At 39.7% G+C, this 144,179-nt stretch overlaps 5 protein-coding genes and 1 pseudogene across 11 annotated transcripts; 4 read left to right on the top strand and 2 right to left on the bottom strand.

Annotated features, from left to right (window-relative positions):
* The first annotated feature begins 45,470 nt into the window (after positions 1-45,470).
* skor1b (SKI family transcriptional corepressor 1b) lies at positions 45,471-52,422 on the top strand. 2 transcript variants are annotated; one of them, XM_088339310.1, is made up of 8 exons: positions 45,471-45,515; positions 45,582-47,254; positions 47,323-47,410; positions 47,491-47,595; positions 47,683-47,739; positions 48,098-48,172; positions 50,419-50,493; positions 51,825-52,422. In XM_088339310.1, the coding sequence occupies exons 2-8, from the start codon at positions 45,590-45,592 to the stop codon at positions 51,917-51,919; spliced, it is 2,160 nt and encodes a 719-aa protein (XP_088195436.1). In that variant the 5' UTR covers positions 45,471-45,515; positions 45,582-45,589; the 3' UTR covers positions 51,920-52,422. The 2 variants fall into 2 exon arrangements, with proteins under 2 accessions (XP_088195436.1, XP_088195435.1); XM_088339309.1 differs by having other exon boundaries at positions 51,822-52,422.
* A 3,349-nt stretch (positions 52,423-55,771) lies between these two features.
* LOC148362646 (general transcription factor II-I repeat domain-containing protein 2A-like) lies at positions 55,772-94,119 on the top strand. Of its 3 annotated transcripts, none has more exons than XM_088340136.1 (2): positions 55,772-57,265; positions 93,783-94,119. In XM_088340136.1, the coding sequence occupies exons 1-2, from the start codon at positions 56,062-56,064 to the stop codon at positions 94,001-94,003; spliced, it is 1,425 nt and encodes a 474-aa protein (XP_088196262.1). In that variant the 5' UTR covers positions 55,772-56,061; the 3' UTR covers positions 94,004-94,119. The 3 variants fall into 3 exon arrangements, with proteins under 3 accessions (XP_088196262.1, XP_088196261.1, XP_088196260.1); XM_088340135.1 differs by lacking the exon at positions 93,783-94,119 and having other exon boundaries at positions 55,772-56,296; positions 56,459-58,518; XM_088340134.1 differs by lacking the exon at positions 93,783-94,119 and adding an exon at positions 57,335-58,518.
* Positions 58,809-78,174, top strand: pias1b (protein inhibitor of activated STAT, 1b). 3 transcript variants are annotated; one of them, XM_088340133.1, is made up of 15 exons: positions 58,854-58,883; positions 59,136-59,316; positions 61,280-61,700; positions 63,777-63,861; positions 63,941-63,988; positions 66,234-66,324; positions 66,432-66,566; positions 66,657-66,762; positions 69,559-69,632; positions 69,724-69,884; positions 73,093-73,226; positions 74,344-74,521; positions 74,599-74,738; positions 76,408-76,445; positions 76,516-78,174. In XM_088340133.1, the coding sequence occupies exons 3-15, from the start codon at positions 61,283-61,285 to the stop codon at positions 76,849-76,851; spliced, it is 1,944 nt and encodes a 647-aa protein (XP_088196259.1). In that variant the 5' UTR covers positions 58,854-58,883; positions 59,136-59,316; positions 61,280-61,282; the 3' UTR covers positions 76,852-78,174. The 3 variants fall into 3 exon arrangements, with proteins under 3 accessions (XP_088196256.1, XP_088196259.1, XP_088196257.1); XM_088340130.1 differs by lacking the exon at positions 59,136-59,316 and having other exon boundaries at positions 58,809-58,883; XM_088340131.1 differs by lacking the exon at positions 58,854-58,883 and having other exon boundaries at positions 58,892-59,316.
* Positions 78,473-85,351, top strand: morf4l1 (mortality factor 4 like 1). 2 transcript variants are annotated; one of them, XM_088339308.1, is made up of 12 exons: positions 78,473-78,554; positions 79,314-79,360; positions 79,434-79,501; positions 79,576-79,662; positions 81,942-82,019; positions 82,103-82,128; positions 82,280-82,371; positions 82,469-82,570; positions 83,797-83,885; positions 83,973-84,145; positions 84,871-84,955; positions 85,026-85,351. In XM_088339308.1, the coding sequence occupies exons 1-12, from the start codon at positions 78,548-78,550 to the stop codon at positions 85,108-85,110; spliced, it is 939 nt and encodes a 312-aa protein (XP_088195434.1). In that variant the 5' UTR covers positions 78,473-78,547; the 3' UTR covers positions 85,111-85,351. The 2 variants fall into 2 exon arrangements, with proteins under 2 accessions (XP_088195434.1, XP_088195432.1); XM_088339306.1 differs by lacking the exon at positions 78,473-78,554 and adding an exon at positions 78,708-78,871.
* Positions 94,120-95,245: 1,126 nt separating the features above from the next.
* On the bottom strand, positions 95,246-114,076 carry LOC148362645 (uncharacterized). Its single transcript, XM_088340453.1, has 4 exons — positions 113,890-114,076; positions 102,261-102,333; positions 100,488-100,854; positions 95,246-95,277 (listed from the first exon to the last, which is right to left on the bottom strand). Exons 1-4 carry the CDS (start codon positions 113,931-113,933, stop codon positions 95,246-95,248), a joined length of 516 nt encoding a protein of 171 aa, XP_088196579.1. The 5' UTR covers positions 113,934-114,076.
* A 25,118-nt stretch (positions 114,077-139,194) lies between these two features.
* On the bottom strand, positions 139,195-140,023 carry LOC148362644 (histone chaperone asf1b-B pseudogene; annotated as a pseudogene).
* Positions 140,024-144,179: the final 4,156 nt, after the last annotated feature.

The raw sequence follows: 144,179 nt of genomic DNA, 5'->3' as shown, positions 1-144,179 counted from the left end.
AATAGAGACAAAAAGAGGCAATTTTCGGAACTAATTTGTTAATACAGCCATTAGTGACCTGGTAACACCCAATACAAACAAATTAGTTTCATATTTTTCTGTTCCAAATAAAAAAATTAAATAGTCCTGATTTTTAGAGATTGTATGTTGGTGTAGTTAAATGCAGTGGTTGGAATTTAATATTTGATTAATGTCTAAGAATCTTGTAAATTTACAGAAAGCTACATTTTAATGTTTTCCCATAATCATATTTGTATCAAGAGAGTTTGGAAAATATTGCCTGTCTGATTTTGGTGTGCTTTTTAGATGTGGAAGAGAAAAATCGAATAGGCTTCGGCCAAAATGAATTGTTGAAAGTCTTGTAATTTTTTTTTCAGTTGTTCTTGAAAGGTTTTACCCTTTGATTGTTAAATATTCAACTACTGAGTCATTTTGAAGGAACAGTATAGTAATTTTTATTAATAAATGTTTTTGTAGAATGGCTTCTTACTAGTGTCTATTTTACAATCAGTTAACTGAAATTAGTAGAATGATAAATTGCCATGAACTGGATACAATATTAAGTGATAATTTTCATTTTAGTAGAAATATCTGGCATTTTTTTTTGCGGAGGGATGGGAAATTTATGTAAAATTTTACAACCGGTATTGGTATTGTAAACTATTTAAGAGTCAAGTACCTGTAATGGTATTGGTCTAAATGTGGTATCAAACAGAATACGTTTTTTTGAAAAGGTTTCTAGTTTTCCCCTGTGTATGGATGTAAAAATATCAAATAGTTGTAAGTCTAGATTAAAATGATGATGCAGGTTGGGTTTTACATAAATAAAAGAATCGGGAAGTCCTCGACTGATTCATACCAACAACTTATTTAGATCTAGATGAAACTGGGAGACATTCTTGTAAAAAGAGTATAACCCTGATATATTCATAACAGATTCAATAAGTGCTTTAAAAAAATGGGATTTGTGGATTATGATCATTCTATATCTAAAAAATAATAAGTAACGCATAAGTAGAGGTAGCAAGGCAGACATTGTCAGATGATCTATTATAAATAAAGAAAACCCCACATCAGAGTTTCCAGAGTAGAATGCCGGGACAGGACGTTCCCGCCGGAGAACCTGCACCCTCTGGTTGCCCTTGCGGGGAGATTAAATGTTAGTCGCTTGGACTCCGGTAAAGGTAAACCGAACTTGGCTCATATCGGTTCACCTTTGTCTGGAAACCTAACCTCTGTGACTGAATGAACCTGTGTCATAATTAAATCATCACCGTTTCACTTTTACCGTACTTGCAACTCAACCCGCGGTGGGAGGGCGGTCGGAGGGGCCGCTACTCTGACGATAGCGAGTCCGGGAGCTGGGAATATCGCTCATAGCAACAAGAGCCCACCATCACCTGATAAGATCTCATGTTTACCCCATCTTCTTAGTCACTCTTTCGCCACCTGCTTTTACGTATTTAAACTACAGTCACAGAGCGCTCGTCCGGGTTTTAATAATACTATTCAACGTGAACGGCACTGAGACCCTGACCTTCGGGAGCCGGTCCTCGATTTATGAACCCTGGGGGGTTTCGATAGCAGCGTCGAGTTGTACAGCTCGTTGCAATGCAAGCGTAATGTCGGCGAGACCATCAGAGCTTATCCTGTTCAACAGCAGATATCGAGGAAGGTAGTTACAAAGGGCAGACTTTAATTTGACCTCTACCTGCCCTCTCTTGTGTGAGGTGGCTCGGTGAAGTGAGCTCGGCGGTTTGGGCAGTTGGTGATGAATGACTGTATTTGTTGGGCAGATTGTTACAGTTCCACACTAATTGAGGGGTCACACAAGGAGCAAATGCAGTAATTGAGGCACTTGACTGTGGTGCAGCTTGATTCGGTTGACCCCCCAACCTGCTTGCTCCAGCAGGACAATATCCTCTTCATTTAGCCATTGGAAGGGGCAAATAGTTGATATTTTTCTGGTGGTGTTTCACTGAGAAAATAGTAATGATGTAATTGTTTCTCCTAAACGGACATTGTTAATTAGTCAGTGCCTCCTATGGATAAAGAACACGTTATGTATTTAAATGAGATTTAAATTAGCATTTATTTTACATAACACGCCCCACTTAGAGGGATCCGAGATAATCTTGTTTCTACGGGTACCCAAAAACCTTAAACAGACTGGGCAGAAAATGTAAATGAAAAGGAAAATGGTGCATTTTGGTCATTATGAGTCTCTGTAGTTTTGTATACTTCCTTGTGCTTTTAAAGTCAAGTCAAGTCAAGTCAAGTCATTTTTATTTGTATAGCCCTTAATCACAATTAGTCTCTAAGGGCTTCACAAGTTATTACATATAAGATTGGGTTACTCGTATGCTATAGAGTAGAAGTGAGTTTTAAGCCTAGATTTAAACATTTCCACCGAGGTTGCAGATCGGATCTCAGGGGGAAGAGCATTCCACAACACCGGTGCCCGGATGGAGAACGCTCTCGAACCAGCGGAACACTTCTTGGCTCTTGGGATCACCAGGAGACCGGCGCTCTCGGAACGAAGGCTTCGGGCCGGGACATAGGGGGAGATCAGATCTGAAAGATATGAGGGGGAGAGTCCATGTATGATTTTGTATAGTAGTAGGAGAACCTTAAAATCGCATCTTAGGCTAACAGGGAGCCAATGCAGGTTAGCCAAAATTGGGGTGATGTGATCGTACTTTTTTGTCCTTGTTAAAAGCCTCGCTGCAGCATTTTGTACCAGCTGAAGACTCTTGAGTCTGGTCATCGGAAGACCGGAAAGTAGTGCATTACAGTAGTCGAGACGGGAGGTAACAAACGCATGAATTATGATTTCCGCATCCGACTGAGAAAGTATAGGACTAATTTTAGCAATGTTACGGAGATGGAAGAAAGCGGTTCTAGTAAGCACTTGTCTTCCATTGAACTACACATACAGTTACATCTAGTAGTCAAATAATACAAACTGTCCCTTGAAAAGGAAATAAAGAACGTTAACGTTTTCCAAAGCAAAATAGCGATATTCCAAAATAGTACATTGTTGGACAGATACAACAAAAATATATGAGGGTACTAGTTTTGTACAGGCGGCACTGGGGCTGCGTGGTTAGCACACAGGCCCACGGTTCGGAGGTTCAGGGTTCAAGTCCAGCAGCCTCCCTGTGTGGAGTTTGCATGTCCTCCCCGATGCCCGCGGGCACGCCAGTTTCCTCCCACATTCCAAAAACATGCATTTCAGGTGAATTGGCTGATCCAAATTGTTCCTAGGTACGAATGAGCGAGCAAATTGTCCGTCTCTGTGTGCCCTGCGACTGGCTGGCAACCAGTTCAGGGTGTCCCCTGCCCACTGCCCAAAGGCAGCACCCCCGCGACCCTATTGAGGATAAGCGGTGCAGATAATGGATGAATGGATGGATAATTATATTCAGTAAGCCCCAAACTGGCTTTCATTCAATTGAATTTACCCCAAATTGGATATTTACATATATAATAGAAAGTTCATCTTTAGATTTTGTCAAAATGGTTAGGCAAAAGCAAGAACATGTTTGCCAAAGCTTATTGAAAACACATCATACCCTTGACGTCTCAAAAATCCCAGTTCTGTTTTTTTTTTCCGTTTTTTTTAACACTTTTGAAGAATTCAAAAGAGGAAAATAAGGAAAAAAAAGTTTGCCCGCCATTGTATAATGAAATCGATTTTAGCTTTGGTATTAATAATCAAGATTTCTATGCTAATCGCACCATCTATCGCATTTATAATCTCATCTCAAGTATTCTTTCAACAAAAGTGATCACCCCTATAGGAGAGATTACCAACTTGATTACTTTTAATCAAACAAACACGGTGAGAGGAATTACTTGGTCGAAAACAAGGTTTTAAATATCAGTGTTGTCCCTGACCCTTAAGGCCTGATTCTGATACTTGCTAAATAATTTAACGGTTGCAGTAAGTCACTTTCCTCTTCTCTCTTTTTGATTACTAATTGATACTAAGTGATAAAAAATAATGTGCCTCAAGTCTAATTCTCTTAAAGGAGGTTATGTATATACATATACATACATGTACATACATACATTATATATATAATGTATGTATATATATATATATATATATATATATATATATATAATGTATGTATATGTATGTATATATGTATATATCTCATCTCTTATCTCATCTCATTTGCTGCACCTCTTGTCCTCAGTAGGGTCGCGGTCGTGCTGGAGCCCATCCCAGCAATCATCGGGCAGTGGGCAGGGGACACCCTGAACTGGTTGCCAGCCAATCGCAGGGCACACAAGGACAGACAACTAAGATATTTACAAGAAAGAGTTTTAATCATATACGGTGCATAAACCCTGCGAATGTTCCAACAGTGGGTCGCTGGACTTTTGATAAACAGATATGTGTCTGTACGATGTCACCAGCCACTGAAATACGTCATGCTGCATATCATTGGAAAGCTTAGACTCTTGGGATTCAACTTTAAAATACTCTCATCAGAGAAACATCACGATCAGTCTGAAACAAGATATCCGAAAACTATAAAGCCAAAGTAACTCACAAATACGTCCCCTGGTTGTCTTTGACTTCTTTGAATGTCTGCGAAAATCGTTTCGTTACATCAAGGACATTCTCGAGAATCCAACCTTGTAAAATGTTTACTCCAAAACACACAATAATGCCGACAGATAAATGGGAATCGCCTTAAACATTTCTGCTTCATTGGACACTGCTTCTTGTAATCCATTCGTTTCGCCACATCATTTCCGTTTACAAATAAACAGACTCGTAAAATCATTCCAGAAATGGTAGTTAGCCCCCCTTTTGGTTGAACTCTTTTCTACGATGAGGGTCTGTTAATGCTAGTTTTATTCATGCACAAAGTGCGAAGTTACATTAACCTTGCGTTTACCTCGGCACATATATTCCACGTGTCTCACTCTTTACCGCTCCGTGATAGGCTGGAGTATGGTGTCAGTCAAACAGTGGCCGGTGTTGCTTCTGTAAACAACCTTATGAAGCATAGTGACCCCTAGAATTTAGTGCCTCATTACATTGAAAATAAATTAATTGATTAAATCAGACTATAAGGAAAGTCAGAAGAGTGCAACGAAATTTTGATCACCAGCAGGTGCTTCGTGGGATTATCACCGGGTACCAGAAGCAACTCAGGCGGCGCCCGGAAGGGCTAGAGTGGTGCTGCTGGCTACTGCTAACAGAAAGGCTAACTAATCTCCGAGCTACCGCTGTGGACCGTGTATTGTGCCAATGCCAGGTCCGTTAGCCATGAAATGGTTGATTTAGTGGGAAAGCACTATATTCGGGACAGTCTTATTTTAATCCATCTCCATTTAAGGACGCCCGATGCTAACGTGCAGCTAGCCGGATGCTCTCCTAAGTAGTTTCTTACACTGAAAGGAAAAACACTCCAATTTTGTCTATACACTCACAAACATTCATGGATTTTGAACTTGCAAGGAGAACAGAAAGAGCACATACATCAGATAAGAAATTCTCGCTTATCTCACCAAAGTTCACTAAGTAAGTTTTTATAAGGCACTATCTAGATTTTAACAGCAGAATTTATATATTTTGCCCCTGTAACCCGCACTGGACTCAGCCTTAACATAACACCAACCATTACCTCTAATGGCTTTTGGATGTGGCCAGTTGCAAATATCTCAGTGAGTGTGGTCAAAACGTGTGCGAAAGCTTACAAGGACAAATGCGTTCTGCATTTAATGAGCGTGGGCCAAAGGGAACGCGGGTAGTTAAAACTGAGAGTTGGCAAGACTATTTTGTCCCTTGTTACGTGACTCTTCGGTTGCACCTTTAATCTGCGACGTGCTACTAAACTACTCTGATGGTCTCGCAGGCTGCAACCCCTTTGAGAACGGGATTGATGGAACACATTAAACTCTGAGCTTCATCCCGCTTAAATGCTTTCACACTCTAAATCTTTTTTCTTCCGTGGCGTGAACACGGAAAGACAAGGCTCCTGGAAATGTATCAGCGAGACGGACGTTTGACCTGCGCATTTGGGTTGGGCGCAAACAGATGAGATCCCCTTTTTGTCTGTTGAAAGATTTCGGTCTAATCTCCCTTACTGCCATTGTTTTAATGCACTGAAATGTTGTAATTACCATTTTGACAAACAAGACGGCAGCCTCATTGATATGCGATAAGGCGGGCGCTTGGCAGCGAGACAATCGGCAAGGCCGCTTGGGGTTCGCCAGGCGCTAGGACGATCCTGCCTCCGCCTGCCGGTGGCGAGCGGCAACAAAAGCGAGCCGTCATTCACCGCACTCTAAACGTTTTTAATTAATTTTCTGCACTCTGTCCGGGTCCTTGTGCAGCTTTGTTGACCCGCAAGATTTACTCACGAATTCAGCTCAGTACTTGGTCCCGACTGTCAGGGGGTCACAGGGTACGTTCCCCGGACGGGAACTACCTTTGCCTGCGTACAAAGCTGAGGACAGATGAATAAGAATGCGCTGGTGTATTGAGGGATTTTGTTCTCTGGAAGACGTAAGAGGTTTCTATTCTGGAACGTATCCCTCTCTATTGTAAAAAATAGAACAATTGTTTTAAGAGGATATCATTCCATAATCTGGGAATTGCTTTTTTCATGATAGATTATTGGCATATACCTGTTTTGAGGTGTCCTTAAAAAAGTTTAAAATCAAATATTTTCTCCATCAAATATTTGTTAACAATGCCCAACTGGGTTCAAATACTTGGGACTATGCTTTATTTTCCGTTGCCTCTATCTGCTTTTACCTCACTTTTAGCAGAGCTGTTTGGGGCAAAACACACTAGGCAAGAGGGATGGAGGCTCAGGGGAGTGCTGGAGAATGATGCCATGCTTTTTCTGTTTATATTTGTTAGTGTAGTATTAAAAGGGTGAAAGTAGGAAAAAGCCTGCTTCAAATAGAATCCAAACGCCAACACAAACCCAAAAGAAAGATGAAAGAAGAAGAGTTTACTTGGGTGTGTCTAAGAAATGCACCTACTTGCATGAGCAATTATTATAGATTACTTTCTCTTCATTATGGTACAGTGGAACCTCGGTTCTCGACCATAATCCGTTCCAGAACCCTGTTCGAAAACCGATTTGGTCGATCACCGAAAATCGTTTTTGCCATTAAAAGTAATGTAAAATCATTTTAATCCGTTCCAAATTCTTGAAGGCTCACCATGAACGTAAACATGAAGCTAACCCAGGCTAATTGTACGTTCGCGTTAGCGTAATCTTCCATATAAAAGATTACGCTAACATGAATGTGTAAAAATAAAAAAAATCAGGTCGTTTACACGTCATTTACCACCGGGGTCTCCACTACAAGTGGTGAGCGGTTAAAGGATAAAGATTTATGAATAGGATTTCTTACATTTGTGGTGGTCTGCAGAAGCATGCTCTATTCCCTCGAAAGAAGGGAAACTCGCACACCTTCTTCATATTTTGCGAAAATTTCTTTCTTAAATGCAATAGTTGTACGCACTACCTTTCTTTTTTCACCTGTAGCAACTTTGCTGCTTGCACCGACCTTCTTCCGAGGCATAATTAGGGGTTAAAACACTCCGTTCACGATATTAAAAACAAAAGCAAAAAGAAGTGCGCGGTCACGTGACAACAGTTCTTCACGAGGGGTGGGGGCAATCTACACCCGTACGCTGCTCAGCATCGCACCCTAGTGTACCGGCCTTCGAACTCCGATTTTTGGAACGAAAAGCGAAGCAAGAATTTCTCGAAATTTTGGGTCGAGAACCGATTTGTTCGAACTGAGAGGCGTTCGAAAACCGAGGTTCCACTGTATTTTGAAATAACAAACATATAATACGTGAGAAATAAAATAAAAATGATTACTGGAAGTCAAATAATCATCCTTTCAATTAAAATAGTCTTGTCCTGTGAGCAGATCATTTTATTAGTTATACATTGTTTTACTTTTACGATTTACTTTTAAAATTATAAAGTATGACCTTATATTCACAATAGCCTAAATGATCCTTCATATCAAATCATTTCAATATTTTTAAGTATTACCTTTCTTATTTGCAAATCTCAAAAGTACCCTGAAAATAATACAATAAGAAGAATGAGTTGCCGACAGGATATTACATTTTTAATCTAATATGTATTTTTGTATTAATACAACAATTTAATACTTTAAAGATTGTATTACATAATCAAAGTATTTTCAATATTACTTGTTTTATTCATATTTTTAATTCTTTTTGTTTCCATGGCACACAAAATATGCAGTATTGAATGCTCATTTTCTTAAATGTCATGCAAAATGTGTTTTACATTTAATTACACTTGTAATTTTACAAATTAAGCATATATATTTATGATACAATACAAGTATTTAAATAAACTATATACAATTTCTATATTAAATTTATCAGGATCTGATCAAACATTTACGGGGTTAGTATTTTGTTCACCTGCTACCCTTTTTTTAATAAAAATATTTGTATTCATGATTGGTGGAATACTGTATTTTAACTCTAGCGCAAACTACATTATTATGGGCTTCATGTCAAAACTGAGAAGCCTTCAAGGTAAGCAGCATAACAAATGATTATTTTTCTAAATATTTACACCAAATATCAATCACAACAATACTTGGTGTATATTTTGCTCTTTCAAAACCAATTTGTGACTTGCCTAAAGTAACACAACGGCTAAGCGAGAAGAGTTAAGTGGCGCTCTCACTCGCAGCACTTGCATACAAATCTAAGAGACCTGTGGATTATCCGGATCAGGCCTGATCAATTTGCTGCCGGTGCAAAGCCCGTCCAATTCGGATTAATCCACTGGAGCGCTCCTACCCGCATGCTTTGTAAATCTACCACTCCTTATGTTTCGCCTTCGCACCCCGCAAGGCTTAGATGGGCTTTGGCTGATGAAAGGATGGTTACTTGTTGTATTTCAGTGGGCAAGCGTTCAAGGGGGCCTCCGAATTGAATTTTCCCTAAATCGTATTGTCCTTTGTCTCCCTGGGGGGTTAAATCTAGCCATCAAAGTCTTCAGGCAGGTTGCATTTTTTGTCTCATCTTCCCAGCATGTGAGATTCAACCTGTGGCCCACTTAAGGGGGTTTTGTGAATCTCATTGATCAGAATTGAGGGGGTGTTTTGATTCGTCTCCATCAATTTGATTACTTTATTTTCTGCAAGATAATTCACTTTTTTATTTATTCTTATATATGTTTTCACAGACCATGTTTTCTTGCACCTTAACTCTGAAAAGGCCCAAATGATAGTTATTGGTCCATCTAAATGTCGTGACTTGTTCTCAAAAACTGCTCTGAACATTGACAAATGTAAAATCACCCAGAGGGACTCATTTAAAAATGTAGGTGTCTCATTTGACCCTAATCTGTCCTTCCAGTTACATGTTAAGAATATTACGAGAACATCTTTTTTTCCCATCTTTTCATCCTATGATGTCAGTCCGATGCGGGGATTATAATTCACGCGTTTGTTACCTCCCGTCTCGATTACTGTAATGCACTACTCTCCGGTCTCTCGAAGTCCAAAATCAAGAGCCTGCAGCTGGTACAAAATGCTGCAGCGAGGCTTTTAACTAAGACAAGAAAGTTTGATCAGATGACTCAAATTTTAGCTAACCTGCATTGGCTTCCTGTTAGCTTAAAATGAGACTTTAAGGTTCTGTGGGTAGTATACAAAATCATGCATGGACTTGCTCCCACATATCTTTCAGATTTAATTTCCCCGGTCCGGAAACTTTGCTTTAAAAATGCTGGTCTAATAGTGATCCCAGGGGCCAAGAAGAGATCTGCTGGTTCAAGAGCGTTCTCCCTTTGGGCCCCAATGTTGTGGAATGCTCTTCCCCCTGAGATTTGAACTGCAACCTCAGTGGACCTGTTTAAATCTAGGCTTAAAACACACTTTTATTCTTTAGCTAATGAATGCCCTGTATTTCCTGTTGATGATATCTGTGTATTAATTGTTATTACAACATCCATTGCAGCCTGGTCATTCTGGAAGGAGGATTACCTCATGTGCGGTCTCTTCTCTAGGTTTCTTCATTTTCTTCATGTAAAGGTTTTTGAGTTTTTAATTGCCCTCATGTAGGTTTTAGATCTGGGGATGGTGTAATAATAGTCTGTGGTTTGCAATGATCTGTGGCCTGTGCAGCCCTTTGAGACTCCTTGTTATAAAGGGCGTCACAAAGAACATGACTTGACTTGACATGACTGTGTTCACGTGTATCTTGCTGCGTAGTGCTTCAAACACACCGAAAACTACCCTGGTTTTCTTCTTTTCCAAAAACTCGAGTCATCATTTTCTTCTCCACCCTAATTAGGAACTCATACAATTATTCAATGATCATGACATTTCCAAGCAAAATCTATCAGTTCCAGATCCGTATCAATCGGTACTACAATGTATTTACTTGGATCGGATCAATAGCAAAATTATAATCTTCCTAAAATTCTCTCATCTCTTCTGTAAAATAGTCTAGAAAACATGTGTTTGTAACTTATTTTCCGTACTGTACGGTGCACCAGATTATAAGGTGCATCTCCCTTAAATAGTTTTATGTGGCATATAATTCATTTAAAAGGCGCACTGGACTATAAGGCGCATGGAAATTAAAACTACGGTAAAAGCGAGGGTTGCATCAACAATAAATGAATACATTCAGATAAAAAAAAAATCATCAAACATAAATCATTGTAATCTGGTTTCACCACTAAAATTAATTTTGGCAACAAACGATCAACATGTTAACCACGGTAGGGCACTCGATGACCACTCTATATGTTTGCCAAAGGCAGAACAGTTACAGTATCAATTAATTGTAACTCTGCATTTCCAATTTAATCCGCCATATTTTCCTGTAGATAAGACATACTGGATTATAGAATAGAAGAATAGAAAAGAATATACCTATAAGGCGCACTTTCAAATTTCTGGCCAATCTGCGTTTTTAATGTCCGGAAAAAAACAGTAGTTGTTATTTTGGGCTCTGCTTTTTCGTTAACCTTAAATTCCTTTAAAAGAACAGCCCATTAAAATATGCCCTCATGGTTTTTACATCTATTTTATAGTTGACATTTTTGTTTGTTTTTCATTTGTTCAAACCGCTACATTTTTGCTCACAATTAACGGAGGTTCCCGAGAGGCCGAGAGCTTACGGGTTTGTGAAAATACTGCTTGGGTCCTCGGGCTGTCGTAGAATTGTGGCTTCCTCCCCGTCACTCACATTTTGTCGCTATTCCCCAATGTAGCACGCTAGCATGTCTATGTGTGCGTACGCGTGTTTGAGCCCACTGCCCCAAGCATGTCTCGTTTGAGAGCGCTGTCACTCCCTGCTTCCTGTCTCCTATTAACACCCGCCATTATCATGCTAATCTGCATTGTATGATTACATAAAGTAATTTATGCGCGCTTCTATCTAACTATCTTTACTGAAAGACTTGCTTTTATTCTTAAAGGTTTTGAAGCAAAAAACAAATCGTAATACAGAGGCATCACCTCATATGAGCATAACTCCTTCAAGGATCGTGCTGGTCTATTTAATAGCAAATTTTCCCAATATGGATGAATTAAATACTGATTGATCTTTTCCCAACCTCCCAAAAGTATCAAAGTTAACCCCTAGATAGCAAGGAATTACACGTTCGATAAGTAATCAAGTACAAAAATACAGTAATAAAGAAATTATATTCACACAATAAAATGAAGTCTTACCCTACAGCATAGGTGTCAAACTTACGGACCGCAAGCCACATCCAACCTGACGTACAATTATATCCGCCCCATGAAATCATTTTATATATGAAATGAAATGAAATGATCTGCATTTATGTAGCGCTTTTCAAGTCAAGACTTCCCAAAGCGCTTTACAGTGTGCTTCACATTTCCCAACCTGCTTATTGGGGTTATTAGGGGTTTAGTGTCTTACCCAAGGACACTTCAACATGTAGCACGGAGGAGCCGGGATTCGAACTGCGATCTCTTGATCCCAAGACTAGCGCTCTACCTCCTGAGCCACTACATCTACGATAATGGCCCGGCCAGAGTTGGGTAGTAACAGAGTGCATAACGCAGGTTACGGAAATGCGTGAAGTCGTTAATAAGAGCTGTTGGTTGCACGTCAAGTAAGTGGTCTCCAGCAGTCTCTAGTGGCAGCCTCTGGGAATGCTCGTAATTTGGATTATCTGTCAGAAGCTCCAAATAGATGTCGTGTATAGAAAATTCTCAATAGAGGCGCTCATATAGTGATGTTGATTTTAGGGTTATTAAACTTCTTCTTTTTGCCACAAGTAGAATGGTTCGGCGTTGCCGGGCATTCTCTTTAAGCGAGGTTATTGGGGTTGTTAGTAAGCTGAGCAGAAAGTACCGCTTCCTGAAAAAGCACCAGAATTCCCATCATTAATCGCTCGTCCGAAAAATACCTGGTGTAACTAACTCGCGAGCCGAACAACTCTTCCTGCCTGACATTCGTATCCCTCCGCCGCCCGGTAACTCCATCCAGATGTACCGCTTCCCACTCCACTGTGAAAGAAGTGGCACCCTGTTTGAATGGCTTTGAAGAAAACAAAAAGACTCGCCAGCTCTCACCACCATTGAGCGGCGCCCTTACGTGCACCGGCCTGGTCCAATTCCCAATGGCCAATTGTAACGCCCACATTTCAACAAACCATGGCCCCCAAGGAGAATGCTTGACACACAGATACACGCACACAAATCGGGATCCCAAGAGTCAAGAAGAGATACGCAGGTTCGAGAGCATTCTCCATTCGGACCCCAGTGCTCTGGAATGCTGTTCCCCTTGAGATTCGATCTGCAACCTCAGTGGAACTGTTTAAATCTAGGCTTAAAACACACTTCTAATCAATAGCATATGAATCACCTATATTTTATGTTGACAATATCTGTGTATTATTTGTTATTGCAACATCCATTTTGACCTGGTAATCCTGGAAGGGGGATTACCTCATGTGCGGTCCCTTCTCAAGGTTTCTTCATTTTCCTCATGTTGAGGTTTTTTGAGATTTTCCTTGCCCTCATGTAGGCTTTAGATCACGGGGTGGTGTAATAATAGTCTGTTGTTTGCAATAATCTGTGTAGGCCTTTGAGACTCTTTGTGATTAAGGGCTATACAAATAAACACTTGACTTGGATTCGGATTCCAGTAGTTCAGGGTGTCCCCTGCCCACTGCCCGAAGATGGCTGGGATGGGGTCCAGCCCCCCCCTTCTGAGGATAAGCGGTGCAGATAACGGATGAATAAATTCAGATTGGATTAAAGATGCCGCATCTACACTTTTTTAAAAACACTTTAGTAAATCTTGGTGCCCTAAAAAAGGGAAAGACTCCCGCTAATACGAGGACCTCCGCCTCCTGAGAAAGTAATCGCCCCCAAAAAATCTCCAAGCGGGTTTGCTGTCATGGCGCCGGTGAGGAGAGTTTGATTTGGGTCGCCTTCCTCGTGGCTCCATCCATCTGAAATTGCGACGGATGTTTTGTTTTGAAAGCAGAGGCCGGGAGATGAGCTCTCGTCCTCATTTATTCACAGCTAGTGGAGTAATTAGGAATGCAGAGGGCTGTTAAATTAAAAGTGAATTGCACTTATTAACATTTTAACTACCAACCCCACCCTCTTTAGACACTAAACAAGGACAGTTTGGGCTCTAATACGCCCGAAGGATCCCGCTGAGGCAACTCTTTATGTATCCCTAAAACAAAGACGTTCTTTAAAGTAAGATCTCCTTTTGTTTAAACAAGCGAGCATTTAACATTCAACGTAATGTGCCGGGGCGTCCTCCATGCTGTCAGGAGACGCGCCAGCGGAGCTTCTCAAACTCTTTGCTTAATGGAACACTATTTGTGGTCAGATTGGAAAGCTAATGGCGCTCCCTTTGAGGCTAACTCTGCAAATTAAATAGCATGGATTCACATCTGTCAGACAAAACCAGGAGGCTCTTTGTAATCAATGACCCGAACCGAGAGAGGCTCCGTGGGGCGGCCGCCGGGGACGCCGGCAACTCACCTGCGCCGGTGTGGGCGCGAGCAGGGTTAATGTACATTTATAGAACAGGTCGAACTACTTAAGCAAGGCGCAGATTTATAACGCAGGAGTGCAATGTGACTAAACTGTAAAGGGAATTCTTGTTTTTTTTTCCCTTCCTGCACAAACATTGCCGTTGGTGTTGTTGTGGTAAAACGTTGAACCCCATTAATTTTATCGCTCCCCCTCTCTGGTTTCTCTCCCGTCTTTAAATTTCGTTCCGAGGAGAGACTAGCGAGACCTCCCGCTGCTGCGGAGAATTTCCTCTCGTTGTTAATTTTCCCCGCTCCATATGGCGCCGCAGACGCTTCACCTGCAGGCCGGTAGCCGGCGAACGTCCTCCGGCTTGGGGTGTCATTTAGGTGCGCCGATGTCAAAAGTGGTAGAAATGTCGATACACGTTACTCTTCCCGCGGATGGTTTTGGAAACATGGCAGGACGTGGGCATGGGAGCGAGGGAGATAAATGTTGCGGCGTGAAAGATAGGGTGACTTTGGGAAAATAGCACTGGAAAGTATCCAAAGAGTTCATGCACCATGCGTGTTTGTGTGTGCAGCTTGCCTATGGCACAGAAGCGGAAGAGGGGGCTTTCATTGTGGCTTGTCATTGATTAGAGAAGGGTGTTTAATTCCATTTTACCCCATGTTGTGATTCATTTGCATAGTGTCAAGATGTAATGGCAGTCTTTGCCGCGTTTGGATTTGGAAGTCCTCAAATTTCTGTTGGATGTATATTCAGCCGCTAGCTAAGAGCTTTCTGATTCGTTGTGTTACTTTGTATTTGTGTACACTGTATTGTTGTTTACGGGAATTGGTGTGGAATCTTTTACTGCGTGGTGTTTAACTTAATTGAAAAGAGCGACATTGTTTCCTTGCCTCGTCATCCATCCTTTATTATAGTTTGCATATACAGTGCTAATTCAGAAGTGAACATTTTCCTTCTCTGGTCTAGTATTTATATATATTTTGTAAAAAATATTTTCACAATTTCATATTTAGATTTTTTAATAGATGGCTTAGGAAAGGTTAAGCATATTAAATAAACATAGTTTGTTGATGTTTAGCATTGTATTTCTCTTCTTGGTAGGACTTAGTCCAATTAAAGGAAAAATTTAATGTTTTCCTAACATTATTTTCTTGGAACAGGAGGTAGCGCGCTCGTCTTGGGATCAAGGGATCCCAGTTCGAATCCCGGCTTGTCCGTGTTACATGTCGAAGTGTCCTTTGGGAAGACACTGAACCCCTAATACCCCCAATAAGCAGGTTAGTCTTACATGGCTGCAATACAAGGCCGCTATTGGGAAATGTGAAGCACACTGTAAAGCGCCTTGGGAAGTCATTGTCTTGAAAAGCGCTATATAAATGCAGATCATTTCATTTCATTTCATAGAAGCAAAATCCACTAGTCTGTTTCCATCTCAAGGGGGGCACAATTTTGCTACTTGTTCAACCCACCAAACTTGTTTCCCAACACCCTAGCTACCTATTTATTTATTCCTGTCTTTACGAGTGTCCTGGATACCTAACTCCTAGACATCTAACCAACTGTTCGATCTATAAACAAATCTATGTATCTATCAACCCTCCAAACCTATATCCTACCATCCTATCTACCTAAATAGGGACCTAATTTCTTCCCATCTTTCCTGCTGTCTTGTTTACCTACCTTCCAAAAAAATTCCCTGGCATCCAACCTACAGTCCTATGTACCAACCAACCAACCTACCTAGCTACCAACCCACCAAACGTATTTCTTATCTACATACCATACATCTATTTTCCTGGTTACCTACTCACCTACTTACCTAGTAACAAAAAATATTTTCTTCCATCTTACCAAGATAGCTACTTATGACTTTTCTCCTGTCTCCCCCACTGTGCTACCTACCTACTTACTAGATATCCTACCTGCTATTCAACCTACTGTCCCAACTACCAACCAACCTAGCAACCCACTACAAGGTATTTCCCCAGACCTAGCTAATCTACCAACCCACTCAAAACACATCTTTCTCTTGCGCCTTAACCCAGAAAAAACTGAAATGTTGATTATTGGTCCAGCTCACTGTCATGAGTTGTTTTCAAACACTGCCCTGAACCTAGACAAATGTAATATCACCCATAGTGACTCGGTCAAAAATCTAGGTGTTATATTTGATCCTAATCTGTCGTTTCAGTCACATGTGAAAAATATTACTAGAATAGCTTTCTACCACCTCCGTAATATTGCGAAGATTCGCTCGATGCTGTCCCAATCAGATGCAGAGGTTTTAATTCATGCGTTTATTACTTCTCGGCTTGATTACTGTAATGTATTGCTTTCTGGTCTCCCGATGTCTAGCATCAAAAGTTTGCAGCTGGTACAGAATGCGGCAGCTTGACTTTTGACTAAAACCAAAAAGTTTGAGGATATTACTACTGTATTGGCCAACTTGCACCGGCTCCCAGTCCACTTAAGATGTGACTTTAAGGTTCTCTTATTAACATACAAATGTTTGCATGGACTTGCACCCTCTTATCTCTCTGATTTGATTTCCCCCTATGTTCCTGCACGGAGTCTGCGCTCGGAAAATGCCGGTTTATTTGTGACTCCGAGTGCCAAGAAGTCTGCAGGCTTGAGAGCGTTCTCCATCCGGGCCCCGGTGCTATGGGATGCCCTGCCTCCGGAAATAAGATCTGTAGCCTTAATGGAAGTTTTTAAATCGAGGCTTAAGACACACTTTTATTCCAAAGCTTATGATTGATGCCCACCTCATATTCTGTACTGTCCTGTCTTTTTCCGACTGCCTGCCTAGTGGTGATACGAAGGAGAAGGACGATTTGAGATGAGTCAGCGGACCAGCGTTTGACCTGAAGCATGTCAACTCCTGCATGGACCAGCTGGCAGAGATGGGAAGCTACATCGTGGCCGTCATAGACTTTCTGGACTAGTTTGTAGGCTGGGGGCGTCGTTGCTGTTATGCACTTTCTGGACAAATGTTCAACATGTTACCTATTGTTTATTATGTTTGTGTATTGTAATGCTAAATGTAATTCACCCTGGTCATCCTGAGAGGGGGATTACCACTTGTAAGGTCCCGTCTCAAGGTTTCTCTTTTTCTTCACGCTGAGGTTTTGAGTTGTTCCTTGCCCGCATGTTGGTTTAAGATCAGGTAATTGTGTCATTGTAATCCTATGCAGTCCTCTGAGACATTTTTGTGATTAAGGGCTATACAAATAAATGTGACATGACTTGACTTATGTCCTCCCTATTATTATATGTATTATCATACAGCACCTTCCTACCTACCCACTTACCGTCTTTCTTAAAGTATTTCATTGCATCTTTTCTACTAACTGAGCCTTCGATACCTCTTAACATGGAAGATAAATTAGATATATAATAATTTTTGCTTGTTTACCATAGTACACACAAATCTGTTGAATCGCCAAGTTTCAAAACTGAATGAGTGACCATTATATTGATCACATACCATTAATTCTTCCCGCTCTTACAGACTGCAAGCGCTCTTTGTCCTTTGTCATCCAACCGTGAATCTGAAAACATTCAAACTCACAGAGGTCTTGTATTCCATTACGTGCAAAATGAGACATGAGGTTAAGAAAAGCTACTTTCGGGCGTAGACGGCCTTTTCAAGAAAAGTTGGGAAATTGTGCTGATAAAATTTGTAAACCTCTCGGGGAGGCCGCGTTCAGGGTCGTAGCTAAATCTGTGTGCCTCGGGCGTAAGGCCAAGCTATAATTCCGGCGCAGAAGAGCGCAGAGCTAACCTCGGTGCCGCTCAGGGGCAGGACACACTGATTTTGGTCTGTTGGATGACAATGAAGGCAAACAGAGAGTGGGGCCGTATCTCTGGCTCTTGTCCTTCATTCTTCTTGCCGTTGTGAAGAATACCGTCGTTTTTAGAACTGACTTTTTAAGCTGTTCACTGAACTTCACGTTCAGGACATTGTTAAACGATAATCATGAGTATAAAAAAAATACATGTAATTATAATTGAGTTATTTTTAACTTGTGATGTGTATTAAAAAAAAAGTTAGCGTTACAGATTATGTTATTTTACAGGAACGATTGCAACAAAATCACACCACATTGTTTTAATGTTTAACCTGTGCCTAAGGCGTTGTTTCCCATCAATAGGAAGAGTTTTTGTATTTGTATATTTTAATAGTGTAGTGTTGGAGTTGTTACTTTGTAACTTGAGCAGGGTTATCATTTACCTCGTATGTTATTTCTGGTGTCAATAAAACAAAATATTTTGAACGTTAAAAAGGTCAACAAACTGTTGGATTAACATTGTTCATCATTGAAAAGTATTACATTTGAACTAATGTTTTACGGAGTTCATATAAGTGTGAAAAAATAACTATCGAAAGTATGTTTTAATTATATTTAGTGTGGAGAAAAACATTCTCCAGATATGAGAAGAATTCCTATTTTTAAAAAGGACCCTTTAATTTATTGATAAAACCTACAACATAGACTAATTTGTTGGTAACATTTTTAAAGGATATGCAAAATGACTTAAAAATGTAGAACAAAACATTAAGTCAAATTCCGATTTTTATGATAGAAAATCTCGATTTAAGAAGGTCTCCCTAAAAATGCGACAATTTAGCACTTTCCTGGCAAATCTAACTTTTTTTAAATTGTATGTTTTGGTGTGGACATGGTTTAATTTAATTAGGGCATGACTGCAAAGACACCAGCTTTAACAGCTATCAACTGTGTCCACAGTGCTAGAAGTTAGTAGTTAAGGTCTGTGAGACAAGCATTAGCTGCTAAATTATTTAGCATTACCCACTAAAGGGATGCTAGATGCTAAACCAAAGCTAGCCAACCAACTAATTGCCAAAGCAGCTAGCGGCTGGGTCAGCAAAAATATGAGCCAAATCAGGGCCAACAACTGCCAGAACACATAAAATCAGCCATAAAGAGAATCCAATAATCTTTAAATTTTTGGAGTTCACAATCTTGTTTAAGTCCCACACGATTTCAACTTATCGCTCAACCCTCAAACGAATAAGTGTCAGCAAAGACTTTTAGTCATTAATGTAGTCTAGAAATCTTCCCCTGTCTACTTATATCACTGTGCAAGCTAACAATCTCATTTTATTTTCTTCAGCGATGCACAAAGGCAGAACACCAATTGTACCCACGCACCAATCCGTTTAATAGACATGTGTCTAAATACCAAGTCGATAAAAGTGATGACTATCAAAAATGCATAGCTACCCACTATGAAAGTTTGTATTCATATCCATTCATACATCAATTTTCCATTATATCAAAGTGTTATATCAACATGCAATCACGTTAATAGATCTTACCTATTGTGAGTCACGGCACATTCGACTGATAAATATGTAAATTAAAATGTTTTATTGTTGATAGCCGACATTAATCTCATTTGGACGCCTTAAACCAAATGAAATGGAAAAAGTGCGCCACATAGGTATTTTGCAAAATGTGCTGATTTCATTTTTGAATTAAAAGGAAAATGAGCAGGGGACATGGCTTTTTTTTATTACGAATGCTAATGAAAAATGTTATTGACTCGAACAAATGGAAAATACACCTGGAAATGTATATTAAACGGTTCCAATTTCTTTCTCTCTGTAGTTTGCAATTATAGTTGTTTCAGCAATAGCGGGGGGAATTAATTTTGCGTGCAGACTGATAATGTTAGCCGTGCACGAAGAATAGCTTATTATGGTGCCGTGGAGTCTCGGGATATTTGCAAAGAGGGTGGCGCAAAGTGTTATTTAATTGAAAGAATGGATCCATATAATCTGTCGTACCTTTTCAGAAGGCCTTGTGAAATGACCAAGTTTTTTACTGTGTACCTTTTGGAGTGCGATTTTAGAATATAATTTAGAGCATCCAGGCAGATTGTCATCATCCGATTCTATTGTGTGTGTTTTGTTACAAAAACAAATTAAAAAAATAAGTAAATAAAAATGAAAAATAAAAATAGAAACAACGTACAGCTCCCACCGACACTAAACGTGTCAACATGCACATCGTTAGCTTGGAAATAGCTGTAATATCAGTACAGTTTTGTCCATCCATCCATCCATCCATCCATTATCTTCCGCTTATCCGAGGTCGGGTCGCAGGGGCAGCAGCCTTAAAAGGGAAGCCCAGACGTGCCTATGCCCAGCCACCTCTTCCAGCTCATCCGACGGGATCCCGAGGCGCTCCCAAGCCCGCCAAGAGACAAAGTCTCTCCAGCGTGTCGTGGGTCACCCTCGGGGCCTCCTGCCGGTGGGAATTGCCCAGAACACCTCCCGAGGAAGGCGTCCAGGAGGCATCCTTATCAGATGCCCGAGCCACCTCAACTGGCTCCTCTCGATGCGGAGGAGCAGTGGCTCTACACAGAGTCCCTCCCGGATGACTGAGCTTCTCACCTTATCTCTAAGAGAAAACCCAGACACCCTACGGAGGAAACTCATTTCGGCCACTTTTATCCGGGATCGTGTTCTTTCGGTCATAATCCATAGTTCATGACCATAGTCGAGGGTAGGAACATAGATCGACCGGTAGATCGAGAGCTTTGCCTTTCGGTTCAGCTCCCTCTTCACCACTATGGATTGGTACAGCGCCCGAATGACAGCAGATGCTGCACCGACCCATCTGTGGATCTCCCGTTCCATCCTACCCTCACTCGTAAACAAGACCCATGGGTGACCCTACCGGGGGCTTAAAGACCCCGACAACATAGCTCCTAGGATCATTGGGACACACAAACTCCTCCACCACAATAAGGTAGCAGATCAAGGAGGAGAGTACAGTTTTGTATCAACTGAAAAATAAATAAAACGAAAGTAACACCGCTAAATTTACTAATACCAATAATAGGGGGCGGCGGTAGCTCAGGAGGTAGAGCGCTCATCTTGGGATCAAGGGATCCCAGTTCGAATCCCGGCTCGTCCGTGTTACATGTTGAAGTGTCTTTGGGTAAGACACTGAACCCCTAAAACCCCCAATAAGCAGATTAGCGCCTTACATGGCTGCAAGGCCGCTATTGGGAAATGTGGAGCGCATTGTAAAGCGCTTTGGGAAATCATTGACTTGAAAAGTGAAAATCATTTTCATTTCATTTCAATAATATATTTGAATATTTTTGTAAACAAAAAGAAATACTTTCCAAGGATAGATGGTTTGAAAGTTTATTTCTGAGCAAACTTGTTCCTTGTGTGTGAATGGGTAAGTGTGAAGCACATTGTAAATCGCTTTGGGAAGTCTTCATTGACTTGAAAAGCGCTATACAAATGCAGATCATTTACCGTTTACCATTCAGAAAAGCAAGGGTACATCAAAGCTGCACTATCAAAAGGCTATGCACTTGCTTGCGCTGAAATTTAAAAGTGCCCTTTATAGCTGGAAGTCTCATTCGAATACTTTTAAACATACACATCACAATGTACTCTATGGAGCAAAAAAGACTTATTTTTAACCTTTAAATTATCGTGATTTTGTTTTTCCCTTCTTATACAATAATACCTGTAGTGTTTTTCCAATATTTATAAAGATACTCTAGATGTAGCTCTATTGTATAGTATAGGATTACAAACTACAGCACTGAGACTCAAAGTGACCCAATCCCAGCATTGTTGCCGTGCCTTTTACAAGATTTTTGGGGATACCTGTAGCAGCAAGATGTCAGACAACAAGATCATTTGTGGATTTTTGCTTGTTTTTTGTTTAGGAATTAGGTTTTTCTATCACAAGGAAGCGCTGAACAATACACAATGTATCAAGCATAAATCTGCTCAACCATGCAAAGAAAACAGACAAAGGCATTTGATTTTCTTCAAAAGAAAGTCTTCAAGACTATTAATGCATAATTTTGTCATTTCTGAGCGTAATCTTCAATGTTAAATCCTAGCAAGTGATAAATCATGTCTTTCGTGTGTTATGGTTTTTTTATGTACTACTAAAACGAAGGGTTTACTTGCACATCCATTCCAGTAGGTGTCTCCAGAAGCGAGAAATACTGGTTTACAGTCAAGAATTGACCTCATTGTTTGGAGGGATGGGTGATTTAAGAGATTTTGCTTTACTTTAAAGCACCAACAATCCTCGCGTTTGTTGCAAAGGTTGAAATCGTTTGTTGACCTTTTTGTTGTTTTTGCGCTATTTGAAACTTTGCAAAAAAACTCATTTGTTTCCTTCTCCGCATGAGCAGAAACAAATTGTAGTTTTCCCTCACTAGTCTACAATCCAGTTGTTTATTGCAGTTGGATATTGGTAAATGTTTTCTCTCGTCTACATCTCCCTCACGCATCGTTGCTCTCACGCCATCAGTACCTAAGTTTGTTTTTTTTTACATACATTTGTGGAGGAATCCAAGCAAATGAGCGCAAACTGGCACACTTCCCAGTATGGAAATTCATGCGCTAATTCACACCATGATTTCACTTCAGCTCACAAGTAAATGAGATTTTAATTGGAAACGAAAGATGGAGAAACGGAGACTCGCTAGAGATGTGTGGCGTGAGAGTGATGCTTTTCGCAAGTTTGAGAAAACAAGGATGCATTTTTTGTTCTGCCTACATTTTGTTGGGAAAGGTGGGGGGGGGGTGTAGCAGTGGCAGGCAAACTTACTGAGTCGTGGGCCGCATTGGGTTAAAAAATTGGCAGAAAGGCAGGAAAGAAAAAAAATATTTTTTGTCTTAAAACTGCCCTTTGGGGTTACCACCCATCCATTATCTGCACCGCTTATCCTCAGTAGGGTCGCTAGGGGGCTGGAGTCCATCCCAGTTATGTTCGGACAGTGGGCAGGGGACACACTGAACTGGTTGCCAGGGCACACAGAGAAAGACAACCCACTCTTTCATTCACACCCATGGACAATTTGGACCAGGCAATTGACCTGACATGCATGTTTTTGGAAAGTGAGTGGAAACTAGAGTGCCCGGAAAAAAGCACAAGCACGGGGAGAACATGCAAACTTCACACAGTACTCCAATGTACATTAATCCTTGATCCCACTCTCAGAACTCTTTCGCACGTGCGCTAACCACTGCTCTGCCCCCTCTGGAAATACAATAGAGAAAAAGATAATATCGGCGCATCTTTATTTTGGGGAATTTTTAAAGTATATTTTGCACATTAAAAAAAAAAGGTAAAAAAATAGCGAAAAGTATTTTTACAATAGAAGCGATGATATGCTTTTGTGGAGAAACAAACTTATGTATATCTATAAACAAGTGATGTTATATTTCTTTGTGTTTTATCTATAAAAAAAAAACCATTTACCGTATTTTCCGCACTATAGGGCGCACCGGGTTATAGGGCGCACCCCCAAAAAATAGTTTTTGGTCCTTTATCTTCCATACATAAGGCACACCGGATTATAAGGCGCAACAATGGGAACGTCGACAAAACAGTCATAGTTCAGTCAAACTTATTACCCCCTTAACATTCCGAAAGCTTGCAAAGAAGCAAATACCTGTCGTAGACACGTGTGGATGCGGTGTCCGTACGATGTCACTCAAATGCATCGTTCCAAATATCATTCGGAAGGTTAAAGTCTTGGGATTCAAGAAATGCCAACCATTCCTTAGTTTCTATTTTCTTTTTCGCTTGCAACTTTACTGTGCATATGACAATAAACACTTGGAATTGAGTTTAGTTTAAAAAAAGACCCATCACAGAAACATCGATATCACTCTGAAACAAGATACTGGGAAAATATATAGCCGGAGTAGCTCACAGAAGTCGTTCAATAATAATGTGCAACCATGGTCCTATTATATCCGTGAGTGTAGTAAATCCACGAGAGTAAAATATTTACAAATACAGAAGGGTAAAACATGTTTCCTCTACAGTATGCCATAGACAACCAGACTTGCTTTTCACATTCATCTTTTTCGGCCAATTGCAGGCTTTGTTTTGCCCCTTTAGCCTATGCGAGCCTGTAAATGATAAAAAGGATCCGCCCCCTTTACCTCCGAATAACTTTAGCCAATAATGATCGATTCAAATGATGATTGACAAATTGGTTAGCCAATGAAACGCCGGTATATAAATCCCAGCATACACTGCGGACTACTTCGCGTTCGGGGGAAAATCTAGTCGGCGGCGTCTTGCATTAGTTGCAACTTTGCGACTTAATATTGATCCATATATAAGGCGCACTGTATTATAAGGCGCATGGTCAGGTTTTGAAAAAAATTAAGACTTTTAGGTGCGCCTTATAGTGCGGAAAATACGGTAATCAATTTGGTTTTGAAACTCTCAGAATCAAAGCGACGTCATAAATAATGTCCCATTTAAAAGCACTCAATTTAATAATATGCATGAAAAAAACATCATGAATGTCTATTTTTATTTAGGAGCATTTTTTTCCCAAAATTATTTGCAAATTACATTCAGGGAAACATAAAAATGACCAAAAAAAGGAGATTAGTCTTTTTAGAAAGGCAGCAAATACATATATATATATATATATATATATATATATATATATATATATATATATATATATATATATATATATATATATATATATATATATATATATATATTTAGAGAGAAACAAACATGCAGACATTTAGGACTACATATTGCATTTCTTTGTCCTTTGTCTTTAAATAAACCATTTCATCAAATTGGTTTGAAATGTTCATAACTAAAGAGACAGTGTGTATTATTTAGGGCCTCCTAGTGGTAAAAAACATATTAAAGAGACAATATTAAAATATTAAAACAAGCAAAAATACATGAACTACCATACAAATGGGCATTTAAAAAAAAATACTTTTAGGCCGAGAAATGTATATTAATATTATATGACATCTCACCTAGAGGGAAATGACAGGATTGTCTGCCGTTTTACTGCTACGGGTACCCCAAAATAGCAAAACCTTTGCGCCAAGCTGGGCAAAAAAAAACCCACACCTCTTGATGTCAAGTCACATTTTTTTATACAGCCCTTAATTACAAAATGTCTCAAAAGACTGCACATGTTACAATTACATTATCCGTGATCCTAAACAAACGTGCGGGCAAGGAAAAACTCAAAACCTCTGCACAAGGAAAATAAGAAACCTTTAGAAGGGGCCTAAATAGTGGTAATCCCCCTTCTAGGACAACCAGGGTGTAATAGATTTAGCATTGGGTAACAGTCAACAAAACATAGTGAACATCAATAAAAGAAAACAATTGGTAACATGTTGAAATTTGTGCAGAAAGTGATGAATGCAGACACAAAATACAAAAATCTCATATGTATATCGCTCATACATTTGTACATGTGCATGGTTCACATGTACTGGTACTGGAGACATTGAAAGCAGGGGTCATCAGTAATTGATTTTTGGAAAAAAAATAAATATTTAAGTGCGAAAAAATTAATGTTAATTTTTTCGCGGCAAGGCCAATTAATGGGTATTTATTGGATTTCTAGCCATTAATTGGTAATTTAATGGTATACTAGCCGGTGACGACAGGAAATTTTCTATCGATCCAGGATTGGATGACTCCTGCTTCTTTGCATCACTTTCTTTCTTCAAGTGCTGACTTTTAATGTGGCTTTCCAAATTGCTCCAACCGGTGTTGCGCCGTTGGATGCGCTCGGCGCCACATGAGCAGCGCCATTTGCCGTTGACGACATCAATCTGCGTGAAGTACTCTCTAACCATTTTTTCCTTCGGTCCCATAACCGTGCGAAGATTACAATCAATACAGCGTAGTAGTAGTGGTGTACAACGTGTGCGTATGTGCATCCACGACGTACGTGCTTGAGGTAAAATGTGAGCCAATCAACAAGCCCGATTTTGTCCCGACCAATAAAAAGCTGCTTTGCAACCACACTACGTACGTACAGCTACCGTGTTTCCCCGAATATAAGGCCGGCCTTACTTCAAAATCATCGTCAAAAATTGAGGTTTTGAAATAAAAATATGTGCAAAAGTAATAAATTTTCGCTAAAAATTTCTTAGAAAAGCATTGCCGTTGTTAAATAACGTTGATATCTACGGTTTTCATAGGTAATATGAGCCCGAATATTTTCGCAATTAATGGGTCGCAATAATTGCTAATTATTTAAATTTTGCAATAAATGGATTTATGAGTTTAAGCAACCATTCCATTAATTTTTCGCAATTAATGGCATTAATTTTTCACCAATCATTTATTGCTGACCCCTGATTGAAAGTATTGCCTTTGAAAGTCCTTAAAAAGGATGTACAAACCCGTTTTATTATTACTGTATATTTTTTATATTTTAGTTTAGCGGGCTGCACGATAAAGCCTGAAGTGCCACATACGGGCCACGGGCAGTAGTTTGCCCACCCCAATATAGGTCCTGCACGACGTTTCCTGTGAAATTAACAATGCGCTTTATCTCCTTGTCTGTGTGCAAGGAAGCGGGCTATTAACATTTGTTTATATTTTCATTATGTTGACGGAATTAAAACCTGCCCACAGATTGCCCTGGTGATTCAGTCTGGCTGATCGTAAAATGTCCGAGTGGGTCATTTTGATTATGACGCGCTAATTACGCGACACCTCTCTTCTTTTCTCCCCTGACCTGCCAACTTAATGGTTAGTTTTTACGAGAAGGGAAAATAGCAGAAAAAAAAAAACGCCTGTTCCTCTGTGCTCCTGTCGGCTATGTGGCGCTCATGCTCCGCTGCTTTCCTTTAAACTTCCCAAATTGTGCTTCCCAATAAATAGATGCCCAAGCTTCTAACTGCCACTTTTAGATTAGATTCCATTAGATGTAATAGAAAACTCTCCCCTGTAATATTTTCATAAGCGTTGCAGGCATTTGATTAATCTGACCACATTTTATGGCATTAATGATCCCCCCACCCCCTCTTTTCCGCTCTACTGTGAAGACATTGGCTCGTTCCCTCTCCACTTACGCTCATTCATCCTCCGCCGTTATTGCAATGCATTGTTGATGAGGTGAGTCGGCGTCTTATGTGCTTTCGCTCCTAAAGTCATTCCTAATGGAGTGGAAACCTTATATTTTGTTTCCTAATGAAGCACAGGAGTGGCAGAAAGCTCCGCTTGGCCTGCCCTGTGACTGCCCGCAGGTTAGAGCCGGGGGCCTCAGCCAAGCGCCTCTCAAAGAGTCCGCAGGGGGTAGGAGGTTGCTGGATGGTAGACGAGGCCAGCAGTTTATATCTTAAGACATGAATATATATTTATCTCATCTCATTAGCTGCACCGCTTATCCTCAGTAGGGTCGCGGGGATGCTGGAGCCCATCCCAGCAATCATCGGGCAGTGGGCAGGGGACACCCTGAACTGGTTGCCAGCCAATCGCAGGGCCCACAGGGACAGACGAATCGCTCGCTCATTCACACCTGGGGACAATTTGGACCGGCCAATCCACCTGAAATGCATGTCTTTGGAATGTGGGAGGAAACCGGAGTGCCCGGAGGAAACCCACGCAAGCACGGGAAGAAAATACAAACTCCGCACAGGAAGTCCGGTAGCTGGATTTGAACCCACAGTTCCCAAGACCTTAGAACTGTGCCACACACGCGCTAACCACTGCGCCGTCGTGCTGCCTATATATTTATATATAAAGTATATTGTAATTTTGAAATAGTCTTTTTTCCAATATTTTTCATACATGAGACTATAAGGCACATGAAATTGAGGCTCTTTATACACTTACAGCACATGTGTCAAACAGGCGGCCCGCGGGCCAGATCAGGCCCACCAATGGTTTAAATCCGGCCCGCAAGACAACAGTGAGAGAAGCGCAAGAGGAAAATGAGCTGTAGTTTTAAATATTTCTACCAGATGTCTCCAACACTTGCAAAAGAATTGTGGTAGTATTTCTCCATTTCTCTCTGACTCTCTCTTTTTTATTTATTTCTCCCTCTTTTTCTTTCTCCTGTTCACTCTCTCTTTTTTCTCTTTCCTCTATTTCTTTCCCACTCTCTAACTCTTTCTTTTTCTCGGTTTTGCTCTCTTTCTATTTTCTCTCTCTAATTTACACTTTAATTCTCTTTCTTTCTATTTTTCTTTCTTTCTCACCCTCTTTCTTTCCCTTTTTTGACCCCCCCTCTCTCTCTCACCTCACTTTGTCTCTTTTTCTCCTGCTGACTCTTTTTCTTTCTGTCATTTCCCTTTTCTTATTCTTTTTATCTTTCTCTTTTATCACTTTCTTTTTCACTCTATATTCATTTCCCCCTTCTTCTCCATTCATATCTCTATTCTGCTCTCTCTTTTTCTCTCACTGTTACTCTGTCTCCCTTGTTCTCCCTATCTGTTTATCGCTCTCTCTTTCCCTCCCTCTCTTTCTCTGTCTTTTTCTCCCACTCTCTTTCTCTTAAACTTACGAGTCCGGCCCCGTGAGATTTTTTAACTGCGTCAATTTCCTCTTGCTTTAACATCTTTTTGTACGCAAAAGAGCTTGCATAGTATTTTATTGAAAAACTTCCTGTTTTCTGTCTTTCGCAACGTTATTGATGCACAAGTGAAGCAGTAGATTGTTTTACCTATCAGAATGCACTATGCAAATCAGTGGTTCTGGCAACGTGAGTAACCAGACTACAGGGCGCATGGAATTAAAACTACATCAAGAACTACGGTTGCATTAAAAATAAACAAATACATTTACATTAATGTAATTTATTTCATTGATAATAAACTAACATTATTACATTAGGGGGCGGCACGGCGGCTGGGTGGTTTGTGCTCAGCCCCACTAGCGGAGGTCCAGGTTTCGGTTCCAGCTACTGCGGCCTCCCCGTCCGGAGTTTGCATGTTCTCACCGTGCCTGCGTGTGTTTCCTCTGTGCACTCTGGTTTCCTCCAGCATTCTAAAACCATGCAGGTCAGGTTGATTGGCCAGTCCAAATTGTCCGTAGGTGAGAATGAGCGAGTGAGTTATCTGTCACACACTTGGTTTTCTATGTTTTGTTTTAGGTTTCACAAGGAAAGCATATAGTCGTTATCATTTTGGAGATTCAGCTAGAGAAGGGGTTGGGAACTCATGGCTCGTGAGCCATATATTTCACTTTTCATGAACGCATATAGCTTGTAGTTAAAATAGGTATACGCAGCTATTTATTGTACTGGTACATGCAGAGAAGATTGTCTCACGTGCAAACCGAGGCATTATATGGGTTTATTCCAGTATATATAGAACACAGTTTTAACTACAGTTTACAGTCAAGATGTCACACCAACAGACCCCGTTTTGGCTGTAAGGCACTAAATAATGCTCTATATGGAAGCTCACTAAGCAATCTATGTTCATTGTTGAGACACTTTGTAATGAAAAGCCACACCAAAACTTTAAACCCCCAGGAGCTCTATCAAAGCACCTTGAGCAGTTTGATTGGGTGAGCGGTGGGAATGGGCGGAGCTATACACAGGACGGGACACGCACACTTCTCATCGCCCAGCGCCGTTTGCACTGAACGCTAATACGTTAGTATCCTTGTTTGCAGTATTTAAAAAAAAAAAATACAAAAAAAACTTTGCTCGCACCTTATTTTGAAACCATTATTTAGGACAAAGTAAGCCTCAATTTTAAGTTGTATTTTTATATTGATATGGGACACAGGCTCTGTATCCTAAATCATCAGACATCACACAGTGAAATAAAATGTGCTGAAGAATTTGCTTTTGTCTGGAGAGCAGGTTTGGCAGTTTTGTTGAATTTTTTCTTATGATATATGGTTTGGGCTCTCTTTTCCCAAAAATCAAAATATTTCTCCTTTGATATGGCTCTTTGGGTCAAAAAGGTTCTTAACCCCTGAGCTAAAGGTACCCCATTTTCTGGACTGTAAGGCACACTTTAGAATTTCTGGTAAATCTTTATTTTTTTAGGAGCACTTTATAGTCCATACATTTTGTTAAATGATCTTCGTGAAATAGAGGCAAAGTATCTGGAAAATAAGTGTAGATCTGGGAATTTCCTGAGGTGAAGTAGAGCGCTTTTGCATTTTCAGTTTTGTAATTCGATTTTTAACATAAAAACGCAAACCTAGAATATTTTCTGGACTGTAAGACGCACCAAATTATAAGGAGTGCACTTAAATTCCTGGCAAATATATATTTTTTTGGGACGCGCCTTATAGTCCCGAATATATGGTATTTTTTTAGAAAGTCAAAAGAAAAACATGACTAATAATGCAAATGCGGAGAAATGAAATCAATCTTGTATTTGTAATATTCAGTGTTTTCTGTTTTATTTTGGCTACGGAACAATGTAGTCCAACAAGCCTAAAGTATCCAAAGCAGTTTGCTGAACGTAACCCTTTAAAAAGTTGGACCATGACTGTTTATTTACTGAATCTAATTTGTCGACCAATTTTTGATAGCTACCTTCCGGATATCCATGGGAATATGACTGCAATGGTAATAAAGGAAAACGTGTTTTCAATATTGCTAAACGTCCAACCACCATGACCAACATTATTCTGTTTTCAGAATTATTTTTTACCAAACTGTATCAGTAAATGTACCGCCGCATCAAATAAAAAAGCCAGCATCTGTGCTTGTTTTGATTTGTATTATTACAATTCTTTTCCCTGCCCATTCACCACGCAATCGTTTTTGTTTTTACAGCACATTAAACTGCGCAATAACTTTGGCAGTAGAAACGTTCTGGAATGCCTTCCGTGTCTGCAGGCTCTATTTCAGCAAACCCAGAAGTGAGCGTCACGCCACGCAAAAAGTAAGTCGAGCTATTCTCAGCCGAGGATTCTCCTGCAAGGTCACTTTTAAAACAAAATGTCTCCTTCTTCGATGTAGGTCACGGCGCATTCTGCCTCATTTCATAGAAAACTTCCTTCTTTCCCCTCCTGCCTCGCCGCTTATAATTAAACACACACAATTATCGCCGATTTAATGGGATTTGAGAAGCGCGCTTTTATTTAAGAGGTAATGAATAATATTTTAATTGTAACCGCGAAATCCGAATGCGCCACTATAATCACGTGTAATTACTACGCCGCAGTTTTCGAGAGCGACATCCTGATGCGATCAACAGAGCTGACTGTCGCTTTTATTCATTTCTTTTTCTCTTTGCTTCAATCTGCGGCGTAGCGGTGACTAATTGTGAAATAACGCAGCCGGGTAGACACTCTTGAAACATATGTCCTGTGTCCTATTGTTTATTGATGTCTGTAATTAATGATATAATGCATGGCGCTGAAGTAGTTTGACCTCTGAACCAGTCATTACTCAGAGTGTAGCCACATCAATCAAACTGTGCTTTTCTCACATCTATTCCTGTACACCCCCGCAGGGAATGACGGCGCACCAACTGTATCCTCATTTGTATTCGGCTGACCAAGGCCTCCGTGTGAATGATTTAGCGCTCGGCATCACACACAGAAAGCGTGAGGGGCACTAATATGAGATTTACAAGCAAGTGCTGAAGTTCATAACAAGGCCTGGAGCTTCAAACAAAGCCACTTTGTGCTTCCGCCAAGCGGAACGATGTTGTTGTATTATTACGGCAATTGCTTTGTTGTTGTTGGTCCGTACACCCTCTGTTCAAAAAAGAAAACAATTTTAAACTTTTTTTATAGGAACGACAGTATTTTTCTACTTCTAAATAATTCGAATGGGGGGGGGTGCCAATGGCAACCTTTTTAAAGTTATAGAGAATACGGGTGGTTAATTATTCTAAAAAACTTTTTTTTGACCAATTGAATAAAAGAGCTGAGTTTGTTTTTTTCAAAACTCGTCGCGTTTATTTGGAGCGCCACATCCGTTTTTAGATCACTATGTCAGGAAAACAGATGAAAAACCTTGTTTAGTTATTCTGAAGGGTGGCTACACACACTATAGGTGAATTTTTTTAATTGTTTTGATAGTTCAATCTACTTTAATCGAGGCAAACACACTTTTGGATTTATGGACTTTTCTTTGACTATTAATCTACTGAAGTAGCTTGAATAGAACACAAATCAATAATAAGAAAATAAAACAAAGACAACTAGAAGTTGAGAACTTAAACTGGCACCATTTAGATAGACAACAACTTTATTATTTCGTTATTGTTTTTATAGAGTTACTTATCTTACACACCAATACCCAGCAACAACGAGATGTTTTGCAGAGTTCTGTTTCAATGACGATGACGGCCCATTCTTTATGTCCCAGATAGTAATGAATAAATGCAATTCAAAAGAACAGTCTTATTTTGGAATTGTAATTTTTATAATTTACAATTAACATTTGTTTTTTTTTTAAGAGAGAACGGAATTTTATATACTAACAAGCATAATGGCCCGCCTATGCCAGGCCTGGTGTTGCTGGGCATTCTACTTGCGGTTGGTGGTAGTATGGTTGAAAAAGCGCTAGGAAGCCACTAGGGAGTGCCAAAGAGCAGTATGACCGTATACAACTCCAGAGCCGCTTGTACACGAATCTGTACATGTGTATCCATGCAAACGTGCCACGTTTATAGATATTGTTGGTACTTATTAGGGGTGCCTTTACACAAAACCTAGCTAAAGACACACCCAGAGGCCTAAAATATTATTGTGATTATTTTCATGAAAATCGGTTCAGCTGTTTCGGAGCCTATAAGCGACATACAAACACATTCACTAACACAGACACACACACACACACACACAAACACACACGCAAATCTGGATTCATATAATTGTCTACCTGGTATCAGAATGTGGTATCAAATTCGATAAATACTCCAAATCTGGTATCGGTCTTAAAACATTTCATACTGAACCTTTATTTACAGTACACAGCTTTTTTTGAGCAGAAGCTTGACTGATCGGTGGCTTAGAACTTGAAACTGGCAAAATATGTATGTTGTCTGATGAGCATATGAAAATAAAACAATATTTTGTTTTCATATGTAAAGAAAGGTGCTTTGAGCGTACCCAACTATAATGTAGTCATTTTTGGAACTGAAAACAAGAATATTCCTCCAGGCAAAAAAAATATAGCATATTTTTTCTCTACCTTGAAAACCATATTGTCTTCTTCTCTGACGAAATCTTATATTGTTTCTTCTCGCCCAAAAACTCGCTTTGTCATTTTCAATAATTTGGGAACATTGTTACATTAGAAATACAAGGGTCTTTAACACAGTGCTTCCTAGCACCGGTTAGCCCCCTAAGATTACCTGAGAAGTCTGCGAACTGATTCTGAAAGTAGCTCCCAGTGATGGGTCATAGTGATTTTCTAGGAAATTTGATTTCCAACTGGCAATATTCTCACGATCAGTGTCTTTAAATACAATGTTGTAGTGGTTGACTGATTTTATCTTAATCCTACTTTTAGTAATTATAATCTGTTAATAAAATAATAATAACATACTAATAACAGACTAATAACATAATTTGCTATTTTAAAGATGCATGTTAAACTCGTACCCCTTCAGGCTTATAAGTAACAAAAAAATGTTACCCTGCATCAAAAACCTTGGGGACCACTGATCAAGTGCAACTTGTGATTTATTCTGCCTAATTTAGCTTTATGTTTGTCTGAGTGGGATGACGCTTCGCACCGAAAAACTACATCGTCCAGAAGATGAAGATGCTATGTCAGAATCAGATCAAGCAGCTTATCCTGTTACTGGTTATCATTGAAACCAGTACTATCTGTTTAATGTGGAGGAGCAAACCCCTACCCAGATAACGGTCTGGAGAGGGTTGAGCGCCGCCAGGCTGTACTTGCCCTAGACACACCACAGGAAGTGGTGCCCTGACGACCCTGGCAGTGAACGTGATTTAGATGCATATTTTTAACTAAACAATGATATCCAGCTTACACATTACACAGGTAATTTGCCGTTATAAGTATGGAACTCGTCCGTAAATCGAGGCCTGCTTGTAATAAGAACTCCTGTAATAAAAGTCACCTTTTTTTTTTACCTCACTTAGTTTCAACATCCAACAGTTGTCATAGCAAAGTCATTAAATTGAGCCCAATCACATGGTTGCTCATTCGGTCGGACATAGTTGACTCAAGTTTTTCAGATTTTTTTTGTACTCCTCTCAGGCTGAAAAAAACACTAGCCTGACACAAAGTCAGGCAACGTCTTGAGAGTTTAATATGTATGTTTCTCTTTTTTGGGTGGCTGATCACTTTCGTAAATTGACGTAAGTGGGAAAAATCCATCCATTATCTGCACCGCTTATCCTCAGTAGGGTAGCAGGGCTGCTGGTGTCCATCCCCAGCTATCTTCGAGCAGTGGGAAGGTAAAACACACTGAACTGGTTGCCAGTCAGTCGCAGGGCACACGGAGACTCACTCGCTCATTCACACCTAGGGACAATTTGGACTGGCCATTTAACATGACATGCATGTTTTTGGAATGTGAAAGGAAACTGGAGTGTCCGAAAGAAACGCTGAGCTGATGTGCCGCCCACAAGTTGAAAATATACATATGTATCCATTTTTTTGTATAAATTTGGCAAAAGTAGTACTTTTTCATACCTGTCAACCTGTACCTTTTTGCCGCACAAAGTACGTTTATGATGCATTTTAAGACGTGTACGACGTACAAGAAAATCTGTACGGAAAAACGCAAATTTGTCAATTATGAGTACCATCCGGTATACACCGACTAATGACTATGAGTTTGCCGCGGTAGCCTCTATCTCGGTATCGTTTTTTTTTTTCGTTACAAACGAAGCGAGCTGTTTGATTCTACTGTGCGCATCCATCTGCCACCTCGGATTTCATGAGGTAGTTATGTAGTGAAAGGAAGTCCGTCTCTTTTTAGAGAACCGGCTTTTTCGGCTCAACTCATTAAAGAGAGCCGGCTCTCAGACGGCTCACTTGCTTTGATGCATTATATTACGAACCATTATTGTTGTATAAAGAAGTTAAGAAAAATTGGAAGTATAGAAGGAGAAAATGAAAAAAGACAGGTTTGTGGTTATCCCTTTAATTAGTATATTGCCAAGGATAATTGAATGCAGAAAATGAATTCATAATTTTAATAAGAAAATGTATTCTTTTACTTAATTATATTTGCATGTATTTTTTCCTTCTATGGCGAACGTCCAAGCTACTTAATTTTTGAACTTTTTTTAAAATAAACCTCATTCATGTCGAGCAACTCAGTATCAGTATACGTTGATTAACAATATATATGATATAACGAAACACATATACAATATAACATGCTAAACTACATAAATAAACACGTTTGAAAAAAAATATGGTGTAAGATTGTTTTGTATTATATTATATTATGAAGCATCTGTTCTTGTTCTTGTGTTTGCTATTTATTGAGGTACATAGAACAGCATGTATTGAACTGCTGCAGTGGTGCTAAAAGTGCTAATAAGGCTAAGCCATATTTTTGTCCCCTCCCTCTATCCTAAAGAGCTGTCATTTTTGGGGCTGAATGTGAGCCTAGGGTCCACGCATTCTAAGCTCACGCCTCGAAAGCATCCATGCGTTACGCTCATTCATTCCATTGTTAATCTAAATTGCTTAATAGATCACACTGATGTAAAAGAGCATCTTGGGTATTTTTTTAACACTGCAGGGAACGGAATCGTACGTTAGCCCACACGGGAAACTGCCAAGCTATTAATGGAGGCACCGTAACGGGATGGCTCCACTTTCTCAGTTGTTTTAATTTCACGGCGGCCCCCAGATGTTTCGTCTTGCTCGGGTGGATCGGCGACGGAATCGTCTTGTAGGGGCCGTGTTGTGTTAATGGGTCAGGAGAATCTATCAAGGACAGCCGGTTGGGCAGTTTGCACATCGGGGGGATAATTACGGGGTGATTGGTGTCCTCGCGCTCGTTGCTTTCGCTAGCTTTGTCTCCGCTGTGTTAGCTTTACACCTCACATTAACGCGCTAAAAGTGTCTTATGCCGGACTTCTCCTGCCACGCCTGTTTGGACCCCGGGGCCTTGTTTGGTCGACATTAAAATTGCACCTTTTTGTTGCAGATTGATTTTATTCTAATGAAGGGCAAACTTAATTTCTTCAATAATTAACACCTGTCTCACAGGTCCTCAATGTCCTTTCTGGGTCATGATGACACAATCTCACAACAGAATTCAGCACGTTGATGGTTAAATCCAAATTTACCCCTGAATTTAAATAGACAAATTGATAAATATATTTTAATTCTTTTATTGGACACCGGCGAAGGATATTGCAAAGGATGCCAATTCGTTATTATTCCTCACTGTTGTTTCTTACTTTGACTATTATGCACTATTTACACCATTATCATTATAGGACAATCGTGTTTCTGTTCTTTGATTCCAGGACCCTAAGGCGAATCTCCTTTTGTTTAAGCCAGGAAATTTAATAAAAGGAAAAGATTCTGGGGAGCGCTTTTAGAACAGATTTGGAATTTGGCATTCAGGGTTTTTTTTTGTACAGTCATTTCCTGTTTTCTTTGCAAGTTCAAAATTTATTTTCTGTACTATAAACTTATTATTTTTCTTATAATAATAAAAAAACACGCATACAAGCACTTAAGATGATCAAAATTATTTGCCATGTCAGATTGTTTAGCGCATTTTGAGTATGGTTATTATTTTTCTTGCTTTTTTTTCCCAACCGCTCTCAATGTAATAATATTGAGGATTTGCCTTATTATAATTATGTTTATTTTCGACCATTGTACTTTTCACAAGAGAAAAAAAATAAATATAAGTATTTACATTTGATATATTTCTTTCTATTTTTATACATTTACAGTAAAGTGAGAAAAACGTCTTTAAAATTACTTTATTGAGAAATTATTTTTTACTTAAGCAAGAAATATGGCATGTATTTAGGTTCTTTCAATGGATTGTTACTATCAAAGTAAGACAAAAATACTTATTAATTGTGTTTTCCCCCAAAATGAATGTGTTAAATAAACCCAGAGGCAGATAATGTAGGTCAATTTTTAATTAATTTTGTATTAAAATAAGGACATTTTTAGTAAAATATCTAATTATCTACCACATGCTTTATGAGATCATGTACCTCATTTCAAGTATTTTATTTAAATGACAAAAATATTTTCAATTTAGTTTATATTTCTAACAATACTTTACTAGTGTCATTTTCTTAGAAATAAATGATTAAATGACGAAAAAATGTGATAAAACAGACAAATAATGAAAATAAAATTTTAAAAAAAATTAAAAAGGGTAAATCATCTTAAATTATTAGCTGTTTTTTGCAGCGTTCTACATCATGCCTGCTCAACCAGTGCCCAGATGGGTACAAAGAGTCACAACTTTTAAAACTATGCCTATACTTTAACTTGATTACTTTCAGTTACTTTTGGATTACTCCAATACCAAATATGCTAATAAAAGACAAAAGATACTAAATATGAATAAAATTACTAAATTTTGTGCAGGCTTGGGGAGTAACGGAACACCTGGAATGGCAAAAACGATGTTCATCTCATTATTAGCTGCACCGCTTATCCTCAGTAGGGTCGCGGGGGTGCTGGAGCCCATCCCAGCAATCATCGGGCAGTGGGCAGTGGACACCCTGAACCGGTTGCCAGCCAATTGTTGGCAAGCTGTTTAGATTTATTTTCATTTTGTTTCTGTCGCATTTTATGTTAGTTTTGCCGGAGATCAAAGAGATCAAAGCCAGGAGAGAAAGCTTACCACGTGTTGTGAGTCATAATTTTATTCCAATTTAGTTTATTTTGTCTTTTATTAGCGTATTTGGTATTGGAGAAATCCAAAAGTATTTGAAAGTAATCAAGTTAAAGTAACCCTACCCAACCCTGTTTAAGATGCAATACCCTTTAAGAACACCTCACTGTTTCTTGAGTAAGGGTTGGTTAGAGTGGCACCATTCACATCTTGCCACAGAGGCTGCAGTTACACTTTTGGCTTAAGGGACAGTCACAACAAAAACATCCATTATCGAGTAAAACACATAATATGCACCATCAAATAGTGTTAATTTTATTGCTGGCATTATGCACGATCTGTCTCCAAAATCATCCTTTTTCTGACTCTCATGGTGAATTCCGGTCCTCCATTCAGACATGACACTATTAAAGTGACAGACAGCAAGTCGCTCAGGAAAATTCCTCTTTAGGGGCTTGTAAAGTGTTCAAAGCAGAGCCTCTAGCTTCTCCTTCAAATCCAACAGGGGACACCAAGAACTCAATGAGACCCGCCACCTCCAGACCTCGTATGAGTGGTCCAGCACCCAGACACCACGCACGCTCCGGGCCTTCGCCCCTTCCCCACCTCCCGTGTATGCATATCACCCACCCAGAGCCATTCTATCTGTATGGAAATTCGGGCTCCACAGCTGGAATCCCACAAAGCAGCGTCGCCGACTAATAGTTATTATCTCTTTGGGCTGCTCGCGCTCCAAAAGCCCTGCAATACAAGCACATCACATCTTTATGGTAATGCCCTACCATACAGCCTCCAGCTATACGGCACACAGACCTTTTGTTATCATTACGATAATTCCCCTTTCTCACTTGATTCCTCATTACAGTGCCTTTGCCGCTCAGGCTTGAATGTAGACAAATTCCTGAGTCTTTGTATATTGTGCTCATCTTTTTGTTTCCTTTTTGTTTCGCTGTTTTATTTTAATGCAAAAAATAAATGTTTTTTTTCACTCTTTTTTTCATGACTTAAATGTGCAATTTATGTCTGTGTTTGTGTGTTTTGTCTCTTTTAAGCACCAAGGATCACAAACCTTGTCCTTGCCATGAATGTTTCATCTTTTAAACTGAGATAGAGTTCACTGTAAGAATGTCAGCCATACACTGCAATATTATAAATATTGTTTTTCTTATCCTACAGTATTTCTTTTCCTCAATGCTTGCAGACTCCATACTGCAAAAAAGTTGAGTGCCTGATCTTGCCTCCTGCCATCCTCTCCACATCCGTTTCTGTATCCTAACAAACATTTCTGCAAAGGTACAGAACAGCTTATATCTTTATTAAGTTTAATCTTAATTATGTGCACATTTTAATAATGATCGTTCTTTAGGTACATGTTTTTTTTTATTTTGGGGGTATTTTGAAATGCATAAGATGTATTGAAATACACACCATTACTCTACTTTGTCACGTTCAGAACAAAGGGTAGACCCAATCATGTAACATTTCTCACAAGTTTTGTTGATAGAAAGAGGAAGGGCAGCATCCGCAATGCGGTGCTCGGTGAACATGAGAAGCAAGTCGCTCTCGCAATTGGATTGTGATCCAATTACGGAAGAGGATCTTCCTTGGTGGGCACTGGGAGTGTCAGGGATGAAAAAAACGATAGCCGGGACAGGAGAGCAAAAACGTGGTCGGGGTCAGAAACGGATCGTAAACCAGGATGGGAGAGCAGACGTGGTCGGGATCAAAAACGGGTCGGAAGCCGGGACGAGAGAGCAGACGTAGTTGGGATCAAAAACAGGTCGTAGCCGGAGACCAACGGGGCGATCAGGAACGGGCAGGTGGAAAAACGGGTGCAAAAACGGGACAGGCGGGAGTCAGGGTCTAAAAGGCTAGCCTTGTAACAACAAAGGTTCGCAGACGGACTGACAACAGGAGAGTGACAGGACTGGGTTTGAATAGGGATCGTAACCAATCAGATAGCCTGCAGTGGCTGGCGCCAAATGAGCGGGCACAGGTGATTCCAATCGGTAATCATGACATATTCCCTCAATTATAGTAGTTATTCGGGACAAAAAACACCTTGATATGCAATATTCTTTCAAGTAGACCTTTACTCCTCTATTTTCAACATGGTCCCCGCTTGCAGCAATAGTTGACCGGGGATAATGGATCACGGTCACACAGGTGCTGTTCATTCTTAAGTGGAAAGAACAGAAAAAAATAGCAACCAAGCATGACACAAATTTGCTCTCTCGGCCTTCGCTCTCACCAATAGTCGGCTAGGGATAATGGATTACGGCCCAAACCGTGCACTTCATTTTATGTAAGCTACAACAGCACACATCAGCGACCTGAACCGCCAAAAAATGCACATTGCTGGCCCGTGCTCTCAGCGATAGTCGACTGGGGATAATGAATTGCAGCCACAACCGTGAATTTAATTTTAGGTGGCCCGACAACTGTGCCTTCTGCTGGTCCCTGCTTGTAGCGAAAAGGGATTGTGGAAAATTGAGTTAAATGCAATTTATTTTAGGCAGAAATACAGTAACCGCTAAAAGACTTGGATATGACACAATGTCAGAAAATTTTAACAGTTTTGATTGTATAAAAAGTGGATTTGTGTGTTAATTATGGTTGTTCTCGATTCACAGTTCACAGATTGCTTAACTGCATGGGTCATCGGGGCACCAATAAGGCTGCAACTCTGTACAGCTTTCTCTACTGTTGATGGTTCCTGACCTGTTTTTGGGTCGTGGCAAAGTTAGCACCAGTCCATCCCTTAATGTTATCAGCCCACTTATTTTTCGGTCTTCCTCTCCTTCTGCCCCTTTGGACTGTGCCCTGATTTCATAAAAGTTTACAAAAGAAATTCATAATTTTGTGTCTGTTAAATGTACCTGTGGTATCAGTAGCAGAGTTCAATACTAGTAAGAAGGAGTAAAAAAGGAGTATCAAATACAGATATTTCTTATAGATCGTACTTTAGGCCTCAATACACATGTTTTCTTTTTCATTGTACCACAAAGTGATCTTTCAGACTGTAAAGTCATGTATGCATCCATAGGACACGATGATGGTTTAGGTCAGTTGTAGAAAAGCGAGGCCCTGGACGACATCCGTCTGCCCGCCCTTGTCCTTGCACGTCCCCTTTCGAATCCGACGCACAATAACAGTAATTGCGACGTGATTGGCACAGCATGTCCCGTGCAGGCTGCGTCCCACACTTGAAGGTCCCCCTCATTGTCACGCAGCCTTTTAGCACCTTTGTTCCTCTCTCTCCCTCAGGACCTCGCAGCTCACCACTGGCAGATGAGTCCCACTCTGTAACAAAAGGGTCCCAGCGCTCAAACTCATTTGATGCCGTGATGAAACCCCCCACCTTACTCACCCATACTCATTCTCTTGTTCACGCACACAAGTGTGATGCACACTTTCTGAGGAGAAACGTCCCGTTTAGTGGCAAAGGGGGGGCGGTTGGGGGGACGAAAGGGGTCAGAACCCGTGGGAGGGCTTCTGGGAGGCAAACAAACAGGAGAACAGCCGAGGAGCGATGTCTTGTTTACACATTAGCAGACATTTAGCAAGTCTCTGGCCACCTTGCAGACGCCCTTGTTTATTTCTGGTTGCTCCTCAGAAGCCAACACCAGGAGTGGAGCTCCAATTAGTTTTGACAAAAGTAAATTTAATAAACAACAGTTATAAAAAAATGGCACTTCAAACTTGGCTGTAGATGGCCCTCAGATGAAAAATGTTGACTACTAATTTAGGTTTGCGTCACCCACTTGTTTGATTGGTGCATGCCAATTTTCGTAACTACCTGTGAAACGTGCCTGTTATTAATGAAAACCTCAACGGAACCTCTTCACTAAAACTCTCATTTCACTCGTCAAAGTCTTGTGTAACCCAGATGTTGATCTCAGGATGCTGAGGAGAGATAGCGTTTTCTCCATCAAGAATACTTTTTCTGTTGCCTCACAATCACTTTTTTTGAAATGTTAACAACAGCAATGTACCAAAAGAGGAATCGCGGTTGTTTAAACACACTAGTTGATGTTTCACAAAAAAGATCTCATCATGCCCAGACATACTTAGCATACTAAGGTTAAGTTAACTAGCATAGCCGTTGTAACGAAGATAATGACACAAGCGTTGATACACATCAATAAAAGACGAACTTGCTCTTCAAATCTTTGACCCATTGAAAAAATGTCTACATTGCTACATCTTAGCCTAATACTCTTAGCAAGCTGAAAGAACTAGGTCATCTTATCCGTCACACTCCCCCAAAACCGGCTCACGTTGACAAATCTTAGCCACCACACCCGCAAGTGTCAACCAAGCCTCCCATCAACTGTTAATTTTGATGCCGCCTCCTACAGCAAACACGGGCTTACAAACTGCATCTTTCTATCACCATCTAATGAGGTGATGACCAACCACTTGTTATAATTGCTTCAATCTCCAGCTTATTAATCATAGGGAGAGTTATTTAAGGATGCATAAATTAATCTTAGATTAAAAAACCCTATCAAAGCCTCAAAACAATTAAAGAGTAAGGTAAGATTTCCCCTGGGCTGCCATTTTTATTTTAATAGTGTTCAGGTGATTATCATACTTTGGTGCAACGCTGTGATTAATGCAGACGCACGTTCAAATGAGCTCCTTCATCTTGCACACGAGAAGGGCAAAACAAAACACATAATGACCTTGTTGACTTTGCTCATGTCTCAGCCTGGTGCTAAAGGTATGGCGACACCTGCGTGCTTGTGTGGAAGGAATCTTTTCTCTGAAAACTTTTTATCTCTAACTTTAAACTTTTTATTTCGATCTAAAATGACATATTAATAAACGGATGGATGGATGGATGGATGGATGGATGGATGGATGGATGGATGGATGGATGGATGGATGGATGGAGTGGCAAAGGCACAGGCAGGCAGGCAGGCAGGCAGGAAGTAACCCACACATTATTGAAATAAAAAGAGACTAGTTAACAATCCACACGTTATTCAAATGAATGAATGAATAAAAAAATCAATACAATAGAATAATATGATAAGAAACTATATAATTTCTAAAAAGATGGAATTGATGTAGAAATAAATTCAAGATTATTGAAGAAAAATTAATCAAAAATTGTTTTATTGATTGATTGATTGATTGATTGATTGATTGATTGATTGGTTCGTTGATTCATTGATTCATTGATTTATTGATTCATTGATTGAGTGATTCATTGATTTGTTGAATTATTCATTGATTCGTTGATCCATTGATTGAATGATTCATTGATTCTTTGATTTATTGATTCATTTATTTAATTATTTATTCATTGATTGATGTATCGTTCACTTTTTCATTCATTCATTCAATTAAGTCAATGAATTGTACTCACGGGGCCAGTATCTTATATTCACATTAATTTTATTTATTTTAGTATTGAATGTGTATTTAATTTAGACATTTTACAACTTTATACAATTATTTCCTTTTTTAAAGATATTTTGTTTTTGTAAAATTCGTATTCTTGCAATTGTATTACGCCATATATAAAGTCAAAGATTTTTGTATTTATCACACACGTTTTCAATTTTTTTTTGGGGGGGGGGTTCGGTTTGGGCCCTTCGTATAAAACGATCTGTACATTTTACCAATTTAAATTGTCCTAAATGAGATGATTTTCAACGCTTTTCCAGAAATATAGCTGCACACCCCTGACCCACGCAGTGCAGACGGGTCTCGTTACCGTCATCAATATTGCAACGCGCGGCGACCAAATGTAAACGATTAACCCGGAAAGCTGTTGACTTGAACAGTTAAATAGACGACGTCTTTTTTTTATTGTTTCCCATTTACGAGCATGCTTTCTTTCTTTTGTCCTTTCTTATTTCTTTCAGTTTGTGTGATCTTAAGAGCAGCTGCCTGTCACCGCAGGGTGTGGGCGTGCACGCGTGCTACACGTGCACTTTGACTCCGTGGGAACTTTGCACGTGACGCGGGTTGCTCACACAATACGCGACGTCTTTTTTTCCCCAGGGCCAATAGCAATTTTTTTTTATCATTTTAGGCTGATAATTCATCTTTGCAGCATGTAATAAAGATTAAAATATTGAGATAATTGAGTATAGCCTCGCAAAAATACAGATAACCATATTATTTATTCCGCGTTTCAAATGTATATGCTGTTGTTTTGATTATCCTGCACTGCTTATCCTCAGTAGGGTCGCGGGGGTACTGGAGCCCATAGTTAAAAAGAATACACCTATTAAAGCAATTACAAGGTAATGCATGCGTGCAGGCATAAACTATTAAATTAAGAGAAATATTGAGCGTTTGAAAGTGTTTACGAAAATGCAGTGTTTACTGAAAAGTGGCATATGCTACTTTTTGTAACATTACTCGAAAAAAAAAAGAGGCAGGGTTGCTTTCTTACAATATGTTTCCAGATATCATGCATATCACCATAGAAAACATATTTTATAATTGCTTCTTTTGGGGGGGAAATGAGAAAACTGCAAATGTGGTTCTTGCTGTTATTGATATTTTTGTACTGTTGAAGTAAACAAAGTTGCACAAAATGCCATTTGAATGTTTATTTTCTAATTCATCAATTTATACTAGTTCGAGTTTGTGGTCTTAAAAACAACAAAGTGAAACAAATAACCCAATAGAAAATTTTACAACTAAAAGCAAATACAATTTATTTCCATTAGTGATTTTACTGAATTGTATATAGACCTAAATGCACAAAAAACACTCATTTTGTGAATAAAAATTCATAATGTACATCCATCCATTACATTTACGTGGCCTAAAATCTTCTTTATTCATAAATCTTCAGTAATGTAAATATAAAAACAATCAGTTGCAGCAATTGAATATATACATTCAACCAATTTTTGTCTCAACAGAATGTTTACAATGTCAGTATTATTTAAGGAGTAAACATTGCAATAAAAAAGCTAAATGCAAAGAAGTGCAAAAATATGACATAAAATTGATGTTTATTTCACCTGATGGTAAGATATGTTATAAACCCCTCACTACATTTTTTTGGAACGGAAAATAAACCGATTCGAGCAGCCCCCGCGTCACGTGAATCTAGTGTTGAATGTAAATATACTAAGTGTTAATTTCACACTGATTATTTTAAGATACTCAACAATATAGGGTTAATTTAACACAAAAAAATAAAACATTACTTCAGCTAACATATGGTCCAATGGAGTGTTATTATTAACATTGGTTATTTTACTGTGTACATTTTTATATGACGCCGATGATATATAATAAATTACGGGTCTGCACATAGAACTAAGAACTCCTGGGTTGCCTGTGAAGAGCGTCCACATAGCTCACCAGTGATGGGTAATTGTGATTTTCTAGGAAATTTGATTTATATCTATATCTATATATATATATATATATATTTATATCTATTATGTTTTACTGTTTGACCGAGCTTACTTTAACGCAACTTATAATAATAACAACTTGGTAATTAAATAGAAGTCATGAAATGATAAGTTGTAATTTTAGAAATCATATAAAACTTGCTCTTCGTGCAAAAAAGTAGCTCTCTTGTTCAAAAGGGTTTGTGACCCAGTGTAATAAAGAAATTGCTACATTTTAACGGAAATTAACAAATTCTGGTAAGCCGCCGCATTAATAATTTAACGTCTGGCAGGAATCCATACTTTTGCTTGCACTCGTGTGGTGAGTGTGCGTTCGCTTTAACACACTGCTAGTGTAACTTAAAACAGGCGCGTGTTCAAGGGGGGAGGGAGGAAGCGAGTGGAGTGGAATGAGGGTAGGGAGGGAGGTGTCGAGCCCCATTTCTAAAGCAAACACCCCAACAGCATCCGACACACTTCTCCTTTTTCTTTCCGTTGCACGCTTGGGTCGCGACGAGAGGGGCGCGTCAGCAGCACCGAAGGTGAGTTTTTGCAGGACTTTGCATCAAACAGGAAAACGAAAGATTCCGAATTATTTCGTTCCCCAGCTCCCACCATGGAACCCATCCCAGCGGGCCTCGATTCCAGCCCCTCGCCTGGCTCCAAGCAAGAACTTTCCTACCCTCCTTCCACCAACCTCAAACCCAACCAGGTGGGCGAAACGGTCCTGTACGGAATACCCATCGTGTCACTAGTGATCGACTGCCAGGAAAGGCTGTGCCTGGCGCAGATCTCCAACACCTTGCTGAAAAACTACAGCTACAACGAAATCCACAACCGGCGCGTTGCGCTTGGCATCACATGCGTGCAGTGCACCCCGGTCCAGCTGGAGATCTTGCGCAGGGCCGGCGCCATGCCCATTTCATCCCGGAGGTGCGGCATGATCACCAAACGCGAAGCTGAAAGACTTTGCAAGTCCTTCCTGGGGGCTCACTCGCCCCCTAAACTACCGGAAAACTTCGCTTTTGACGTATGCCACGAGTGCGCGTGGGGTAGTCGCGGCAGCTTCATCCCCGCCCGGTACAACAGTTCCAGGGCCAAGTGCATCAAGTGCTCCTACTGCAACATGTATTTCTCACCGAATAAGTTTATTTTCCACTCGCACCGCACGCCAGAGTCCAAATACACACAACCGGACGCGGCCAATTTTAACTCGTGGAGGCGCCACTTGAAATTAACCGATAAGAGTAGTCAGACTGACGTGCTCCACGCGTGGGAGGACGTCAAGGCCATGTTTAACGGAGGAAGCCGCAAAAGGACACTGCCAGGCTGCGGTTCGGATTCTGGCTCCCCCCTCAAGTCGCACGGTCCAAATCTGCAGCGGCAGTCCCCCGAAATCCCCGCCAAGATCATGACCTGCGAGGAAAACCGGGTATGCCCCAGAAACTACCCGGTCATCCCGGTTCCAAGTAAAGGATTCGGGATGCTGCAGAAAATCCCACCGCCGCTCTTCCCGCACCCGTACGGCTTCCCTGCTTTCGGCCTGTGCCCCAAAAAGGATGACATGGGGGAGCAGGGCAAAGCGGGTCTGCCTGGGGTCTTATGGCCTGGTAAGGACAACGCCTACCCGTCTTTCCCTGTTTTCTGGCCCGCAGCAGGTGCCCTTCCCATGCCAACTTACCAAAAACCTCCTCCCGAGATCCTACCTCTCCACAGACACCTCGATGTGGACATTTCTGAGTCCACGGACACATCGAAAGACAGCCTGGTCGAAATTGACCGATGTTCCAGCACCCAATCCACCCGGAACGAAGACGACAAATCCGGGGACGAAGCAAGACCCCTTGAACCGGCCCCCAATTTGGCTCCACGCAAGACCACCTACGTGTCTGCTTTCAGGCCCGTGGTGAAAGACGCAGACTGCATAGCAAAATTATACGGCAGCAGGGGAGCTTACACCCGAACTGGGTATTTATCACCGGACTTTTTGAGCGAAAGTTCTAGCTACCGCTCCGTTTCTCCGTGCGTGGACAGCGACGGTGACGGGGACGTGGACGTGGAGACCAACAAAACACCTGAGGACGAGGATCCCTGTAGGCCCCTGTCCTTAATGTGTCGCCGTAGCCCACCCTGCAACGCTTCCCCAAGTGCTTCGGACTGCAAGGAGATGGATCCACCCGAGTCCCATAAAGTGGGCCAACGCGTGTCCCCACAGCGTGACAGAGAAGTGCAGAACAAACAGTTGGTTGAAGCACACGTTGCTGCTATGCCGTTTAGTCAAGTGAGTGTTAAAAAAGACCAGTTTTTTTTTTTTTAAGAATTATAGATTTTTTGGTCAACCATTTTCAGGTTCACGGACAAGAAAGGAGCGAACTACATCCAAGGAGTCCCTATTTCAGACCTGCAAGTTATCTACCCGCGGGGCTCGCAACGCACGGTCAGACATCAACCTAATTTATTATGATGGACAACAAAAATTAAAAGGTGTTTAAATTAGATTTTCTTCCCGCTTTTCAGACGAAAGCGCAAGCAAAGAGGAGCCGTCCTCTACGGTAGAAGAAGTGGAAACCAAATCAGTCCTGGAACAAAGCGGCGACGAAAACCAGCGAGAGCTGGATGAAGGTACGCTGAAAAAATACAAATATTTTATGCAAATGTTTAAAAAAACAATGTTAATTATTTTAACTTTTAATGTGTGTGTTAAATCAGACGAAGAGTCAGCAAGAGCTTTGGACGCACAGAGAGGAATTCGGACTCTTGCAAAAGGTATGATTACTATTACCATTATATAAGTACTTCTATATAAATACAAAAATAACACTTTTAGAGTTACATTTGCTCCTTTTAAAATCTATATTTTTCTATGTTAAGTTTAACGCATTTATTTTAATATAATGTCTTAATTTGTTCTGTTTTGTTAATGTACATTTTTTTGTAGAATATCGTCTTCACTTTTCATTAATATGTGAATCAAAATTGTATAAAACGCAAACAATTAATAAGAAACTTTAGAGAATAGTGTCTTACTTTTTATGCAATTACGGAAGCTTATTTTCAAAACACCACAACCAAACCAGTTCTTTATGTTTGTGTCTACAAATTATGTATTTTTGTGTCCTTTTAGGAGAACTGCAGAAGCAACTAATTGAGCAAGTCGAGCTTAGGAAAAAACTGGAACGTGAATTTCAACATTTTAAAGGTGAGCCCTCACCAAAAGAATGAATATAATTAAACTGCATGTTTTAATAATAATAAAAAGTAAAAATACGTGTGTTTTAAATGAATAAGCAGCATTTAGGAATATTAATTGATCGTTAAGTCAACAATTCATGATTTGTGATTGATAAAATAACATCCAATAAGAAAACGTATACAAATGACGATGTAATAAAAAAACAGAACGAAATAAAATCGTTCTTTTCAATTCAAAGTGGATACAAATTGTGTTTGTGGCCTTTGGTATTTAGATCATTTCATATGAATAGCTCTGACTAGCATAAAAGCATAGTACAGTTTCCAAATATTTCATGTTCAATGAAAGTATTAATACCGCACAGGTCAAACAGGAGCAAGAGAGTTGTAAGCCGAAACGTGAATGCTAATGTGTCGTCCATTTGCACTTCGGGGCAAAGGCGATACGTTTTAGAAAAATAAAAAAAATAAAAATTGAAAGGCTGAAACATGCACGGGGGAAAAAAAATCATCCTAACAAAACTGTGCGTTGCTCCTTTGTCATTGGGATCGAGAGTTGTGCCAATCTTCTACATGACTGCGATTGCAAAAAAAAAAAAAAAAAAAAAAAAAAAAAAAAAATCACGTAAAGAACGATAACATGCCAACACTTATCCTAACAATACTACTACGAATAAAAATATAATAGTATTAATAATGATAGGAATAAAATCTCAAATCATGACAACATTGCACAGTAAGGAGAACATATAATTAAGAACGTCTAACCAATGAGTTTCTGCTGACCTATGAATGGATGCAAGTGTGGAGAGTATTATTTAAAATCACATCTTGATACTATATAGATACTGTATAAGTTTACTGTTAGTGAAAACCACTCTATTGCCTGCCTCTAAACACATTTTATCATCTTCTTCGACAAAATATTTTTTCCACAGAAGGAAAAGGACCCAGACAAGTTAATTATATAAAGGGACTGTGTGTATTATTTAGTGCCTCCTAAAATGTTGTAAAAAGAAACAATATTTATTAGAATAAATACAAATTCTAATAAATAAATGACACCTCATTCAAATGTTTATTTTTTAAAATATTCACAAGTTGAGAAATGTATTTACTTTACGTAAGATTAGCCTAACCTAAAAGGAGCTGACATAAAAGGGTGTCATCTTGCTGCAATGAGTAGTTGGAAAAGACTAAAAGCTGGAGATTGGCAGGGCAAAAAAAGGAGAAAAAACGGTGCGATTTGGTCATTTTAAGTCTCTGTAGTTGTATTGTGTGTTTGCTTTTTAGCTGTCATTTTTAGTTGCACTGTACTACACAATACAGCGACATATTGTGGTCAAATAATACTCACTGTCCCTTCAAGTAATATATTAGAAATTATTATTGAATATAATAAACAAAGATTGATAGCTAGATAGCTAGAACGGCCAAATATCTAGATAGATAGATAGATAGATAGATAGATAGATAGATAGATAGATAGATAGATAGATAGATAGATAGATAGATAGATAGATAGATAGATAGATAGATAGATAGAGACATACAAAACAACAATGCCAAAATCATCTACATCCAAAATATGTAATAATTTTTCATGTGTAAATAACCGCAAACCTATTTTTTTTTACACAAATGAGCTTTATATGTTGAGTAATCTGCAAATAAAATGCCAATTCTGGTCTTTACATTAATACTTTTATTTTTAAGTATTTCCTCTTTGTCACATTTTAACGTAAAGGTGGTGTCCGTAACTTAAAATATTCTACTTGCTAAAGACATCTTTTGGCTGAAATCAGCGTTGCAGCCTTTGTCACAGTCCTTTTGTTGCCTGTGCAAGTATGTGAAATTATTAGATGCGCTTTTATGAACTCTTTCTTTTTTTTTTCTTCTTTTATCTTTTTTGGGTTAAGTTGGCATTTGCACTGTATTTGAAACAGTCTTTTTTCACTATTTTCATCCGAGAATAAAAAATTAACATGAGCATGCGCGTGAAATCAGTCAAAATTCTGTCTTAATCTGGCTGGTTGCTCTGTTAATCAAATACTGGGATTGCTGATTGGCTGAAATAAAATATATATATTTTTTTGCCTAAATGTCACATTTAGTTGTTATCTAACTGGTTGGGTGACTGATATCTTTTCGAATGATCCACCAGTACTACCTCTGCAATCTACCAGTAGATCGCGATCTACACAATGAACACCCCTGCTCTAAACCTATTCTTTTTTCTTTTGACATCTTCAGATAACTTCCAGGACCAAATGAAAAGAGAATTGTCCTACAGGGAAGAGATGGTCCAGCAGCTACATATCGTCAGAGGTGAGAAAAATAAAATAATCCATGGAGTCTTCTATTTATGATGATCCCTATATCTAATGTGCTTAAAACCTTGTTCAAAGCCACCAGTAACACACCTCAGTGAACAATTTATATGTTCATTTATTTGATTTGTTGATTTATTTATTTGTTTATTCATTGCAATTTTCGTGTTTTAATATTAACACTGAAATATACATAAGAGCCCTGGCCTCCCTCGCTTGACGCCCGATCTCTTTTTTTTTTTTTTTTAAATGGCAGATAAAAATTAATATGCATTCAGGGACATTTAGTAAATTTAATATTTAATATTTTTTTTACATTTTGTAATTGATTGTTGTTCAATATTCACTATTTGATCACTGTATTCTTATGTTGTGGGAGTAATTTACTTAGCCTAGGAAATCTGAATATTTTCAAGAGGTTTGGCATCCCTACTTCAAATCAGTAAAACTTGAACTTGTACTCAAGAGTTTGTTGGGGATTTAGAAAGTGAACCCTTGGTGTGTTTAAAAAACAGTTTTGGTTCTCAGTGTGCTTTTTAATGTGAACTAAATATTGTATCTGCCACGTAAAAGAAAAGTTTTATTTTTGATTTAAAAAAGTATAGTATAGTATAGTATAGTATAGTATAGTATAGTATAGTATAGTATAGTATAGTATAGTATAGTATAGTATAGTATAGTATAGTATAGTATAGTATAGCATAGTTTAATCTAGACTAGTCTAGTCTAGTCTAGTCTAGTCTAGTCGAGTAGAGCATAGAATAACATAGAAGATTAGACTAGAGTTGAGTATAGCATAGTATAACATAGTAGAGTAGAGTATAGCATAGTATAACATAGTAGAGTAGAGTATAGCATAGTATAACATTGTAGAGTAGAGCAGAGCAGAGCAGAGCAGCGCATAGCATAGTATAGTATAGTATAGTATAGTATAGTATAGTATAGTATAGTATAGTATAGTATGTGCTTAAAATTTGAGCATTTTTTGTAGGACTACAAAAAGCAACTACCTAACCTTGGTTTCCTCCAATTCTTTTACAATATTACATTGCTTATTTACATTAAACACAATTTATTGATTTTAATTTTGTTGTTCTTGTTTTGTATTAGCATTTTTGGTGTTGGAATAATCAAAATGTAATCGAAAGTAAACCAGTTACATGACTTTACTGTTAGTTAGGATTACGTTACCGCTTACATTTCACCAGGTAATTAATAACTGTATCGGATGACATTTTTAAAGTAACCCTCTCAACCCCGATCGTAGAGCGAGTCACGGTGTTTTTGCACGGCGCCTTTTGATTGTCGACTTGTCGTTCCCCTCAGAAGCTCACGACGCCTTGCACCATTTTTCCTGCAAGATGTTAACTCCTCGCCATTGCACGGGGTCGTGCACCTTCAAGTCTCCTCTGCTGCCACCGTGACGCACACTTATGACGCAATCTCCCGCCGACGACGCGACCCACCGTGGAACCTTGGGGGATGGACTCATTTGGTGTTGTGTTCTCAGTCAGATTGGGGAATTTCTGTCCTGAATTTATGTGGCCCTCTCGTCTGATCCCAACAGAAAACCATTGATGATGTTTATTATTTGTGGCAACGTGCAATGACAATGTAGGCCTATGTAACTTGCAGTTAATGGAGGGAATGTTATTTCTTACTTCTTTTTTTTTTTTTAAAGTCGGTCGTATTATTTATTTATTTATTTATTTATTTCAGGACGGTGACTTCTTTTGTGGACATATTGCACTTTAAATGAGTGAAACCATGACAACATGAACAAAAGTGTTTGTTGCGGATGACGAAAAGATGGAGACAAGGTTGTTAGGCCCACATTGCTTTCAAGCACATATTTGACCATTAAAAACTGTTTGTTCATGTGGTATTTGTTTACATCCCCCGTGAATAAATCATTTTATTAAAACTATTGTGGATGATGATACATATATTGACGATGACTTTAGCCACTGATTAAACCCCAAACCGACAGTATTGGTTGTTTTTTGTCATGTGACCTTTTAAAGGTGGGTTGCATCAATTAAGGTGTCCTTTATGAATTTAAAGTTGAATATTTTCTCTATTGAGTATGTGTTAACAATGCCCAACTGGGTTCAAATAGCCCAAGTGCTTTATTTTCCATTGAGCCCACTTGCTTTTATCTTACCTGTATTACTTAATTTTAAGAAATATGAAAGACAAAGTTTGTTTCAGCGCTTCTAAGAAATGCACGCACTTGCATGAGCATCATGAAAGAGCTGACTGAGGTTGCAATAATGACACAAGCCAGGAGATGGGGGCGGAGTAACTAAGTTCTAAATTCCCTTCATCTTCTTTAAGGGGTCCTTTGGTAAAAATAGAAATAAATTATTTTCTTTTGAAAAAGCTCAATTTACTTGTTTTATTCGTTCAAAAATGTCTTTGCATTTTTTCAAATTACCCAACCTTGTTTAAACTAAGAGACATTTTTTGTTACTTATTTGCTAAAAGGGATTCCAGTTTGACATGCATTTCTAAAACCACATGATATTGATATCATATTTCTAAAATATTATTATTTGTTACTATTTTGTAATTATTAGAGGTTAAAATAGGCTCAACTACTTAACATGCCGGGTTAAAATCAAATTTCCGAGAACATCCAAATGACCCATAACACATTTTCACAATCAGTCCGCGGGCTACCGAGACAGTCTTAGGGGGCCGCCTGGTGCTCGCGGGCACCATTTTGGAGACCCCTGATCTAAACTTGATCGATTAGGATTATAATATGAAATACTATACACCAGGGGTGACCAAACTGTGGCCCAAGGGGCCGTATCAGGCCCGCCAAGGGATTTAACCCGGCCTGTGAAACGATGCTGAGAGAAGCATAAGAAAAAAATATGAGACAATTTTTGTCAAACAATGACCAACGGTTTTTCATATGTGCCACCAAATCCTGAATAAAATACTTCCCAAGTAGCCCTATCGCATGTTTTTGAAACCAAATGATAATCTTGGTGCCTAAAAATGGTAAAACTATTTTGCTTTTCATTTTTTTGTAAATTGATATAATTATTTGTAGATTTTGTGTGTTCCCGAACCAATACTATGAAATGGTCCCTTTGTAAACAAATGAACAAGGAAGCACAACTTGTGAAGGTAAATGCAAATGAGAACAAAATGGATTAGCTAATGTTATGTAGTTTCCTCATGTATTGCAGAGATATCGGATTTAGGACTCTCTATCGGCATATACAAAATGAATTAAGGTTTTGCAGTTATACAATTTTTACCCCCAAAATGTTTCCTTTCTGTTGTTTTTCCTTGTAGTACTGTAATCTTTTCAAGACCAGAAGGGATACAGGACCCGCTTGCTTTGCGTTTCTCACAAGTTTTATTGGAAGAAAGAGAAAGGGCTGTGCCCACGTTCCGGTATTTGCTGGACGCGGGAAGCAAGTCACTCTGGTACTCGGATTGTGCTCCGAACGCGGAAGTGGATCTTCCGTGGCGAATGATGGCTGTGACAGGAACGGAAAAAGCGGGTCGGTAGCCGGAACAGGAGAGCAAAAACGTGGTCGGGTCGAAAGTGAGTTGTAAGATAGAATAAAAGAGAAGACATAGTCGGGGACAAAAAGAGGTCGAAAGCCGAGACGGGAGAGCAGACGTGGTCAGGATCAAAAACGGGTCGAAGCCGGGGACGGATAGGTGCAAAAAACGGGACAGGTGGGACTCAGGATCAAAAAAGGCTTTCCTAGTGATTCACTGAGGTCCGCAAACGGACTGACAAAAGGGGACAGACAGGACTGGGTTCAAAAACTGATCGGGAGCCAATCAGAACCCGTGGCAGTTGGCGTCAAAAGCACGAGCACAGCTGAGTCACATCAGTAATCATGACAACTCTAGCCTCTATACATTTTGTATCCAAATGAGGATTTTCATAATAGAGAACGTATGTCGTTAAATTATTTTTATGGGTAGCACACTTTTTAGCAGGTTATTAGGTGTACTGTATATCCAGAAATAACAAAACATGTACGTTTAAATTCACGTTGTGAGTCACAAAAAAAAGTAAAAGCGCGGATTGTTCTTATTTTGAATGAATGAATCACCTTTCTTGTCAAAACTTTAAATAAACAACATATTAATCTTATATAATAGATATATGCATATTCATCGTAGCAATTGTGCAGAACATTTTTCAGTTAAATCACTGTTCTATATTATGTATACAGCGACCAGGGGTGTCTTGAAGGGTGCTTCCAAATAAAATATATTAATATATTTTGTTTTTCACCTGTTGCATGATTTGACAATATGGGTTGCCGTCTGGGCTTACACATGTACTAGTCAAATACTTACCCTTATACAATGCTCAAAGTTTTCCGTTTGTATACACAGGTCAAAATGCTCACTTACACTACTAAAATTGTCTCGTAGACCTATGTCAAAAGCTTAAACACATTCTGTTCAAATGCTTTCAAATACGCTGTTCAAAAACGCTCACTTAAGGCACTGAAATTGTCAAATAAACCTATGTGAAAAGTTTACACATGTACTGGTCATTTGACTTCATTTACACAGTTCAAAGTTACTGTACTAAAATGGTCTCATGAACCAATGTAAAAAGCTTATACACAATGGTCAAATGCTTTTAGACCTATGGTCAGAAGCGCTCATTCACTTATGTGAGACATGTTCATTCAATGTACTGAGATCCATGCATGGATGATGGTGAAATATACTTACAAAGATATGTTAAACATTTTCACAAAAGATGGTGAAATGTCTTTGCTCATAAAGAAACGTTTAAAAAAACAACAACACCAGGGTGTGTGAAAGTGTTAGACATATGTTTGTGTACATTTCCCCAGCATCTATGCATGCGTCTCAATTCTGCGAACAAACGTGTCTCACTTCTGTCCATGTGTCTGAAAGCATATAACCATTATGTGTGTAAAATTTTACATAGGTTTATGAGACCATTAAGGTACCGTCAGCGTTTTTGAGCGGTGTAAACGGAAGCATTTGACAAGTATGTGTGTAAGCTTTTGACTTATTCTCGAGACCATTTCAGTACCGTGAGTGAGTGTTTTGAGCAATGTAAGAGAAAGCATTCGACCAGTGCATATTTAAGCTCTTGTCATAGGTTTATGAAGAGAGCGTTTTGAGCAGTGTAAAATGTATGTATTTGACCAGTATTTGACAATTTCAGGAGCGTAAGTAAGTGTTTTTGAACTGCATATACGAATGCAAACTTTTGAGCACTGTATACTAGAGCATTTAAACCAGGTGTCACCAACACGGTGCCCGCGGGCACCCGGTCGCCCGCAAGGACCACATGAGTCGCCCGCGGGCCTGTTCCAAAAATAGCACATCTCATAGAGAGCTGCGTCTAAAAATTAATTTTGTTCTGTTGCTATTATTTTTTTAATCACACTTGTATGTATATAGATTTAAAAAATACTATCTTAAAAATACTTTAAGGTTAACGCGCACAATATTTACCTATGGGCAGTAAAGTAGAGCTTGTGGGATGTGGAGAGTAAGCTAGCGGGCGCTGTATGCACTTTCGTACCCCAAAAACATGGCAGAAAAAAGAAAGAAAACGTATCTCTTTCACAGTGAATGGGAAGAGGAGTTCTTTTTTACGACTGTAAAAGAAACCTGCGTGTGTCTGATTTGCGGGACGACCGTGGCGACAGCAAAACGGCACAATGTGGAGAGACATTTCAATACGTGTCACAAAAGCTACCATGATAAATATCCACCTGCAAGCGCCCTACGGGCAGAAAAAGCCCGTGAGCTAAAGACCGCTCTGGGTAAGCAACAGTCTTTTTTTACGAGGCCGGCCAAAAACTCACAAAAAGCAACCGAAGCCTCGTTTAGAGCTACACATTTTCTGATCAAGAAAAAAAAGGCATTTACAGATGGAGAAGTTGTCAAAGAAGCGATGTTATTAATTGCTAACACTGTATTTAAAGACGAGAAAAATGGAAGCGACCTAATCTCCACTCTTTCCGACGTCCAACTGGGGGCATCTACGATGGCAAGACGAGTATCAGCTATGTCCAGTAACTTGGTCGATCAGTTGGAGCAGGATCTGGCGAAGTGCAAGTGGTTTAGCCTCCAGTGCGATGAGTCCGTGGACAGCAGCAGTACAGCGCAGTTATTGGTTTTTATCCGGATGGTGTTTAATGATTTCTCCACAAAAGAAGAACTCCTGACACTACTGCCCTTAAAGACAACTACGAGAGGAGTTGACATTTATAACACGGTGAAGGAGTTTTTCGTGCAGAAAAAGGTGCCATTGGAAAAGCTGGTAGCGGTGACAACAGACGGGGCTCCTGCTATGGTCGGCCGACAGACAGGTTTCATCGCTCACTGTAAACGTGACCCAGACTTCCCCAAATTTCTGCATTACCATTGCATCATTCACCAGCAGGCGTTGTGTGCGAAAGTGATCGGCTTTGGGCACGTGATGACTCCCGTTGTGAAAATCATAAACAACATCCGCTCCAAAGCAAAGCAGCACAGGATTTTCAAGGTACTATTAGAGGAGATGTCAGCAGAATATGGGGACCTACTGCTACACACAGAAATCAGATGGCTCAGCAGAGGACGAGTTTTGCATCGTTTTTTGTCTCTTTTGCGTGAAATCAAAGAGTTCATGCAGTCCAAAGGCGAAGATGTCTCACTGCTAGAGGACACAGAGTGGACACTTGACCTTGCATTTTTGGTGGACATTACTGGGAAATTAAACCTCCTGAACTGCCAGCTGCAAGGCAAAGGTAAGACTGTTGTCGATATGATAAGTGCTTTAAATGCATTTAAAGCCAAAATGAATGCATTCTCTGCAGATTTACAGAGAAAAAAAGTTCTGCACTTTCCCTCTGTGCAGTCAGTGCTGAAAGACAATGCTTCTGCATCTGAGACATTTGAAAAAGTGGCAGAAAAGTACATTGAAGTAATAAACAGACTTGGGCAAGAGTTTGAGAATAGGTTTTGTGACCTTCATCAGCTTGAACCATGTGTGTTCTTCATTTCCAACCCTTTCATGAATGGGGACACAACATGCTTTGCTGAGCAGTTAAGTGCAACGTTCAACTTGGATGCTGGACAGGTGGAGATTGAAATTATAACATTGCAAAATGATCTCCATCTCAAAGCCTACCAGGCTGCACCAAACTTTTGGCGCCTTGTTGACACAGAGAAGTACAGTGGAGTATGCACAGCAGCCATGAAGGTTGCCAGCCTGTTTGGCTCAACCTATCTCTGTGAATCAGCATTTTCTGACATGAACTTCATCAAAAACAAACACAGAACACGCCTCACTGATGCACATCTGAGAGACTCACTCACAGTTGCAGTGTCAAGTTACACACCAGATTACAACACACTGGTGAACAGCATGCAATGCCAGTCTTCCCACTAACCAAGGACGGATACCAGATGTAGTCAGTGACAACATGGTAGTGCCATGGCAAAGTTGAATTAAAATATTGAAGAATTGTGTTCAATTTAAAAGTGTGTTCATGACATTTAAAAGTTATAATTTTGTTAAACATAACACAGACTTGGCCATTAGTTCAAAATGTGAAATAAAAAATGTATTACATATTTAAAAATATGTAAGTTGATTTTGTTTAACATTACATAATTGTTAACTTTTTGAAACATGTTGCAACATAGTTCATGATTTGTTAACAGGGCATGTCAGTGGCTTGTGCAAATGGGATATTTTTTGCTAAAATGTAGTGATGTAAGTGATCATCTGAAAATGTAACAAATACTGTGATTAATAGAGATAAAGTGTTGAATATTGATATCTGTTTCCCACCTTGTTGTCATTTTTGATAATCATTGTTAGAAATCATTAACATGATCAGTGTCTTTACATAGGTGAGTATTACTAATCATTATAAATAATGTATAACTAAAGGCAAACTGAGCAAATTTGTTATTTCAGAAGAGCGTATCAAACTGGTAGCCCTTCGTATGATTCAGTAACCGTGAAGTAGCTCTCAGTTTCAAAAAGGTTGGTGACCCCTGATTTAAACAGTAGATTTTTTTGGTTTGAACAAATTTATTGACACTAAAAACAGAAAACAATCATGACAATCTCAACAGCAATATCCAAGCTTTTGACATGTGTTTCCACTCACACTTATGTATGAGAGCATTACGGGTGCAAATGTGACAGCCAATATTGAATAATGGCCCAGACAGGACACTTAATAATTTATTCAAACTACTCCGTGAATACAACGTGATGTCCACAGCACTTTTGTTTAAAAGGAACAACAGTGCCCTCTGTCGACTATGACGAGGAAACAACGGATCACCCGAGGATGGCTGCTGCGCATGCGCACATAATGTCACAAGATGGCGGAGAGTACGGAACTGAAGGTAAAGCGAGCCCCTCCACTCGGTTGACAAATCGGCGCTTAGCACATTCACGTTTGAAATTCGAAAAAACGGAAGCGTCATACCTCGACGATCAAACAGTAAAAGGCGCTTTTATCGATCCCATTTTGTCCAAAAGGAAGGCTGACAAGACACCACATAAACTGATAGCTGGCCGGCTAGCTTGCTATCCATAGCTTTGTTATTGTTGCCGACGATCCGTTAGTTAGCTTGTGCTGTGCTGTTCCCCTGCAGATTACAAGACGATCCCGCATCTGATCTAAAAACGAGACGACAATAACGTCAACGACTTGAAAACAGAGCCACGCCAAGCCAGCTCCCACTGACATTAGTCGAAGATAAGCAAGCCAGACCGCTCTATCTTATAAAAACGGGCTCGGTCTATTCCTTGGAAGGCAGTTGCACTTCTCTTTAGGTAGCGTTGTTTCTTTGTAATTTTTCTGAAATCTTGAAAAGGGGAAAGATCACCGTATAAACTATGCTGACCAACAGTAATTTTTGAAGGCATTTGACGATCGGCGAAATTGAAATGCTAAATCTTTTTTTTATTTTATTTCCCCGCCAACAGTCGGCTAGTTAGCTTAGCTAGCTTGTGTGTAATGTCGTCTCGTGCAGTTTTCATTTTCGGGACTTCATGTTTTTGATCATCGCTGTAAGATTAGTTTGGGATTTGGTGCTCTCGCTTTTATATTTCATTTTCAAATGCATGCTGGATTTGCACCAATGCGCACTGCGATTAGATCTTCCTCAATTTTAATTAACAGTTAAGATATGTGCTTCACATAAGACATTTGGTGCATTTTTTTAAGTGATGACAATTCCTTTGACTGAATTACTCTCCGACACTTCGGATTGAAAGGACAAGGTCATTTCGCCTGACTTCCTAAAGAATGCATACCAGATTTTTTTTTATCTTTTGTATATCAAAATGATTTCTTTAGGGTTTGGAGGTCCTGTTTGGTCGCTAACTGGGGGTGTAACGTTGCCACGATTAAGCCACAACTGTTTTCCTTAAAGGGTCAGTGTGTATTATTTGACCACTAGATCTTGCTGTATTGATTAGTGTAGGGAGCCGAATTTTTTTTTAAGCTGAGAGCTTCTTTTCCATTACTGATGAGTGCAAAGGGCCACTTGTTTGAAAGTATTCCTAAAATAGCAACTTATGTTATTACTATTTTGTTTCAATGTTATGCTAGCACCAAGTTGTAATTATTAGAAGCCGGGTTAAAATTAGAACTGCCAACAACTAAACCATCTTTTTTTTTTAAGTCTGTCAATTCGCTTCCATGCTAGTTAAAAATCAAACAGCCTAGAAAATCACTATGACCCATTATTGGTGAGTTATTTCAAGATCAGTCCGGGGGCTACTAGGTGCCTGCAGGCACCGTGTTGGAAACTCCTTGTATATCAGTGTCACTGTAAAATATATATTTTTCTGTTTACTTTAAACTTTAGTAGACAATCAAAATAAGGAAAGAAGACATCAATGTGTGTTGAACTTGCAAGGAGGACCAGGAGAGGAGCTTCCAGATAAGAATTCCATCCCATTCTCGAGCCCTCCTCAGATACCCTTTTTTATTAAATCATCAAGGTTACAAAAAATAAAGGGTGTGGAACTCTGACCAGCAACATAATTGGTCAATAGTGTCTATTATTTGGGAACAACAGTGGACAATAATAGTCAAAATTAGGAACTGGCATCCTATGAAAATATCCTTTGCATTTGTCCAATATTAAAAACAATAAACTCATCAGTGTCAATAAGCACAAGGAAGAATAGAAACTACAGAGAATTGAAATGTCTCTTCTTCCCCCCCCCCAGCCTTTAGAGCAAGGTTTTGGGGTTCCTGTAGCAGCAAAATTGCGGACAATTATGTCAGCTCTTGTAAATATGTAAATTTCTCGATCCACAAGTTATTTGAAAAAAATGCACATTTATATCACAGTTTATACATGTATTGCTCTTTTTTAAATTCATATTGTATTCTTTTTTTCGTGATAACAGTTTTCCAATATCAATCAGGGTGCAAAATATTCTACACTGCCTTTTTTAGCTTTTACTTAGAATACAAAATTAGCTAATAATTTTGTCTTGTAATCTCCAAGTGTTTTTCTTTGAACCTGTCTAACAAGTGGATTTTTTTTTTTCCAAAACCCAGTTCATAGTTTTGTCCTCATAGTGCTTTGTTCCTCTTAATGTTTGAATGTTTATACACCTGCAAGGACAGACATGAATCGGGAGCGTCATAAAAGAAGCAAAACATGATTATTTTCTTTCCTTGTTTTCAGCGCAAGGTGAATGATTGTAAACTGGCACGTGTAGTCCACAACAAGCGTGGGTGAATCTATCGCTTAACTTGGCGTTCTTTTCCTCGCAGCAAATGGTAATGAGCCTTCGAGTTTCGGAGCTGCAAGTCTTGTTGGGTTTCGCCGGAAGGAATAAGCACGGACGTAAACACGAACTTCTGACCAAAGCGCTTCTCTTAGTAAAGGCTGGCTGCAGTCCTGCTATGCAGATGAAGATCAAAGAGCTCTACAGACGAAGATTCCCGACCAAAATGGTTTCACCCGTGGACATGGCGCTGCCTAGCGTCGCTTCGGCCACCAACATCCCCGCAAGCCTCTATGACAGCCACGTGTCCCCCTCGCCGATATTGCCTGTTTCACTGCTCGGGCCTAAGCATGAGCTCAGCCTGCCTCATTTACCCTCTGCACTGCATCCTGTTCACCCTGACGTCAAGCTACAAAGATTGCCCTTCTACGATGTGCTGGACAAGCTCATTAAACCCACTAGTCTTGGTGAGTTTTGGACCCAAAAATGGCTGTGAATTCCGACTAGCCTAATCAGGCATTAAAATCTCACATTTTTGAAGAAATAACTGCTTTGAAATTAAAAAGGGGGATCCATGTGAATTATGTAGATCCGAGGGGAAAATATTTTGAGGGTTGCATGGGGGTTATACAACCAAGGATAGGATGATATACATAAGTCACAATTTGACTATCATGATACTAAAATGCCGATTCGATGTACATCACGATTCTCGATAATTAGGATTCCACAAGTATTGCGATCCGATATAATTGATGATTCCGTTCTAACTTCAGTTCGTCTAAAAACAAGGAATTTAAGTCAAACTCTTCTGGGACACCAAACCGTAAAGTTCAAACAATGCACATCAGTCTGTTTCAGTCAGTCGGAAGTTGACATTTAGTTCAACTGAGACAACGAGAACATAACATGTGCACTGTGCAACAGGTTTGGTTGGTTGGTTGGATGGTTGTTTGGATCCCTTAACCACATGGGTCATAGGGGCACCATTTCCTGTAGTGTCTCTTGAGCTACTAGAACCTGGGGGTGCCCGTCCCTCTTCAGGCCAACAAATGTTTCCACCCAGTCTACAGCCACAAACTGTCATCGTAACAAATGTGGTCCTTTGTTGATCCTATTTACAGTTAACACCGTAAAATGATAGAATAGACATTGTAAGAAAAAATAAACAACACAAGTGTAAGAGATCAAATTAAAATCAAGATCCTTCAAATTTGACATATTTTTGTTTGCTTTCTTGCATTTTTTGCGTACCAGATATGACGTCACAAAAATCGATCCCAGAGATAAACGTCAATTATTATTATTATTTTTTGTCCTTTCCTTTTATCAAACCCATTATTTTTTTACATGCGAGACAAGTGCCAGATGTATCTCTGGGGATTATCTTAAAAAGCTCATAAAAATGAATCTAATGGCAGCAGCAAATACTTTAACTTGACTTTTACTTTATCACACAAAGTCTCATTGTTAATTTAATATTCTACTAGTCACAGACTCTTGGAACAATTATTGTAATAATCTGATAATTATTGTTTTTTTTTTTCTCTTAAATTTAGCAGTAGGCTGATTTATTTATGTGCAAAATGATAAAACACACGTAGTTACTATGGAAAATACATATTTTAATAGAAATACAAAAATTAAAGAAACATCTGAAACTACTTCGGCGCAGTGCTCTGTGTAGAGAGACATACATCTTTGAATGAACCTGTATTCAGTTTTTCGGGACATGCAATTAAATAATTAAAATCAAGTAAATATTTTTGGTATCCCAGTAAGCAAATAACATGCTCATTAAACAATAGTAGAACTGTGAATAAAACAAATTTTGTGAAGTACATTCAGTGGTCAACTGCAAAGTATGTTACAAAATAATTAACAGTTCTCAACAGTTTCAAATCCGACGGACGTTTGTCGTTTGTAGCGTTTTAACAACTGATGTTTGTTCTTCTAATTGCATGCATTTAATAGCGAATACATTTATCAAGAACAGGCTGGTATAACGCTCGAAGTCTCTGTTATAGCGAAATATACGTGTATGAATTGTACAACGCATGTCATCAATACCCTATCGGTTTAAACTTTACTTGAATCTTACTGAGGCGAGTCAGACTCAGTTTCATTCAACTGTCCGTCGTTATCTTTAAATATTCGTGTGTGACCAAAGTACTGCGTGGTCTGCTTTGCGAACTTTGCTAGTCGTCTTTTCATTCGGCCTATCCAGACGAAAATGCTTGCAAACTCAACTCGTTTTTGGACTTGATGTTGATGCCGCCATTCCTGTATATCTATGTTACTGCTCGAGACCGATCCGCTGTTGAGCATGAGCATCTCTCAGAGATTACATTCATGTAGAGATGCCTCTTGTAAGAATGTGTTTTTTCCTTAGTCAACAATGGAATTCATTGTAGACTTTTTCCATCATCAATTTTTGTCGACAATGTCAACTTAGTTTCATCCCTATACCCAACACCTTTGTGCTATCAAGATGTCTGTTGAATCCCACTACAGTGAGAACTGTCTCCTTTTTTTCATTGTAGCTTCCGACAACAGTCAGCGGTTTCAGGAAGCTTGTTACGCCTTCGCTTTAACGCCGCTACAAGTCCAACAGATCAGCAGCTCCATGTAAGTATTGTTGTTAATATTGTTAATGAGCAACCAGTGCGAATTTTCACTTTTAACATGTGCTCATTTTTGTTTTCAGGGACATATCGGGGACCAAATGTGACTTTGCCGTTCAAGTCCAATTACGGTACGAACTGGTCAGAAAAGGAATGCCATTTTGTTCAAAATTACTTGGATAAAAATCATGACAACCAGGAGTTGGATTGGAGAACATAACCCCATGGCATGCTGTTGAACTCGGTTGAATTATTACTGTTTACAGGGTTCTGCCACTATTTGAGAATACATATTACCGAACCAAAAAAAACATTTAAACCGTAATAATATAAAGAATGGAATTTATTTATTGTCATTGATTATAACATAGAGCACATGAGATTAGATGTGGGCCCCCAGGATAAACATGTAATAAGAGACTACAAACATAAAAAGATTATTTAGCTAGTTGACATTTACAAGGTAGTGCTTGAAGACTGTTCTAAATTATTGCTGCAACATAAAAAAATGCAATGAGAATTGGTTAATAACATCAGCAGCATTCTGCAAGGGGAGTTTAAAAGTATGTACCGCACCCTTCAAACAAAAAATTATTAGAATTGTCTTTGTCATTAATAAAAACGTAGTAAACATGGTTAACAACGGGATTAGACGTGGCACTCCAAGATGAACATGTAAAAAAGACTTGAATGAGAAAAATAAGATTAAAAAGAATGTTAGGATAAATTGGCAAAAATATTGACATGGTAGTGTTTGGTGACTGGCTTGCGTTTTTAAGTGCATCAGAACAATAGTTGATTGAAAGTTAGTACTATGACATTTAGCAGAAACGTATTTTTAAAATACGTCGAGAAATAATACTCATTTTTTTTTTGACATAGGAAAATAATAAACACTTTGGTAATAATTTACCCAAATTGTGTCAAAAATGGACTCATCCATCGTGGTTAATTAAATCGTAATTTGAAATGGTTTTGTTGCACCCCAAAAACAGAAAATATTTATATGTGTTATTTTTTAATGAAATAACATTACACATTTTGGGTTGGGATGATTTGTTTTATAAACCCCAACAAATCGGGATTAATTATAAAAATACTTTTGGAGCTGATTTGAGCACAAAAAATTGCAGTTGTTAATAATAATAAAAAATCAGTTTTGGGGGCAAATTCACCCAAGAGGTGAACTTGTTTTTTTCTCACTTTCTTTGACCCTGCTGTTTATACAGTTGAACCTTCTGAATTTAAGATTCATTTTACGTGCCCTCTTCCTTAAATAATCCATCCATCCATTATCTGCACCGCTTGTCCTCAGTAGGGTCGCTGGGGGGCTTGAGCCCATCCCAACTGGTTGCCAGCCAGTCGCAGGTCACACAGCTCATTCATTTATTCCTAGGGACAATTTAGATCGGCCAATTAACCTGATATGCATGTTTTTGGAATGTGGGAGGGGGAAACCGGAGTGCCCAGAGGAAACCCACGTAGGCACAGGGAGAACATGCATACTCCTCACAGGAGGATTCAATTCCATGACCTCAGAACTGTGCCGCCGACGCACTAACCGCTCAACCGCCATGCCGCCCTTTTCCTTGAATAATGATTCAATCATTGGTTCACAAATACTTTAACATGGATGCTTTTTTTTAATCATCAGAAACAGCCCAAACGCAAAAATAAAAATTCAGGCTTGCTTCAAGCTCCGTCCCTCAAATCATCGGTCATGCTCGGGTTGGTTCGGGCTTTTACACCCACGGGCCGGGTTGGGCTGCTTTTTGTAAGCTCGATCTTACCTCTAACATGTTTATAATTTCAAACGTACTGTGCCTAGAATGTGAAACATGGGGAGTAAGTCTTGTTGCCAAAATATATTGGTCAGACAGTAAAATGCCAACAGCCTCTCAAAAAAACATACCTTTGCATCTTCAGAATTAACTATGTGACAATCTGGTTTTTGTTTGAAAATAATGACCTGTTCGACCTGTTTTCCATATGTGGAACCCCACCCAATTTGTGTAGGTGGTTTTTTTTCATGCATTTTTCTTAAAAATGACTTCCGGCTACAGAACTAATGATACCGCTTGTTACGAATTAAAATAATTTGACTAGAAGGACATTCCCCAGCAAGGTGTTCTTCGACACTGTTCTGTAACCAGTCAATCAGACTATTTTAAAGGAGGTGGCAATTAGTCACCAAGTTAGCTGTCTCCTTACAAGTCATGTACTACACTTATTATGCAATAAAGGAAAGAAAGAGATTCCAAAGAAAAGAAAATATCATTATAAAACCCACAAGACTCGGCTACTCATTACAATTTATGTCAACAAGAAGAGAAGTTGTCAACAGCATTGCCCTGTAGCTTCCTTTTTGTCTTTCAGGTTTTGTCTATCAGAGACGAGCTGTCCCCAGGAAGATCATTTTCCCCCAAATCTTTGTGTGAAGGTGAACGGAAAGCCTTGCAATCTTCCTGTGAGTTTGCACTCTCCATCCGCAGAGGACGCTGTTTATTCAAGTGTTGGCCACCGTGAAGGGTGTGGAATAATAGAAATGTGATGAGGTTTTCTTTTTCCTTTCAGGGATATCTTCCCCCCACCAAAAATGGAGTTGAACCAAAAAGACCCAGCCGCCCTATAAACATAACCTCCCTGGTGCGACTGTCCACCACTGTCCCCAACACAATAGTCGTGTCTTGGACTTCTGAAATTGGGAGGGTAAGAACTTGCGGAAGGCTTTGTTAAACAGATGTTTTTAGAAAGATGTGAGTCACCTCATCATGACCCCTTTTTCATATTTCTATTCAGAGTTTTTCCATGGCTGTTTATTTGGTGATGCAGCAGTCATCTGCAGTGTTGTTACAAAGACTACGAGCCAGAGGAATCAGGAACCCAGACCACTCCAGGGCTCTGAGTATGTTTATTGCCGACAGACGCAAGAAATAATTTGGTGTCACTTTTGTTGTCACGTTTTAAGTTAAACTCTTTATTCGGTTAAGACTAACTCACTTAATATGTTTGATATCATGTTAGCACATTGAGTGCTAATGACGGCTAACCACCAGAAATTGCCATTGACCATTTTAACGCCATGGACGTAAAATTGTCATTTTCAATTATTATTTACCAGCACTAAACGAGTTTGATTAAGTGCTTCACACTTTGCATATATATGCATTTTGTGAGTATCAATCAGTTATCCATTATGAATGATTTTGTATCAGCAACTATTAATCTTTTTCTTTGAATTAAAAAGTCTACAAATCCAAATATTTCATCTACTCAAAATTCTATTCGTCAAGTTTCATTGTCTTAAAACAGGGTTGGTAAAGTTAAATGAGTGGAGGGCCAAATACAAATTGTTGCTAAAAGCCAAGGGCAGGACACAGATAACAAGGTTCCCGTGGATCCTTGAAAAGTTTTAAAAGTCAATAAATTCCTTATTCTAAAAAATAAAGCCTTAATTGCCATTAATGTCTTAATTCCAATTTTTAAAAGTCCTAAAAATATGAACACATGAATAAGATTTATGTTTGTTTGAACCAAAAAGATTAGGTACCATTGATCAATGATCGTTTATAATGATTCACCGATTTACTTTGGTGGCAACATGGCTTGACGACAATGACGGGATTATCAAAATGGTGAAATCACCAAAAACCAGTGGTTTGGGTTTAGTCAGGTCATTCAGAGCAGACACGTAGCAACTTCAGACAAAGACGTTTACTTAGTAGCACCGGAAAGTGTTAATTTAAATGAGAAAGTGGCTGTCCAACAAACGTTTGCCATGGCTAAAAGCTGTGCCAGTTATTGCGAATGAGGCACCATATATTGTGTGCAAGAAATATTTGTCGATTTTTGCTTTATTTGTTTCAATTGTTGACGTTTGTCTTAAATTTGATTTCAAAGGGCATTAAAAAAAGTAAGTTTTGAATTTAACTAGCCTTAAGCAAATAAAGCAATCGTTTCTTCTAACAATCATCGACTTAAGATTTTTTGCAAATTGCGTTAATAACAAACTTGTTTGCAACCTAAAATCTAGGGAAAATGGTAGTGTGTTAAATTTAGGCACTGCAGGAAGTAGCTAGACAAGGGCAGATTTACCGTATGAATAACACACGCCCAAACTTTTAATTCTTAGGCACATAATGTGCGTTGTACACAAATACAGAACATTCAACTTGTGGTCTTTCTGTCTGTATCTCGTGCGTGAGCGTGGATTACCGTTGCATGGTGGGAAATAAAATATTTGTGAATGTAAACTATTTGCTTGCTGCCAGTTCGCTGCAGCCTAACGTCTTTAAATCATCTCAAAGGCCTTGAAAAACTCAGGTGGGCCAGATGTGGCCCCGAGCATTGACTTTGACATATAATTCTTAGAAAATTGACGAATTGGGTTTAAATAAAATGAAACATTAAATTGACGTCGGTACCTATGTGTATTAGTCAAAATTTGTTAGATTTCCTGTTTTTCCAAAATCGGAAAATATGTTTGGCAGGTGTCATGAAAGTTATTCTTTTAAAAGTTTGTGGTTTGAGTCTAGCAATGGTTAAGAAATAAAAAAGGTCAGTTTTTGCCTATTTTCTGACACCCTGCAGCCAAATTGAGATGTATTTGTTTTCTATAATCGTATATTGAAAATGTAATTTGTAGAGTACATGAAAGAAAACAAAAACACTTTAAAAAAATCTAATTACCTGACAGAAAAATAAAATCTTCAGCCGTAGTTTACACAATATTATCTTACACTGTATTATTTACTTTGACCAATAAAATTCCACTTGATAACTATTAATATTTTCTAACATTTATTGGTTGTTTTAAATATTTTTTTCATATCTGATTGCCTGGTGCTTGGAATTAATCCGCTTTGTTTTTCAGTTAAAAAACAAGTATATTTTATGACAGTCTGTAAAGCCTTTCTAGTGTTAATCATATTCTTCCACTGTCAAAATGTATGCTGGGAGCTTCTGCTGCTGAGCTGCAAACATGATTATTTATGCAAGCGGCCTGCTTGTTTTGCCTACAGCACAATAATGCAGTACTCGTATACACACCGGCCCCTGAAAATGTCGAATCTTCTTGAAAAAACATTCATCCCGCCATTATGTTTGCCAGAGAATATAGAAACATTCCTGACTCTGTCCACTCAAACCACATGTGGCCTACTTAGTAATTATTCATCTTCAGTCTCTAAAACTCATCTTCTGGTGCTTATTTTTTTTTTCTTTGACCCAATTCCATTACCAGAAGTTTAAAATATATATAAAGCTTTTAAACACGGTTTTACAAATCGAGTAGACCGCACAAGCCAATTGTTAATATTGGTGCTAAATTGAAATGAGAAATAAATCCACCATCTAGTGGCTTTTGCTATCGGAAACAGCCAGCACATATACTTCAACATCTCAATAAAAATAAATATTTTTACTCCCTTCTGGGCGGGAAAAAATGAAGCCCTTCCATGACATCTGATATTTCCATATGTCACAGTGTTGGAATTTTTGGGTTGCGTCCATTTCTTCAAATTTAATGATCCTGGAAAATAAAACAAAACTGTTCTGGTATGAAATTCAGTTGGAATTGGGTGTGGGATAAAATATATTTTTACTGTTATTCTTAGTATTCTTCATGTTGAGCATATAAACACCTTTGACCAAGATTTGAGGAAATCCTAATGTTTTTTTCTGGCGTTTCTTGTTTTTGCAGTCAAAGAAAAGTTGACAGCTGATCCAGAGAGTGAGATCGCCACCACAAGTCTACGAGTGTCTCTTCTGTGTCCTGTAAGAATTGACACTTTTTCTCGCGCCTGGCAAAACACATCATCAGTGAGAAGTACTTTATGTTCAGCTCCTCCTTTTTTCTTTTCTTTAGCTTGGAAAGATGAGACTTACAATCGCATGCCGAGCGTTAACGTGCTCCCACCTCCAGTGCTTTGACGCTACTCTTTACCTCCAAATGAATGAGAAGAAGCCAACGTGGGTGTGCCCAGTGTGTGACAAGAAGGCGCCGTACGAGCACCTCATTATCGATGGGTGAGCAACTGTGGAGTTCATGGTTTATGTACATTCTAATTACTTTTAACTAGGAGTGCATTGTAATCTGATTTTCTATTACTTCAATTGTATTTAAATGTCTTTATTGTCATTGGCAACATTGCTTGGGGGGATATTTTACATGGTACTCCAGGGTAAAAACGTAATAAAGACTTAAAAGAGAATATCACGATAAATGGGCAAACATATATATACATGATAGTCAAGTCAAATTTATTTATATAGCCCTTAATCACAAAAATCTCAAAGGACTGCACAGGATTACAATGACACAATTACCTGATCTTAAACCAACATGCGGGCAAGGAACAACTCAAAACCTCAGCGAGAGGAAAAAGAGAAACCTTGATAAAGGGACCTCACAAGTGGTATCCCCCTTCCAGGATGACCAGGGTGAATTACATTTAGCATTACAGTACACAAACATAGTAAACACTAGGTAACATGTTGAAAATTTGTCCGGAAAGTGCATGACAGCAGCAACGCCCCCAGCCTGTAAACTAGTTCAAAAAGTCTATGACGGCCACGATGCAGCTTCCCATATCTGCCAGCTGGTCCATGCAGGCGTTCACATGCTTCAGGTCAAACGCTGGTCCGCTGACTCATCTCAAATCCTCCTTCTCCTTCGTATCATCACTAGGCAGGCAGTCGGAAAAAGACAGGACAATACAGAATATGAGGTGGGCATCAATCATAAGCTTTGGAATAGAAGTGTGTCTTAAGCCTTGATTTAAAATCTTCCATTGAGTTTGCAGATCTTATCTCCGGAGACAGGGCATTCCATAGCACCGGGGCCCGGATGGAGAACGCTCTAAAGCCTGCAGACTTTTTGGCTCTCGGAGTCACAAGCAGACTGGCATTTTCCGAGCGCAGACTCCGTGCAGGAACATAGGGGGAAATCAAATCAGAGAGATAAGAGGGTCCAAGTCCATGCAAACATTTATATGTTAATAAGAGAACCTTAAAGTCACATCTTAAGTGGACTGGGACCCAGTGCAAGTTGGCCAATACAGGAGTAATATGCTCAAACTTTTTGGTCTTAGTCAAAAGTCTAGCTGCTGCATTCTGAACCAGCTGCAAACTTTTGATGCTAGACATCGGGAGACCAAGAAAGCAATACATTACAGTAATCAAGCCGAGAAGTAATAAACGCATGAATTAAAACATCTTCATCTGATTGGGACAGCATTGAACGACATGATAGTGTATTGAGACTGGACTTAAGTTGAAATAGGGTTTGTACGGATGCTTTAAATCCTTAAAAATGCCTAAATTTTAATATTCTGTTTTCATGGGTTAAAAAGTGCTTCAATTTTGGTTCAAGTGTTTGTGAATGCTTGAGATTGTTGGTGACTTTGCCTTGCCAATGTATTTTTTCTTCCCGTGTTATTAACTGCACCTGGCATTAGTCTCTAGAGCACTGTCCTATGAAGTGTCATCGCGCTCAAGAGGATAGGTGCATGCTACACCCTAAACAGGGCACTATAAACGTGTTTTAGCTCTTAAATCTTCCGGCGCCATTGCGAACGGCAGCCACTCCAGCAAGCTCCCGTGTTATTTTCGCTACTTTTGTGATTTATTGTTTTGTTTTTGCTTATATCTTCAGTGTTTGCCTTGCCTTGCAGCACTTTGGATTACTTTCTATCCTATGAATATGGGTTGATTATACTTTTTACAACACGCTACAGTGGGTATTAGCACGTCACATTGGGTATTTGTTTACTGTATTCCTTTTGCTTTATTATTGTATTGTTCTCAGCGAAGGGATGCTGCTGGAAATGTGAATTTCCCTGCGGGGATGAGTAGAGTATCTATCTAGTGCATGGAGTACGTGTCAATAATGGACATTTATTAAGGGCCATGCAAAAAATTAAGGTATAAATTGTAACGGGAATTCCTGCAACTGCAAATTTAAGCTACATGTTACTGTCATTTTTACCCATCACCTACAGTAGATGTGTAGAGATTTGTCTCACTATTTGTGACCGATTTAATCAACATCTAAAACTAATTAGTCTAGATAAGTGCACACACAAGATTAGAAATAGAATATGCAAATCAGTTATATTTATGATTTAGCAAAGTACATGATTCACACCATATCTTTATTTTATTAGTACTGCAGAAATTGGAAATTTGCCTTTTGAATGTCCTTACATAGTGCTTGAGTATATAGTACAAACCCTATATAAAAATGAGTGTATCGTAACAATACTGGTGAATACAGCAGAGCAAATACATTTGGCAGCAACACACATTCCCAAGTAAGTCGATAAATAAGAGTCCTTTTTTAAAGCTAGTATACAGTACATATTTTTACAATTTTGCAAGCTTGTTTATGGTGGTGATTGCCCTGGAGAAGAAATTAATTTAAGGGACCTGTAGTGCCTACCAAATGGTGACAGGTCAAAAAGTTGGTGGCTTATTTTTTCTTTTACTTATTCACTGTCATAAACAGCTGTATAAATCAAGGACCCCTTTTTAGCTAAGGTGCCGTTGACAACAATAGATGAAAAAAGGTGAGTTAAGTGGCTTCCATATTACCTTTTTGTCTAGCTTGCACTTTGGAGTAAAGGATTTAATAGTAGGTTTTTTATAAGTTTTTATTTAATGTGTATATAATTCATTGAATGTTGATTTTTTTTTAAATGATGCATGTAGTCTCCTGAACCTATTCAAACCTAGTGAAAAGCTAACAAGCATATTTTAATACGATCACATAAATAAAGCAATATTTCCTGATGGCTCTGTCAGTCATCTAAAAGTTTCAACAAGCACAAAAGATAAATTGATTTCAAAATCTCCATTACATGAACATTAAATGGAAGAAGCCGGTATAATTCAGACAACATCAGTTGCCTTTATTTTAGCATAATGGGGATCAATTCACTTCAAAGGGAAAATTATATGGAAGTTTTCTACCCTTTACTAAATTACAATAAAATAATGTGCAACAAGTAGCATACAGTAAAAAACATACAGAACAATGCCCGGTGTTTGATGCAGTAAGAAATCTCATTAGAAAACCTCAAGGGCCAGGATTTTGAGCTTTGATTTAGACAATATTTGATGTAAGGCAAATGTCCGGTCAAAAAGCTCATTTACATACGTGGAAATAACGCAAACCCCAGACGGGAAAATTACAAAAAAATGTGTTGTTTGACCAAGCGAGTTTCTGTTTATGCAGGTTGTTCATGGAAATCCTGAACAGCTGTACTGACTGTGACGAAATCCAGTTCAAAGAGGACGGAAGTTGGGCGCCCATGAGGTCAAAAAAAGACGTGCAGGAGGTCTCGGCTCCTTACTATGGAGTCGACAGAGGTGCGCATTATTGAATGTTTTTACTCTTGCTGTGGTTTTATATGTTGCATGATAGTTTTTTTTATATCATCTCTAATCCTTTGCTTGCATTCCCTGATAACAAAACTATGTTGTTGTTAAACAGGTGCATGCATTTAAATTACCGTAAATTCCGGACTATAGAGCGCACCTGAATATAAGCCGCACCCACCACATTTTAAGAGGATAACCGCTTTTATACTTACACAAGGCACACCTGTATATAAGCCGCATGCGCCCACATTAAAACATGTAACACAATCACAAATTTAACCCAAACCCGACTTTGAGTCCCGCGATTGTAACTGAATATAAAGTACACAGTCCAAAAACCACAGCCGGCAAAATGAACTGAAAGTTATACCGGTACTTAAGGTTTGATGCAGACCTGCAGAGTCCGGGAGAGTTTTCAAAGCTTTAATAATAATAATATAACTTTCATCCCAAACCGTGCCTGTGAAGGGTAGCAAAATGCTACTAGGAACACGCTCGCAACACGGTCAACGGCTCTGTTAAAAAAACATACCATGCTTGCAGTAATCACGGTAAACCGTCCTCACGTTCCTCCTTACAGCTGACGTCATCAAAGTCGTCTTCCCCAGTATGGGAAAGAGACTATGTCACATAGACGTCGTCCCACGCTCCCTTATTCAAAAACACGCTTGCAACACGCTCGCAAAGTAAAGTTTACGTGCAGTAGCTCTGTTTCCTTCTTTATCGGACTGCTCGATTGCATTTAGCTTGAAAGCTGCGTCATGTGCCTTTCTTTTTGCAATTTGTATGGTGAGGATATTTATACGCTAATTTAAAATGTGCACAAGCTAAGAAGTTGCAGTCTTCCTCGGCGCATATATTCCACCGGTCTAAATCTTACCTTTAATACTCGAGTGCCGCTGGCGGCTGTTGGAAAATTTACATAAATTGGCTGCATCACTGAATAAGCCGCAGGGTTGAAAGTTTGGGGAAAAAAGTAGAGGCTTATAGTCCGGAATTTGCGGTATGTATTACTAATCTAAACAACAAAGGTGTTCCCTTGTGTGCTCTTTCAAATCATTTTGGTTACTCACTTATAAAATCCATGCAACTTTTCCTGATGCAGATGTGCCTAAAACGGTAAACCACGAGCAGGCGCAGGCCTCCGCCAATGAGAACAGTAAGAAAGTAGACGTGATCGACCTGACACTGGACAGCTCGTCGGAAGATGAGCTGGATGATGAGCCGCCTGCTAAAAGGGCCTGTCCTTCACTGTCGCCCATATCTCCACCCCCACCCAAGGGGTCAGTCTGCAAACCCCACTGATACCACTCGGGTTTCTCGCTGCAGTGTGTGACGTTACTTTGTTTGCTCCTTGTAGAGTCCTCAACCTTCACAACCAGACGTCGCCGGTAACAAGAGCTCCCAGTATGCCCCCGATGGAGACCAGCTACATTCCTCCACCACCTCCACTTATTCAAGACTACCGCCACTTTTATCATTCAGCTAGTGACCTGCCAGGTAGGCCCTACATCAGAGTTTAGAATACAACCTTGTAGTTTGATTTTTTTTTTTCTTACTATGCGAATTGAGATCAGTCTTTGCGAGATTAGATTTCATTTCTTCGTCCGAATCGTGCCCCAAATAAAATCAGTTTTTCTTACTAGAAATAATTTAATTTGCTATTTTCTTATCAATGAGTGAAATTAACACTGGCATTTGTATAGAAAAAAGAAATGTTAAACATGAATTACATTTTTCTTTTTAAAAACAAAAACAAATTATACTTGATTTAAGTACTGTAATAATAATATTACAATAATATTGCTGCTGTCATGTGAAATAATACCTCCTTAATTCTTTTATTTTCTTTTGGAGGATGAAAAGCACTTGCTCCCCCCAGAATTGAATTTGGATGATATTTTTGGGGATATATATTTTTTCAACATTAAAGTTCAGCACATTTAAGATTAAAGAGCAATATCACTTCAAATAACTTTTGAATAAACCGGTGTGAAACATTTTAAATGATTATAAAACAAAAAAGGAATTTTGTAGATATTTGTTTTACACATGACGGCAACATTACAATAATAATTATAATTAGAATAATGTAATCTACTAGGGCAGCACGGCGGCGCTGTGGTTAGCGCGTGTGCGGCACAGTTCTGAGGTCATGAGATCAAACCTCTTGTGTGGAGTTCGCATGTTCTCCCCGTGCTTGCCTGGGTTTCCTCCCGACACTCCGGTTTCCACCCACGTTCCAAAAACATGCATGTGAGGTTAATTGGCTTGTCCAAATTGTCCCTAAGTGTCAATGAGCAAGTGAGTTGTCTGTCTCTGTGTCCCCTGCCCATTGCCCAAGGATGGCTGGGATGGGCTCCAGCACCCCCACGATCCTACTGAGGATGAGCGGTGCAGATAATAGATAGATGGATGCAATCTACTACTACTCATATTAAAACAAAATTTTGATGAAAATTATTTATTACATGTAATAAATGCAGATTTGAGCGAATTAGATTGTATTGAATTCGGTAGCAGCGATCAAATATTAATCCAACGGTCCATTAGAACAGGGGTCTCCCTCATGGGGCCACGGACACCAGATATCCCCTCCTAAGAACACCTGAGTAGCCTGCAGACAGGTTCTGAAAATAGCGTATCATTGATGGCTCATCGTGATTTTTCAGGAAATTTTATTTCTAACTGGTATGACGTTTTAGTGAAAGCACCTATTTTAACTCGACTCTTGAATGGTTACAACCTCGTAATAACATAATAACGTGATAAGTTGTAATCGTAGAAATGCATATCAAACTCTTGGTGACCCCTGCATTAGAATTATAAATCATTAATATTGTAGACTAAACATATTTTACTTGGTAATCAGAAACCAACTTGGCTTCATTTTTAGATAGCCAACACAGTTGTGATCTGTAAGCATTTTCACCGCTTGCAACTACTGACAAATGCTAATGTTAGCATTGCCCACGGAGATGTTAGCTGTTCATGTCAGCAGCGCTAATTGCTAATGCTAGCAGTAGTATGTGACGAGAGGCCAGTCTTATTTTTTTTCATTAGAAAAAGTTTAATATAAAAACAATTAAAAATAAAATCCTTTCAAAAAGATAAATATCAATGTTGTGCTGGACTACTTTTGAAAATACTGTATATATTTCTCTTCCAGATCTAAATTTCTTCTCCTTCCTCCAAGGCGACAATCAGGTAAGCTTTCTTGACAAGCTCCGAGATGGCCTCATTTTCTCTGCTTAACTTCCATTCTTCTCTGCTTCAGCATTACAACATGGTGATGGCCGCGGCAGCAGCCGCCTCGGCTTCCGCCCCGGAGGACTCGGACCTTCTCCTGAACCGCTACCTTCCCTACGGCTCGTCACCCATGCTTCGAGAACCGCCGGGCACGCCGGGTAGCAGCACGCTAGCAGCCACCAACGGGGGCAGCAACAGCGGCAGCACCAGCAGCTTGGTGTCTTCCAGCAGTTTGCGGGACAAAGACCGAGAACGTGAAAGGGACAACCACGCCATCTCGGGACTCTCCAGGTCCTCTGTGGAAGCAGCGGCAGCAGCGGCGGCTCTTTATGGCTCCATATCTGACGTCATCTCTCTGGATTAGACTCCACAAAACTGACAAACAAGGGAGACGTTGAGAGACGAGAAGATTTTTGTAAATACGGAAGAGAAGTGGAAAGAATACAGTACTATGTACAGAGAGAAAAATCTATTTTCAATTTACGTATCATGTATATAAACTTAGGACACTTCCTGTCAAGTGGGTCGCTTCAGTTCAATATTTTCTGTGAATACTGAAGACTTTTTTCACACCTCTTCATGTGGTCCTTTGATTATATTGTACCTTTTGTACTTGTTTTTTACACTTTTGTTTTCAATATTCCATGTCAAAGGCATTAGGTTATTATATTGTGTGCACAGAACCCTCGTGAAATGACATGATAGTTCGCATCTAAAGAACATGGGCATTGGTAGCTGGCGTTCACATGGCAAGTCACAGCAAACGAGGAAAAAGGGTAACTTTTTCTAAATCGCACAGTTTCTGTAAAGAAAAACAAAAAAACAATGACAGCGGGAAGTGTTTTGCCATCACTGTAGACATTGATGCTGCAGTCGCATTGTTTTAAAGACTTATTTATACTGTACGTTATGTTGGATGTATAATTTTTTTAAGCATTCCCCCTTGTCTCAAACTGTTATCACTAGAAATACAAATCAATCCTCTTCTGTTATTATGGTCCTCTTGCTTGCCAGATCTGATCTTGAGTCAGATCAAGCAGATACTTATCCAGCATAATTTGAAGCTAAGTATATATAGACTGTATTGTAGGTAAATTCAGCGTGTGAAGCAATGTCCGCACAGTCAGCTCCCCTTTTACGATCTAATTTAACGAAATGATGCGGCAGTTTTAGGAGTACATTTTCCTGTCAAGCTCTTGACCAGTGGCAACTTTGTTGACAGCACAGCAGTCTGCATTTCTGGAAGTGAACAGCCTTTTAAAGCTTACCTCTGAAATGGTTGATTCTCTGTTAACGATTATAGATAAGTTATTTTGTGTGATTTCTTTTTTCATTTTAATAACTTGTGACTTCATGTTCGCAACCATTTTAGCCCACTTAATGAAGTCAACATTATCAGCTGTTTTTTCCACTCGAGTCTGGCCATATGCTTATAATTGCTATTATTTATTATCATATATTTTCAGCATTTGTTTGTGGCTATGCATTGCTGTCCTTGTATGTGATATTTTCTTTGTAATGGTATAATTAATGCTATTTAAAAATGTCATGCATTGTAACATTCTTTTCTCTTGTCCAGTTTTACCTATCAGATGATGTCAATAACTCAATAGAGGCTGAGCATTTGAAACCGCAAAGAGGTCTACTGTGCTGTTTGATATTTATAAGAATTAAACAGGAAAAAATATGAGTGGATCATTTATTTTAGTGTTTTTCAATTTAAAGCTTGGGGGAAATATCACTTTATACGTTCCGTATTTCATACGTTGGTTTGATAACTTGAAATCGTGTACGCTGAGCAGCATTTTACTTGTACGGAAAATTGAGGTGGAAAAAATATTTTCTTTAGACTGATTTTGTCTTCGCCCATTTTGGCGGTAATCCGGATCGTCTCGGTCACTGATAACAGACGAAACGTCATCGTAGATTGGTAATTAGGTCGCGGTTTTCTAAATATTATGACGTGTCGTGAGTAAATAGGTGCTGCGTTGTTTTTAATACAGGTGCAATTGGCTGAGGTTGACATGCATGCAGCTCGTTAACCGCAATGAGAATACGTTATGAAAGGTACTGATTTAATTATTCTCTTTTACTTTATTACTCGATAACTTCCCGTGCACGTTTTGTGGATTTTACGAAGGAATGAAAACAATAATAAACGCACGTGTATTTTTTTCCCCCTATATTTTTAAAAACAAAGGGGTTCCGTAAGAATAGAGCGCTATTCCTGGTCGCATTTGATGACGCCACCAAACAGGTGATGACGTCTATAAGTGAGCGGCACCGTTTCAGATTGGAATGGGAGCTGGCGATTTTCCCCCTAATTTGATTGTTTAATCCGTGAATGGCGCCGAAACAGGACCCGAAACCTAAGTTTCAAGAAGGTATCGCACTTTTCTAATGTTTTGCAACGGACCTACGCTGATAATAAACGTATGAGTGGATGGAATGGAACTCAGACCTTCGCTAGCCTCTCTATCGTCGCTAGCTTTCATTGTTGTTGCAATGAAAACAACGCAGTCCTCTTTATTTTGCAACATCCTTATTTGTGTAATGCAAGTAATTTAGTTTCTTTTAGTCACAACTACTGAAATAACTTAATTAAAACACGTTTGCTTGCAATATTTAGACCATCCTGAGATGGATGCTAGTTTGCGTTGGTTAAATAGTCAAGGTTGGTTGAGGTGTGCATAACTCCGTTGAATTTTTATGCTGGTTAAATCAACTTGCACATTTAAGCTTTGGAAATCCAAACTTTGTTTTCATGTATTTTTATTTTTACAGTTTTAATAGTAAGCTAACCCAGACCTTTCATCTTGTTTTCAGGTGAAAGAGTGCTGTGTTTCCATGGGCCATTGCTCTACGAAGCTAAGGTAATTGTCCACAGCAGTCTTTCTTCCTTCGCCACAACTCTCATCAAATTGCACTTATAAATTGTCTCTTCAGTGTGTCAAGATAAACGTCAAAGAGAAACAAATCAAGTACTTCATTCATTATAGCGGGTGGAATAAAAAGTAAGTGATCATCATTACGACTTAGGGCTGACCCAATGCTTCGTTGTCTTATGGGTGCTCTTTCTCTTTTCTAGTTGGGACGAATGGGTTCCTGAGAGTAGGGTTCTGAAGTATGTGGACAGCAATCTGCAGAAACAGAAAGAGCTTCAAAAGGCCAACCAGTATGTCCGTGGTCTCTTTCTTGAGTTGATCAAAAGTATTTCCAGTGATTTGAGCAAAAAAAAAAATCAATCTTTCTAAAAGGGGTTTCGAGCTAAAATAATGTGGTGCTTCCAGATGTGTGCTCAGTTTGTTTTTGGTGTGACTGTGTTTCGATTGCACTAACTACATTAATGGTTTGGGTTGAATGGTAGTAGACACCATTTAAAACAGTGATTCCCACCCTTTTTTTTTGTACCACAGACTGGTCTAATGTCTGACAAATCTGTTCATGGCCTGGCCTAAGGGCGGCATTAACTTTGTTTTTGCTTTTTGAAAATGATAACAATAATAGCATTAATGATCTTCATCATAATTTAATTTATGAGCATAAATCTACTGACACAGTTACATGTTCTCCAAACATCGCAACAAAATTGCATGACGTGAGCAACTCTTCGCAACTCACTCCACATTCTGTCACTATCTTAAAGTTAAATGCAAAATGTCACGTCGATCAACCCGTCAAGTTCTCAAAAATACAAACTCACCAAATAAACCAACCCTGGTGAAAAGTGTGTTTGTGTTATGTTGTCTCGGTCTCATGTTCTTGACATGGAGATCCATGAGTCTTCAAACTCTGCTACTAAAATTTTGTTTACTAGCTTTTTAACAGGATGTAGTGGGCTGGAGTGTACCATTCTCCGTAGTGATTGTCTCTTACCGCAGAATTTTAGTTTGATTCATCCCTTGCTGTATCCTTGCTTCCACCGTGACAGTTGCGCCTCGGGTGCTGCATGGCAACTGCGCCCACTTGTGTGAACCACATTGATTTTAATTCATGCAAAACCTCAAACAAGTGGTTCACTTCAAAGTGATCGTAGCTGTGTAATGGAACTCATTTTTCTTTCAGTGTGGCCTGGTACCAAATGATCCACAGCCCAGTACCGGTTCGCGTCCTGGTGGTGGGGGAAAACCCATTTTAAAGCCACAGTGATTGAACCCACACCCCTTAAAGCAGTGTCTGAAACTCATGACAAAAAGTTACCGGACACCAGGGTAGACAACTCTGAAAAGTTGCCTGCCCAGCCATAAAGTTGCATGCCCCATTTTCATAACTTAAAACACAACAAGACGACTAATCGCAAAAAAAAAACATTGTTGCAAAGTATTAAGGATTGATAATCAGAATATAAAACAAAACAACACTTTAAATGTAAGTTCATTATAAATCTACATATAGCATTCATTGCATGTATATGACATCGCTGTTTTCCATCTGCCATTAGTATGTACCTGTATTTACTCATCTTCATTCATGCAATGCTTGCGTTGCATCGTCTGCTGCAAGACACGTGAATTCCTTTTTCCACGATGCTTTTAAAGTACGTTTATGTTTCGTTGCGTCATCAATTTTGTTATCTTCTTTTGAATCTTCTGGGGCTGGAATTTTGGCTTGATTCCTAACCACATCTCAATTTTTCTTGTGTTCTCTGTGCGTCTATTTTGGAAAATCATATGAAATGCACGACCTTATAACGCTCAGGAAAGTCCGGAAGCACGAAGTTACTCGATGCAGGCTTCTGATTGGCTGCCGAGTATGCAACGAACCGGAAATCTGTCGTTTTTTTTTTTTTTTTTTCCCCCTTAAAAAAGTTGTCGGCTACCCGGGCGAGGACATTTTGTAAGTTCTACGCCCAACGTAAATGATGCACACCCCGGGGAGTCCAGGCAGACGTCATTTCAGACACTGCTAAAAGCTAAGATACTGCATGCTAATAGAGTTTTCCTGAACATTTTCGGCTAAAACCAAGTCATATTTGACATTTCATAATTGCACTCCACTCACTGAAAGGGATGCTTAAGTTTTAATGTTAATCAAGTTTTTTTTACATGTTCTCGAGTAAGGGTTAAAAGTTGCTTTATCCCTTCTTTTGTCTTTGGGTCCAAATGACTCACCATTGTTATGTTGGAATTCCAGAAAAATTCCCCCAAATGATATGTTTTAAAACTTTAAATTATATGACTTAGTCCCAACGGTAGAAACATTGAAATGTTTTAATTCACATTTCCGTGTAATCTGTATAAAATGTTAAGAAGAAGGTCTTAAAAATGAGAACTGCAGGAAGCTTAAAGGTTTACGTATTCATCTACTTAATCACAATATCCAATGTATAAAGTATTTATCACCAATTCTACCTTAAGTTTTCACGTGATAATCGGCCATCAGTATTGGCTCCGGTGTTTTTCCTTGTATCTTTTGCCTTCATGTGAATTTACTTGTTCTACATTTTTACTACAGAGACCATTATGTTGAAGGAAGAATGAGGGGTGCTGCACCAAATAAGAAGATACCGGCTACTTCACAGAAAAACGACGTGTGAGTGCAACGTTCCTCGTCTTTTATTTCTGTTGTGCTTTTGAAACGATAGAGCAAAATCGTTATTTGTTTTACCCCGACAGGAAAACCAAAAAGAACAAACAAAAAAGTAAGTATGCTCCTTTGATTTTGTGTGTATATAAGAAGTATGTTTAAATCACAGTTAAAACACAATTTAAAAAAAAAAAGGATAAAAACTAATCTTAACAACTGGCTTTGGTATTAAAATGGTTAGAGTTAAATGCGTTTGCCTGTTGTAGCTCCTGGTCCAGGAGAAGGTCCGAGTTCAGGAAGTGACCCCACCCACCCCCCACGAAAGAAGAGGGCTCGTGTTGACCCCACTGTTGAAAGTGTAAGTTGACCTCCATCGTCTAATGCTGCGTTTGCAGAATGCATGAAAAAAAGTCTGGTCTCGGGTAACATCATGTAACTCAATCTTGTCCGTGCAGGAGGAGACTTTCATAAACCGAGTAGAAGTTAAGGTCAAAATCCCCGAGGAGCTGAAACCTTGGCTTGTAGACGACTGGGATCTGATTACGCGACAAAAACAAGTTAGTAGTGGGTTTGTTTTTGTGTTCTCGAATTTGAAAGGCCTCCCTGCTTTTAGACCGAACTCACTTGGTTACAGTGGACAAACACTGACCCCTAGTGTTTTTCCTGGGCGAGTGTTTAGCGGATAGTCATGGCTTTGTCCAATTCCCGTAAAAATGACTTGTTTTGTGGTTCTATGCAGTGTTACACTGAGGATTTTGTGGTCATTTTGAATTAATTTCTTGATTGATTTTACAGTTTGAGCCTCTAACCAGGTATTTTTGCTAAATTTCAGTTTTTAATGAAGACTTCTAGTGCGACGAGACAGTTGCAAATTTAATTTCCCTGTTCTCGTGACATTGTGTTGTTTATCGTCCTTTATCTAAACATAATTGCAAACACATCCAGCCTGGGAAAATCATTTTCGTATGTGCTGCTAAGCCTGTTTTCCGGGGCCCCTTTTTAGCTGCTTGCCCAGGGGTGGGCAAACTGCAGCTTGTAGGCCACATGCAACCCATCAGGCTTTTTAATCAAGCCCACCAACAAAGTTGGTGAACATTTCATGACAATACATACAATAGCAAATTAAGTATTTCTAATAGAAATGGATACTTTTTGTTCCAGCTTTCATCGAAATACAACAACAGAAATACCAAAAGCACAACAAAATGTTTACCAAACTAAATATCAAATTTGGTGCCTTAAAACAGGGACCTGATTATTTTTTTAACTCTTTAAAGAAAAATGTTCTTCAAAAAAAACAATACTACTACATAAATACTACAAAATAAAAGTAAATAAATATTATAGAAGTATTTAAAAGGAACCTACAGAAATACTTCAAAAAAGCTACAGAAAATCTATAAAACTAAATATCAAACTAAGTGCTTAAAACAGGGACCTATTATTTGGCTTGAATTCTGAACGTTTTAAAACCAATTTGATTAAACAGATCTATTTAAAAAGGAATATAAAAAGAAATCTAATATGCTGTGTTCTACCTCTATATTTATTTTAAGTGCAAATTAGCAATATTGGATAGGTCTCCAAGCCTGGAGCCCTGGCCAAATTTGTATAACTCCCGCAACTCCAAAAGTTTGCCCACCCCTGTGCTCACCTTTGTAGTTATTCATATTTTATGTACCTCCTTGTCAGGGATTTTTTCTTTTTTTTTTTTTAAATCGATCTTTCCCTAAATTTTCTGTATTAATAAGGTTTTTTTCTGACAATTATTTTCAATCTTCAGCTTTTTCATCTACCTGCAAAAAAGAACGTTGACGTGGTCCTCGAAGATTATGCCAACTACAAAAAATCGAGAGGAACCTCTGATAGCAAGTAACAATTGTTTCTCATCTTTCACTTTTACAGTTTTTTTTAAGTACTATGTCGAGGCAAAATATTCTTTGATTTTTCTCTCTGCAGGGAGTTTGCAGTGAGCGAGGTTGTTGCCGGCGTGCGGGAATATTTCAACGTCATGCTGGGAACGCAGCTGCTTTACAAGTTTGAGAGGCCGCAATATGCCGACATCTTGGCCAACCACCCGGATACTTCCATGTCGCAGATCTACGGCGCGCCTCACCTCTTGAGGCTCTTTGGTAAACCTTATTGCACAGCATTACCGCAATTGGTATTCCCTGCCACTAAGCTAGCTAGGGGCAACACAATACAATTGATTTCATAAGTTAAGTAACTCACAGGTGCATACTTTGACTTAAAAAATATATATATTTCAACCTATTTTGGGGAATCATGTTTAAGATGATCTGGTATGGTCCCGCCAGTCCTGGCAATGTTTTATTCTTTTCTGAAACAATATTTATGTTTTGAAAACCATGTTCTTTACCTATAGTAAGCTACAAATTTGTGTCTAACTGATAAATGTAGTGATAAAAATGATAAATCTATCATTCTATATAAATGAATGAATGTCATTGAGTAAAACATTAAGTTACAATTGTCAATATTGGCATTGCTAACAACGTTGTAAGCATTAAATGTAGAAATGCTCAAATGTCCTGTATTGGACTATATCTTTTTCCAAGATTTCAAATATCCCTTTTGTATCATTTACTGTAGTGTAAAACACATTTCATGCGTTTACATGTCTTGGGGAGACTGGTTCTATTAAAAAAAAAAAAAAAAAGAGTTTTAACACATCAATAATAGAAAATGAGTTCCTATTCATTTGAAACATGATGTGTCCATTTCATTGTATTCAGTTGTCTACCCTTTTGGAAAAGCCACAATCATTAAAATTGCATCTGTATTTTGATGCTTTTCGCCCTGCACCTTATTCTTATCTTGCTTTTGCTCTTGCAAGTGCGAATCGGTGCCATGTTGGCTTACACTCCCCTGGATGAGAAGAGCCTGGCGCTGCTGCTCACCTATCTGCAAGACTTCCTCAAGTAAGTCCCCGCAGATTTTTATGTTAATTTTAAGCTTGTTCTTCAGCTCAATGGCTGTGGCTTGCTGCAGGTATCTGGTGAAGAACTCAGCGACTCTCTTCAGCGCCAGTGACTACGAGGTGGCCCCGCCAGAGTACCACCGAAAGGCAGTTTGAGCTAAGAAAGGAGATCATGGTTCAGGATACGTCCATCATCATGGAAGGAATTTGTCCAGTCATTATTTTTGTTTTCATTTGGAAGCTGCTAAGTATGCTCTCCTGTATTAGTATTTTTTAATTCACCCCTTTCGTTTTTATGACCCATCATTTGACAAAGAACTTCAACATTTCACGTGACGGTTCTTCATTCTCGTTTATGTGATGTCATCATTTTCTAATAAAAGTACTTCATTTCTTCTTTTGTTTTTGCTGTGCTTAAAAGCTATTCTATGAAAGATTGCACTCTCTCTGAATTATAGTTTGTTGTTGTAACACTTGAATGAAAATGAAAAACGAGAACACGTTAGCCAATTGTCATTGAGGTGTGAATGTCGTTCTGAATTTGTTTGTTTTGACATATGATGCTCAAAAGAAATATCCACCTTTGGGATATTTGGCCCAACTTCAGTGATGAAGTTGACACAAATAATAAGGTGTGATATATGCTGATTATATATGTATACAATTTTTTTCCAAACTATTTCACCTTTGTCGGGCAGCACGGAGGCGCAGTGGTTAGTTCGTGTGTGGCCCACTTCTGAGGTCGTGATCAAACCTGTGTGGAGTTTGCATGTTCTCCCCTTGCTTGTGTGATAGCCCCCGGACACTTCGGTTTCCTTCCACATTCCAAAAACAGATAGGCTGGTCCAAATTGTCCCTAGATGTGAATGAGCGGGTGAGTTGTCTGTCCCTGTGTGCCCTGCGACTGGCTGGCAACCAGTTCAGGGTGTCCCCTGCCCACTGCCTGAAGGTGTCTCGGATGGGTTCCAGCACCCCCCACGACCCTACTGTGGATAAGCGGTGCAGATAATGGATGGAAATTTCAGCTTCAGTGAGTTATTTATGGGTGTGTGTCGTTTAACCCTTCACACATACACAGACATATATATATATATCTCCACAGTTCTTCTGTTCAGTTCCCTTTAGTTTTTATAGACATGAAAACGTGAGGAAATGGAATTGAGTGTAATGCAGAGCATTTTTTTTTCTTATTTCTTAAACAACATTGTTGCTGTCATGAAAAAAAATACGCATCTCCAATTTATATGCACACTTGTGAAGAACATAAAGTAGAATAGAATAGAATATACCTTTATTGTCATTGTTACAAATGGGCTAACATATTGTGACAACGAAATTGGGCATGACACTCCAGTTTTACACATAGTGAGGGTATGAGCAAGAAGATAAAGGAACAGAGAAGATAATGTTATAAAACAAGGGGAATAAGGCTATAGTTATAATTTACATGGTATTTACACAACAATGTCAGCATGTGGGATGTTACATACAGGGTTGTCGTGATAACGTTGTATCGTAACGGTTGTGCAATATTGCATTTGGTGCAAAGTCATCATGGTGCAAAAATAGTCCGCATATACATTGGTGCAAGCATAGACATCGTAGTGCAAAAAAAAAGGAAATGGTCAGACATTGTGCAATTTGAGCATTAAACGTAGTGCAGTCGACATGTGCAAAAACAAGACTTGAGTAACATTATTTTCGTATGAGGTAGTGTTGGCACGAGTTTTCAGTTTTTGTGCGGTGTCTGTTGAGCAGTGAACATAGTGCAGACAGCATGTACGTGAGTACCATTTTACATACGTGTGAGGTATTTTTTTTTTTTTTTTTTTTTTTTTTGCAACAGTTTTCAGTTGTTTGTGCGGTGTCTGTTTAGGGTGGTAATGGCTGTGGGGAAGAAACTGTCTCTGAGTCTGTTCGTTTTTGCTTTGTGTGACCTGTAGCGCTTGCCGGAAGGCAGCAGGTCGAAGAGATGGTGGCCGGGGTGAGAAAAGTCCTTGACGATGTTTTCTGCTCTGCTGAGGTAGCGAGAGCAGGCAATGTCCTCCAGACTGGGCAGAGAGCAGCCGACGATTCTCTGGGCTGTTTTTATGATCCTCTGGAGCTTTTTCCTGTCTGCTGCTGTGCACCCCGCATACCACACCGTGATGCAGTATGTTAGGATGCTCTCCACTGTGGCTTTGTAGAAAGACACCTGCAGCTGCTGTTTTAGGTTATTTTTCCTGAGCAATCTCAGGAAGTGCAGTCGCTGCTGGGCCTTCCCTGCCACCGCTCTGGTGTTTGCAGACCAGGAGAGGTCGTCGGCGATGTGCACGCCCAGAAATTTGAACGAGTGGACTCTCTCTACGCAGTCTCCTTTTATGATGAGTGGTGCTGGATTCCTGCTATTCCTTCTGAAATCCAGAATCAGTTCTTTTGTTTTTGTTGTGTTCAATATGAGGTGGTTTTCCGAGCACCACGTTGAAAGTGACTCAACCTCATCCCTGTATGCCGCCTCGTCCCCTTCAGAGATGAGGCCGATCAAGGTGGTGTCGTCAGCAAACTTAATAATAGTGTTTGTGGGGTGGGTCGGTGAGCAGTCGGAGCTGTAGAGGGTGAAAAGCAGGGGGCTCAGTGCACAACCTTGGGGGGAGCCAGTGTTCAGTGTTAGGGTGGGAGAGACGTGGGTACCGAGTTTCACCGACTGTGGGCGGTTGGAGAGGAAGTCCATTATCCAGTGGCAGATGGAGGGAGAGAGTCCTAGGTGTGCAAGTTTCTCCACCAGGATCTCCGGGATAATGGTGTTGAAGGCTGAGCTGAAGTCCAGGAAGAGCATTCTGACGTAGCTCCCCCGGTGGTCCAGGTGTTTCAGCACGGTGTGAAGTGCTGTGTTTATGGCGTCGTCAGTGGAGCGGTTTGCCCTGTAGGCAAACTGGTGGGGGTCCAGTGTGAGTGGCAGGGAGTTTTTGATGTGCCGGGACACTAACCTCTCGAAGCACTTCATGACCACAGGCGTGAGAGCTACAGGCCTGTAGTCGTTGAGGCTTTCCACTGCTGACTTTTTGGGGACGGGAATGATGGTGGAGGTTTTGAGGCAAGGTGGGACGGTCGCCTGTGACAGGGACCGGTTGAAGATGGTGGTGAAGACCCCAGCCAGCGGATTGGAACAGTCCCTGAGTACCCTCCCTGGTACTCCATCCGGGCCAGTTGCCTTCCTGGGGTTTATGGTATTCAGCGCACGCCTGACTTCGTGCTCCTGAAATGTGAGGGAGTTGCTGCTGGTTGTTGATGGGTGTGATGTTGCTGTATGTGGCCTACCAGCTTCAAAGCGAGCGAAGAACTGATTAAGGTCCTCAGCTAGTGAAGCCTCAGCCTCAACAGTTGCCAGGTTGTGGCCTCTGAAGTTGGTGATGTGGACACCCTGAACTGGTTGGGCTCTCTTGAGTTTCCAGTTATTTCTACAACTCTACAACTCAGATTTTTCTGATAGTGATTGGGACAGATTGTTCTTAGTCACAAAAACGTTCATGAGGTTCGGTTCTTTTCTGACTTTATTATGGGTTAACAGAAAAAGTGATCAAATCTGCTGGGTCAAAAATATAGATACAGCGACACAAATTAGCAAATTTGGTGACTTAGAAATTTGTGTCCGCGAAATGAGCTTTGTAGCATGGCCTCTTAACTACTTGTGAGTGATTATGAGTTACAAGAGCTAGTGACTTCTCCAGGACCATTTAAATAGGGTTCATTGGATGCAAACACCCACAAACGGAATCGTCAAAGGAGCTCAGCATGGATCTGAAAAAGTGAACTATTGACTTGAACAAGTCAGGAAAGTCCCTTGGAGCCATTTCAAAGCAGCTGCCGGTCTCAATGTTTTCTCACTGCCACAATCAGAAAGTTAATGCAAGCTATCGCCTGCTGTTGAGAAAATTGGTGAGGAGGGTGAAGATTCAATTGAAAATCACTAAAAAACAGGGTTATCAATACTGAAAACAATTACTCCAGATGTAGTAAAATGTCACGGTTGCCCATTGCCCTCATCTGGGCCCACCCGTTTGGCGCCAGCTGCCACTCGTTGCCTGATTGGCTTCCCTCCTATATAAACTCAGTGCTCTTCACTCCTTGTCAGTCCGTCAACGAATCTCTGCACTTGGAAGACTTGTATTTTGATTCTGTCCGGTATCCTGCTCGTGTATCCAGTATCCATCCCGCCAGTCTAGTCCTGTCTGGTATCTTGCTCCAGTATCGACCTTTGTCTGTCTCGTCCTCTCCGGTATCTTGCTCCAGTGTCCGGTATCAATCCCGTCTGTCTCGTCGGTATCTTGCTGTTGTATCCAGTTTCCGGTATTGATCCCGTCTAACCTGTCCTATCCTATATCTGCTCGTGTATCGATCCTGTCCGTTCTGTCCGGTTTCAATCTCGTCTGCCTCTGGCGTTTGTGTTCCCGCGCATGACTGCCCCATTCCCGTAAAATAAAGCTTGTGTGAAAACGTTACACGTCTGGGTCCTCCGTCTGTTTGGGTTCTGACACTAAGACTGTTTTTCAACAAGTGTGCCCAAGACCTTGTATAGTGTGGAAAGAGAATTTTCCCATTTTTTTCTTTATGAAAAAGCTTGACTTTCTTGAGTATCCTTCGGTGGTCAGCCAGCTTATTGTTTCAGTCATATCAGTAGTGGCAATACATTAATATGTGTTTTTATTTTCAGATATCTGTTTATGAAGTAGGATATGGGAGTTAATACAGGACATATTAGGTAACACTCTTTGGTTGATGAAGCCAATAAATGAACAATAACAATAAATTGAGCAAAAATCGTTCACGTAATTCTGCAGATTTCAATTTTTTTTTAATTTTTTTTTTTTACAAAATAAATAAAAACAAAATGAATAAAAGCAAGAAATTTCAACATGTTAGAAAATTATTCCACTGGTAAATAATGTTTGCTTTCTGGCTATTATGGTTGTTTTTCAAAACAAAACAAAAAAGAGAAGAACAGATGAAATTGTAGTAAAACTTAACAAATGGACATAAAAAATAGCCAAAATGTATTACCTGTATTACCTCCTGAGCTGCAAATGATTAAAAAAAAATTCAACTGTCAATACAAACCCAATGATAATTTAAGCCTTCAAAATATACGAAACTGGTCCTTCGAATTGATTTTTTTTTTATCTAATTTGACGGACAGTGTGCCTTTTTCTTTTAAAACTTTTTTTTAGAATAAAATAGGAATGCCTTCGCTCAAAAAAGGTTGAGAAAACACTACATTAAATAATAAACGATAGGATTGTTGTTGTATGAAAGCATCCGCTAGAGGTCAGTATTTCACACAGTTCTGTAGTCTAAATATTGTCATCGAATTTCTAGTGGTGGTCCACATTCATGCTCAGAAAACCACACTCAGACTCACTGCAACACATAAAACTCCCTTTGGCCCCTCCTGAACCGCATCAATTTAAGTACGAGGTATCAGTGACGACCGCATTCCACGAATATAGCAACTCGAACTGAGTGATGGAGGCCGTTTGAGCCTCGTACGATTCCTCAATGGGAAATCAATCTGCTCCGGACTCTTTTTGAAGGCGAAAATCCGCCAGCGTTTAATGCGGGACAGAATGTTTCCCCAGACCGAGAGTTAGCGGTGGACTAATTAGATATTGGGCAGCAAGTCTTGCTAGCGGGCGTCTGCCAGAGCTTTGTGTGACTGCGTGTCATTAGCATTGGAAAAGCTCCACCGAAAAGGCCTGCGGTGGGTCGGAGCCACTAAAACATGAAAGAACAAATCCGGCTCTTCTGGGGAGAAAGAATTTGCGCAACATAAACAGCCTGTAAAAGTGGAAAAGTACATCTGCGTCTATTTGTTGTGTTGAATGACGGCCAGCGTTGGCAGTCCGTGCTGAAAGTCCTTCCAATAACAGTGCGGGCTGAATAAAGAAATTGGCCGTTTGATCCATCTGTTTCTAATGCAAGAGATTTAGAGCGCGGAATCTCTCTCGGTGGGAGGTTAATTCATGAAAGGCTTCTTCACTCTGAGGCCTTTTCTCAATTGGCGTTCACGTCACGTGTGTCTGCTGCTTGTCTTTCATGACGCACACGAGAAGCAGGCACATATATTACTGCCGTGCGGATTTGTTGATGTGTTTTTTGAGTGTACGGGCACAAACAGACAGATCAATAAAACGGAAAATAGTTGGCTATTGTTTTAGGTCAGGGCGGCCTGGCGGCTGAGTGGTTATTGCATTCGCGGCACAGTTCTGAGGTCATGGGATCAAATCCAGCTACCAGCCTTCCTGCGTGGAATTTGCATTTTCTCCCGTGCTTGCTTGGGTTTTACCCTGGGCTCTCCAGTTTTCTTCCACATCCCGAAAACGTGCATGTCAGGTTAATTGGCCGGTCCAAATTGTTCCTATGTATGAAAGAAGGAGTGAACTGTATGTCTCCATGTGCCCTGCAACTGGTTCAGGGTGTCCCCGTCCCACTGCCCGAAGAGGACTGGGATGGGCTCCAGCACCCCCTGCAACACTCCTGAGGATAAGCGATGCAAATAATGGATGGATGGATGGATGTTATTACTCAGGGTTTCCGCAGATCTCAAAAAAGTCTGAAAACTCATTGAATTCATCATTCTAAAAAAGGCCTTAATTAACATTGAAATGTCTTAAATGTCAGAACCAGAACATAAACGGGACTCAATTGCGTTACGTTTTTCACAAGTTTTATTGAAGGAAAGAGCAAGGGCTGCGCCCACGATCCAGTGTTGGCTGGAGGTGGGTAGCAAGTCGCTGTCGTACTGGGATTGTGATCCGATCACGGAAGTGGATCTTCCGTAGTGAGCGATGGCGGTGTCAGGGACGGAAAAACGGGTCGGTAGCCAGGACTGGTAAAGCAAGGCGTGGTCGGGGTTAGGAAACAAGTTGTGAGCCAGAACGGGAGAGTAGACTTAGTCGGGGACAAAAAGGGTCGTAAGCCGGGGACAGCTGGGAGCAAAAATGGGACAGGTGGGAGTCAGGGTCGAAAAAGGCTTGCCTAGTATAAACTGAGGTTCTCAGGCGGACTGACAATAGGGGACTAACAGGACAGGTTTCAAATAGTGACAGGGAGCCAATCAGAACCCACGGCGGTTGGCGCCAAATGAGCGGGGACAGGTGAGTCACATCAATAATCATGACTTGAAATCCATTTTCAAAAGTCTTAAAAAAGGTGATCACCTTAATACGATTTACATTTGATTGAACTAAAAAAGATTTTGTAACAATTGTCTTTTTTAAATGATTCACCGATTTACTTTCCTGACAACATCAGGTGACCACTATAACGGAACTATGAAAACAGTGATGTGCTTTCCTCGGGCCTTTCAAAACATGTCGTCACATTTCTTGGGTCTACCCACAATACACGTGGCAACTTCGGACAGAGATATCTACTTTGGACCAAGTGTAAATTTAAATCAAAGTTTATTTGATACGTTTTTCGCCATGGCTTAAAGCTGTGCCACGAAATGTGTACGAGGCAAGGTGTACTATGTGCAAGAATATGGGTGCTTTTTTTCGTTCGTTTCAATTGTGCTTTTTGTCCACTTGGTCATAAATTTAAGTCTTAAATTTACTTTGCCTTAAGCTGTAGGAACCCTGTTACTGTGATATTACCAGGTTAATTCTTGGAAATAGGGTTGCATAAATGCAGCAAACCACAAAGAAATCGTTTTACTTAAAAATCCCGATTATTCAGCACTGCTGAGCCATTTTTAGAACAGGTTCTTGGTACCCGTGGGTACCACGTTGAAGACTTCTGCTCTAGAGGATGGTCTTTGGAAAGACAAGAAGAAATCGGAAGGTTCCAATGTAGCAGAGCCCATAAACTTACACACATAACAAGGTCTCAGCAACTGATTTATTGTGATAGGATAATGTGCAGTAACAGAAGGACAAAATTTACTGAGATCTTACTAAATCATAGACATCTGAGCTATTCTAACACAGGCACAATTGCTCACCCCTGGTATATAATGTTGAAACAACCAAAAATATAAATGAACAAAACATGAAAGGGGGAAACGTAAGAAATGTTGGAAAAAAAAATCAATTGGTCATAGGACGCACTGTGTGAAATATGGTGAAACGACATCTGAGCCCTTTAATGTTACCTGCGGTGTTCCGCAGGGTTCTGTGCTCGGCCCCCTACTTTTCAACATTTACATGCTTCCATTAGGTGATATTATCCGCAAGTACAATATCAGCTTCCACTGCTACGCAGACGACACTCAACTATATCTTCCGTTGGAGGAATCTTCCACACTAAACTGTGGAAATTTGGAGGCCTGTCTCACTGAGATAAAAGAGTGGATGTCACTCAATTTCTTGCGTCTTAACCCTGAAAAGACCGAAATGTTAGTCATTGGTCCTTCTAAATGCCGTGACTTCTTCTCAAAAACTGCTGTGAACCTTGACAAATGTCACATCACACAGAGTGACTCAGTTAAAAATTTAGGTGTCATATTTGACCCTGATCTATCATTTGAGATGCATGTAAAGCAAATTACTAGAACTGCCTTCTTCCATCTTCGCAACATTGCTAAAATCCGTTCAATACTGTCTCAGTCTGATGCGGAAACAATAATTCATGCATTTGTTACCTCCCGTCTCGACTACTGTAATGCACTACTTTCCGGTCTCCCGAAGTCCAGAATCAAGTCTCTTCAGCTAGTACAAAATGCCGCAGCGAGGCTTTTAACTAGGACAAAAAAGTACGATCACATAACACCGATTTTGGCCAAAGATGTGACTTCAAAGTTCTCTTAGTACTGTACAAAATCATACATGGACTTGCTCCCTCTTATCTTTCAGATCTGATCTGCCGCTATGTCCCGGTCCGAAGCCTGCGATCTGAGAGTGCCGGTCTTCTGGTGATCCCGAGAGCAAAGAAGTCTTCTGCTGGTTCGAGAGCGTTCTCCATCCGGGCACCGGTGCTGTGGAATGCTCTTCCCCCTGAGATCCGATCTGCAACCTCAGTGGAAATGTTTAAATCTAAACTTAAAACTCACCTCTACTCTATTGCATACGAATAACCTACTCCTCTTGTCGGTTGACAATAGTCTGTGTAATATAGTGTAACAATCTGTGAAGCCCTTTGAGACTCTTCGTGATTTAGGGCTATACAAAAATAAATGACTTGACTTGACTTGACTAGCCGAACAAAATACAACAGAACGTTGGTAAAGTATGGATAGAACAATGTTTTAACCCCAACCAGCTCTAACACAACAACAAACATCACCAAGAAATATCTATAAAACAAAATGCCGACAATCTAATGAGCTTTAACTGCACACAGCATGAAAGTTTACAAGGCAGGATATGTTAAAAATATATTAATACAATATAAAAAAAATGCCTATAGATCCTGACAGTCTTTTATGTTTTCCTCTTTAAAGTCTTTATTACATGTTTACCCTGGAGTGCCATGCCTAATCTCATTGCAGCTAATGTTACACAACATTGATATCACTGACAGTTGATATTGGTTCTACATGAAGAAAATACGAAAGAAGAAATAGGTAAACTGAATTGACTTGACTAGATAAAACTACTACATAAGGTTCTAACACCAACTAGTATTAACAGAACAAAACATGAAAGGGAGATGGCACAAGAAAAACCCTCTCATCTGCACCGAACAATTAGAGTGCCATGACAACAAGACCATAACATTTAATGTAGGCAAATTAATTAACTATAACTGCACAAAACATAAAAGAGTACAATGCAGCATATGTTGAATCAGAAATAAATATATTTGGACAAAAACATGAGGTCATGAAAACACAGGATATGTTAAGATAAAAACTTGATCTAAATGAACAAAACATGGGGGAAAAAAAACAAAGCATGATATGTTGGAATACTAACTCGTTCTTGCAGAACCAAATATGAACGAAAGAGGATGGAGGTAAACTCCTAATAGAACATAATGACCCAACACCAACTAGTTCTAACAGTACAATCCATGAAAGAAAAACAACTAAAGATACATCTGCACATGTGGAACGAGCAACAAAAGTGCCACAAGACCATGAAATGTAATGCACTCAAGCTAATTCGCGGTAACTGCATGAGCAAAAACTCTACTTGACATCATATCGTTAATGCACAAAATAGTAGATTTAAATTAAAAGCAGCAAACCACAGAAAATGACAGTAAAAATGAACAGAACATGGTAAGTCGAAGCAGGTATTTAGGAAGAACTAGAAAACCAATAACGGTCTAATTCTGTGATCTCCAAATTTGGCCCCTCGAAGCACCAATCCATTCAGTTCACCACGTTCCTCTCTTCCATCACACCTGAGCCAAAAGAACAATTTGTTTGTCGACACTTAACCTAATGTAGGCTAAGACTAGACTGATCCACTACTTGTATTAATTTAAGCATGCTTTTGGGGTTTTTTGCACACAAAAAAAACAAAATTGGGTTGTAACAACACGGAAAACAAATACAAATGTGTTTTTACGAAATTGACATTTTGTTTAAAACCCCACAAACGAAGACATATGTTTTAATCATTCCCACAAGATGTTAACACTATTTTTTTCTATACAACCGAAAAGCATATGCCCTATCTTATTTCAACAACCTAATAAGTTGGGTGTTTTTAATAGCCCCAAAATTGTGTTCTTTATAAAAAATTTAAAAAAAACGTGGTCGTATTTTACAAAACTATACAGGTCGCTTAATTTTGTTTGAATCAACCCAAAAGTGTTTTGTTAGTTATAGCAACCATTATAGCTGGACATCGTTTTAGACTGCCCATACATTTTCATTTATTTGTCGATAAAAGATTTTAAAAAACTTTAAAAAGTATCCTCGTTTTACCTAATGAAGTGAGCTGTGCTTCATATTGTGGCCTGCAGAGGGCAGGCTTGACTGTAAAATATCACGTAAAGCAAGTGAGCTTTATATTGGGTTACCTTGTATAACCTCACACCCACAGTGTTACAAAACAAACTTTGTTCGGGTTCTTTCTTTCTACAAATAATCAGTTTGACGCGTTGTGTGTTAAAATAGGTTTTTGTGCCTATCACGGTTGTTGTACTTCCCAAGGCCTGATTCTTGGATACCTGTGTTTTTTCCCAGCATATGGAGATTTGTGAGCTTTTGGTGTGTGAGTGTGTGTGTGAACGGGTAAGTGTGAAGCACAATGTAAAGCGCTTTGGGAGGTCTTCATTGACTTGAAAAGCGCTATCAGTGCATTTACCATTTTCCCTACCAATCTTTTGACTTCTAAATGTTGAGCCTCTTTAATATTTGAAACCTTCAAGCTAACATAAATTTGATTAACTGCTACACTCCTTAATATGACTTGACATAATGGTGTTTCTCAACTGTTACTACGGTATACTCGCTTATATTCTTTTTTTTTTAAGCTAGTGCAAACCTTTTGAGTGAGTATACGGTATCAAAAAATATGAATGTTTCTGGTAAAATAATTTGACTTTGTGTTCAAATAATGAAGTATTTACATCATTTATTAATTACTTTTGAATTTTGTAGAATTAAATGAAGAAATAATTTGAATTTATAACCTCACATAGCTCCTGGATAATGTCCATGCAGTGACGTGCAATGAAGTTCATGTTTGGTGAGGCGCAAGTCAGATTTACAAATAATTAGTTGTGATTGCTCCAGCAAGGCACGACTACATTGCCAAGTGCTGTAAGCTTCGCAAGCACAACTAATATAATCCCCCGAGATATTATTATTATTATTAGTTGTGATTGCTTCAGCAAGGCACGACTACATTGCCAAGTGCTGTAAGCACAGGGTAATGTAGTTGTGCTGGCGAAGCTAGCACAACTAATATAATCCCCCGAGATCTTTTTATTATTATTAATATTATATCTATCTTCTTCCGCCGAGTTTTAACGGGTAACTCCTCCCACAGCTTTTGGAGTAGTCCAACGATTCGTGTACCAAAAATTCCGGCCAGCCCAAGTATTAGCGATGAGAGGTTGAAGCTATGTTTACTCATGCTAGCTGTAAAAACTGTTGGTGACGAGTTGGGCTGGCACAGCCAGCCCAAGTATTAGCGCAAGCTAGCTGTAAACACTGTCGGCAATGGGTTGGGCTGCCACAGCCAGTCCAGGTATTAGCGCAAGCTAGCTGTAAACATTGTCGGCAATGGGCTGGGCTGACACGGAGTCCCCCCACAGAACCAAGTAAAAAATGACATAAACATCTCTCTGAGTTAAAAACTTTATGCTAACTCATAATGCTAACAACCGGGGTTATATATACATGCCGGGATCATCTTCCAGATCAATCACAACTTTTACAATTGCCGCGAAAAATTGTCTAGTTAACATATATTTTATCCATCAATTGATCGACAGAGGAAGAAAGCAATATACATATGGGACCAAAAATATTTGCACAGTAACACACATTTTGTTATTTTAGCTGTTCACATAAACACATTCTAGAATACAATAATATAATTTATGTGGACAATTTTAGCTTCAATCTGAGACTTTCTGCATTCAATGTCATGATTACCGATGGGAATCATCTGTGCCCACTCCTTTGGCGCCAACTGCCTCCGACTCTGATTGGATCACTGTCTCTATTTAAACCCACTCCTATCTGTCCCCTTTTGTCAGTCCGTCTGCGAACCTTAGTTAACACTAGGCAAGCCTTTTTCGACCCTGACTCCCACCTGTTTTTTGCCCTCGTCTGTCCCCGGCTTTGACCCCTTTTTGATCCTGACCACGTCTACTCTCCTGTCGCGGCTTTCGGCCTCTCTTTGTCCCCGACCACGTCTACTCTCCTTTCCTGGCTTACAACTCGCTTCCGACCCCGACCACGTTTTTGCTCTCCTGTCCCGGCTACTGACCCGCGTCCAGCAATCACCGGATCATGGGCGCAACCCTTTCTCTTTCTTCCAATAAAAGGCTGTAAGTGACTCAAAAGGATCCTCCCTTCTTAACCTCCCTCCATGCATTATCTGCACCACTTATCCTCAGTAGGGTCGCGGGGGTGCTGGAGCCCATCAGTGCTGGGATATATATACCGGCATTTCATCTCCTAACCAATGTGTCAATCATCATTTGGATCGGTCACTATTGGCTAAAGGTATTTGGAGGTAAAAGGTGACAGGTCCTATTTAGCATTAATAGGCTTGTATAGGCTACAGCGGGGTATAAAAAGCCTGCAATTGGCCGAAAAAGATGTGACTCACAAGTAAGGTTGGTCTACGGCCTAGAGCAGAAGATTCTATGAGGCTAAACAGACAGCTACCAACATGCAACCTCCATTGATGCAGATACGCTTTTTGGCAGATTTTTTGTAAAATTTAGCATTATCGCGTTTTGTGGCGTACTTAAATGTTTTACATGGTTGAATTTTACTACACTCACGGATGTAAGGGAACCATGGTTGCATATTATCATCGAATGTGATGGCTGCAAAACAAATCCTTTGGTGAGGTTCCCCAGATTTATAGATTTCGGGTGTCTTGTTAAGAAAATTACCAGAGCGGCTGTCTTCCATCTTCGCAACATTGCTAAAATTCGCCCTATGCTGTCTCAGTCGGATACGGAGATTATTTTTCACGCCTTTGTTACCTCCTGTCTGGATTACTGTAATGCACTACTCTCCAGTCTCCCGAACTCCAAAATCAAGAGCCTTCAGCTGGTACAAAATGCTAACCTGCATCGGCTCCCTGTTAGCTTGAGATGTGATTTCAAGGTTCAGTTGGTAGTATACAAAATCATGCAAGGACTTGCTCCCTTATATCTTTCAGATTTAATTTCCCCCTATGTTCCGGTTCGGAGCCTGACCCCAAGAGCTAAGAAGAGAGCCTTCTCCATTCGGGCCCCGGTGCTGTGGAATGCTCTTCCCCCTGAGATTTGATCTGCAACATGTTTAAATCTAAGCTTAAAACACACTACAATTCTATAGCATATGAATAACCTTTATTTTATGTTGACAATATCTCATCTCATCTCATTAGCTGCACCGCTTCTCCTCAGTAGGGTCGCGAAGGTGCAGGAGTCCATCCCAGCAATCATCGGGCAGTGGGCAGGGGACACCCTGAACTGGTTGCCAGCCAATCACAGGGCATGTTGACAATATCTATGTGTTATTTGCCCTCATGTTGGTTTTAGATCAGGGATGGTCCCATAACAGTCTATAGTTTGCAATAGTTTTTGATCTGTGCAGCCCTTTGAGACTCTTTGTGATTAAGGGCTACACAAATAAACATGACTTGACTTGAATAGACTTTCTGTCAGGGAACGGACCAGGAGGCAGGAAGTGTGAACTCAAATGCGTAGACGATCTGTCACTTTAATTGGAAAATAAAAGTTGCCCAAAGACAAAACAAAACAGGCTTAAAGGCAATCAAAATTACAAACAAGGCATTTACTCAGAACAAACAGGCATGAACAGGTTTTCCTCATAGTGAAGCAATGGTCTGGCAACGGGCAGTCCCAAAAGGAGCGCTTAAGTATCCCACACGCAATCAAGTCAATGTGTCTCAGCCGGTGTCAAGGGGCGGGACCAGCTGGGTGCCATGATGACCGTGCAAGACATGACACTTTCAGACTAATCGTAATGTTTCTGTGATGTGTATATTTTTAAATGATCAATATATCTTGAATCCGGAGCGATTACGTTTTTCAATTATATGAAGCTTGACGAATTTCGGTGACTAGTGACATCATAAAGATACTGTGTTTTAGACGCGTATTTGCTTCTCAACAGAATGTTAGGTGTTAATAAAGTTTGACTGACCTGACTGTATTGTGGATGTTTGTACTGTGTCGCCGATGCACCATATGTATGGAAACTATTTGACAAAAGACTATTTTTTTGAGGCTGGGCCTTATAGTGCAGAAAATACGGTGTATCGTTTAATCCACCAAACTCCCGGCGACGTCACGAATGGCAGCCACTCCAGCAGCTCCCGTGTTATTTTCTCTACTTTTGTGATTTCTTGTTTTTTTGCTTACTTTATCAGTGCCTTGCAACACTTGTAGCACTTTGGATTACTTTCTATCCTATGGATATGGGTTTCAACTCGCAAAAATACGTATATTCAAGAAATCTACTCCTCTCACCTACATTGCATATAACCGAATCTTATTGCAATATGTGTTCTGTGTAGCACTATTTAGTTATTCTATATAACACGCTACAGTGGGTATTTGCACGTCACACTGGGTATTTGTATATTGTATTCTTTTTGCTTTATTATTGTATTGTTCTCAGCTCAGGGATGCTGCTGGAAATGTGAATTTCCCTTCGGGGATGAATATAGTATCTATCTATCTATCTATCTATCTATCTATCTATCTATCTATCTATCTATCTATCTATCTATCTATCTATCTATCTATCTATCTATCTATCTATCTATCTATCTATCTATCTATCTATCTATCTATCTATCTATCTATCTATCTATCTATCTATCTATCTATCTATCTATCTATCTATCTATCTATCTATCTATCTATCTATCTATCTATCTATCTATCTATCTATCTAATCAAACCTAACATTTCTCCCACAGTGAAGCGTTTGTTTCTCATGGACCCAAAAATGCTTTCCCGGTTCACGTTACACTGTGGATTCCAACCTAGAAACGTGAAGTGAAGTTCCATAAATAGAAGTGAAAAGAGCAACGTGATCCTCTCGTCTGACTGCCAACTCGCCGGTCGGCGGATTATAGCAGCTCGGTAGCTGATGAGATTGTTAGGAGGCCCCAGTCGTGCCAGGTTGTCCGGCTGCGCTCTCGGGTCAGCCCGGGCCTGAGTGATTGGCCGTGACCTCCACGTTGTAAAAGTCTTTCCCTGGCTTGTTGACAGCGGCTCGCCCTCGGGAGCAGCCGGCCATCGGCTGTGCGCTGACCCCCTGCCAGTCTGCAGAGCGGCCGAGAGGTAATGAGCAGAAATTCTCCACAGCTCCCGGTCTCAACACAAACATGTAAAAGTTTGGCAGTCAGGACGTGTGCAGGGGGTTTTCTACGCTTCCATCACCATTGTTTCTCCCGTGTGTGCTCATTTGATGTTTTACGCTCCCTTCAAGGGGTTTACACTCTATAATCACTCCTCAGGTGTGTACTAACATTTTATGTGTTGTTTTTCAAACGTAGACTGAGGTAATGGATGATGTGGTGTCTTAGGCAGAAGAACCGTCTGGATTTCGTTATAAATTTGGAAGCAAGTCACAATATTGGGACTGGGGTTTAGGGACATCATTGAGTTGAAACGGGAGAAAGTGGGTGATTTGTTTCCAATGAATCGGGGGAACATTTGGGATTGTGTTATGTTTCATCCTAAATTGGTTAGTTTTCATGCATTTCTTGCTGCACTATCCACTAATTGAAGTAGAGAGTGAAAATAATATATTGTGATTTTTGATTTTAATAAAAACACAAACTTTTTTTTTTAATTTAAAAAAAAAAGATTTGTTTGTTCGAACTGAAATTATTTTATTATCCAATTGATAGCTATTTGTACATATCACTGATAAAAAAAAAACTTATCTTCAAAACCTTGCTGACCCCTTCTTTGTATGAGGATAAAACTCTTTAAAAATGGTAGCAGTGTACAAAAGAAAGAAGCAAAAAATGTAACTTTTTTTTCCAGACTATTCAACTATGTCAACATTTTACATATTTTGATCATGTGCTAATCGAGAGAGCGCTTCATGTAAGTAAATAAGTCGAATACCACAAAACCAAAGATGTCAAAATGGCTGATAGCTTGATTTTGAACAACCAATGAAAAAAAGCCAAAAACTCAATACTGGTATGCAACACCTCATCAAAAGTATAAAACACCTGCTTCGAATGTCACTTGCACACTATTTCCAGAATGTAGCCTTTGTCTATATCAGAATGGTGTCAAGAATATTCTGCCGATTACAAGCTTTTCAAAAGGCTGTTAAATCTCCAGCCTCTGATTTGTACCAACATTCTCATCACCCGAAATTCAACAAACATGCGAAGGACAAATGAAAACTACTGTCCTTCAACATCCCACAATTATATCAACACTGTGGTACCTCTTCTTACAAATTTTATTTATTCTGGGATTAGCTTCGTAACCTGAAAGTTTCATAGTTAGAGACACGTTTTGAAAGTAAATGCGAGAATCTGTTCCAAGCTCCACAAACGTACAGGATGATATTCTTTTAATAAATGATCCAAACATGAAACAAATACATGTTAAAATTATATTACCGCACAATAAACATAAAATGAGAGGCAAACGATGTAAAACAACCAGAGAATAAAGGAAATGATAAAAAAATACTCATGTACCTTTTTACCTCCGTGTTTTTTGAAAAACTGATCCAATGACGTGTGCTCTTGCTCTTGACAATCCGTCAAAATTCTGGAAGGCAGACGTTCATAATCATAATGAGCGATAGCCCTACTCGCCAACACTTTTTCAGTGTGATTCCTTTCCACAAATTCTGAGAATTAATAGATTTTTACTAAAATATCTTCAATTTCAATTTGGGCTGCGTGCTACTCCCCGCCATCTTTCTGGAGTCCCTCCTCCTCCCGTCTGAACACTGAACTGTGATGGTAGCATGAAGAGCATGCTTGGATAATGCAAGCGGACTTTTGCCAGGCAGATTTTAAGTGATACCCAGTTTGATTATGTTCGAAAAACCTTGGGAGTGACTAATAGCAGCACGTACTGTACTGGATTTTTGACTAAGTATCCTGAAACGCCTTTGTAACTAGAAGCATTATTTTCCCCTTCAGGTACTCCGTAACCTGAAACTTTTGGATATAGATATTCGTAAGTAGAGGTACCACTGTAGTGTCAAGCAACCCAATAACTGGGCCATCTTGGAAGAAAAATATTGAGTTGTTTTGTATCAAAACAACCCAGAAAGTTGAATTAAATACATCCAAGTAATGTGATGTTTATTGAAAGTATTGTTAGATACATTAATCAAAACATGACACAAAAGTAATGCTGAGAGTGAGCATGGCATTTGGTCACCTTACGCCCCCTCCCCTAAGAAAATGTGAAAAATCTATCTCTGACAACCTTTGCTTAAAAGTTTGCACCGGATTTGCACTTACAACCCGGTCAGGCAAAAAATTCAAAATTTTTGGTATCCTGAAAGAAAAAAAAGTTTCCATGCAAGTTGCTGGTAGGTCTAGGCACCTGTAACTTATATCTGTGGCCACGTAAACCATTAACACGACAGAACACAAAAAATTGATCAAAGGGCACATTGATTGTTCCATGTAGTACACAAAAATTAAAACAAATCAAATTCTGCAGAGCTCCAAAAAGTTCAGCCTTTGTAGTCTTTCCGGATATGACAAATTGTGCATCCCAGGTATCCGCTTTGTATACCGACGTTGAACTCCTTCCAGTAATCGATTGTTCCATTTTTTTTTACCCCATTTATTTAGAGTTTGGTTTACTCTTGAAATCTTTTACTTGCCTTTTTAGTAGCTTCTCCCACTAGCTGCTAAATTCCTTAATAGTTTATTCCACGTGATGCTAGTTGGCTTTCATCTGTAAATTGAACCCTACCCCAATTGTGGGTAGGTCCCGATGAAATAGAAACAGCACCGAGTCAATTAATGATTAAAAGGCCATCTGCTGGTGGCATCAAGCGAGACTTCTGTCGGATGTTCAACCACCTGATAGTGTTGTGTCAGAACATCGCGACGTCAATGTTTGAGCTCGTTTTAGCGTCGCCGAGCTCCAAAGTTTTGCTCCACCTCTAGGCACGCTCGGCGGGTATCCCGCCAGGATGCCGCCCACTCGCGGCCTCGACAGCTCGCTTGACCCCTGGGCCGAGCGGGGACAGGAAACGGTTGACTCTTTCCCCCCTTCCACCTGGGAATTTCCTCCGCGTCTTCTGGCAAGGCCTGTGGTTTGGACCGAGGGGGTTGAGGCTTTCTGCAACGTGCATGAGAAGTCGAAAACTTATCAGAGGGGATTTGATGGCCCACAGCGGTGAGAACAGCATCAATTATTTGCGCTGGCAGATGTTCACAGAGGCAAATATGCATGAATGCGGTGCTGGCAGGGCTCCCTCAGCCTTTGCCGTGCATGCGGGAGCAGTTGTTATCCTGGCTCGCGTTCAGACGGCGTTCATCCGAGCTGTCAGCGCCGCCAACCACTTTGCTGGAAATTATTTCACCCCTTAATAAAAGAACAGCAGTGCTCGGTTACGTTTGGCGGTCGGGCGGCATTCTTACTGGGTCCGTCGTCACGTGGGGGCTCTCCAACAAGAAGTCCTTGTGTGTTCGGATGCCTGCGGACCTTTCAACCTTTGGGTAAAAATAATACCTTTGTACTACATGAAGCCGCCAACCTGCCTTGCACCAAAAAGAAATTGCATCAGACATTTAGTCGAAAATCATGTTGATGGGCTAGTTTGTTGAGGGTGGGCAGATGACTTCTGGTTGACGTGTGAAATATCAGGCACAAGCTTACCTAAGATTTGAGTTAGACTTCATTGAGGTGAGATCGCATCATTTTACAACCTAATACAATGGATCTCACACTTTTAGCATGTGGGCTACTTTCAGTACAAAATGATCGACCGACTACACAAAATGCAAAATGTAGCCTTTGTCTATATCCCAATGGTGTCACAAGCTTTTCAAAAGGCTGTTAATCTCCAGCCTCTGATTTGTACCAACATTCTCATCACCTGAAATTCAACAAACATGCGAAGGACAAAAGAAAACTACTGTCCTTCAACATCCCACAATTAAATCAACACAGTGGTACCTCTACTAACAAATTTTATTTATTCTGGGATTAGCTTCGTAAACTGAAAGTTTCATAGTTAGAGACACGTTTTGAAAGCTTTAAACGTATCATTCATCTAGTGGTTAGATAGTCTCCACATTCTTCTAAGACTAGAATGTCAATGGTGCTCTACTATACTCTTGGAAGGGAGGCGCTGAGTCTTATCAAACAACCTGCATGATTCCACCTGGACAAAGGCCAAAGACTGGTATGAAGCTGGGATTAGGGGAATTTTTCACTCTCTAATGTTTCGTTTTTACGAGCAGTCTTCCGCCCCTTCGGTATATAAATGAATGTCAGTCATTTTGAAAGGGCACAGGTGAAACCATCTCAGCATTGTTCAGTACACACAAGCCTATAATATTCCTTTTTGTTTGTTTAAATTGTTTTTTATTGTCATAAAAAACTGAGAGAACTGATCCACTCCAGCTCTTGTTTTACCTGTGGAATCGCACAACCTGTATGTTAAGCAAGCAGACTGGGAACAAAAAGTCTGTGCTCCTTCAATACTGTGAGTTATTCTATATTTAGAAACGGACGGGAATCCCACACACGATTAACTAAATCTGAATTAACCACTTTAAATCAATCTTCAAGGTCTAAGGTGTTCAAGTAAACATGGCTATTATTGGCTATAATTGTAATAAAATAGTTTATTATGTACAGTCTTATTTGACATTTTTCAACACCCTTATTCAAGATCTGTATTCAATAAAATACAGCAAGAGTTTAAAGTCCGAACTGGGTGTTTTTCTGTAACCCTCCTCATTTGGAGCTGCCAGTAATAACAGAAAAGCTAGCGTGAGACAAGCACTGACTGTTAACGGCGTGCAACCAAGGAAGGCGATATTGGCGGACGGCCACGCGCTAAGCTCCCCCAGAGGGCTCTTACTCACGAATCAGAGAAAATGGGAATTTCACATATTAAAAGAAGGTCAAAGTCTCTAATCACAGAACTGAGATGTGGAACGTGGGGGGTGGGCATGCTTGAAAACTCATCAAGCCCACTGCTGCTGTTTTAAAGACACTTGATTCAAGGGGCCCCTGCAAAAGGATCTATTACAGGAAAGCACCCCTCAATGAAATTCACCAATTGGCAACCTGTGTCGATATTAAGTGTTCCAATTTCCTACCATCATTTGGGAATTCAACGTCAAGACAATTTTCAAATTCTTATTTGAACACTTTAATACTGTACACTTACTATTCTCTTATTGCATATGGGTTCAAATCGAGAACTAATGTATAGGTTTTGAAGTGTGCTAGCTCAAGTGTGACCAAATGTAGTCATGAATGTACAACTTCTTCATTTATTGAGTATGACTTCTTGAGCGTTATTGTATTAGTGCCAGTCGATATTTGCTAAACTCAGTTTGGACGGAGACTTATTGTACAATGAAATGTTCTACTGTCACACCAAAAGTTTCGGTTTCGTTTCAGTTTCAGTTCGTTTAACTTCTGGACCGCTCTTTGAGTATAAGAATGATTGTAAGCGCTTTGTATCTTCGCACTTGTGACCTTCCATCCATCCATCCATTATCTGCACTGCTTATCCTCAGTAGGGTCGCGGGGGTGCTGGAGCCCATCCCACCTATCTTCAGGCAGTGGGCAGGGGACACCCTGAACTGGTTGCCAGCCAGTTGCAGGGCACACATGGACAGATAGCTCGCTCACACATTCACACCTAGGGACAATTTGAAACGGCCAATTAATCTGAAATGCATGTTTTTGGAATGTGGGAGGAAACCAAAGTGCCCGGAGAAAACCCACGCGAGCACGGGGAGAACATGCAAACTCCACACAGGAGGTTTGATCTCACGATCTCAGAACTGTGCCGCACACGCGCTAGCCACTGCGCCACCGTGCCACCGTGCTGCCCCACTTGTGACCTGCTACAGCAATTGTCAGTAACTCTTCCATACCCGGAATTATCTGTACATTCAAACCTTCAAAACCGTTTATCATATCCAGCCGGTATTTTGGACAAGCAACATTAATAAATAAGCGTCCGCCAACAATTTCCATGTTTTCGATAACCCTTTGAGAACGGAGGTAATGAAATGCTTTGAAACTGTGTAAAAGTGCTATACGGGCTAAAAACTACTGACTTTTGGTGAGATTTATGAACATTTCTAAGTTCTACTTCCTGTTATTCAAGCAGATGTGGCTGCTTGATTAAGCTCTCTTCATATTTGACTGTTTAACATTACAATGAACAAAACCTTGCCTTGAGAGGATTCAAAATACAAGGGAAACTGTTGTCCAAGTTTTTTCACAAGTTATTAACCCTTTTAGATGGTACAACCCATCGTGGTCTCCTCACGCAACGTAGATCAAACAAAACCCAACGAACAAAATGCTAGACATACAGTAATTGTATCTTTGACTTTTTACATTGGCAATGTCTGCTGGAACCAAATCTATTTGTGTTTTTTTTTTTACTGCAACGAGTATGTCGCAATGTTGTAACTTAACAACTGTGCATACATGGTTGTCTTTTATCGGAAGTCTCGCCTCTTCCATGGCATATACTTTTTTTGTCAAAAATCTGGTAGTGGAACGAGTTATGTGAGTAATGGAATTCGTACAATGCTTTCTAAAGCATCCCATACTGGAATTCCATAATATTTTTACATTTGACATCTAGGTTCTCTGACTCTTCCCTTAAATAATAAGCCCGATTAGAATTAGAATTGTTTTATTGCCATTGATAACAAGTTATTAAAAATGGTTTACAAATAGTTTAGACGTGGCATTCCAGGATAAACATGTATTCAAAGACTTAAAAAATGAAAAATAACGGAAAAAGTGTTGACTAGTCGGGCTATTCTTCATTTTTATGTCTGCCTCGCGACGTCATTGGAACAGTTTTTCAAAAAACGTAAATTCATATTTTTATTGTTTCCTTTATTCTTTCTTTTTTGTTTTTTGCCTTATATGCCTCTCGTTTTATGTTTATTGTGTGGTAATCTAATTTCAACATGTATTCGTTTCATGTTCTGATGCTCTTTAATAGTTTTTTTTTTTTTAAATATCATACTGTACTTTTGCGAGGTTTGAAACAGATTAGTGCATTGACATTCAAAATGCGTCTCTACTTACAAGGTTTTCAGGTTAGAAAGCTATTCCCAGAACAAATTTAATTTGGAAGTGGGGGTAAAGCTGTATAATGGGTTTACATGAAAGTATATTCTGCTTATTTGGAGAGTAGTCCAATCGTCTCAAATGGACTGTTAGTCCAAATAAGAGCGTAATCGGATTTCTCTTCATGTTTACATTGATTTACAAAACCAAATTGTAAAATTCTGATCTGAATCCGACTATTTTCTGCATGTAAATGTGATGACAGATAACTGTAAATCTTCCTCTAAATCAAAAGGAATTCATCTTAAATACTAAAAAAACGATTATTTTCAGCGTTTCAGAACAGACCTTTACTCTTCCTTCCACCAGGATAACTTGATATGATGATATGAGTCTTGCCTGTTGTTGTGCTCAGTATATTTGCCCTCCATTGACAGTGCAGTTGGTAGTATTGACACCCAAGCGTTTATTTGTCTATCCGATCAACAGAGGTCATTCGGCGCTCTGTTTGTTTGCCCGGTCAATTGAGTCCACTAACACAGGACGCAAGCCAGGAGACGTAAAAAAAACAAAAAACGGGATAAGCACTCATCAGGGGCTCCTCGCTTTCAGACCACCATGCCCGTCGCGCTTGACTCCCAGATAACGTGTCTGGAGTCGCGCCACATGGTCATTGCTATTTGGACAGAAAACAACCCTCAAAGGAAAGAAACTCAGGCAACTGTAAATATTTGAGCACCCAAGAGTTTTATTGCGTTTGTTGTAAAAAGAATTATAGCAGCGGGGAGGTGATGCAAGACTGTCTAAGGCCTCCAAGCAGCTCGTGTTTACAACATAGCTTGCGAATCCTCCCATGACTCTCGGCCAAACCCGGGGAAGTCAACCAAATAAGCACTTGGGGCGCGCGGAATGCAAACGGAACAGTTTTTGCAGACAGGTTGAGAGAAACAGGTGTGATGTGGCTGCCTTGAGGGCCTCCCGTGCTTCCAAATGTGCTCGCCTGACAAGCTGACTCATGGACAAGACGGGGCCGGTAAACTCGCTGTTGATTTGGAAACAGATCCTGAAAGCTTTCCAGTGGATCAAATACTGTTATTTGCTCTATCAACCTGTAGGAAATAGACTGCCAACACAACTGTAATATAAAGTTTTTCAATACCATTCAATTGGAAATTAAACAGGACACATGGCTAAAAGATAAGGTGTTTTGTTGTTGTTTTTTAAATCTAACTACTGGCTAAACATTCAACACTTATCACAAAAACCTTATTTATGTTGCGTTTTATTTGGTTCCAGACAATCCATAATGTTTTCATATGAGCTGAGATTTGATCCTGATCATGGTACTATTGGTTGGCAAACAAGAGGAAATGTCTCCAGTAACATTATAAGAAAATGTGATGGTATACTATTGGACAGTTTACTATATTTACTTACACTGAATGGTGTACCAAATGAATGCTCCTTTTATACCACACTGTGAACCATAAGTGGGATGACACAGTAAGGCTCTTGCAGAAGAACCATGCTAGTACTGCTTTGTTTATTTCCTATTCATCTTAGCTATTGTGGTTGCTACGCATAGAAAAAAAGACATTTAAAAAAAGAAGTAAATGACAGGCAGCAGCTGAGACATCGCTGGTATGTTAACATTAGCATTGCTAGCAGTGCCATTTAAGTTTAAGTGATTAGGTTGAGGAAAATAGGTGATCAGGTTAACTTCCCCTTACACTTCTGATTAAAGATGATTTGCTCTCTGGCGTATGGTGAGCTCCAGGCAAGGTCCGTTGCTTTCTAACTTGGGCCCAACAGGTCACGTGCCCTAGAATGGCGGCATAAAGTTTGGTTGCAATTGCAAGTTTTGCTCAACTGGTAGTCACTTCTTCATTAATGATTAAGTATGTTGATATATATCGAGCGCTACGCCATTCAGTTCCCAGATAAGCCAGCATGCGATCAACAACCAGGGATTCCAACAATACCACAGCTAGTATCGGATGTTTCATTGTGATTATGAATAGGACATCCCTCATGTAAATGATCTCAATCATGGCCATAAAAGGTCTTGGGTTATCTCAAATACAGTAGCCCTCCTTATAGATCTATGTTTTAGTCTTGTCTTGATCAAGACCTTTAATTTTATCAGACTAAACCTCTGACAATGTAGATCTTGGCTTGTTTCAAACATCCAGAGGTATTGGTCTTGTCTAAATCTAGATTTACATAGGTTTTGGCCTTGTCTTTATCTGGAATTTCAAACTTTTTGTCTTGTTTTGGTTTAGATGTATGAAATTTTTAGTGTTGACATTCAAATGTGTTGTTGATTCAACAAAAACGTTGGTCTTGGCTTGGTCTCAATTCAGACCTCAAAGTTTTGGAATTTTCTGAATCAGGAACCCGAAAGGTTTTAGTCTTGCCTTAATCCAGACCAGCAAATGTTTTGGTCTTTTCCCAAGACAGGTCTCCAAATGCTTTAGTATTTTTTTCGGTTAACACATTCTATAGTGTTGATTTTGTCTTAGTATGAACATCCAAAATGCTTGGTCCTGTCTTAATCTAGTGGCTCCAGACCTCAAAATATTTTGATCTTGGATCAGACTAAAATTCAGTTTCAGAATGAAAATGTAAAAGTCTCGTTTAGTGCTGGTATGCGGCATGGTCTTGACTAACAACAGTGTAACCACTTCACGGTTTACAGTTCACGAATCCCGTCATGGCACCAATGAGGATGCAATCCTGGACGGCTTTCTCCACTGTTGACGGTTCCTGGCCTTTTTTTGGGTCATGGCAAAAGTGGCATAAGGCCATTCCATAATATTGCTGGTCCAGTTCTTTTTCAATCTTCTTCTCCTCCTGCCCCCTTGGACTGTGCCCTGGAGAATTATCTTGGCCAGTCCTGATGATCTTATGACGTGATCATATCACTGAAGTTTCCGTCTGCGCACAGTGCACAACTCTTCTTCGCAGGGTCCAATGTGCCTTCTGAAGGAGTTGCGCACCGTATTGTAGTCACTCGGGGTTAGTAGCTGATGCCTAGAAGTTTCCTTTCGCATCGCATCTCCAAGGTCTGGATTTTCTTTTCCAGTTTTGCTGTGAAAGTCCATGTCTCTCAAGCATAGAGGAAGATTGAAGCAACCAGCGCTTGCCAGAGTCTGATATTTGATTTCACTTGTATGTTCTTGTCCCGCCAGATGCGTTTAAGTCTGGCAAGTGCGGTTGTTGTTGAGCTATCTTGGCCATGATTTATGGTTCTGATCACTCTTCTAAATTGACAGCTCCAATATATTTGAATTTGGTGACAGATTCTAGCTCTTTGTGGTTGATCGTGATGCGTGTCGTGATACCTTGAGGATTGTTGGTCATTACTTTCGCTTTTTCTGTACGGATTTCCATTCCAAACCGGCTTGACCCTTTGTCCAGGCAATTGACCAGATCTGAGTTCATGCTGTCTCCTGCTGTCTCCTGCCAATCCGGCATATCATCAGCAAAACGGAGGTTAGTGGTGTTGTGTCCCTCAATACTGACTTTACCCTATAGTGCTCCAGAGCTTCGGAAATGATCCTCTCTATGAAGTTACCAAAAAAAAAAGTGTTCTGAATTTGCTCCGATAGTACTCGCAAGTCCTTTTTTGTAAGTGTCAGAATTCATGACTGACCTTGCAAACGTGCCACCGATCAAGTAGATAATTCTCTGAATGTGCTTCCCTGAAGTGGTTTCTTTTTTTGGGCAATTTGATCCACCTTTGCCCCTGTTGGCTTCCGCCTTCTCATCCATGTTGCATGAGGCCTTATCTGTATCTCACTCATCTGCCTCCCCTCCCTTGAGGTCTTATCCGGCTATCCCTTTCATCTCCCTGCTACGGGGCGGCCGGACATCTCGCCTGTCGTGGACCCGCCCACCCCGGCTTACTTCCTAAAAAGGTCATGCTGCCGCCTCGTCCCAGATTGCCGGAGGATTGGGATTCCTCATTATCCCGTTAACTGTACATTTATCTGACAAGACAGGGGAGAGCGAAAGAGCGACCCCCGGCATCATTAAGCTTTAATGGACAGCCTCGAAATGAGAGGGAAGCCATAAAAGCGGGAGCCGAAGCCGAGTCTCTCTTTAATGTCTCTGATCGCCCTGACAGGATTATTAATCAGGAACTAAAGGAATTTAAAACCTTTGCTCTTGGCTTGCTCACTTAGAGTCTTTAGCTTGCACCATTACATAGCAAGCTGGGGTCAGGAGGGCCGCAGCTAATTGGTTCTACAGGGTTTTGAATAACAATGAGCAGAGCCCAATTACTGAACTACAGAGAGGCGGGGATGAGAGCCAGGAAGGGGGGGCTAGTCGGGATATTAACAAGATCGGTGAAAAAGTCCCGCCACCGCGACCCAGCAAGACAGCGGCTCCTTATTCGCTATTCCGATTGACTCCCCCCACCAAAAGCCTCGTTCTTTTTGTCCCACATTTTCATTTCTCTTTGTATCTCACGTTAATTTATTAGTCATGTGTTTTGCTTTGCACCAACAAGAGGGGGGATTTGGAAGAGGAGTTCGTCCCTGCGGTGCTTTGATAGCAACGCCATGTTGCCGCCTGTTTTGTAAAGCCTTTAATGCCTTCCGTGGGGCTTTCGGCGGCCAACGTGGTCTTGCCCACAGTTTCCTATGAGGTTGGCCTATAAATCCGAGCTCCTTTAAAGCACCCCGTTTTTTTCCTGCCCATTACCAATCGAGGCTTGTTTTTTTTCGGACAACCGGCCGAGTCCGCGCTCGAGTGCCGTGGTCCTTCGCTACAGAGGCTGATGAAACTGCTTGATCTGATTTTAGAGAGCTCATTTGTTCCGGCAGGCAAAAGACCTTCTGCGGCGCTTGAAAAGAAGTATTAGGCTTCTGCAATTTCGTTTTTTCCTTTGCCGTCCTTGAATTCTTTGCATCAGTGTAAGACTTTTTAAGCGGATCTTCTTTCATCAATTTCTCCTATTTCCGAGCATTATGCCACCGCCTCCTCACCACCAATTGCAAATGACATTTTAATATCTCTCCAAACGAAGAGCTGGTGCTCACCTGAGCCCTGTGTGAGATGCTAACTGCAGCTAGCTCAACTGCTAGCCCCCCGACCTTTCGGTGACAGTGGTGAAACGAAAATGTTCCGTGGCCTGGTTTCGCCTTTTGTCACCCGCTTCCTGTGGCCGGATTCCTCTTAGATGAGACGGATTCTCTTTGCTTACACTTTTAATCGGCTATAGAGCTCTGGCGCGATACTCCAACTGGAACAAGGAGGAGATAAATGCCTTCTTAACTCTCGACTGCAAATGAACTACAAATCCTTGAGCTGGATAGCCGCTCATTCTTCAATTATGTAAGCCTCCATCTGCGAATGTGTGTGTTTTTTTTATTCCTTTGACTCAGCGGTGTCAAAAATATGCAAACATTGCCGTCATGTTCTATTATGATTTCGTCAGCAGTCAAATCCAGGAAGTGATAAGGAAACGTGGAAGAATAGTAGTCATGTTTACGCCGCCGTTCACGCATTAAAATAATCTGGTGGTACATGCTTTCTTCACAACGTTCTGAATATTCATCTGTGCCGATTGATCGAATGCATGTGGATTTGTCTTATTAAAATACCCTTTGAAAATCCCTCCCAAGCTGCACGGCCTGTTAAAGGATTGTTAAAATTGCATATATACATAATATATATGTATGTATGTATGTATAATACACTCACATTATATATATATATATATATACATATAGAGAGAAAGAGAGAGAAAGAGAGAGCGAAAGAGAGAGAGAGAGAGAGAGAGAGAGAGAGAGAGAGAGAGAGAGAGAGAGAGAGAGAGAGAGAGAGAGAGAGAGAGAGAGAGAGAGAGAGAGAGAGAGAGAGAGAGACACTGCCTACTTACGAACAAGATAGTTTCCGGACGACCGTTCGAAAGTTGCTTCAGTGCTATATTTTGTATGGAACGTAGGTTTAAGGTTTATATAAGTATGTTTAAGGCTTGTATAAGGAACCTGTATTGAAAGATAAACATTTCATATAATAAATGCCCTACAAAGATAAATAAAGGGAAGTTTAACTTACATTTGCAAGATGGGCTTCAAGAGTTTGGCTACTTCTTCCTCCATGGTAGAAATTGGCCGAAAAAAAGCGATCCAACCATTTTCTCAACCTTACCAAGCTTCTTTATTCCACTTTTATTTCAAATAAAACGGCTCACCTCTTCTTTAAACTTTACAGCTGGAGACACAGTACTGTATGTTTACACACAAACTGGGACTGTGACAGGAAGAGGAAGCCAGATTTCTTCTTTGGGGTGGATGCTGGGTGAGCTATCACAGCGCCACACGGCGGCAAGAAGCACTACAGTACTGTCCAGTACTCGGAAATAGGTGCACAATACAAAATGTAACTCACAGCAATGTCCGGATATTTTTCGACATCCCGAAAAAAATATATATTGCATTCACTTAAAAGTATAAAACATTAAATTATTTCTGGTTTTAAATTTTATCATGAATTGTTAGATTTTTTTATTCAGTTTTTAATCATCATAAAATTAGCAGAAAAGAAAAAACATTCCACTATTTTGGAATATTTTTCTTCTGGTCCCTGAGGAAAAAAATCATGTTTTAGGTGTTTTTTTATACCATCTGATTTTTTTTCTGTTCATCCGTGTAGTATTTTTCTGTCTTTAATCATTATGTCTCAGATTTTTGGAAGGAATAAATATTCTGTTTTTATAAAATCTTTTTTTTTCCAGATTTTCCATATTTTTTCTTATGTTTTGGCTAAAAATAATGAAAAGAAAATAATTCACAAGAATGTTTTGCACCTCTGGAGTGAACTACCAATACATAAACAGCTTTTAAATTTGCAATATTTGCAGAATAGCATTGCTCTCTTGTGAGTTTCTCATGATCTCACATTTATTTTGTCTCCCTAATTACGTGATTAATTCCGTTGTTTTGATGGCGGTGTTTACCACGCGCTCGGCGCAAGCGTAATCCGCTTGTATTTGTCTGTTTGAAGAAGCGCCCGTGTTGAATTATTTATGCTCCGCTTCAGAGACAGCGCAGACATTTAAATGATGAAGGCATTCGTGAAATCATCCCTCCCACAGACACATGCATGCTCGGAACACCCTGTGGGAGTCAAATAAAATTAGTGAGCAGTGACTTGGGGTCCGGGGAGGCAGGTCAGTTCTGTGCCTCACCTGGCATCATAGAAATATAACAATAACAATATATTAAATCGTTATATTTACTTTTTGTTAAAGGTGGTGTCCGTAACTTTGAAATATTCTACTTGCTGACACCATCTTCTGGCTAAAATCATCTTTGCAGCCTCTAGTTGCTTGTTTTGCGGTGCAAGTACGTTTGGGTTAACAATTGGACTGTATTTAAAACTGTCCATTTCTAGCGTAGGAGTCGGATTTGGGCACAACACCGGCTCGGGAGCCGAGAAAATGACGCGGAAATGACGCGATGAGGAAGCGGAATAGTCGCCGGCATCTGATTTGCGGGCATACCACCGATGAACAGCGGGTTGGCCAATTTTGCGCATTTTCCATCGCGGGCAACCACGGGCAAAAAAAAAAAAGCAAAATTTTAGCCGTGATTCAGCCGCAAACGGCTGTGTGACCGGCCCCTTATACCTATAATAAACGAAAACCGTGAGCACACGCGTGAAATCACTCTAAAACCACCCAGCCCAATTTCCTTTCCTCCTGCCTAATGCACCACCATAAGTCCTTTCTCACTTAACTTCACAATTTTTAGATTTTCGTTTTCAAAATCACTGAATTTTGACAAAATATCGTGACTTATATTAATACGATTACTGTGTAACATTTTACTGTATGTCTGCAGATTCATAATGAGGCACACAATTCTCGATGGATTTGGCGCAAACCACAAACCAAAACAATAGAATTACTGTTAGTATTAGCAAGCTAAGAACAAGTCAAGTTATCCAGCGAGGACTTTTTTCACAATAGAAGTATTACTTATCTATAGATACTTTTATTCAAAATGAGCAGTAAGTGACCATTGAGTGTACTAACGTTTGCAGATAAAGAGTGAGTCATGCAATTCCCTTGCGTAGACTTCATTTAGACGTTAAGGTAAGACAATTAAAGTTTTTTTTCTATGCTGCACTTTACATATTGCTTTCTTGCTCTGCCAATCAAAAGATGAGTAAGATATAGTTTCAATTATCTGTAAATCTGAATGTGCCTCACCAGACCCGAATTTCACTGTTAGGAAGGCACTAAATTTACCTGCAAATGGAGCAAATTCAAACACACTTATAAATATGTTTTTACATATGAGTCAAAAGCTAAAAACAGGGTTTTTTATGTATTTCCACAATAAATTGACCTTTGTATTTGCGTATTATAACAGTTTCTGTAACATTTGGCCTTCATCATTCCAATAGGTTTATGAATATAGTAATTCAACATTGGTTATTCATAATTTTACAATCTTTTATTTGTTGTGTTACAACATGATATTGACAATAATTTTAGAATTTGGCCTACTTTATGTGAATACTATAATAAAAGGTATTAAGGTATTGCTGTGTTTACTCATATTTTTTCTTTTTTACTAGAATGTCTGCAGTGCCAAGAAATAATTTTTTGACGATACCTGCTAACGTGATGAAATGTAGTAACTCCATACTTCTCATCTGTTGTAACAGTATGATCATAGTAAATATTTACAAAGCCAATGAAAAACTAATCGGCGACTGACATGCTGCTACATACTGTACTTGTGCGAACTAGCTCATTGCGCAGTTTTGTAGCCTGTCACATCACAACCATAGAGAATATGTCTATGGAAAACACTTCAATGTTGCCAAAATATAACTAAACAATTGTCATCAGCCATTGAGCGGCTTCAATCGCTTGCCCTCTGTGGTCACGGTCTTTCTTTGGTGGTTTAGCTCTGTGTCACATCGATAACACTACAACAATAAAGACCACATTTATCCTCTCCAACATGTTTATTTCATAATTGTTTTAGTTTGACCGTGCCACTTTTATAGCAAACAACATTGTGGAATACTAGTCCAAGTTGGATTTTGGTAAGCGATCTAGACAGTGATCCACACGCATGTTTTTCCAAGCACAAAAAGAAAATAAATACCTTCAAGTCTATTAATCAAACACATAATCTAGTACCTCGAAGGACAGAAAAAGTCTCCTGCTGTATCTTTTATTTGTGACGGCGCCAGAAGAGTACTTTCCCACAGGGACATCAAGGAGATGTGTCTGCTGCTCTCGGGAGGATTGCCTGTTTATTGTGTTTACCATAAAATCCTGAAGGACACGGAGACGTCGGCAGGCATCATCCGTGGCGTGGCGCGTTTTTCTACTTTTTTTCGTCTCACTTCCTTCCTGTGAACTCTTTATGAGACGGGAAGGTGGCAGGCGTCACTTTGACGCGTTTTGTAAACCCTCTTTGACATCTCTCGGGGGACCGCCTCGCTCTTATACGCTCATTTACATGAGGAGAAGCCATCGACAGGCATCATTTGTTCGAGACGGTCCCCAAGGGTACTATTGTCCTTAAACACAAGTTGTAAGCACTTGCTTTCGACGAAGGACACCATGACCAGATACCGGGAGTTACTTTAAAAATGTAATCCGATACAGTGACTAGCTATCAGTTAAAAAAAATGCAATCATTAACGTAATCTGAGTATCATAATATTAAAGTAATGCAACTTGATTACTTTTGGATTATTTAATAAGACAAAATAAACAAAATACAGATATAATTACAACATTTAATTGAGGATAAATGAACAATGTAACTTTAAAAAGGTTTGTTTGACTTGAAGGCAGTTTTCTTTTTCAATTTCCCAGAATGAAGTGCAATTGTACCTCCGCTACACTAGAGGGCAGGTGTGTTCTATTGAGTAAATCAGTAACTAACTCAGTTACTTTTTAGAAGAAGTAGTGAGTAACCTTAATTAATTACTTTTTTCAAGTAACGTGCCCAACACTGTGTAAATATGAGACACATGAATGAGAGCATTTAGTGAATAAACTAGTGCTTGAACGGAGGTAGTGGTAGAGAAAATATAATTTCAATAATAATTTTGTTTGCTTTGTACTGTATGTTCATACTTGTTTGTTGATGTTTTTTTTTTGTTAGTTGCACTTTGATTATATGGTACGTTTTGTTAGTTTTGTTGTTTTGCCATGTTTTTGGTCGTATAGTCATGTTTTGCACACCTGGAGGGGTCCTGAGAGTGAACGCACCAGTCATGTGTATAGAAAGAGACAGAGAGGCAAACAGACATGGTGAATGTAAACAAAGCTAATTCGAACGTGTAAAAGAGTAAAAAGTTAAATCCAACGCACATTAGATTTTACCATTGCCTCCTGAAGTGTGCAACATAAATATGCTTTTAAATAAAATTGCGATCCTGCAAAATAATTCGTATTTTTTCTAAATTTACCTGTAATAGTATTTTTTTCCTGAAACTGTATCATAATACAATTACATTTTCTTGTATCCTAATTATGTAACAACGTTACATGTATTCCGTTTTTCCCCAAGCCTGCCTTGGCTGATGTTTTTCTTAGCATACAACAAAGCCTCGAGCGTGAGGAGTTTAGGCTTATATTTAAAAAAATATGGTGTGTGCTTTTTTCTCTGTGTATTTAAGTCGATTTTGTATTCTATTTGATGAAGCCTGTCCATACATCTGTAATCTTTGCTGCAGGCTGTGTGTTAGGCAGTGTGACGTTGCAGTTCCACCGTTAAGTCCACAGAAGGCGGCATATCAAATGTGGCTGACATAAATGGCGCCAATTATTGGTGGAAGAATTTACACGCAACAAGTCCCCAGCAAAAAGTCTAGTCAGATAATCATTTTAAATATTTTTAAAATTGTTTTTCTATTTTAATATAGTCAATATAGTAAAAAATGGAAAATGTGTATATATGTTGCTATATTAACTGCGCTTTCTGCAGAGTGCTTGCCAAAACTTAGTCAAATGATGAAAATAACTTAAGAAATATAAATGAAAGTCCATCCATCCATCCATTATCTTCACCGCTTATCCTCAGTAGGGTCGTGGGGGTGCTGGACTCCATCCCATATTCTTATTTTTGGTTGGCAATTGCTCCGTATCCCTTTCTCGGCTTCTGGAGGTGTACAATTTTGTCTCTGGTGTCTTTGGACAACTCTTTGGTCTTCGCCATGTTGCAAGTTAAAGTCTTACTGATTTTTATGGGGTGGACAGGTGTCTTTATGCAGCTAATGACCCCAAACGGGTGCATCTGATTCAGGATGATACATGGAGTGCAGATGGACTTCTAACGGGCGGACAAGCAGGTCTTTCAGTGTCAGAATTCTAGGAACAACAGACTAACAGAAAATCAATGGGGCAAACTTTAACAAAGATTTATTTGTAAATTTTGTTTTATTTATAAAATAATTATTGCAACACACCACATCTGAAAAAAAGGAAAACGTCTTGGACAGTACCCAAAAAGGGAGGAGATCTTCGAGTGGTTTAAAGCCCAGAGACAAAATGGATATGGAGTGTCTCGACTAAGTGTTCATTTGCAAGCACTCAAGATTGCACAAGCCAAGAAATATGAAGGCTTCACTGCTTCCGCAGGTACATGTACATATTTTCTTCGATTTCTTTTATTCCACGTCCATTTCAAAGTGGTTTTAGGGGGTTGGCTTCAATGTAAGTACTTAGGATAATGTAACACAGGATAAGTAACTAAATGCTACTATTTGTTTTCAGTAATCTGGGAGCTATCTGCATTACATTTCGATTAAAGTAACTATTAACTGTTACTAATTACCCACAACTAGATGCCACACCTACCGTGTCTTCATTATCACAATTCTTCGTTAACTCAGATGAGAGGAGAAAAAAAGACATAATTAGTCAAAAACACACACACGAGTGTGTGATGAGGAAACCACAGCGGGCCCTAGAGGTGTTCTTCTGTTTGTTCTGACAGAGGACGAGTTATGCTAATTGAGTGTTCTTTGCATAATTAGCGAGAAAAAAAAGTTTATCGTTATTATTAGTGGAGGATCGCCAGACGGCGAGTAATTTCAAGCTTCCTGGCAGGGTGCTGAATTTAAAAAAGAAAAAGAAAAAAAAGGAAAATAAGACTCTCTCAATGTTATTCCTCCCTTCTTTTGATGCGAGCTGCATAATTCATCTAAGATACTTAGCCTGAATACACTTTAAATGATGATGACTTTTCCCAGTGTGATTTTTCCAAGTGTTTTAATGTACTGTCTTCATAGCAGATATGTTTGCTTGTCGTAAAACGCGAGAACGGCACATCAAGTTCATCAAATAATTCTGCTTTCATTTATCTTTAAGGAGCCTTCACTTTTTCTTTTTTGACCTCACGCCGGGCGGTACGCGCCTCATTCCTGGCTGCCGGGCGTTATTATCCGCCTGTTGAATCACATCATCACGAGTCATGAGGCTCAACGGGCAGGACCGCGGGTGTTTATGCCTCGGGCTGACTTTATAACTACAGGTCCTAAGGCCGTATTAGGAATTAATGCTGAATAATTTTTAGAATCAGAATCATACTCCGGCTGAGTGAAAACAAACAGGAGATTTGGCCGCTAAAAAAATAATATAACAACTACTGTAGGGTCATTGAAATGACACCGAAATAAATCACCGAAATAGGACCGTGGACACAGGGGATCTGCTATTGAAGCTTTAATTCCTTCCCCGGATATTGAAAACTACAACAATACAATACAATGTACTCAGACAATGTGCTAATATGTTCGCAAAAAATAAGTGCATAAACTTAACGTGTGTGTAAACTACAGAGACTCCTCGCTCCTCTGCGTTTCGGTTTACTGCTGGTTCACACCTTCACAAATTTTGAATTAAATTGAATTGTCTTTATTGTCATTGATATAAACGTATCTTGCATTGTGTTTGGGGCAGACAGCACAGTGAGCACATAGCAAATGCTATACAAGGGCGGGTAAGGGAGGTCTTTGTGTGTTGTCTGTGCACTTGACTGTGATAAGCTGGTGGCGCACAAGTCAATGTGCTCACCCAAAACAAACGGCCAAGCACGGCAGCAGCTAGTAGCCTTAGCGGCACATTACATTGAAAATAAATTCTTAAAATAAATTAGACCTTGACAAATGTCAGAAAAGTGCAAAGAAATGCTGATCACCAGGGAGTGCTCCCTGAGTTGTTATCACGTCCGGAAATTGACTGAGGTGGGGTAGGGAGAGAAAGCAATAGTCAGGCTTCAGGTCGGGCTAACTGCTCTGGCTAGGCTTACAACTCTCATGAGCCAACTGTGCGGACCCGGGCTCTTCACCAATGTCAGATCCATTACTCATGAAACAGAAGACCTGGAGCTACAACTCATTGGATACCGCTAATTTTGTAGCTCTTGTACTTTAATCATTGCGGAGACCTTGCTGAAGTCACGGTTACCTGATGCTAACGTGTAGCTTGCAAGCCGCTCTCTATACCGCTTTCTGACTCTGAAAAGAGAAGCCCTCTGATTTCATTGTATTTTGTATGATGACAATAGAGACCATTTATACAACTGCAATTCTGTTTTTCTTTGTAGTTCTTTAGTTATTGTTTGGTTACTGTCATATACTTCTAGTCAGTAATGACTTCAGTTTCGGTGTGTGTGCCCCCGTGGGGGCTTTTATGATAGTGGGACGTTACTTCCTGGATTTTCACTTTTTTGCAGAGGGTTCTGGTCCCCATTAACAGTGATGTACAAAGTATTGCTGTATTAAAAGGTATCATTTCTTATACATTATATAAACACTTTTCAGAAACTTACGGCATTGGACATTAAACTGTTTTTGGAAACATTATGAAATACTCAGCCATTGTGTGGGTAGTTGCTTACTTCTGTCAGAACTAGAATAGGAAGAGGGCCCAGACGCGTAACATTTCTCACACAATCTTTATTTTACAGAAATGGGGCAGTCAAGCACCTTAACACAAACGCCAGTGATTCAGCGATCGCTGGGCGGAAGAAGTAAGGCAGAAGTCTGGCGTGGAACAACAGGAAGCCAGAGGCCGACGAGATCGATACCAGTTACACGATCAGATACTGGACAGATGGGGTCGATACTGGACAGGACGCGACAGACAGGATTGATAACAGATACATGAGACTGGAGACAGATATCAGACAGGACGAGACAGACGATATTGATTCCAGACACTGGAGACTGGAGTTCGATATTAAACAGGACCAATTAGACGGGAACGATACCAGACACTGGAGACTGGAGACCGATATCAAACAGGACGAGATAGACGGGATCAATACTGGACAGGATACACAAGCAGGATACCGGACAAAACACACGTCTTGCGGGTGCAGAGGTTCGTTGACGGACTGACAAACGGTGAGTGAGAGCACTGAGCTTAAATAAAATCAGTCAACGAGCCGCAGCTGGCGCAAAACGGGCGGGGCCACTTGTGGGCAATAGGCAACCGTGACAACTTCGAGTCGCCGTAACCGAAGGTGACATGGAAAGTAGTATTATTTCACTATATTTCAACTTTTAGCTCAAAGAAACACAAAATATTTATCTAGAACACTTCTTACATCAGTTTTAGCCTTGTGCTATATTTTAAACACAGTAAACTATTTATTTAAAAAAATCAATTTCCTTAAAGGTAACCCGACAAACGACCAAGAGATAAACATAAGTGGACACATTGGGTGTTTGCTAGTTAGCTAATTTGCTAGTTCTTTTGAATTTCATTGAATATACTTGCAATCAGTTTCATTTAGGAAGCTGTGCTTCTGAATCTTATTTTTGTGTTGAATTTTTTGTATATATTTTTATTTTCTTCATATTTGAAATATGATTTTTTAAAGAAAAAACATGACCGGAGATAGAGAAAAAAAAAATTCAAATATGATTAAATATATCCAATTTATCTGCACTTGATTTTACATTTTTGTTATTCTTTTTTATTACTTTTAGTATCCGTGCTAGGTTTTCTATAGTAAAACATACATGCCAATCTTTTGACATAACAAAGTGGTGGATTTTATTGTGCACTCTATTTTACACGCGAAACACAATCCGTCTCTAGAATACTAAAAAATAATAGTGCTTATCTAAAACTGGAATTGGCTTAAAATCGCTTAAAACGTGTAATAGAGATTAGTGCAATGAAATAATCTATTGTAACAACAGTGCAAAAAAAGTACCGGTAGTACAATTACATTTTGCAGCAAACCCTTTTTCTGGCACAGTATATAGTTTTCACAGTCTAACATGCTTGTTTATGTTGGTGAAGGCCATAGAGAAGAAAGCGTCTTTGGGCCTGTTTGTCTTTGTTTTAAGGGACCTGTAGCGCCCACCAGAGGGTAATAGGTGGTCAAAGAGGTGGTTGTCTGGCTGGAAGAGTCCTTTATGATATGCTTGGCTGTGTTGTGGTACCGCAACTGGGCGGAGAGCAGGCATTTATTTTATGTGCGGGGTTAATGACTCTGTATAGCTTTTCTGTCTCCACTGTGGCTTTATAGAAGGACACCGGCAGCAGTAACATTATAAAATTGTCTCCTAAAGGCAGAGCATGTTTGAGATTGGGGGAAAAAATCACGTTAAATGGATATCATATTAATTTCCAGGGTTGGGTAGGGTTACTTTCACTTGATTACTTTCAATTACTTTTGGATTACTCCAATACCAAATATGCTAATAAAAGACAAAAGAAAGTAAATATGAATAAAATTATGACTCACAACACGTGGTAAGTTTTCGCTCCTGGCTTTGATATCTTTGATCTCCGGTAAAACTAACATAAAATGCGACAGAAACAAAATGAAAATAAATCCAAACAGCTTGCCAACATCATTTTTGCCGTTCCATGTATTCCGCTACTCCCCAAGCCTGCGCAAAATTTAGTAATTTTATTCATATTTAGTTTCTTTTGTCTTTTATTAGCATATTTGGTATTGGAGTAATCCAAAAGTAATTGAAAGTAATCAAGTTAAAGTAACCCTACCCAACCCTGTTCATTTCTGAATGTGATTGAATTGAAATATTTGACTTAGGTTGTTTGAAATAAAACAAAAATGCACTACAAAATTTCAGTTACAAAATGAACGATCAGCACAGGGGACCACGCCCCTTCTATGCGTCACATACACCCGAGCTTTTAAAGTAGCCTCCGCCTGCATTAAGCCTTAACGTGAGTGGATGCTGCAGTTAAGTGTTCCTATCTGCGCTTTACATGGCACCAGGGATTACGCCGCGGCAACGCTCTCATCTCATTTGCGTCAGAGCCGAGAAAGCGAGAGCTCTAAATACGCCGTGCAGCAAACCCACATAGGAGCAGTGATGGGGGCGGGGACCCCACGTTGCCCACCCCCTGTTGTTCTCCGCCGACACGGCTGCCCGCTTTGCGCATACGGGGAATGTTCCGACGCTTCAAAGCTTTCCCTTTTTTTCTTACACATAGCAGCCCAAGGCCACAAACACGCAGATTAATATTTCAAAACATGTTTCTTTGCTTGCATGCCCCCCTTCATCTCTCACACCGGCGCACCCTAACGTGAGATTTTCCCTTCCACGTTTCATGTTTTGCCATCCAGTCCTCGTGTGCGATGTTTTATGGATTCATAAGAGATGATGCTGCAAGGTCCGGCACCAAAGCGGCGGCCGGGTTCTGTCTGCAGTTGAATTTTAATGAGCACCGAGGGGAATATCCTCATTTTCTGGGTGTCCTTCTGGTACTGTGAATTACTGTCACAGCAACATGATTTTTTTTTTACTATCACGCTTCTGTTTTGGCGCTGGCTCACCTGCTCCACTGTCCTAATTGAACAGATGATTTGCCAATTTGTCTATCTTCACGGGCGTGCCAGCCCCTCCTTTTGCTGTGCAGATGTTAGCAAAGCTTTTTTCTTTTTTTTCTTCCTGATGACGGATATTGTAGTCATCACTGAATAATTCATCCCTGATAGCATCTTCAGCACCTTTCTTTTTTTTTAGTTTGCCGTCTGCACCTTCTCTTAATATTCCCTCATCTGACAGCACAGTGTACGATAAAAGACGATTGCCTGGCTTGGCACAGCTCCTGAAATAGTGCAGGAATTATGGGATGTGGTTTAAAGGTTAGATGAAGGTCACAAGAGTGAAAAATGTGCAGGCTAATTAATGTTGGTCCAAAGAGGCAAGAATATAGAAATGTCATCGTTTTCGAAGCTCTTTTTAAACCTCCTGCTGTCGAGTTGGGCTTCAATCAATTACCACTTTTATGACCTGGAAAAATTGCAGTTAAGCACAGTGGTTGATGATTTCATTTTTTTTCTGCTGGTCTCTGCGTGATATGCACACACTCAAAGCTTACAAAAAGCCAGTGTAAAATTGCCATTCCAGCAAAATATGAGACAGGATAGACATTTTTGGCGTTTAAGCATAGTTACTGCACCAAATTTTCTATGCTTAGCAGTATACTACCTACAACCCAAATATGCAATATTCTAGGTACAGTATGTTCAATTACATTTTCGTTTCAGGCTGAAAGAACTGGACTGTAAATAAAAAAACAAAAAAATAGAAAAATAATTCAGATGACATTAGCTCTTTTTAATTGAATATTTAACTGTGTGTATGGTCTTTGAACCCACCGCGAGTCTGGTGCAAACTTGACAAGTTGTCATGCCTGGTGGACGCATCGTTTTTGTAAACAAGGTGTTAATTGTAATCTGAGAGAAGGGACTCTTGGGGGGGCGAACGCTGTTTCTTTTGAAGTTTTTGACGCCACGTCTGTAGGTGGAACAGGGGGATATTTGTAGCAAGGGCATCACTCTTCAGTGTATACTGTGTGTACGTCTACAGCCTCAAGTAGCACTCCTTAATGCCTGAGGAGGTGATGAATTCTTCGTTAAGTGTTTCTGCAGGGTCGCAAGGGGCCGAGATGAGGGGGTCCAGTTGTTGCTATCGTTGCCTCTCGACTCGATGGAAATTATGTTTCGACCCGGAATCCAGACCTTAAGTCTGGCACTCCAATTCGAGGTTTTGTATCCAGTTCCTATTCTTTACGTGATTGGTCGGGGCGGGGAGCCCTGCCGGAGCATCAGCGAAAGCTTTTCTTCACAGAAAAAAAAAATGCTCTCCATTAGCTAGGCCGTCCAGCTCGGGTGCTAGTCATTGTTATGCTAGTGAGGCCGTGACATTTTCATGCGGCGGCTAGCAAGATCTTCCCTATTCATGCGTCATGCGGCGCTGTTGGAATTTTCATCAACTTTGACAGGCGGCACCCGCAGAGTTATCATCTAGGGGACGGAATCTTCCTTGACCCGAAATGCCAAAGTCGCTCGCCCGCGGGTTGACTGATAACAGGGCTAGCTCTGAGTCTCCCAGCATCATCTTGCCCTTTAGCTGTTGTCTTTCCACTCGGGAGGTTAAACGTCACAGCTTTCCTCATAGTTCTTGAGGAGGCACGCCGATAGGCCGCCTCCCCTTCCTGTGAACCTGACGACCCCTCGGTCCGGGAAGCGGCCCTCATATCCGCTGGCACTTCAGGCTCTTTCTGCTGCGGTGCTCTTAAACCCAAACACTCATATTGACCCATCTACCTCTACCAAGATCGTTCCTCCTTGTTTCAAACTATATTGCCTGCCTGCCGCTATTGATTGTAGAAGATTGGGTGCTGGCAAGTGCTCCTTTGAGTCCGCTGCTATATTAAGCCATTTTTTCCAGTAGCGGATGACAGTGCCGGGAAACCTCCGGTCGGTTTTAATTGCTATCATCTAAGTGTTAATTGATTTGGCAACTGAATGTATAGTGGATGTAATAATACAGGCCTTTTGGCCCACGTGTAATTGATAGTTTGACTTGAGCCCAAGGAGATAAATAGTGCCCAGACCTTATCCCACTTCCGTTCTGGGGGTGGGCATTTTTTCAAACAAAGATGTATATTTTAAATATTTTGTTATTTCACGCTGAAATATTTTGGGGGGAATAATTAGTAAAATAAAATAACTGTATTAACAATTTTGAATTTAGAAATATTATCTACCAGCAAAAATATGGATAACATATTAACAAAAGTTATTATTAAAACAGTGATCCATCAAAAAAATCCTAAAATATGTTTTTTAAATGGAAAAGTATTTTTTGATAATAATGTTAAACACAATCAACTGCCAGCAAAACAAAAATGCTTGACAATATAAGTAATTTAATATAGTTTTTAACTGGAAATGAGGCAGCCATGTTTTATAGAAAAAAAAAATCAAAATTCGGTGGGCTGTATTTACTAACCCCCTGCTTTGTTTTATGATACAACAAAGTTTCATTAATCCTATAATCTGCTTGCTTAGTCCAACAGGCTGATTTGGAAAAAAATACTTAAACTTCAGCTCTCAACTTTATTGTCAAAAATAGCTATATGCACAACATACAGCAAGGATTAAATTACTTCCTCCACCCTGCGTGCAAACATGCCATAAATAAGACACGATACAAATAACAAATAAAAGCAAATTTAAAAAAAATAAAAAGTATGCATATAAAAAAATAAAAATGTTTAAGGTCTAAATAGAAAATGTGCTAAGTATAGCCAAACTCTTAATTGAGCAGTTTTTGCATATACTCTAAAGTCAAAGCAACAAGTGACATAATGTGCAACTCATTCACCATATGTAAATGTGTAAAGTACAGCAAACTGGTTCCACTAGTTTGTGAAGTTAGAAAACACTAAAAAGTCTAAAACGTGATCATAAATCACTGTATAAATGATATGTGGTTCAGTTGACACTCAAAATAAGCAGAGAAGACGTCAATGGATCTTGAACTTGCAAGAAGAGAGCGCAAACCTGAGTCTAAAAAAATCCATCCTGTTCTAAAGGTCTTCCTCTGAGCCACTTTATCAAATTAAATCTCCTAGGTTACAAAAGTAGATCCGCTCTAAAGGGTGTAGAACCAAAGAACACCAACATGATTTGCCTAGGGTAACAATGATGTAAACAGTGCGTAATAGTCAAAAAAGCAAACAACAGTGTGCAATGATAGTCAAAATCATCCGATGCAATCTTCTTTTCAGGTGTCCAATCTTAAACACTGAATAAACGAATCAATTGTAAAAATCCCGATTACTCTGGGTGGAGCAATGTGTGCACTGTAAGTATTTGCTGTCTTCAATTGGTTCCATACTTAAACTTAACATTGCAGAAGCTTGTTTTCCTTCTGACATATGCGCTGAATGCGTTAGCGCTGTGCACTCAGAAATCCGAAACGGGTCAGCAGTCGTGTGGCGGATATTGCACATCATCCAAACGCTTCTTCCATCTGTCTCGGTCTCCATTTCATGCACCGAGACAGCTAATTTGTTTACAGCCGTGTAGTCATCTGTTGTTTTGAACGCATTGTTTATTTTCAAGTGAATCCCATTAGCTAGCTTTAGCCTGTTCCACAACTATGCCTCTCAACTGAGAGTTAATTTGCTAATGGCCACAGCCATATTAGAAGGAAATTATTATTAATTACCAGCAGCAGATAGCCCTTAAAGCCCACGCATGTCCGCCACATCGGTCATCCACCTCCCGCTGGCTCCCAGCCAAGTGCCGTTAGTATCGCCCGCTAAATGCCATTATTGCGGCTTGCCGAGCCCTACAGGGAACTAACAGAGAGACGTTTAATTTCCCTAACAGCCCAGGAAATAGTTGTTGCATCACCAAAACCAGCGCATGACAAACATCCATCGCCGCTGCGCAATTAGTGACATACATCATTTACATAGGGCTCATTTTCATAATGCTCCTTTTATTATCGGAGAAAGACATTAACCCAGGAATTTATTTACACACCCTCCGCAAATGGGAACTGTGTGCTAATTGGCTGCTAGATGATTAATAAGCTCATGGCACATGCTAATGAACAACGCGCTCCGTTTCCGAGGTGTTCCGGCACCGCGCCTTGCTTAATTAGACAGATAATTATGTCACTTGTTGCTTTGACTTTCAAGTAAATACGGTCTCATCACCCACCCCTAAAAATCTGTGGTTGCATGGGAACCCGATACTCCGTGTTCTAAACTGACACTAATTGCTTCAAGGCCTCCGTGTCCCTGGCTAAAGAAGCTATAATACGGTTACCATGTGAAATTTTTGCATTTGACTGAATGATCGATACTACTTTCAAATTGAGTCTATGAATAAGTAAACTAAACAAAAATATTTACTAGAAAATACATACCCATATATTAAACTTGATGAAAAGACATTGAAAAGATGCCAAGGTCTTGACTTGATTATGAGGTCAAGGTTGAAAAAAAACATATTTTTCTAGATATCGTCTTTTAAATACTTTTAGAGACTAGGTTTGGAGCACATTGGACAATGTATACACAGCAAAGAGCATTTTTGAAGCAAATTGGACAAGGTACGAACAATGACCTTTTTCTGATGAAATCCGAACCATATAAGACAAGACCGGGTGGAAACGATTGTTGGCCTGGAGAGGGATGGGCACCGCAAGGCTGTACTTGCCCAAGACACACCATGGTAAGAGGTGGGGTTGATGCTGCAAACTTTTTCTGGAGTAAACATTCATTATTCATCTTCATGCAGCATCTTAAAACACTTGAGTTGCGCTTTAGCTCTTAAGCGTGAGATTTGAAGTGTAGACTAAACAATTTAGTCATGAAAAAGCATTGAAGAGTGTATGCGGGTGAGTGTTTGAATCTAAAAAAAGGGAACAAAATGAGTCACCACAGAAAATAAGCCACTGGAAATAAAACATTGAAATTGTTTTATTCAAATGTTTTGAACGTAATGTTATTTTAAACCCCGTTTTTAGCTATTTGAATTCCTGCTTTAACATAACCCGAATATAGCTGTCGGATCGTGATTTTGTACATGTTTAATTCTTAATGGGACAGTGCTTATTATTTAGCGCCTCCTAGAGGTAACATAGTAATCTAAGCACTAATTGCAATATTTTTATGCTTATTTATCTAGTCTTATCTTTTTCTCTTTAAAGTCTTCATTACATGTTTTACCCTGGAGTGCCATGTCTAATCTCTTTGTAGACATAGTTTCAGAACATTGATATCACTTGGAACTCATTTAAAGGGTGCTGACACAATGGCCACAGTTATCCCTAAAAGTAAAACAATATAATAAATAAACATGATAAATTTAGAAGAAAACATGTGCTGTTTGGTCACTTTGAGTCTCTTGTATTTTTCCCTGTGCTTTTTACCATTTGTTTTTGTCAGCGAAATCTAGTGGTCAAATATTACACCTTGTTCCTTCAAAGATATCCCACTTTACAAGACAGAGCTATGCCCTTGCACAATAGTATTGCCCTTTACACATTGGTTAACTGCTGTTAAAAGTGTCAATAAAAATTGTTCATACCTCATATTGTTAGAATATGATATAATGAAATTGTAAATGTATTTAATTGCTGTTAAAAGTGTCAATAAAAACTCATATTGTTGGGATATGATATAATGAAATTGTGTGCTTAATTGCTGTTAAAGATGTCGGAAAAAATTGTTAAAATGTCATATTGTCAGATATAACGAAATTGTGAATGTGCTTAATTGCTGTTAAAATTGCCGAGAAAAATTGTTAAAACCTCACATTGTTTATTGGCTGTTAAAAGTGTCAATAAAATTGTTCAAACCAAAAAAAAAACAAAAACTTTCCTTATTTGACTGTTTTTTGTAAGCACACTGCAGATATCCCAGTTAAAACAAGTACATAACAGCAAAAGAAAAAAAAATATTTTTTCTTTTCACTACACAAGCGAGATCTATTGGTCAAATGTTACACAGTGTCTCCTTTAAAATGTTTTGAATATAATCAGAATATGTTTTATGCAACCCAAATGTGGCTGTCCAGAATGTGATTTTGTGCATGTTTATTTCTTAAGTTTCACCTATCGAGCAAGCTAGCTATCGAGCTAGCTAGCTATCGAGCTAGCTAGCTATCGAGCTAGCTAGCTATCGAGCTAGATATCTATCTGCCTGCACTACAATACAGTTTGCTTATTGTCAAGGTCAACAAAGAATTGCATAATTTTGTGATTTGTCTATTGACATTTTTTGTGATTATAGTTTTTATTGATATAATAAGGTAACATTCATTTATCTGGAGTCCAACCATAAGAGTCATTTTGCCATTTGCTGTTGTGCTGTGAAATAAATTACATCATCTTTGCCTCATGTAACTCTGATCCATTCTTTTTTGTGGGCGGGGACTGAGGATGGGGAGGCTTAACACACGTGCACGCACAAGCATACACACCGTTGAACGGCCCTATGTTTCTCCCAAACATAAAAAAACGCTTTGTAGATAATTACTGCAGTTTGTAACTTTCCTTACATGAGGCCCAATTTGGAGCAGCTCGTCCTTCCAGGGAGTTTTCTGCCTGTTATTGTTTTCCCTCCTGCTGCTGCGTATAGAACAAAAGACCCGACTCGCCTGTGATGCGTTGTGCTCCGGGAGCGCCAACGATGAATATTTGATGTAAAGCCTGCGTTTTATTGCCCACGCGCTTCTGAGCAGGAGTCCTCATTGATCTGCTGTTATAATCACAATCTAAAAGAAGAACACCCCCCCCCCTTTTTTTTTTGCTTCACCCCCCTCAAAACAATCTCCTGATTAAAGCTCTGTTTCTCCGCTCACTTCATGAGCCGGATCCATGCAGACGTTGAGGAAGCTCCCAAAGGAGCATGAGCTGTAAATAGGAAAAGGGGGAGTTGTGGGGTGAGGAGGTCGAGAGGGCAGGGGGTGCAAATATGCCAATTCCCCTGAGCCAACGTCAGCAAATGTGTGTGTGGTACGATTGCAGCTCATTAGCGATCAAACTTGGACAAAATGCGAGAGAAAGCGATTACCAACTGAGCAGACATCTCTGTGTACTTCCACTGCTTTTATTTTAAATTGTCTCTGGTCCACAAACAAGTGAAATATGCCAATGTGTCAATGCTAATTTGGTTCAGGTCCCTATTTCTTCTTCTCAAAAACTTTGCCATTTACAAGGATCTTTGAGTCTTGAAATGTTTTAGAAAAAACTGAATTTCCTTGAAGTGTCTTTTCTTTAGCGCCCACTAGTGGTAAAAAAAACAACCTTCATTTATTAGAAAAATACTTGGTTAGAGTTAAAGGTTAGGGTTAAATGATAAGAAAATTTACATGAAATATCATACAACCATGCATTTTTTTAAAATGCTGGTAGGTTGAGAAATCTAAATGTATTTTCAAAAACATGACTTGCTACAGGTTCTCACAAAAAACAAAAACCTTGCGAAAGGCTGAGAAAAAAAGTGGGAAGAAAAATACAGCAATCCGCCGGTTTTTGCAGTTAATGGGGACCTGAACCACCCGCGAAAAGTGGAAGTTCGAGAAGTAGCGTCGCACTTTCAAAAAAGCCCCCAAAAGGTTTAACTGAATTTTGAGATTACATCATCCCCGACTGAGATTATACGATTGTAACAAAAAACAATTATAGGTCTATTAATAATAAAACACAACACATAATAGCAGTTGAAAGAATGGTTTTATTCTCATTATACAAAAGCAAAAACAAAATTAGAGGGCTTCTCCTTTCAATGTAAAAAAGGAATTTAGAGAGCGGCTGGCAAGCTCTACTCTACAATCGGATATCCTCGAATGGAGACAGATCTCTGTGATGATTAAAATAAGACCGTCCCGAAAGTCGTGGTGTCCCTCCAGTTTTGGTTTCAAGTCATCCATTTCATGGCTAATGAACCTGGTGTTGGCAAGATACACTTAATTGATGATTTTTTTTTCAACGTAACCAGCCAGTAAAAGTGGTCTCAGTGCTTCCTAGTTTGTTTACGGAGGCAGCGCCCGCCTGCTGTTTGACGTACAGCTTATCAGAGTCGCACACACAGTCACATCAGCCTATCACAGCCATGCACACAGACAGTCACACCCACCTAACAGACCGCCTTCCTTAATCTATCCCTGCTGAACACAACGCACGATACAATGATTCAAATGACAACAAAATTAAATTAATTCATTTAAAAATCTGCAAAGGAGTGAACAAGTAATAATCCAAGCGCAAAGTAGCGAGGGGTCGCTGTCGTGGTTTTTGGTCACTTTGAGTGTCCGTAGTTTGTGTTCTTCCTTGTGCTTTTTAACACTAATTTTTGGCTGACATGTAGTGGTCAAATAACACATATTGTGCATATTAGTAATATTGTTTTGACAGTTTTCCACACCAACCGATGGAGATATTCATAGACATAATAAACATTGGAGATGGTTGGATTGAATTTCATTAGTTTACATGTCCACAGAAACCCATGAGTGAAACTGATGTTCATGTTCTTTGTGCAAAATAAAGACAAAATATGGAGAATTGCGGGCAGCAGGCGGCGCAGTGGTTAGCGCTTGTGGGGCACAGTTATGAGGTCATGAGATCGAACCTCCTGTGTGGAGTTTGCATGTTTTCCCCATGCTTGCGTGAGTTTCCTCCGGGCACTCCGGTTTCCTCCTACATTCCAAAAACATGCATGTTAGGTTAATTGACTGCTCCAAATTGTCCCTAAGTGAGAATGAGCAAGTGAGTTGTCTCTTTATGTGTGCCCTGCGACTGGCTGGCGACCAGTTCAGGGTGTCCCCTGCCCACTGCCCGAAGATAGCTGGGATGGGCTCCAGCACACCCGCGACCCTCCTGAGGATGAGCGGTGCAGATAATGGATGGATGGAGAATTGCAAATCCGACTGTTAAGGACTCACCAATTCCTGAAACTGTTCCACAAAATACTTTAATTTGTACTCAGGTTTGTCTTTTGGGACTCTTGAGCTCTGCAATTCTTCATAGCGTTAGGATTAGGTGGAATTTGGACATGGAAGCGGTTTCCGTGCGCTCAGTAAATGTTAAATAATGACAAAAAAAAGTAAAAAAATATGAAAATGACACACAAATAGGTCTCGGCATGGAATCATAATCAGAGAACTGGGACTTGACTTGAACTTAGAACTGAAAACTTGAAATCTGGTCTACGAGACTATCTTTGCTGTGGGTATTGTTATGGTGCCTAGCTACAATACATGCAAGGGACATCAGTTGTTAACATGATTATATAAAAAATATTTTGTGTCGCTTGTTAGCATGAACCAAAGTGAATTATGCCACAAAAATGATAAAAGGAATCACTTTGCTGGTCCAACTGGTACTTCTTGAACAGACAGTACATTTGGGAAAACTTTTAATAGAATTTTGTTTCTGTTCAATACCGATACTTGACGCTGGTATTTAGTCCTACTGATACCAGATACCAAGAACACCTATTCCTCTATTCTTTTTCTGCACCATTTATCCTCACTAGGGTGGAGGTATTGGAGCCCATCTCAGCTATCTTCTGGGTGTGGGCAGGGGACACCCTGAACTAGTTGCCAGCCAGTCACAGGGCACAAAGAGACATACAACCAATTACGTGCTCACTGACACCTAGGGACAATTTGGAACTGCCAATTGAGCTGCCATGCATGTCTTTTGGAATGTGAGAGGAAACCATAGTGCCCGAAGCAAACCCACGCAGGCACAGGGAGAAAATGCAAACTCCGCACCGGTTAGGCCATTAGCTAGACTTGAACCCTTGAGCTCCGCACTGAGGGGCTGCGCGCTAACTTGCCAGCCGATATGCCGTTCACCGAGTACACCAATACATACAAATTTTATATTCTACCTGATATTGCATGAAAAAAATAGCAGACTAAAAGCTGCAACCTTTGTCACACAATTTCAACCCTGTGGCTTTTGCAGAGATATGACTGATGTATGCATTTTTTCTGATGGCCACCAGTGGCGCTCTATCAGAAAAAGTAGACGTGAGATAGGTTCTGTTGAGGAAGTCACAACTGCCAATATACACCATAGAAGGAGTTTAACAGAAAGTAATATGCTTTGTTCAGGAATAAAATTCTCATCAACTGACCCTCATCATGGCAACGTTTTTTTTATTCTTTGTGTTGCTGCGTCTCAGTTTCTATTACCAGTCTTTATGTTACTTGTGTTGCTGCAGTCTTTTTTTCTTTTATAGTCTCTGGGCATTTTCTCTATATGTGTGTTAAAGAAACTTTGAAAACTCTTTCTGTTTATTTTTTCTTCAAAAAATGTATTGGGTACGACTTTTTGTGAGGTACGAGTTATAGTCTGCAAATTACCGAATTTTCTAGTTTCTAATAGTGAAACTGTCACAGTCCTGCCATCAGGTTTGATTTTCTCTCTCTCACTCTTTCACTTTCCCTTGCCTTTTTTGGCCACTCACTTCCTGGCCCTAATTTCTACCCCACACCTGGTGTCACGTGTCCTGATTTCTCTCTAATAACACCCTACCAGCTTCACTATTTAAACTCCTTGTTTTCTGGGCTTGGTGCTAGTTCGTTGCGTCTTTTTTCTCGTTCCAGACCTTTTTTGTCACAGCCCGGCTTTTTTCAAGTGTACCAAACCCTTGTCTCCTTTCTTGACCGCCTACTGAAAATTTGGATTGCTACCTTGGCTAAAGTGAGAACACCGACCCCTCGCCGGCCTCTTGGACCACGACCACTACCTCTGGTGATTTAGATAGTAATGCCCCGATAACCTATTCTGTGTACCATATCCTGCATGAAACAAAAAAAACCTGTATTAATCTGTGATTCTGTATTGTGCTTCTACACCACCCTGAGTGGCCCTGACAAAAACAGCAACTGAAAGGCATGTAATGGCCACTGTCCTGAGTAACAATACTATGGTAGCATGTGAGCTTTTTGGATTAAGATGTAATATTCCTCGACCAGTTAGAGAAAAACTAGACTATTTCTGTTTTCTGTCCTCTGTTTGCCAAATATAGTAACATTGAAAAGATGACACAGACTTGGAGAGTTCAGTCTCCGTTCAGTTCACTTCTCTATGACAACTGTTCAAAACTTAAAAACGCTGTATGACGCGGGAGATTTATTTTTTTAGGTAGGACTAATACCGAAATTCGAGAACCTCAGTGAAGTTTGATTTGAAACCTCAAAGTACTTTTTTCCTATTTCCCTCCAGTATGTTTTTTCCTTCTGATCTTATACATCATGAACGCCGATGAAAAAGTTCACCGTGTGGCATTTCAATTCCTTCAGCAGGCCAGCCAAACCCCTAAAACGGTGAGCGATCTCATTTTTGTCCTTGCGTCTGGCATTCATTTGCCAGACGGTTTTCATCCGAACGACGACAAAGACGAGGCAATCCCCAAGTTGATTCTCATTCTCGACCGGCACGCCAATTATAAATGTGTCTGCCGCCGTGCCGGATTCTTCCTCGCACCTCTCCAACCTTTTATTATCCCTTCAAACGCTCGTGATTGCTCTGCTCTTGCTTTACGATTCACGCGCATGCGCGTGAAGGTGGTTCGGTCTAATCTCAACTCAGCATGCTGATCACATGGGTCGGGTTGTGGTGGAGCTTTCATTGATGTGAGCTCAGAGCTTCATCAGACTTTGAAATGAAACTTTTTTTCCCTCAGGCAGTGCGTTCGTGACCCATCCGAGATCTGTAATGTGGAGACATAATAAACGGTTTCGTCGAGTTTAGGCTACCACATGATTTAAACATATTTCTTATGATCAAAGCGCACTTTTTGAAGTAATCCTTGTTCACGCTGGTTTACAATCTAGAGTCTAGGAGTGTTTGTGTCAAGTTAGTCATCAATTTCAAAGTCGAAGAGAATAAGGTATCGATAGTAAATGTTCAACCAATTGTTATGATCAAACTCCGATAGCTCAATGCTTTTTGTACAGCAAGAAAGACCTAAAATAGATTCCTAATTAAAAAATGCTACATTAACAGATACTTCAAGCTGAGTGAACATATTTACCCACTGTGGGAACCTCTATTAGTCTTTCTTTTAATTATCTGCGTAACTTGTGCCAAATGTTAGCGATGCCTGGCTCTAAACATGGACTTTCAGTATTCTTATTTAATAAATGGTGGTGCTTGGTTTTTTTTTTGATGTGGTTGTATATTTACCTCCACTTTAAAGACACAGGTTAATTCAATCCCTTCCTTTCTGTCTTTCATTTTATTTATATATTTATTTTTGATAGTCAAGTCAAGTCATGTTTATTTGTATAGCCCTTTATCACAAAGAGTCTCAAAGGGCTGCACAGATCAAAGACTATTGCAAACTATAGACTATTATGACACCACCCCATCATCTAAAACCTACATGAGGGCAAATGATACACATATTATCGACATAAAATATAGGTTATTCTTATGCTATAGAATAGAAGTGTGTTTTAAGCTTAGATTTAAACATTTCCACCTAGGTTGCAGATCGAATCTCAGGGGGAAGAGCATTCCACAGCTACGGGGCCCGAATGGAGAACGCTCTTGAGCCTGCCGATCTCTTCTTGGCTCTTGGGATCACTAGTAGACCAGCGTTTTCTGAGCGAAGGCTCCGGACTGGAACATAGGGGGGAATTAAATCTGAAATATATGAGGGAGCAAGTCCATGCATGATTTTGTACACTGCCAACAGAACCTTAAATTCACATCTTAAGGTAACAGGGAGCCAATTCAGGTTAGCTAAAATTGGGGTAATGTGATCAAACTTTCTTGTCTTAGTTAAAAGCTTCGCTGCAACATTTTGTACCAGCTGAAGGCTCTTGATTTTGGACTTCGGGAGACCGGAGAGTAGTGGATTACAGTAATCAAGACGTGAGAACAAACTCTGGAAAATCAAATGTGTCAAGCCATGCTTTCAGATTTTTCTCCTTCTGTAAGTCATTGTTTTCAAGTTCTTTGGTTTAAAAATCCCCTACATTGCTCAGAAATAAAAATATGAAAAATAACATAATAGTAAAATGATGTGAATAGGATACAGTCTCACTCTTGAAGTATCCTTAAGATTCCTTTTCAATTAGTTGTAATTCACTGACAAAAAATAATAATAAGTTAAAAAGGGACCTGGGTGTGATGGAAAAGGTAGACTTTGATTTCAAAAGGTTCAAAGTTGTAAATATACTGACCTTAAAATTTAAACGGTTTCTTTTTATATTGTGGCAAAACAAGGTAAGCTAGCAACAACTCTTAATGCTATCTAGTTTAACAACATATTTGTTGTCATATTTTACGTTTTGTTAGGAATATTTTATAAGAAGCCCTGAAAATTGAAAAATGGTGATGAAACTTGCAATTCATGTTTACTCATCTTTTATCACTGTCCACTTCTCAGTTCACAGTAATTCATGTTGCCATCAGGTAATCAATATATATTTTGGACAAACATTTTATTTCTTAAAAACCATACCGATGTTTATTGACAAAATTGTTCTAATATGCAACAAAAAAATATGAATGGTTTCCCAAGGCTTGTTTTTTTTTAATCAACTTGGCCAAAAAAACAGACCTTAATGGAAATAAATGGCTGATATTTACTTCAGTGCAAAAATCAGTTAAAGAAATCTAGACAACATTCAAAAAGTAAAAAAAATGTTGGCCGGTGGAACACGCAGCCAATGTAGTAATTCCTACTTCAAAATAAATTTTTCAGAAAATGATTTGTTTACTTTTATCAACGTTCACGATTGAGTTTACAGTAATCAATGTTTGCATCAGGTAAACAATATATATTGTTGGACAAATATCTTATTTCTTAAAAACCATGTTTACTTTTATTGACAAAATTGTTCTAATATGCCACAAAAAAAAAAATTTTGTCCCAAGGCCTGTTTTTTTTTTAAATCATTTTAGCACAAAAACCAGACCTGGTTGATATTTCCAAATTCTTCAGTGCAAAAATACCCTAAATCAGTTAAAGAAATCTAGACAACATTCAAAAACTGAAAAATTGTTGGCCAGTGGAATGTGTTAATGCCTACTTCAAAATAATAATATAATAATAATAATAATTTCCTTGTATTGTCATTCTGTGTAACAATGTACACAGAACGAAATGTCGATTGCACCTGACCCGTTGTAGCGAGCCGATGCAGCCGCAGCCAACAGAGGGCGCCGCCGACCACTTTTTAAGTCTTAGGAATGACTCGGCCGGGGCGCGAACCACCGACTTCCCAGTCTCAAAGCGGGCGCCTTACCATCTAGGCTACTTCAAAAAGTGTGAGGCCATTCCACAGACTTGCCTTTCGTTCAAATTTGCTTCTTAGTTTCGACCACTTGCTCACACAAATTATGTTCATACAGTTACAGCACTGAAGCTAGTGGCATTTAAATGGCAATATTTGCTGTCAAGTTGACAATTCAATGGATGGAAATACTGTAACTCACTTCCTTCTTGTGTCTTTTCTAATTAGTTTGCAATATTCATAATAAAACTATGTATTTGTTTAAAAAAAGAAGAAAGAGTAGAAAGAAAATAAAGAAAGAAAAAGAGCTTTTGGGAGAAAAAAAGAGCAATTATAAGGCAAATGAGTCTGTACATGACCACAACACAATGCCCCCCACTTCACACACCGACAAGGTCAGGAAACACAGATATGTCTATAAGCAGTCCATTGAATTTTCTGGTAGTAGTCCCATGGGTGGGGCTTTGCCTGGAAGACAGGATGGCGGAAGCATAGAGTTGGAGGACGGGTCCACATTCTCAGAGTCTTCCATCCGCTCAGCGCAACCTTCCCAGTTAATGTGGAACCTGGTGACGCGCGGATTTGATGCTAGGATGTTTCTCTGGAGCTGTGAATAGTCTGGTTTGATGGGAGGATTCTCCCGGAGCTCCTGGCCTGTGTATTCGTTGTTGACGTAGTAACCAATGCGGATAAACTCCTGGCCTCGGTATGTACAGGTAATGAGTACGACAGTAACGCCTACAGCATCACTCTCAGGGATCAGGCCTGTGTTTGGAGCATCTGCCTGAAAAACAAACATATGTCGTCCAGCAGGTACAGGTCCCACTAGGACGGAGTCCAGGACTTGGTCATACTCCTCGCTCTCAGATGAGCCCACGTAGATAATCTTCCACTCTAGGTCTTCGGGGAGATCCTCCATGCACTCGAACGTTATCTCGAACTGGAAAGGATTCCCAAACGGACTCGGATTATCCAAAACGGCCACATTCAACACCTGTACCTTTGCCATTGATAGGATCGCTGGGCTTTTGCTATCGTTAGCACGGTGCTGTTCACACAAACACGGGCGCTTCAAAGATCTTTTCCCGGGAAATCTTAAAAGCTTGCTCGGCCGTCTGACAGACTCTCACGTCGAATGAATTTCAAACAAAATCTTCAGAAAATTTTATACACATTTTTTTATTTAAGCTATATTAGACACACTAAAATTCGTGTTTTGTCTCGCTTTTATTTTGAAATTGTTCCTAGCAGGATGCTACTAACAACTGACTTGACTCAATTATCATGTGTTTCTAGTTGCTGAGTCTTGAAAAATGTAGATAAGTATACAAAGGTACCAATACTACCGCTATGCAAGTTAGACCATTGCTTTTCTCCCCCAAAATTACCTATGAATTTAAAAAAAAATTAAAAAATCGCTTTTTGCTGTCTTGACTTGAGATTAGTATTTTAGTCTACAGCTGTTTTATTTTGAAGTGAGACTAAGTCTTTGTGCTCCAACAAGTTTTTTTATATATATATATTTATCCTGGAAACAGATTGTATGTTATAATAGATGCACAATAAGATCTACTGCTTTTAATCTCAATTTTACATCTATATCCGTCAATGACAGTTAACGTGCAATACACCGCGACATAGCCGCCTTAAAAAAAAAATCGAAATAGTTCATCACAAAACTTCAGTCATCACGCACGTGCAACCGATAACCTGAACGGCCTTCAGATAATCAGGGCGGCAAGGACAGAAAACTAAGAGCGAGTAATCAAATTATCCCCGAATGGCTAATTGGATCAATTTGGAAAGGCAGACACTGTCAAGGATAAGTGTAATCGTGTATGCAGCAGCAATCTTTTTATTGCTCAGACACGTCTTGTAAAAGACAAGGTGTGATAGGGAGGTTAATGTAATTACTGTCCAATTCTCTCACTCAGCCTGCACAATAATGCTAATTAATGGAAGATCTCTGGACTATAATGAAGCGCGACAAGCCAGGTAATTGTGATGACGCTATTTGAGGCGCGTCTGAATATTCTACCGATTCCATGCATGCTGCAATTAGCTCTTTTCCTCCCACTCCTATTGCTTCAAAGCGTTCTCCATCGGGTAAAGTGGGAATATTTTCCTCTCACCTGTGAGGCCTTTTCAGCCCAATAATCGTGTTATTCACGTTCGGTGGCAAGACAAACCCGGCGAGGTGTAAAGCTGTATAATGAGGGACTGAACAGAGCATTCATATTTATTATAACGGGAGTTGTAGGAAGCAGGGTTGGGTGGTTACAATACGATGCCCTACTTACCAACGAGATACGTTCCGAAAGTTGAATTTGTACGTACGTTGCTTCAGTGCTATATTTTGTATGTTTAAGGTTCATATAATTATGTTTAATGCTTGTGTAAGTAACCTGTATTGTTTTGTACTAAAAAAATAAGCATTTCATAAAATAATATTCTGTATAAAGACTTTAATTTACTTTTGGAAGATGTGCTTCAAAAGGTCCTCCTCCGTGGTAAAAAGTGGCCAAAAAAATGTTCTGACCATTTTCTCAACCGCATCAAGCTTTCTTATTCCACTTTAATTTCCAAAGAAATGACTTGCCTCTTCTTTATACTTTACACCAACTATATTGAATGGATGCACAAGTAATTAAACAATAACGTCAAAGTTCTCAACGCGAACTAGAAAATTGAAGCCAGATTTCTCTTTCGGTGTGGATGCTAGGTGACCTCACCACAGCGCCACCACACGCCAGTAGCGGCGGAAAGAAGCACAACAGTAACGTCCTGTACTCAGAAAAAAGGTGCACACAATACAATATTTAACCTACAGCAATGTCCGGATATTTTTCGGCATCCCGAAAAAAATGTTCGTATCTACCGTTTTACGTAAGTCGAATGGTCGTAAGTAGGGGAGCGTCTGTACTTTAAAAATGTTATTCGATACTGTTGCTAGTTATCTGAACACCATAATATCGCAGTAAAATTACTCAAATACCAAACATGCGAGTAAAAGACAAAATCAAAATAATATAAATAAATTACTGAATTTAATTTAAGATAAATGAAGAATGCCAAGTCAAATCACATGTATTTGTTCAGCCCTTAATCACAAAATGCCTCAAAGGACTGCACAGGTTACACAATGTAACCTTAAAAATAAATTGAGAAAATCAAGGTCAGGTAGTCGCTTGTAGTCTTAAAACATTACATTTTAAAGTAGTTCAGTAGTTTTTTAAGCAAAAAAAAAAACTTTCTCTTTCACATGGCAGACAAGATATGCTCTGTTTTAGTTCACATTAAAAGCACATCGAGAACCCAATATTGATTTAAACACGAGAGCGTTCACTTTCAAAATCCAACAAACTCTGGGTTTTACTTGTTTGAAGTCAGGATGCCCAACCTCAGTAAGCATTATTTTCAGTGGAGTCCATGCCAGCAATCAGACTAACACATTCATGACTGTGAAAGTGTTGTGGTGCATGTGCATCTATAGAGTAAGCAGTCATGCAGGTCTGCTTAATTACGAAATTATGAAGTAAAACATTCTCACAAAATAACAATGCAGTGATCGTATAGTGCATTTTGAGCAACAATTACCTGAAAGACAATCACCTTAACTAAAAATCCCTGAACGCATTACCAGCCCAATAGGCACACAAGCAATCTCACAAAGCAGGCTTGTGCCATTTTAGCAAAATGAGTGCTAAATTAAGGATAAATAAATTGCAAACAAAACGAAAATGCTCTCACCTGCAATACAGTGTGAAAAACATGCATTGGTGGATGAGTTGACTACATTCTGCATAAGAGCCAGCACGTCGTACGTACGCCTTATGTCTCTGTCTTTCTAGTGTCAGTGATTAAAATTATAATCGATAAAATTTGTCTATCAGTGTATTATATAAAATTACAGTCGTACCTCCTACATACAAATGTAATTGTTTCCAGCAGTGACGTTGTACAATAGAACCGTTGTAAATCGAAACACGTTTTCTCATTAAAATAATTGACACTGGATAAATCCGTTCCAAGGTCAGTTAATGTTGATGAAATAGCTGTACAGTACAAGTCTTTCTTAGCTAAAACAGTTCCAAGAACAACATCAACCGAATAAAAAAGGTTAAAACGTAAAGAGTCAGTCAGATGTCTTGGTATGCTTTTTTTTAATCACTGTGACAGTTCAGTGGCTGGATGCATTAGATAGCGATTTAGCGATTGTTTTTTATGTCTACATATCAAAATGTTTTTTAAAATGTTTCAGACCATTTTATCGAACAACTCCATTGAACATCCACTTTTGGCTTTACCAGGATGTCTTTTTGTGGTAAAAGCCTGCGTGTTTATTTCAGCAGGTGGCTGCTTCCTTAATATCTGCTGTTCTTGTATCTAAATCATAAAAAGCTTTTCCATGTCTTCATTTAATGCTGTCCTCCGGCTTGATAAAAAAGTGATACCCATCGCTGTCTGCCCTAGTGGCTGCAACCAATGAATTGACGGACTAAACCATTTGGCAATTTAATGCAAGTATCTCACCTAGCTGGTAAACCTCACAGGACGCTTTTGTTGCACCAACCTTTAGGAGTGGGCTCACTGACATTGGATACTGGAAAACTGATCGTATAAGTTAGACGCAAACTTTGGATACCGAAAGATTTCTATCGTGGGTCGTTCTTAAAACAAGGTACCACTATATACTTTTAAATTAAATTGTAATCCTGCAAAGTAATCCTTATTTAAACTATATATACTTTTTTTTCTGAACACAATGACATATTTTTTATCCTAATTACGTAGCGCTGTTACATGTATTCTGTTACTCCCAAGCCTGGTAGGGGGGAGGTGCAGCTACTTTATGAGCACACTTATTATCTAGCTGACAGCGAGGCCATCCGCCGAATAAAAGCCGCGTTACTCGTCGGAGCGCTATCGATTCTCCCCTGTGTCCTATTGATCGCTGACGTTTTCATGTGGCACGAAGCCGCTAAGCTGCTGTGTATCGCGCAGATGCCCGCGGTGCAGCCCATTGACTCCACTATCAATAGCCTGTGAGCTGGATATCATTAAATCCTCATCACTTTTGTTTCCCCGGCCGGTCGCGCAATGGCAAATGCATCGCGACCTCTCAATAAGCCGCCAGTCTGGCTTGTTTACGGCCCTAACGTGCGCTGGTTCTATTTAATGGGCCCGCTCGCCGTCGAGTCTGCTATTGACCCAAGCGCTTTAGGATGCTTTATCTTATAGAGCAAGACGGCGTGTGATGCCAGATCGGTGATGAGCTAGCCATGACACATATTTTCA

The sequence above is a fragment of the Urocampus carinirostris genome, chromosome 7 (genome assembly GCF_059441175.1).
Source record: "Urocampus carinirostris isolate Australia breed hairy pipefish chromosome 7, RoL_Ucar_1.0, whole genome shotgun sequence".
Taxonomy (NCBI): domain Eukaryota; kingdom Metazoa; phylum Chordata; class Actinopteri; order Syngnathiformes; family Syngnathidae; genus Urocampus; species Urocampus carinirostris.
The sequence above is the reverse complement of the archived record's forward strand: the minus strand, read 5'-3'. Positions and strand labels throughout refer to the sequence as shown.

Bases quoted from the DNA above. Each gene is read 5' to 3' on its own strand.
- skor1b (XM_088339309.1), top strand. From the start codon at position 45,590: ATGGAACCCATCCCAGCGGGCCTCGATTCCAGCCCCTCGCCTGGCTCC. The intron at 47,596-47,682 runs GTACGCTGAAAA...GTGTTAAATCAG, and splicing joins CCAGCGAGAGCTGGATGAAG to ACGAAGAGTCAGCAAGAGCT. The intron at 48,173-50,418 runs GTGAGCCCTCAC...TGACATCTTCAG, and splicing joins TGAATTTCAACATTTTAAAG to ATAACTTCCAGGACCAAATG.
- LOC148362646 (XM_088340134.1), top strand. From the start codon at position 56,062: ATGGCAGAAAAAAGAAAGAAAACGTATCTCTTTCACAGTGAATGGGAA. The intron at 57,266-57,334 runs GTAAGACTGTTG...CATTCTCTGCAG, and splicing joins CTGCCAGCTGCAAGGCAAAG to ATTTACAGAGAAAAAAAGTT.
- pias1b (XM_088340130.1), top strand. From the start codon at position 58,860: ATGGCGGAGAGTACGGAACTGAAG. The intron at 61,701-63,776 runs GTGAGTTTTGGA...TTTTCATTGTAG, and splicing joins CATTAAACCCACTAGTCTTG to CTTCCGACAACAGTCAGCGG. The intron at 63,989-66,233 runs GTACGAACTGGT...TTTGTCTTTCAG, and splicing joins GCCGTTCAAGTCCAATTACG to GTTTTGTCTATCAGAGACGA.
- morf4l1 (XM_088339306.1), top strand. From the start codon at position 78,832: ATGGCGCCGAAACAGGACCCGAAACCTAAGTTTCAAGAAG. The intron at 78,872-79,313 runs GTATCGCACTTT...TCTTGTTTTCAG, and splicing joins GAAACCTAAGTTTCAAGAAG to GTGAAAGAGTGCTGTGTTTC. The intron at 79,663-81,941 runs GTATGTCCGTGG...TTTTTACTACAG, and splicing joins GAGCTTCAAAAGGCCAACCA to AGACCATTATGTTGAAGGAA.
- LOC148362645 (XM_088340453.1), bottom strand. From the start codon at position 113,933: ATGGAGGAAGAAGTAGCCAAACTCTTGAAGCCCATCTTGCAAAT. The intron at 102,334-113,889 runs GTAAGTTAAACT...TCTGCCTTCCAG, and splicing joins TTGAAGCCCATCTTGCAAAT to AATTTTGACGGATTGTCAAG. The intron at 100,855-102,260 runs GTACATGAGTAT...GCCGCTCTGCAG, and splicing joins AAAAACACGGAGGTAAAAAG to ACTGGCAGGGGGTCAGCGCA.